Source organism: Notolabrus celidotus, chromosome 18 (genome assembly GCF_009762535.1).
Source record: "Notolabrus celidotus isolate fNotCel1 chromosome 18, fNotCel1.pri, whole genome shotgun sequence".
In the NCBI taxonomy this organism is placed as follows: domain Eukaryota; kingdom Metazoa; phylum Chordata; class Actinopteri; order Labriformes; family Labridae; genus Notolabrus; species Notolabrus celidotus.
The window spans coordinates 9,123,277-9,231,692 of NC_048289.1; the positions used below are offsets into that span (position 1 = coordinate 9,123,277).

At 39.6% G+C, this 108,416-nt stretch overlaps 3 protein-coding genes and 1 long non-coding RNA gene across 15 annotated transcripts; 2 read left to right on the forward strand and 2 right to left on the reverse strand.

Annotated features, from left to right (window-relative positions):
* Window positions 1-10,506: 10,506 nt before the first annotated feature.
* On the reverse strand, window positions 10,507-13,090 carry LOC117830584. Its single transcript, XR_004634801.1, has 2 exons — window positions 12,724-13,090; window positions 10,507-10,956 (listed from the first exon to the last, which is right to left on the reverse strand). It is a non-coding gene; the product is annotated as an uncharacterized LOC117830584 (long non-coding RNA).
* LOC117830583 (rho GTPase-activating protein 22-like) lies at window positions 12,772-22,075 on the forward strand. The gene is made up of 7 exons (XM_034708788.1): window positions 12,772-13,114; window positions 14,740-14,947; window positions 15,029-15,164; window positions 15,244-15,317; window positions 18,163-18,284; window positions 18,432-19,458; window positions 20,675-22,075. Exons 1-7 carry the CDS (start codon window positions 12,967-12,969, stop codon window positions 20,895-20,897), a joined length of 1,938 nt encoding a protein of 645 aa, XP_034564679.1. The 5' UTR covers window positions 12,772-12,966; the 3' UTR covers window positions 20,898-22,075.
* An 8,134-nt stretch (window positions 22,076-30,209) lies between these two features.
* On the reverse strand, window positions 30,210-67,336 carry mapk8b (mitogen-activated protein kinase 8b). Of its 4 annotated transcripts, XM_034708080.1 has the most exons (13): window positions 67,187-67,326; window positions 66,996-67,048; window positions 54,460-54,640; window positions 51,580-51,709; window positions 50,822-50,880; window positions 48,094-48,232; window positions 45,394-45,559; window positions 42,863-42,934; window positions 39,060-39,242; window positions 36,595-36,719; window positions 35,318-35,381; window positions 33,467-33,544; window positions 30,210-31,144 (listed from the first exon to the last, which is right to left on the reverse strand). In XM_034708080.1, the coding sequence occupies exons 3-13, from the start codon at window positions 54,579-54,581 to the stop codon at window positions 31,128-31,130; spliced, it is 1,155 nt and encodes a 384-aa protein (XP_034563971.1). In that variant the 5' UTR covers window positions 54,582-54,640; window positions 66,996-67,048; window positions 67,187-67,326; the 3' UTR covers window positions 30,210-31,127. The 4 variants fall into 4 exon arrangements, with proteins under 4 accessions (XP_034563971.1, XP_034563969.1, XP_034563973.1 ...); XM_034708078.1 differs by having other exon boundaries at window positions 66,965-67,336; XM_034708082.1 differs by having other exon boundaries at window positions 30,210-31,139; window positions 66,996-67,326.
* A 62-nt stretch (window positions 67,337-67,398) lies between these two features.
* frmpd2 (FERM and PDZ domain containing 2) lies at window positions 67,399-92,771 on the forward strand. Of its 9 annotated transcripts, none has more exons than XM_034707214.1 (32): window positions 67,399-67,471; window positions 68,849-68,964; window positions 71,979-72,103; window positions 72,305-72,468; window positions 72,596-72,661; window positions 72,746-72,925; window positions 73,055-73,130; window positions 74,560-74,644; window positions 74,871-75,027; window positions 75,867-75,938; window positions 76,257-76,431; window positions 76,846-76,981; window positions 77,074-77,212; window positions 78,414-78,566; window positions 78,698-78,883; window positions 78,987-79,146; window positions 79,266-79,464; window positions 79,745-79,845; window positions 80,127-80,207; window positions 80,473-80,580; window positions 80,700-80,786; window positions 80,921-81,037; window positions 82,807-82,988; window positions 83,309-83,392; window positions 84,158-84,245; window positions 84,777-84,862; window positions 86,127-86,322; window positions 88,655-88,869; window positions 90,209-90,275; window positions 90,486-90,668; window positions 91,108-91,179; window positions 92,583-92,771. In XM_034707214.1, exons 3-30 carry the CDS (start codon window positions 71,983-71,985, stop codon window positions 90,521-90,523), a joined length of 3,519 nt encoding a protein of 1,172 aa, XP_034563105.1. In that variant the 5' UTR covers window positions 67,399-67,471; window positions 68,849-68,964; window positions 71,979-71,982; the 3' UTR covers window positions 90,524-90,668; window positions 91,108-91,179; window positions 92,583-92,771. The 9 variants fall into 9 exon arrangements, with proteins under 9 accessions (XP_034563105.1, XP_034563104.1, XP_034563106.1 ...); XM_034707213.1 differs by having other exon boundaries at window positions 67,447-67,471; window positions 68,449-68,964; XM_034707215.1 differs by lacking the exon at window positions 67,399-67,471 and adding an exon at window positions 92,411-92,489 and having other exon boundaries at window positions 68,077-68,964.
* Window positions 92,772-108,416: the final 15,645 nt, after the last annotated feature.

Here is a 108,416-nt window from a genome sequence, read left to right on the forward strand (position 1 = left end):
AGATCCAGAGGTGGAGTCAGAGTGCCAACATTGTTTCCCTTCCCCTAACAAAAGCAAAGTTAACTTAGAGACGACAGTCCAGAGCAGAACAGATTATCGTTTTATTTTAAGAAGACACTCATGATTAGTGTGTTAGTGTTGGTGTTTTTAACACCCTCTCTCTCCCTCTGTTTCTTCCCTACTTTGTTGGTCTTAAACAGAGTGCTGCAGGAGTCTCATTTGTCAACAGAGTTTTCCATTGGGTATGAGATCCATATCTTTAGCCTGCAATAACTAGCTAACACTAAAATTATCAGAAAAATGGACTCCATGGATCAGCGTGAGAAACTATAATGGCAGAAATCATGAGAAAAATATATTTTAAGTGTATTTTCATTGTACAGTTTGACCCATGTCCCATCTGTTAACACAGAGGAGGTGAGCTTTATGACCTATAAACCTGCCAGTCAGGGGGGGGGGGCTCCAAATGTTTTAGCTTCACTGTCAGGAGCAGTCACAATCAATCTTTTTATATCGTTGAGGGTCACAATCAAGTACTACAATCAAAACTGCGAGTCAGCAGCTAAGCACAGTTCAGTCCATCCCTCCAGCTCCCTATATCAATCTGTCATCCTGGAAGTGTTTGCCCAGAGGTCCCTCCCTTTTGTTTAGAATGGCTGACCGGCTTGTGAGTCTCTGTGTGTTTTGTTTATGGCTAGTCAACATAGCAGAGCGGTGAGAACCCCAGCCTGCTGGCCCTAAGGAACAAGAGGAGAGATGGAGCAGGGAGAGTAAAACGCAGAGGAGAAAAAGTCAGGTGGGATAATGATGAAGAGAGACACAGAGGAAAACGAAGGTGTAGGTCAGAGGAAGACATATCTCATATATCTTACTGTAAGTGAATCAGTAGAAAAGTATTTTCCTATATCTATGTCTTCTATTTACAACACATTAGATTTGTTGGCTCCTTCGGAGACACTCAGAAGTTGCTTTCTTCCCTCTTAAAATGATTTAGGCCTAAGCTATATCCACTCATGTCAGTTGGTGTGAAATCATTTCACAGTGAATTAAGAGTAGTGCTAAACACAGAGAGGGCTCCCCACAGTTTTTTATAACAGTCAGATTTGCAGATCTGTTACCACAGCAGCTGTTTTCTACTAAACAGTGCTGAGCGATAGCAGCTTACTGGTAAAAAAGAATCACCTGATGTTGTAATTGTTTTAAAGGGAAAACATGGAAAGCCTCTGCCTGCTGGAGCAAAACACTAATTAGGAATAAACTCAATAAGCTCTGGTGCTCTTTCAAACAAATGCTCTCAGTCTTCTATGCTTCTATTCATTGGTAAAGAAAAGCAAAGAGCATAAAGAGTCTTTACCGTTGGACACACACTGATGTCTTAGTCATTGATAAAGGAGAAGAGTTTCTTAAGGGTAATTTGATGACTCCTTTCACATGAGCTCTTAAGCAGAGACTTTATCTTACAGGCTGGCAGATGTCTTGACACACTGCTACTTTGACAATCCTATTAAGTGAAGTTGTCATTTTTTTGCCAGGAGAAAGTTTAAGGGAATAGAATTACTGTAAAGTTCTGAGTTTACTGTTCATCATATACAGGGGCGGGTCCAGACTTTTTTTGATTGGGGTAGCCCGACAAGGAAAGACTTTTGCAGGGGAGGCATGAAGTATGTGCATACACTCAAATGGATTTATTCATCCTTTCTGTCTCCGCCAATCAAATCAACTTTAACTAAGAGTATCACACCGATGCTATAAAAGTTGAAACACATAAATCCTTAGCTCAATTCCCCCGAAGAATCAAAATGATGCAAGTCCAAAGTCCAAAAATGTGATATACACTGATATACAACCAAGTAGCATCTCAGTCAACTTAGCCCAAAGATTCGATTTTAACACACGCCTCTGACTAAGCAATTAGCCAATCATAGTTTAGGATTTCAAGGTGGCACCTGTGGTGGCCAATTAGAATTCAATGGGAGCCCATGCCACTCCAATCCACCCCTCTGGACACTGATCATTTATGTTGGGGTCATAAGTACCATGATATGGCCTCTATACTAAAGTAGGAATCAATTTATCTTAGATGTAAGATCGATAACTGAGTCAGACTCTGACGTTTAAACCCTCAATTTGAGGTCAGATGAGTTCAGAGATGAAGCCATTGGGTTCATTTTGGGTGCAGCTTTGTCCACTGTAACAGTAGACTTGTCCATTGAAGGAGCCAAGGGACTTCGGCTTTTCACCTGGGTCGTGTCATTGACTGATGGGCTTTGTTTTTGTACTGTGTGTGTCTGTCTGTCTATATGTGTGTGTGTGTCCTGAGGGGCGAGGGTGAACCCACAGTTCATGTTTATGGCTGAGTTATGGAGCACTGGGCTCTTTCTCAGAAGGTACATAAAAGATCGATAAGAGCTGCGAGATGCTGAACTCCTAAAACACAAACACTTTAAAGAAGTGTCTCTAGTGCACGTCTATAACTAGGGCTTAACACGTTAGACTCATGTTTACGATATAAGTTTGCAGAAGATGACTATGGAAACGTGAATAAAGTGACTAATGACATCTTCGGAAAGTTTGGCATTCTAACTGCAGAACAACAAGCAGCTGTTTGATGATATTTAGGGTTGAAAATGTGAAATTTCATGAAAGCCTGACAGTCCAATATTAAGAGTTTATTTGAAATCACTGTGCCATTATCCTGCAAACAAATTCAAACAGTTTGACCTTGGTTATTGGGAGCAAAGCATCCAAACTCAGCCAGCTGCTCATTGTAATTTCCTCTTGGGTGTGGGAGCAAAATAACAGCAGTAGCTTAGCACCCATGCAATTAAAGCTTGGACTCCACCATGGTTTTTATCTGTATTTACTGCAGGGCGAGCACTGCACCCAAACAAAGGCGATTCCCCAGTCATGTGCCTGAATCTGAATCAAGCTTGACTTAAAGCCTGTAGGCATGTAGAAAATGGGCAAACAGCTGAGTATTTTTAAATATTCTTTGTATTTAAGGCTGGACTACAGGCTATAAGCCCTCTGTTGTGGTAGTGTGAGAGCAATTAAGCCATCTGGAAAACACCACACAGGCACAAAACACACTTGTGCAACGTGACAGCTTCTGCTAATTCATTATTGTGGACTAGCTGTTTAGGCAGCACACACACTCCACACTGCCTGTGCATGCATGAACAGACACAGAAATCCCACTTAACAAGAAACAATGGCAAAGTCACATCAAGGGCCTTCACAGTTAATGTTACCTTAACACATTAGCCTCTGTTACAAACTGTATTGGCTGTCAGGGTTGATCTATATTTGATCTGATATTTATTCAAGTTTGATACATGGGATCCAAATCCGGGGACGTTTAAAGGAAAATGTTGAACTGAGATACTCATCTCAGGTAGAATTACTATATTTGGGTTTTCAGATTCTCCAAAGGAAAACATAAAAGACTAAGTTCAGTATTAAATATTTGCATTCTTGCCAGGAGTAAGGGTAAAAAAGAACTGAGCCATGGTGCTTTCTGAAGTCTGTTTTGATCTACAAGGTGCAAAAGAGACAATGAGTTAGCTTAGCATAGCATCAAATAAAGGGATAAGATAGCAGCAGCTTACATTTTGGTTTGTGTAAATCTATAAAATGTTACAAGTAGCAACATTAAAGGATGGGATCGAATTTTATTCTGTGGACAAAGACTGCTAGCTCTTCTCCCTGCACAAAACTAATTTAACAGCCCAGTCGCTAGATTCATGTTCAGATAACAGTTTTTGGCGTACAGCCAGAACTCATCACCGGGTTTTTCCTGGCTCAAAATGGGGCTGAGATGGTACCTTCCGTGTGCACACACCAGCATACTGCTTGACCAAACACTTTTTTAAAAGCAACATAATTCAGGAATTTTAATTATTGTATAATCGTAGATTGGACCATCTCACACTAAGCCTGTTATATATTATAATAAGCTGAGAGAAATATGTTCATTTATAGCAACAAAAAAAAAATGTTTTAAATAAAATAAAATGTTGTCTCAGGGGATCTAGGGGGTCCTCTTCCTGGGAATGTGAAGCCTCGAACACTTTCGTTCTTGCATTTTTATGTCTTTTCATTCACCAATTCGTCATGAAATTATCTTCATATTTTCAAAGAAAACTGGGCATCCTGCATGCACTGTATGCCAAATTGTACATGATAGAAGATTTAAAGTGTCTCATTCACATGTTTGACTGAAGATGCTCATGACTGTTAAGACAGAGAGAAGTTGGCTTCTCCACTTTTGAACTATGAGTTATCAGATTTACACCATTTGTTGGTGCACCATAGACATAAGCCTCTTACAACATCATCCCCCTGGTCTGATATACAATTATTGATTTGTCAAGCTGTTACATGACCTGAGTGTAGCCTATATGTCTCCGAGTATTATGACCTCTGACACTCTCTATGTCTCAGTGAATGTCTTAGGCCTTAAAATGTTTTTACCTTGTTTCTATCACTTATCATCAATATGTAATCTTCTACAGTACTTGTGTATTGCAGAGTTTCTTATTGATGTGAATCTGACATGCTGTAACCAAGATGTGAGGGTGCTCTGTATTAATTGAATTAATAATTACATCTAACACATCACAATCAGATGGTGCCAGAGAGGGAGGGAGGGGAGAGAGAGAGGGAGGGAGGGAGGGAGGGAGGGAGGGAGGGAGGGAGGGAGGGAGGGAGAGAATGCCACAGACAAACTGATAGAATCGAACATGAACAGAAATGCAGACGTCCATGTCACGTTTTAATTTTCAAACACAATCAAAGGCAGAGATGCATGTCAAAAAAACTGAATGCTGAAAACTTACTTTTCTTCCTTAGAGGCAGTTTGGGCATTGTTTTTTGTGATGCACTGGACCTATTATGAAACAGCACTCTCTCTACATGGGGCATAATGCTGTAATTATAGTAAAAAAGAAATAATTCATCAAGTGCTGTTCTTGGAGACCTTGTTCCTCATGAAAATGAATGCCAGTGTGCCAGGTGCCTGAAGTGGTACAAAAATGTGTTTTTCCAGAATCGTCTGAAAAACCCTGATAACACAATCTAACTCAATCTAAATTACTTTTTTGGAGGGTTGTAAAGCATGTATGAAAATCATGCTTTAAACACACATACCCTAACCAACCTCTCACTCTAAATATGGGAGAGTGTCTCGTGTACATACTGTACTGTAGCCTAAATACAACAAATTCCGAGAATTTTATGAACACTGTGTAATGTATACACTGAGGGTGCTTGTGAATGTGTTACACCAAACCAAACACATCACATACATGATGCTTATATGGAGAAGAATGCATACAACAAATCAATTCCTAATATAACTATAATGCTATCAGTGTGGCAGAATGTTTTTTGCAAGCGCATCTTCCAACATACCTCATATCACCTGTTAAAACAAAAAGCCAATTCATGCTGTCAGCTCAGAGTAGCATTTTCAGGAAATAGACAGAGACAGAGTTAGACACCTGTGAGCTACAAGATTTCGCCTGATTAAATTGAAAGTATTTTGTCTAACTGATGGCAGGATGATCATCTTCATGTGTTATAACAATCAGATAAAGCAGCAACGCCGATTCGATACAGAATAACATAACATACATAAAGTTTGGGATGGACCTGGAATAAGTCTGACTCGAGGAATCCAAAGTCTGGACTGCCTTTATCTCACAGACATTGATTGGCATTGTCTGTTTTCGCTCTCTGTGTGTACAAGTTTTTTGGCAAAGACTGGAGGACAGCCCATCACCCTGCTACTGCACACACACTGACACACACACAACTCAGCAAGAGAGAGAGACAGACAGAGAAAGAGAAAGAGAGAGGGAGTCTTGTTATACTCCTCCTCAGGGATTTGCTTCTCCCCAGGGGGGCCGAGGGAACGGACCTGCTGCCCACTGCTGAATGAACGAACCAGGAAGAAAGGAGTGAATGAATGGACAGAATAAATGAGTGAAGGGGAAGAAGTGGGACTCGTTTGACGGGTTTTGTTTGCGCTGGCATTGAGCATGCCTCACTGGCAGGTTCTGGCCGACGGTCCTACCTGCGTTCTGATCTGCTTCCAAGTGGACTTAGTGGTAACTGAGAAGCCGGTTCATGCTGCTGCTTAGTCCAGAGCCAGTCCCAGCTCCTGCCTGCTCTGCTCACTCAGACATGGGGCCGGTGTGCTGCAAGCCGGACAGACTGAAGAAACAACATCTCCAAGGTAACAGGAAACAGATGCTTGAGATGTATCAGTGTAGTGGAGGGCTTGTGTAACTTTGAGAGTCATGGAAGCTCAGATATACAGTGGGCAGTGTTTAGAACAATTCTTATTTAATGATCTTTAAAGCATTAGAGAAACTGTTGCTGTCATCATAGCCAGTCATAGCACAGTGTCTTTATGAACAAAGCTTTGCTTTAACATTCATTTTTTCAATACATGCTCTGTCTGGATTCCTGAATGTGTTTATGGATCTACTGTTACCAAAAAGACAGTTTGGTAAAGTTAATATGCATTGATGGTTAGATTAGCGTCTACCTTTCCTGTACTCAAATCTCTATTGCCCATGTTGATGTAGGTCAAACCATTTTTCGGTAGTCACTGAAACTTGATGATTGAAGTTTTAGTTGTACACAGTTATTGATACAGTATGACTGGCTAAGTGTGTCGTATTGTGTGTCACACTTACAGTAGGTATAATGCGGTGGGAGCTTGTTGTGTCCACAGCAGTGCATGCTGGATGGAAACACAAGGTCAGATCTGAAAAATTGCTGTGGGCTATAGGCAAAAATGTATCTTAGTTTATGGTTTAAGTTTTCCTCAACTCATGGGAGGTCTTTCAGGAGAATCTTTGGTCGTGTGTGTGGGTTTATTACAGATGTAATTTATAAATCATTTATTCAAACATATTTCTTCTTGTTCAGCTAAATTTTTTAAACCCAATGCTACAAATTCTTATGAGAATCAATGAAAATTTTTTTTGCACTTGGTCAAATTGACCAATTCTTAAAATGATAATTAGATAAAGGTGTGTCAACACTAAAATGAATTATGTGTATAAACGTGTAGTTATACGTGTCTGCCCCTTAAAATAAATAAAACTATCAGGTATCAGAAGATATTCTTCATGCTATAATGTGATTGGCTATATAAATTGGTCCTCAATGTTTTTAAAAGTACAGATGCACTGCACTCTCCACCTAGTTCAGTCCTCTCTCTCTCTCTCTCTCCCTCCTCTCTCTCTCTCTCTCTCTCCTCCTCTCCTCCTCCTCTCTCTCCTCTCTCTCTCTCTCTCTCTCTCGGTCTCTCTCTCTCGCTCTCCTCTCTCTCTCTCACTCTCTCTCTCGCTCTCTCTCTCTCTCTCCTCTCTCTCTCTCTAACTGATCTACTTGTTTGATAACTCTATCCCCCTCGCTCTCAAATGTAATACTGGTAATAAGCAAACATAGGCCATAAAGTTAATCTCCAACCATATCAATTATTGGCCTGAGGGACAGAGACACAAACCACACACACCCACGCACGCACACACACACACAACCCTGAGCAGTGTATAAAACTGGATAACTGTTTCACGCCGACAGGAAAGGATTCTATTCTACATAATCACCGGCTAACTATACATAACCCCCGCTTATTACTTTGCTACCAACTACATAAACAAACAAACAAACAAACGCATACAAGTAAGTACTGACTTAAGATGATTTTATTAATCAAAAAACGATTCATTTATATAGCTAAAATAAATTGTCCTTACTTTTGACGGTTATAGCACCTCCATGGCAATATGTTTTGTGTTTTTTACACCTCCCAAACTAATTGAGGAGTCAACATTTCCTTAATGTTGTCTACCAATGTCAAGTATTTTTATGGCACTGTCAAGAGGAAGAGGTGAAATCATAAACTGATGAGTAGGAGTATGGCACTAACAGTGCCATAAGTGTCACGAAGACCATTAATCCATAATAATGGGTAAACCATCATTGTTTTTCTGGCATAATGTGAATGAGAAGGTAGATTGCTGAATAAGTAAGTAAGGCTACCTTTAGGCTAGCTATTGCCAGGCAGAGGCTAACTCCAAAATGTCTGCTGAAAGTAATATAACAAGTGATGTCGTTCATTTATGTTGCTGTGGAGTCACTTTATGGAGGAGTAATGTGACGACCAATTCAAATTGATGTAGAAATTATAGCTGTTGACGTCTACCACAATATTTGCTTCATCTAGGCTAGAAGCCGGTGGAAAGCCATGTGTGACAGTCAATCAAGTCTTGTGTTTCAAACTACACTAGTTTGAACAGGATACATTTGGTAGCTAAAATAACCCAACCAGAGATGATTGATGCATAGAAACTGTGGACCACTAAGGATGAACATGTTAACTATAGGCTACGTTATATCCCCTGACTCCCCTCTCATACTGAATACAGGTATCAGTCACCACATTGACAGTTTGACATGTTCACATTATGGCATGAGATGATCTCTACATACTAACACTTACATTTTTTATTTCCTGTACTCATCACCTCCTCTTTCAACAGCATCTGAGAGCAGTCTGACATTTAAAGACTGATATGTATTAGTGTGTGCAGGATTATTACTTTTGTTCTCAAATGTCAGGCATTCAAAAAGCATAAGCTACACACATTGCTGCAAATATTCATCTTTCCTGCAGGCTCAAATGTCACACACTGTGATCGGTTGCCAAGTGGAAATCCAAATTTACTCGCTGAGTATGTGCAGAGGAAACAACTTGGTTTAAAAGAGTTTCTTGTCACCCTGCAGTCAGTGTTATCTTAATTGGCTCCTGGGGGATCTTTGTACTCTACCATCCACCAGGCTGGGATCTTCCAGTAGTTTTAGTGTGTGTTGGCGAAGCTAGGATTGATTTCAAGTGGCTCCACACATGAGTGTCTGGGCGTGTCTGTGTGTTTGGTCTGTTATCAGGGCATGATTCATTGAAGAGGAAGTATTGGATGTGGCATGGCTCCTTGATGTCTCAGACTCCTGTCTAATTATTAATCAGACTATTAATTGGACTCTTTTTCTGAGGGTAAATAGAAGCACTCATGTTTTATCATTATATTACTCCTTATCATTCACGCACACACACTGAGCATTAATGTGGAAGAATCTACAATGCTAAATCCTCGGCTCACTTTCTGAGACACTGTAGCACATCTGTAGACAGACCCCAGTGTGTTGTTCATCATGGTATGTGAGTTTGCAGAGCTGGGTGACAATGGCACTTAGCTTTATGGCACCACTGTTTATATTTGGATTCCCTTCTCACAGCTAAATGACTGTGACAACAATGACTGTGACTGTGGCAACACACCATCCAACACTAATGTTTAGACAAACGGGAAACAGATGACATCTCCACAGATGACTGCACTCAGATGTGGAGCAAACTATATTTAAAGACAATAGACATATCTGCTGTCCATTGTGTTTATGTGGGGTTTGCTTTTTTGTTGTTGCAACTTGTGAAACACTCTTACCTCATCCAACATCCTTCATTATGTGTTACATGTCTAGTGTCACTAAATATTGCATTGCAAATGTAAGAAATTATGAGGTATAAGATTATGAGATCATTCTACTTTTTCATTCAGTTAAAGCTGCTGTGGATCACACATGAGTCATCTAAATCCCTTCAGTTAAATGCAGACTGGTGTTAAGAGTCCAAATATAGATGAACAGGACATTTGTGCCCTCTAGTGGTGACAAACTTTCATGGGATTTTGATGTTCACTGTCATACTTCTTTGCAACCTTTTTTTTACAAGCTGTTGGACAAAATAAACAGAAATAAAAGTGTAAATTAGTTTAGTAATGTGATAGTATTGTCTTCTGCATCTGTTTTGGATGGTTTCAACATTCATCTTAGTGTTATCATCTTTCAGAGGGCTATTTGATTATTTGCATAACTTATGTAAAGCAGAGTAGAAACATACATTAGAAAAACATAGTGTAGGATTAACGTCATCGCTTTAACCCAACTCAACTGTATTTATATAGCACTTTTCATACATACAAGCATGCAGCCCAAAGTGCTTCACAAAATAAGAGACAGAAAACAACAGAATGGGTAAAATAATAGAAGACATGATCATAAAATAATTTAAAATAAAATAGAATTAATACAAAAAATTAATAAAATAATTAAGGTAGAAAGCAAAATTAAAAATCAATTTAAGTTAAAAAAAATCAGATAAATACAAGAAATAAAAAGATAACTAATAAATGTTGTTAAAATGATGAGTATAATAATGCAGTCCAGGCCTAAAAAATAAATTACTCCAAATTTATAAAACGGATTAAAAAGATTAGTCTGAAGTTTACTTTTAAAAACACCCAGAGAGTTCACCATTCTGATATCCAGAGGCAGAGAGTTCCACTGTTTTGGTGCATAAAAACAGAAAGCTCTCTGGCCCGTGCTGTGTGAGACACATGAGGAACACTAATGCGATTAACACACATACTGACCTGTTTTGTCCTTTAATGTGTACACTCAAAACCATCTATATCCACTGAACCCACGATCTTAGAATTTTTCACAAGATACATCTTTGATTTGTCCTCCATATCTTGATTTAGGGATCCATTTCAGTTTGTTAGTACTTGTATGTATCATAATTCCCTTTGCAAGATGATACAAACACATTACTCTTCATGTAAGGTTATAACAAAGGAGACCATTGGTACTTGATGCATATAGCTAAAAACAGCTCTTATCTCAATTCTTAATTTTCTCATTTTATGCCCCTCATTGTCTCCTTTAGGTGGAACAGGAGAGAAGGACCGCGCACCGATCAGCCATGAGTCCTTCCTGCTTATGGCAAACTCCCAGACAGACATGGATGACTGGGTCAAGGCCATACGGCGGGTCATCTGGGCGCCGTTTGGAGGAGGTACAGACAAACCCCACAGCCTTTGAACACAGGAAACATGATCACTTTTAAAAACAGATTGTCATCCTTTTGATGTCCCTTTATGGCCTCATAGGAATGGAGGACAATTAAAACTCAAGGCTGTTCTCGTGCAAAATCAAGGCTGCGTGAGGCATTACTAAACATACAGCACCTAAACGCACACAAGTCCAACATTTACTTGCTCTTAAAAGGAAAGGTTTTATTTCTCAGTGTGGTTCAGAGTCAATGAACAGACAGAGGCCATTACCTTGGGATCTAAACACAGAGGTCATTTTCCTAGAGTTAATGTATTGCTGCAAATAATGAATATTATAGCTCACCTCTGTGCTGTATTTAAATTATGCTGTAGGTACCCAGGCATGAATAGTATCCACCTACCCCTACTGTGTCTCATTTCATTAGCAGGCAAGTTAATTCTCACCTGGGTGTCTGACTACATACCTGTCAGGTGAAATGTGATCAGAGTTTGCTGTCAAACTATTCCAGTGAGTTTAAATTCAGAAGAAACATTTCAGTTTACTGCTTATAGGTTTCCATCTCTAATAAATGTTAATAGGACATTTAGTTAAGACTAAGTTTGAAAGTCATCCTTGTCAAGCTGGTCTTTTATACCTAAAACTTGATGTCTCCTCTCCTATTAGATGTAAGCATGTTGTTAATTCTCACCCTGTCTGCTGTGGTCTGGATGTCTAACTAGTGTACTTGACAGGAGGCCAGAAATATAAGCAGGCCTGTCTGGGTGTGAACTGGGATGTAGGGCAGCTGAACAGCATGGTGTTGGGTTACAGAGGGTAGTGTATTAATAGGGAGATACATGTAGGATTTCATACCAATGGTATAGTCTGAGACAGCCATGTTCTTATTCAAACGTCATGTTTAATAAGCCAGGTTTAAAGATGTAGAACAGGGGAACCATCTACTACAGTGACCAACGAAGAGTAGTATTTCAAGGTTAGGGTTTGATGAATATTTTCACATTTTTATGCAGATTTACGTCCACGTTTTACTTTACCAAAGTGAACTTTACAGTAAGAAATGTATCTTCAGTTTTTTTGTATCTATATTTTTTCAGGCAGCAGTTTCACAGCTGATCCCAAGAAATATGAACCACCTTTGTATCCACTGCACTTTTAAAACTCTTTGTTTCATCACATATTTATTGTATGGTTGGCTCTCGTTTGTGCCTCTTATGTTACATTATAATTGACAGTCTCTCCAAAGCCTGATAGATCATCAAAGAACATGATGCAAATATGTCTAATTAAGTAAAGATGGACACCAGGAATTATAGGCCGCAACTTGTTAGTTGGATGATAGTATAAAATGTATTTTATTTTATTTTATCAATTCATATATATTTTTTGTTCAAATATTTCATTCATATATTTTCATTATTGTTATCCAGAAGAATAGACAGAAATATGTAGCTTTTTCAGTTTTCTCACATTGTAGTCAGATAAAGGGTCTATCTAAGTATAGCCAAAACATATAGTGGCCCAAAAATATTGTATGTTATGTGCAATCATTTTTTTGCATTAATACAGAGTAGTGATAGTTGAAATCATTATGCTCTCAAGGGAGGATTTCTTTCAATTCTAATGAAAAAAGGATATTTCATTTATGTTCATCTTTGGTGGGTACATGATTGCGTTCGGCTCAAAGTCTCCGCTACCTACACCCCTGTTCACAGATGCTTCCCTAAACGAGACGTGGAGCTTGTCAGTGGTGTTGATATTACTGTGGTAATTTGTTAACTGCTATGTTACCTCATGCTGGGTGTCTCATGTGCAGCCTTCCTCTCAGATTCACGGGGCAGAGGCTCTGTCTCTCGCTTCTCGGTCCAGAATAGATCTGTCGCCAGTTTATAGGCCCGTCATTAACAGCAGCAGGGCGGTCACAACACACTGACCTCCGTCAGCTGCTGTCAGCCTCCACTCCTTCACCAGTTCCTTCAACTGAAGCTTGTTGAGCAGGAGTTAGTAAATGCGGAATTAATATTGGTGAGACAAATGCCTGAACCGGAATGGATAAACTTGGTGAAATGTGGGTTTGGGATGTACGAGAAGCGCGCCCTGCTGCTGTGTAGCTCCTGTTCGGTGAATTACTATGATTACAGCGAGCTGTCAACCAGCTGCGACTGCTGCAGCCAATCAACAGGTAATCACTTCCGGTCATTAGCCAATTAAACACGTATGGCTGTCGAGTGGTGGTTCTAATGCTAGGCTAATTTCCATTAATTTGAAAGGACATTGTTACAATGAGGAGGAATGTCTTTGAGTTGAATGTGCTTATTTTCTATCCGTGCTGTATAAAGGTGACAAAATTGAGGTATTTTCCAACCAATAAGCAGAGTGAAGGTAAATGGGCAACAAAGGAACATTAGTGTAAGCTTACTAATTTAGGCCAAGTTTTCATATTACAATAATCTCCTAAACCAACCATGGTAAAATGTTTCAACGTTTTATACAAGCGGCAACCTCCGGTCTAAAAATGAGTCCAATGTGGAAGTGCTAAAAACTGCAATTCATCAAGGATCCGCTTGAGGCTTTCTCCAGAAGTACCGGAAACCACATACACACCAATTCAAAAATGCTGATATTTACAGCAGAAATAAACATGTTTACAGCCTGGTACAAAAGACGAGTGTAGTCTGGACAGCTCATTTCTCGATCGGCACACACTGTACGAGGGGTGAATTTTTTTGTAAAGCTGCAATTTTGGAGATATTTAGATTACGAGTCTTCCACTGAGAGGCACAGCTGACTTGATTGGCAGGCGGGAACACTGTAGCTGTTGGCTTGGAGGCTCAAAGCCCGCCTCTTTACGTCACAATCACTCAACAGCAGCAATATGGCTGCCACCGACGATTGGCCTCAAAACAACGCTTCCGAAGTAGATGGGTGACGTCGCGGATACTACATCCGTATTTTATACAGTCTGTTTCATACCAATACACACCTTCAGAATAAGCAGGTTAATATTTGGTCTGATTTGAGTAGCTATTAATTATGTTGAAATGCTGAGTCATCTAGCTTTAATCTTCATAAAGCCATTAAAGTCCTGTAAATGTCTTTATTCTATCATTAAAAGACCATGCCTGCTGGTTTTGTTTTTCAATTATCTACGAATAACTGTAACTTAAAAGTAACTTTAAGATTTGTTGAAATAAATTTCAAACCAATTATGCCCAAAATTAGCCTTGTAAGACAAAAGCATTACAGTGTTTTAATAATTTGTGTACAATCCGGCCTTGTAGTTGTACATTAGTCATCCAGAGGACATATACATGAGTAGTTCCAGTATGCTAACATGTATACATTGAAACAACTACTTAATATGTATACCTAAGTGCAGTGTTAGAGAATTTAAAATCATATGGTCCCTTACTCTTCTAAAAGGTTATGGCTGTTGTGTTGTTGTTGTTGTTGTTGTTGTTGTTGTTGTTGTTGTTGTTGTTGTGGTTTGACTGGTGTTGCCAATGTTAACAAAGGGGGCATTAATAGGCTACAGTGTACAGTACAGTACAGTACAGGCTTTTTTTTTAGCTGCCCTATACATTGTCACGTTCAAGATTCAAGTTGTAACAGGTTAATTAAATGTAATATGAAGATTGCACTCCTTATCATGATTGATTTTTAATTAAATGTAACTGTTAAAATGGATTAGTTGGTGAACTCTCTGCCTTCAGTGGATATGTGACTGCTTATGACAAATGAAGAAAATCAAATGGAAATTCACAAACAAGTAGCAGAGTCAGTATTATGTCTTCTGTCTGTCCCCAGGGATATTTGGTCAGCGTTTGGAAGACACGGTGCAGTACGAGAGGAAGTTTGGCCCCCGGCTGGCACCCCTGCTGGTGGAGCAGTGTGTGGACTTCATCAGGGAGAGAGGTTTGGATGAGGAGGGTCTCTTCCGGATGCCAGGGCAGGCCAACCTGGTGAAAGAGCTGCAGGAGGCCTTTGACTGCGGCGATAAACCTCTGTTTGACAGGTAGGTATTGGGGGAGGGTTACAAGACAACATTAGCCTTTAAAGAATTCAATCAAATTTTTATTTCTGTACATTCTTGTAGTAATACTGAAGTCCACACGGTGGCATCCTTGCTGAAGCTGTATCTGCGAGAGTTGCCTGAACCAGTCATTCCCTTCTCCAAATATGAAGACTTTCTAACCTGTGCACAGCTTTTGGCCAAGATGAGGAGGAGGTATGTGTCGTGTACCCTGCATGTGTGTTTGGTGCGTGTGAGTGTGTGTGTATCTAACAGCATTTCAATGTGCCTTTCATTAGGGGATCCAGGAGCTCGGAAGACAAGTCAGCACTCTACCTCTACCTAACTACAATCTCCTCAAGTACATATGCAAGTAAGTGACTGCTATTTGACTCCTTGTGATATTTTTTCATTCAGTCTATCAAAATTTCTTTATGAAGTACCACATCAGAACAAAAGTTAACATGACACTTTACTATAGCAGATCCAGGTCATATTACATGTAAATTAAGAGAGACCAACTTAGTCCACCAAGATCAAGCACTTTGGAAAAGCAGCATGCATAATCTTTCTTTAAGCAGGTAGAAACCATGTGCAGAACCAGACTCAGTGGTGGACAGACATTTTGTATGGTTCAGTCAAAAGATACATTTATAGAGACAGAAGAGAGAGATAAATAAGAGTCAGACGTAAAGGAGACATAAAGTCATACAATCTGATACAAAATGAAAGCCATGTCAATAATAATAACAATAATACTAGAATGATTCAATTGTAGCTGATAGTAATTGTTGCAGTGTGAGTTAAGAAGGTCTGTGGCAGCAGCTCAGCATAAACAATCCACAAGCGCTGGGAGACAAAAGAGCTCAAATCCTTGCGGTAGATGCAAAGTTGTAACCTGCAGTTGTGTGATATGAATGAACACAGATGTAAGAGAGCGAAGGTAGGAGATCGGGACAGCAGTCCAAACCTATAGCAGCATAATTATGGGCTGTTCAAAGTTAAACTCAAGCCATATCTGGCTGCTGATATTACCCAAAAGGAACGTTTAAAGCCCTCTCTTATGAGTAAAAGAGGAGTTTCCCTCTTCATCATAAATGAAAAGATGATTCAAAAAGAAAGAGTTTAATAACTGAAGGCCTTGCCTCCCATACTACTTTTAGGACTTTATCTAAAAATGGCAACCTGCCTCCTGCAAGCACATACTGTATCTGTGCGGGGTAATAAGGAGCTGTGAGCTCTTGCAGAAATGATGGTGCCTGGCCAATAAGAGCTTCTTACGTGAGAACGAGGATTGGAAACTGTATTCTAGGTTTCCAAAGAAAGCCTATAAAGACAAGCTTATATTGGAGAAATGCGATTTATTTTTCTAGTCATGTCATACACATGCTGCAGCATTTCAGACCAGCTGCAGAATCTTTGGAGACTTGTTAGAGCAGCCTGATGATGATGAAGGATCCAACCTAGAAGTAATAATTACATGGACTAGTATTCCTGTAAAGGTCAAAAGGGCTGTCCTTAAAAGTGTTATCATGAGAATGAGAGCTGAAAGTTAAATGCCATCAAGACTCCTTGCTTTGGTGCTGGAGGCCAGCGTATGGCCCTCTAGGGTAGCAATACATTAGACAATGTGTTTCCTGTGTGTTTAAGGTCAAGATCAACTTTAGTGTTGTCTGAATTAAGTGGCAAAAAAATAACAAGTCCTGGGTTTTTGATAAACTTGAATCATGCCTTAAGGACACAAATTATTTCTTCTGTTTTCATTGATCAGTGTAACACTGAAAAATTATGGATTGTTTCCTGAAAATATTACTGAAAAGAAAGCATAAGGTGACAAAGTCGCACGAGTACCACACTGTTCTCAACTTCGTGACTAACTCTTGCATCATAGTGGATCCATTGTGACATAAGATCAACCTGAATAAGGTTTCAGCCAGCCTAATGTGATCCCTTTAATACCAATTGAGTGTTCCATTCTCTGTAACAGGATATGATGGTTCATTGTTTTAAATGCCACAGTGAGACCTAACAGGACAAGTAGTGAAGAAATCCTCTGTTTGAAACAGTTCTGAGATACCTGAATTTTCACCAGTGCTGTCCCTGACTCCTTAAGATCCCAACTCCTGACTGCAGATCCTCAACTTAACTACCGCAATATAAATTCACACGGCTGATTGGCCACTGCTTTCTCAAGGATCTGAAACAGAAAGAGAAGGTTAAAGATAAGTCTTAATTGGCTAAGGTGCCTGAATCAGATGGCTTTGTCAGAAGAGGTTTAATTACAACTGCTTTAAATGACTGTGGTCACACAGCCTGTTTATGTAAACAGATTGGTCAGAGAGTGTTGGGCCAGTTCACTCTAAAAATTAGTTAACTCAAAGTTTAGTCAACACAAACTAAAAGGAACGTCCATAGTTAGTTTTTTTTAAATGGTTTAAAAATAAACTAGTTCACTTTCTTTGTTTTTAACTTAACCTTTATTATTTTCAGTAGAGCCTCTATGCTTCAGTCCCCAGCCCTCAACCATTGACGTTTTCTAAACTACATGACTCACTGTATTCTGCTAAAGAATCATAGACAGATATTCAGTTTCAAAGCTATGATGATCTCAATTTAACACAGGAAATAATCTGCAGATTTGAAAACTTAGCGCATGTAACTCTACAATCTGTCAGCTGAATATTTGGTCAAAGGATCTGACTTATCGCCCAATACACAGGGAAGATACCCTAAAATAAAAGGGCTAAGGGTAAAAACTGAACAAACACTAAAAGCAAACTGTTTGTCAATCTCAAAAAGGTACACCTCTCTAAAACCATACCAGCCCGTTTGAATCTGTCTTGATTGGTTCATAAAACTCCTTCAAATGTTCACAACAGCTGGCTTCAGAGGTATCGCTAACTACATCTGTCAAATGGCGTAAACCTTCCTTCGGTTGCAGTGAACACAGTGCTCTGTAACTCTCTATAACTTTCTCATACTTCTGGAGTATCTTCTAGAGTGAACTACACTCAGTTTACCGTTCATGAGTTGTAAATGAGCTGTTATGTTCACTGTTCACCAAAATATGAGCATGTTACCGCACAGCACTGGGTTAGGCTTTAGATGAAGAAATACTTGAAAGCAAGTTCAGGTGGATAGAAAAATTGTCTCGTCATTTTGTCATAATGTTAACAGTTTTCATGAATAATGAATGCTTGTTTGTCATCCCTCCTTAGATTCCTTGATGAGGTGCAGTCTCACTGTCATGAGAACAAGATGGGTGTTCAGAACCTCGCCACAGTATTTGGACCAAATATCCTTCGACCCAAGATGGAGGACCCGGTCACCATCATGGAAGGTAGAGACAATGTGATCATACCACAGTGGTATTCAGCATTACCTCTCATAGTATGAGTAAATACATAGTGTGTGTCAAACTTAATATGTGCTGTGAAAGCTGAAATATTCTTACAATAATCATATCTTTTCTGGTTGTGATCAACAGGTACCTCTTTAGTCCAGCACCTGATGACAATCCTCATCAGGGAACACATACGATTATACTCAGGGAGGGACCAGGAGGGACCCACAGCACCCCAAACAGAGCTCCCTGTACAGGGGCATCAGCTCCAGCATCGTAGTCTGGGAGCATGGATCTCAGAGGAAGACCTCCAGAGCTGCCCAGTCTCCAACCCAGACCAAGAAATGCACAGCAGTGCCTCATCTCTAGATGCAAAACTGTGTGCAGCTGTAACTCCCACCCAGACCCCTAACCTGAACCCTGGACCAAAACTGGGTCTCCGTCAGGGAAGTAGAGACAGTGGTCAGCCCAGCAAACAAGGCAAGGCCATTCCTTCCTGGAAATACTCCTTCAAAAGCTCGTCTGCGCCTCGCTCACAGCAACAAGCCACAGGGCAGCAGTGGGGTCTGTGGCTGATGTTACTAGTGTGTCCTCGGGTGGGGAGGAAGTGGAGGTGGTGGAGGTGTAACTGGCTCATGAATGGTTTGTCCTCCTTAAGGGGGCACCGGCGCACCTCATCAGGCGAGCGGTCTGCTCGTGATCGAGACTCCACAGGATCCTCGCAGAGACTGTCCACATATGATAACGTCACCTCTTCCTCCAGCATGGGGAGTGTTCCCAGTGTAGCTAGCACACCCTGGTCCACCTCCTCCTGTGAAATCTCTGTCCCTGACTCGGCAAGCGACCCCTCTGCCAATCAGAACTGTGGAGTCGTTAGTGACAGCGGGGAAAAGGGGGAGTGGATTGAGAGCCAGCAGGAAATAGACAATGGAAGGGATGGAGGGATGACGACAGAGCCGAGTTCTGAGCAGGACAGCTGTGAAGCCATGGAACTTTGCAGTAGCAGTGCAGCTTGTAGTGAAAATGGAAACACAGCCGTGGCAGCCGGGGTGCCGTCAATTATCATGTCTGAGGATGGAGATGGAACAAATCTAACACTGAGCAGCCTGGTGGAGGGACTGAAGGATGAGTTGAGGAAACAGAAGACGACATACGAAACCAGGATCCAAAAGTAAGTCTGAGTCCTGGGGTTAATATTGCACTTTTGCTCATTTGGGACTGAAGATTCTGCCTTACAGCAGCAGCTAGCAAGCTTTTAAGTCCCATGGTTAAACTTCCTTTATCTGTGTAGTAGAGGTGGGAATCACCAGTGGCCCAACACATTTTGCAATTTGCTTATTATTGCAATACCATATATTATAATGGTAATTAATGGTAATAGTATTTAAAATCTTATTTGAACTGAACATTATGTCCACAGAGGAAAACTTTATCAAAATCTATTTTGTTTGATAAGAATAGTTTCTTAGTCTGTTTGTGTCACTTCAGTTATTTTAGCTTTTATACAATGGAAGTCCTGCATACAGACTGACCACATACCTGACAAACTGATCTTTTTATATTACATTCTAGTCCAACTTGGTGTGACTTTTGTGCACTGCTTGACAGCTGCCAGTCATCTGTCACATAACAAGCTGTTATAGTCTCATATGAATCCACTCTCTGTGACATCCAGCTGTTGCAAGTTCATCGAACCCTTTCTGCTGAACTCAGTCTTTACTCAGCTGTAAGCATCTCCTCTCTGTCGAGCTTCAGTACAGCTGTATCAGTGAACAGAGTCAACAGAGTCAGGTAGCAGTGTCTTCATCGTGCAACAAAAGTCCCTATTCCACAACGATGAATGTGCAGGAGAAGTGAGGGATGGACTGTGGCTTTTTTTGTAACGCTTGCTCTGAATTGGGAGTCAGCTTTGACAAGCTCAGTGTGTCTGTTTGCTGTTTTTTCATCATTAGCAGCTAGTGCTATCTCTGAACAGTGGTGAGCAAGGTAAGCCCTCATATTCCCTGGGTATTTCCTTTCATGAGGCACTCCTTTTTAATAAATCCAAATTATGATCACTCATTTGTTTTAAACGCTGATGGAGCTTTCCTAGTTTCTTTCTCCAGCCCCTCTGTGTTTATTACATCGACTCCATCTTTTTATGACACCTTCCAACAGAAAAAGACTCAAAAACATCATCAAGGGATTGTGAAAGCAATTGATTTTATTTCTTCACTTCCACTTTCAGGTCCACATAAAGAAATTTGAAGGAGTGAGTGTAATAAGTGTCTTTTTCTGCTTCATACAGGTCCTGTATGTGTGAAACTGTGTCACCAAATGAAGCTTTGTAAGAACAGTCAGGGGTCAAAGATTTGAGTGACTTTTCTTTCTATCTGTTCTCCCCTCAGATTGGAGGAGTCCAGCGCTGCTCTGTGTGCACAGATGGAGCGTCTGGAACAAGAGATGGAGCAGGAAAAGAAAAAGCAACGCATGCTAGAGATCAAACTCCGAAACTCGGAGCGGGCACGGGAGGATGCAGAGAACCGCAACCGGCTTCTGGAGAAAGAGATGGAGGATTTCTTTTCTACACTAGGAGATCTAGCATTGGGAGCAAGGACTAGTGACATTTGACACAGCGGGGCCACTTCACTATGCGTGGCAGGATTTTAATTTGAGGGATTTGGTCTCTCTCAAGGGCTCATGTCCTCCTCGGGCGAATGAATGAAGAAGACAGAGCAACCGGCCAAACAAACTGGAGATGATAAAAGAAATCCAGAAGAACCAAACGTCTTAGTGGGAGTGACTGTACTGTAGTCCGTGTCAGAATCTTAACTGAGAACAAAGCAGCTCTGGCTGCACGCATGCTTGAAATGGAGCGTTCTTGTTGTTTCACTCCATGAAGAGTCCAGGGTTTGTCTTGTGGAGGCAGTATTTTAACATTTCAGGTGCCTGTATGTAATGATGTAATGTGTAACTTCTTTGACATTCTCTAGACTGGAGAGCACTGACTTCCTCAAACACTACTTGATCACAACATTACATGAATGGATTTCTTACTTGAGATCTATTGGAGTCATTACTGTTGAATGCAGACAGCTGGCTGATATGTATCTCTGATATTTATCTTTAAGTACTATGTTTAGCAAAATCGAATATCTTACAGAGAGAGATTTTAAATTTGATACCTCTTTCATTAGCTCCACTCAGCAGCTTGTTAGCTTAGCTTAACATAGAGTTAAAAAAAACAATGGGAAACCAGTCTAGCACAAGTTAACACCCAGAGATTACTTATGCTACTGGTTGTTGTAGTTGTATGAAGCAGTGATTAGAACTACAAGCCTTTTTCTATCATGTTAAGCTAAGCTACAACAAACAGTTGTGTGTCCTGCAGAGATTGGTATCATTTTTTCTCTAAGCAAGAAATTAAATGAATGCATTCCGTAACATGTCACACAACACTTTTAACTGTCAGTTCAACCACATTTAAAAAAACTATTTTTCGTCTACCTGTTGCAAGCAATGCAAATTACCAAAACCATCAACTTTAACATTTCAAAGAAGAGATTTAGCTGTGTTGGATTTTTCAGCTTTGCTCCAATTCGTAAAAAGAAAATATCATGATTTTATTAGCTCGCTAACTGACGTCTATATGGAAAAAGATTAGTGACACTGAAAAAATATTTGTTTTGGAGGGTGGGCGAGCAAAAAATAAATAAATTCAAGTGTAATTGTTTTTTAAATTCTGGGATTAGAATTAGAATTCTGACTTTAATCTCAAAATTCTGAGAAAAATGTTAGAAATTTGGAGGGTGGGTGAGCAAATAAAAAATTGTAAGTTTAACTTTTTTTATCTGGGAATCTCAGAATATATTTTTAAAAAAACATTTTTTTTGCCTACTTACTTTCCAAATTGAATTTGTTTTTTTCAGCGGCACTATTCCTCTTCCATAAACCTAACATTCAAATGATCTGAAAAATCAACACAATTATAATCAATGTAATTTGCATGGTTTGCTAATCAGAGTTAGGTACTGGAAAAATAAATTTGTTAAAATCTGAGTGAACTGACTAACCTGTACAGCAGTAACTTTAGCAGAAGTTCTTCATCCTCCTGTCTTGTATTTTATACTGTAAAATATTTTTGCTGGATGTTTAACCATAGGGTCAATCTTGTAAACATAACTCAAAGCCAGGTTTAGGAAGTCGATTTTTGGAATATACCTTTTGTAGCTCAACTGAAGCAGCGTTAGGTAGAACCTCTGCAACAGCTGCCTCTATCCTGTCTCCGTCCTCAGGCCCATCCAGTGCCTCTACAGACACCATCAACTTGGTCTCCACATCCATTTGATGGCAACGCCTCAGTCTTCGGTTCACTCCGATCCTCACTGATGTCAATAAACCTTTAATGTACAGATAATAAAACAAGAACACTGAGAACAACTATTCAAGCATTTCTAACATAGCTCATGCTGCCAAGGACAAAGGATATGTGGCTGAGTGGGTGAAGGCCTTTTACAGTTCACAGTAAATACCAAAGCTGAACCGCCTCAGCTGTTCGCTCTCTGAAGATCAGAATGACCTGCCTGGAAGCCATGTTGATTTTGGCACATGAAGCTAAACACTGCCCTCAAACAAACAATGGAATTTCCTGGTTGTGCCTTCAGGGAAATGTTTTTGAATTGGAAAAAATGTAGTGTTGCTTGCTTGTCGAGAAATGTAGTGCTATATTCTCTCATCTCATCGTAGTGGCTTCATTGTTTATTTTGTGTTTATTTTTTCTAACATGGCAAAGAACTGCTGAAGAGAAATAACGTGATCTCCCTAGAAGGTGCCAATTATTGTGAAAGTGAATCGTTAACTGAATGGAAGTTTTGAATTCAGAATGTATCAGTGTAGTGAATGTAATGTGTTGTTGATGATGAAACCAGCCTGATGAAAAAAAAAGATTAAAACAACTACCAGAGGGGGAAAGTCATAACCACTAATCATGTTCCAGTTTTGGAAACAGTTACCCTTACTTTGTTTTCAACACAACATGGGTTATATTGTGAGATGCTCCCACCAACTCACATCACATTAGATAGTAGTGATGAGCTCTGAAAAGAAAAGTATAATGCATTTAATTGGGAGGATTTGCATGTGGTTAAATTAAATAGTCAAAAAGGCTTTTTGTAAGCATCAAGCAGGAGAAAATGTGCTCCCAGACAATGTGACTGTTTTCCTTATATTTCATAAAGAATAAAGTCAATGTTATTGCATTCCCCATTTTAAACGGCAAAGGTTTACAGGCTACCACTTTTTGTCCTCTTTGCTTTGGACCCCCACTTCCACAGTACTCACTCTAACTACTGCAGGTTCTTTAGATCTCAACAGACCTTTTTTTTCTTTCATGTGTCCCGTGACAAAGCGAAATGTTTGTTAGTGCTCTGCTGACCATTTATGGTGCTTATTTATTATGGATTTCCACTATTGTAATGAATGGACTTGTACGGAAATAAAGGTGGCTGAGATCATTTGTTGAAATCTGATTTCTTGGTGTATCTGAGCAGAGTGAGTTGGAAAGGGAAGAATTCAAATGTCCTTAAATGCAGCATTTCATCACCCAAAAGCTACTATGAAATGCTCCATTTTCTGACCTGAAAAACTGATGTGTAAATAATTGCATTTAGCACGCTGTAACTCTTTTCATGTTGCTAGAAGACAAGGATATGCTCTCCTCTACATCCTCCTAGACCGGCTTCAGAGAACTCTTTAGTGAATTCCTTTCGTTCTCATTGGTAGTCTGCCTCCACACTTTGGATTTGGTCGTGATCAGATCCCTTTTATGGTGGCTAAAAAAAATTAATTGATTTCAATGGCCAAAACGATTTCACACAGGAGGACTGGAATGCGTTTTTCAATGTGCACCCTTTATTTCTTGCAAGCCCAAAGTCAGAAGTGCATATAACAAATGAAATGTGCTGCAAATGACAAAAATGCTGCAAAAAGCATCAAGCCCAGAGACAATGCAACAGATAAAATGCTGCATGTCCAGTTAGTACAAGGAAATGGAACATCACCTTTCCACTGTGTTCCCTTGCATCAAACTTACCTTTGTTTATCTCTGTGCCATGTTTGGCTAAACCTTCTCCCCTGCGGGCCAGAAAACCCTTGTCCACTAAAGAACTGAATTTTCTCCTTAAAATTTTCAGCAAAATCTAGTTTCATCCAGCGCCTCCTACAGGTGTGGACCACTTGAGTTGTGATGGATGGAAAGGAAGCATTATTTTTGCTTATATTTTAAGTCTGGATTTGTGTTTTTAACTTTTCTAATTCAGTATATTTGCTTTATATCTGCAGTATGTTTTTTCAGCCTTTTGCTGGAGTTCTGTCATTTGCAGCACATTTCTTTTGTTTGAAATATTTTGTTTTGTATTTGTCTCACTGCTGATTTCACAGCTCATGTTCCTTATGGATATTTTTTGGGTTGCAGTGCGTTTGCCCTCTTCTGTCCCAGGACCTTCCTTTAGTAGAAAACCATTTCTCTAAGCTGAATAAATATACCAATTAAATAGCACTGCCATAGGTGCAAGCATTCCTGGCTTTAATAGTGAAAAGGACACAAGACACTGATTGGTTTAACTCTGATATTATCTACTTGCTCCATGAAATTCAAACCATGAACAACCAGGGGCGTGATCAGACTTTTTAACTGGGCTGGCCCATCTGGTGCACTGACAGGGGTAGGGGTGGCCAGGGTATGTGTGCAAGTAAAGAAGATAATGAACATTTACCCTGTCTTCACTTTCTACTTTAAAAAGTAAAAACCTACAGTGGCAACACATAAATCTTCTTAGTGTAAGCTCAAAAAGATGTTTGTCTGAAGTGAAGGCACCAACACAAAAACATGTGCAACATTTGAATACTAAGAACGCTACTGCCAGTCTGTTACAACACAGCCCGTACAGCTAATGTTAACATAAGCCCCGCCTCTGATTAGGCAATTAGCCAATCATAGTTTTGGATTTTGAGACAGCACTTTGGGTTGTCAACCTGATTTCAATTGGGGGGGGGGGACATTGCCGCCACTGGCCTCCCCTCTGGACATGCCCTTGTGTACAACGGTTCTTTGAAATTTAACTCTCAATCAGGGGAAATATAATGTGAAAATAACCATTAATTAGCTACTAAAGGACATTTCAACCACTGCAACAGTACATCTCTTAGATATGCCTGGACAACAACAGATATGGTACAGGGCCCTCGTTTTACTTATCTGTGTGTGTTTCAAATGAATATATAATACTGCTATCTCCTAGTACCAACAAAATACAGCAAGGTCACAGATGTGAAAGAAAGAGAAGACATACAACCAAACTCAAAGTGTATTTCTTTTATTTGCAAGGTACATGTTTTTTCTTTTTTTTTTTTCTTTTTTTCTAAAGAGGTGGCATCATCAGATCCCAGTGCATGTATTTAGTAGTGCACTTTCTTCGTTGCGTTGCGGTTTTTAGGACACGCAGATCCAGGAATTCTTAAAACTACTTGCATGGCTGGATTCACTAGCAACATAACAAACCAGCACCATACATATAATGATTTCTTGTAGGTATTTACTCATATTTTTTGTGTCTATTAACATCTATTGTCCTTACCACAATTCCAAATCAAAAATCTGTTGGCTGGGTTGAAACTCAAGGACTTCCCGTCTCTGCATCAATCCTCAGCCGACAGGATTTGTTTGGTGGGTAAAACGGATTACGTAACATCATGACTATAAACAAGTCACAGAAATAAAAATCATTCTTATTCATAAAAAAGGAAACATGGATTGACAGTACCAAACATCTTCTTTACTCAGGAGACAGCTAACAAAGGCTAGGCCCATCACATACTACTAGCCACAGTTTGCTGAAGGTATTGCACATTTAGTTAAAAAAAAAAAAGAACAAAAAATACATATAACAATTCTCTTACTTCTAGGTGAATATACATAAGTACAAACTAGAAGTCTGTTGAAACCAACAAATAGTACACTTTCAAATAAATAATAATGGAATCTGTTATCACACGTCTCGATAGCTAATTCTGCAGGTGACTAAATATATGCGAGAACTGGCAGAAATTCAGCATGAGGTAGTTCATCAAAGCCAACTCAAATCAGAATGACATTGTTTGGAGATGCAGGTAATTATAAAAAGAAGCAACAACAACCTAAGCAGAAAAAACATACTCTGATTAAAGCCTCTGATGCTGGGCTGAGAAAATTAAGAGCACTTTAGACGAAAACGTTTCTTTTTTCTGATTGATTAATTTGGCTAATATGATTAATGGTTAACAAGATAAAAGGGCTAATATGACAAATGGATACAAATCACTAATTTTCTCCCTTATACAAGTGACACATAATGAGAAATCCTTTTACTCCGTATTAATGGTTTATCATAATAAAAACTTCATATTCACTACGCGCTTAAATCCTCAATAGCTACCCCAGATAAATTTAACTTCACGCCGCTCTCATCTGACTGCAGTTGCTTCTACAGCGCTCAACCTGAAACTTGGCTCAATATCAGCTCAAACGTTCCCTTTAAACCTTTTTGACTGAAGAGAGTTGAAGCTAGTTGCACCAGCTGTTTGTGACTCCAACTTAGTGAAGTTACAATCTAGTTAAAATCGAAGTGATTACAAAACAGAGATGTACATGTCACCTGTGTCTGACAAAGATGTTTGTTTAATAAGTATTACACCTGGTACCTAACAAGTTCTACCGCTGCATAGCTAAATGACTAAACTAGCATAACCTTGCTAATAGCCTTTACTGACTATACTGTTGTATAACTTAGCGAAGCCAGCACTGTCTCATTGATGAACTGAGTATTAACATCAAAGCCAGAATAACAAAGCTAACATTAGCTTGTAAATATTCTAGCGTTATCGTGATGTATTTTAGTGACATTGCTAATGTTTGCTTACTCTATATTACCTTATAATGATTGAAGCTTACGTTACAGATTTAAATGGTAGTAATTGGCCACTTAGTCATACCAATAAGTGTTTTGTGAATAATAATTAGGGTTGCAAATTTCTGGGAATTTTCAAAGTTCAAAACTTTCCATGGGAATTAACGGGAATAAACCAGGAATTTACTAAATTGAAGGTTGGCTCGTAATAGGGAACTTAAATATAGTTGGGGAAAATATATTTTAGTATAATTCTGACTACAAGAACCAGATTTCATGAAAGTACAGTTGAATTATTCCTCAATCACACGCACATGTCACACTGCTTACTGCAGGCTATTGAGACCACGCCCCCTTCATGCACAGTGCATTCCTCCATCACATGCACAGATGATCTCTCGATCCCTGCAGAGGCTAGGCTTGAGAAGCTTGAGGGAAGATGCTTTTTTCATTTAACATTTTGAATGGGACTTTGTTGGGATTGCATTTTTGTTAATTTTTTGAATGGGGGGGTCGGGGGGATAAGTAGTATTTAACTCAACATCCATGTTTTTGTTCTTCAATGAAAATAATTGATTGTTCAATAATATATTCAACAATTGATAAAGTTCTGATTACAAATAAATCTGTTTTAATTGTATTATTTTGGATGGATGTCTGCTTCTAACAAAACAAATATTTATGTTTGAATATGATACCTTTCCATTAAATTACCCTCAATTCCCAGTTAACTCCCATAAATTCACATGGAAAGTTTCCAATTTGAAATATTTCCAAAATTCCCCAGCTTAACTTCCTATTGAAATTTACCAGAAATGTTCCATCCCTTTGGCAACCCTACATACAATAATGTGTTTGTTGAATAATAATCCATCCCTATAGAGCTGGGTGATGAGAGTAGCTTCCTATCCTAGCAGCATGATGCTAGTGACATTCATAGCACCCAGAGGCCTCATATTGTGCCATTAGTACGCCTCTCAAACATTAAAAACTACTGAGAGGTCTCAGGGGATTTTATAATTTGCATTTTGCATCAATAGCTCTTGAGCGATGAAAGCTACATTCATTTAGTTATCTAAAGGTGCAGTCCAATTTCATTGATTAAAAGTTAGAGACTAGTTAGTTCTGACTAGATCCTAGAAAAGACACAGAATACAGACTCTGTGATAGATTCACTAACAGCTGGTGCGAGTGTATTAGTTAAAGGGAAGAATAAGCCACAGTATGTCCGTATGTGAGAAATCCTGCTGTTATATAAATGGCTAAATCCATGTTAACCCTTTCATGTTTGTCAGACAATAAGAGCACAGCACAGAGCCACAGTCTGCTCTGAGCTTCATTACATGTTGCAGATTTAGGCATGTTACAGGCTAGAAGATTAGAGCCTAAAAGTGTATGCCTATGTTACCAGCATCCACACTGCTCTGCTCATCCTAAAAACACCCTAACCTTGCCTTTATGCACACAAGGTTTATTAATGCAAAATCTCTCAAGCAGGCAGAGACAGCATGAAACCTCAGGAGGCTGAGCACAAATTAGAAACATGGACTCCTGTGTTTGTAACCATGAAAGTCATGATATTCACAAGCGAACAAACCACTGCATAACTCATTAAGATGGCTTTAAGATAGAACAGTTAAAGTTGAGTTACTGTGGTTAGAGTATTTTTTTTTTTTTTAACATATTTTTGACTCTGCCTCGTCACTAAAGCATCGCTCTGCCTTCAAGCAGTAAAAACGTATCCAAACCAAATACTGACAATGATACATCTCAGAGTTCACTCGCTTAGTTGATCCAGTAGTTAGATTTAAAAACACATCTTTCCTGATCACTCTTCTGTCTTTAGTCCTCTTATTAATTAGTACTCAAAGAAATTCCAAAAACTGTTATAAACCTATGTTCGGTTGCTGTCACTGCAAAGAAACACTTCTTTTTACTTTGATGAACGACCTTATTGAACTGACTGTTTTTCTGAAATGACTCCAACACGCGCTTAAGCATCCCATCGTACCGCCATCACCTTCTTACCCTGCAAGACAACACAGTTTCCCTCTCTGGGGCAAAATCAAAACAAGTAGAAAAATATACGACACATTTGTGAGAACTACAACCTCCATCGTTCATAATTAGCTCGATATGGAAGCTACTGTTGTTATCCAGATGCCGTGAGAACCTAATGAAACACTTCCAACCAAATACTCGGGAATGAATGACAAACAACAGGCACTTTTCCTTTCTTAGCAAAATCAAAAACACTCAAAAGGGCACTCTTATTGCATACTGTAAGTGTGTTTTGTTTCTTTGACTGTGTTTGTGCTGCTGTAGTTTCACATGCAAAGTTTTAGGTTCTTTGAGTTTATTCTCAATTGGAGGCAATTCTGGTAAACCAACTGATTCTCTAACATTTAGAAAAATCACTTTCAAATAGCCAAATTCATAAAATACATAACTAATAACAGGATCTGGTAGTTGGAAGAAGACATCGTTTCACACCATACATCAGGCTGCAGAATCACTTTCCCCCCAAGATACCAAATATCATCACGTTCACATGCTTTCTGATTAACACAATCCCCGACTTCACCAAAGAACATTCTACTTACACCACCACCAAATTTACAACCTCTCACAGCTCAGCTACGTCTTAAAACACCTCCCAAAGCACGACTAAATAAAACATTCTCAAGTCCTTTACCATTAGCAATACCTCACTGTCAAAGAAGAGCTCCTCAAGTCCAGTCCTCCTAAGCAAAACCAGCACTCCAGTTCCATAAAGTCACAGCCTGTTGCACACGAGAGGAAGAGGTACTTTAAAGCACTTAAAAATATAGAAGACAGTAATCGAAAAGCTCCAGGTTATCTTGCGGGACTTGACGATGCCATTTTCATTCCCTAAGCTAAAATGTAGAAGGTCAAATGAATCAGACAGAGAATGGGAGTTCGGTTGAAACACCATCATGTCTGACCAGGAAGTGGAGAATAAGCAACTTATAGAGCTTACTTCAGATTCAAATTTTAAAATACAGGATGTGGTAGTGACTCGAAAGAAAACAATATAACAAGCGACAACCTACCACATGATCTTAGTTCAAATAAAATGGATATGTCATATGCATTTGAAATAATAAGCATATTATGTGGGACAAAAAAAGGGAATTCCTAAGACTGTACGTTGTCAATTCAATTATGTTTCAATGGCTCACTGCAAACTTGTATCGAAGAACTACATCTACCATAAAATCTGTACAAACTGAATCTACATTTATATGGCCAGTTGTAAAAGCAATAGCTTACAAGTGAAATAAATGACTTTCAAAAGAACGTAGATCACATTAAAACATTTTACAGATATCTCTTTAAATTCTCACTGTCGGTTAATACAAACCGCATCAACGTGAAATCATAAAAATTCTCTTATAATCATCATCATCATCATCATCTTAGGTTTCTGAAGAATTAAAAAATGCACAATAAATTACAGCTAGGACTCAAAGGAAGAGAAAGAGCCTTATTTTAAAAAAAGACTAGAACCGTAATAAAAAAAATCTGTCCTTCCAGAAGTATTTCTCAAACAGCTAGCTGGCTAATCGCTACACTAATGGAGACAAGCACAGAGAGGAGATGGGAGGAGGCGAATGCAAGGGAGCGGGGCCAGGAGCCAGTGTCGAGCTTGTGGTCTTGGATTTGACCAAGGGACTCCGCCCGGGACCAGGAGGAGGTGTAGATGATAGTCATCTGCAGCAGCCCAGGGGGGCGACCGGAGCAGCAGCAACAGCAGCAGCAATAGCGTCGGCAGCGGTGGTGCCGGCCGTCTTCAGGCTGCTGTCTGTGTCAGTCAGGGTCAGGTCGGTGGTCATGGAGGAAGAAGAGGAGGAGGACGTGGAGGTGTGGTGCTGGTGGTGCTGCTCAGGGCTGCTGCTCACTGTTGCACCTGTGCTATAAGAAACAGGGAAAAGCCTGTGGTCAGCCGGTGAACGTAAGCATGTAGCATGTCGTGAAAGATGAGAGAATATGAGGATTAGCTTGTTTGTTTATATTTGTTTATATTTTTTAAAATATGGATAGGCTTCTGGCATGATTTCATTCTTTTTTTCATGGCGGTATCATGTATCTAAACATTTGAGACAAACACAGGCTGCTTCTGCTTTGACAAGAGGGACGAGCGCTCAGTGAAGAAACCCTTCCCTTAATGCCCTCTACTGTTCCGTAACCTGCCAGATGGCTCCTCATGTCTCTCACAGCCCGAGACAGATCAGACAGATGGGCAGCTGGAGCCAGTACATCACTGGGGTTATCAAGTGTGAACCTCCCTTCACTGACGTTTTGTGAAGTTAGGCCCAGAACACATCGGAGAAGCTTAAAACTTATATCTGGTGTCCCAGAATAAACCCTCCTTAATGCCAGCTCCCACCGTCCATCATATCTGCTAACAGAACACCCCAATTTACTAACCGGACCCATACAGTATTGCCATGTTCAACAGACCCAGACTCCAAGGTAGTGACATAACTAAATCTACCTGCCCTACCACATTGCCCTTACTGAACCCAACCAGCCAAAACCCAGCAAAAATAATCTGTATTAAGATGTTGGAAGGAGGACAGGGCGAGGACAATAAGCCTGTTTGGGTGAGAACTCATCCTTGCAGGGTTAGACTGTATGCTCTTCCTACCCTTTACTCCCTCATTTTCTTCAGGAATGAGAGGAGAGAGCAATACATTAAACAAGAGTATAGACATTTTCTCTTATTTTTGTTTTGACCCCAACTAACCGTTTTTCTCTTCATCCAGATCCACAGACTGGTTTTAACTGCTTCGTCTGACATTTCCTTTACTGTCTTTCAAAATCTTTGACATGCACTCCCAGTAGTGAGAGTAAACCCTCTACATCCTACTTCTACTGGACAAACCCTAACCTTCCAACCTCGCTGCTCTGTTTCTGCTGCCAAGTACAAGCTCTTTCCTTTTATATGCCTCCTCCACTGGGTCCTCCAGGGCACTGTCAGTTCTATTTTATAAACTTTCCAATGACTGAGCGACCAGAGCACGATGTCAGGCCTCATGTTAGTGCAAACTATCTCCTGTAGCACTACAACTTTTCCTCCCACGTCTACCTGCACCTCTCAATCGTTAGCACTGGCCTGACTAAATTCTTTGCATTTTTCTCCTTTACAGCCAAACTAAAGGGCTGCATATTTTCCCAGAGTACACCCTGAATTCACCTGTTGAGAAGAGGTCTAAAAGTGCATGTCTCTGCACAAAATAGGCATGATGGTTAATGGCTGTCCCTCCAGCTAAGCTTCCATACATCCATACATCCATACATCCATACATACATACATTAGCATTTACATGTACTAAAAAAATGCCCCTGCTTTGAACATGACATAATGGTTTAGAGCTTTTCTACACTGTTTTTGCATGTCAGAAGGAATTTGTCACTGTTGTCAAAGGGATATTTCAGTCTTTTGAAGTTTGGTTCTATAAGTTACATTTCGCTAAATGTAATTGTACTAGCCACAATGCATGCCGGTCAGCTTGGCCCCTTTAATGAGATACAGCACGCAAGCTAGGCTACAGTTTTCTGCAGACGGGGCCTGCTCTCCCACGCACATTAGCTTATTTTGAGAGACTCCAATCCAGGTGTATGCTCTACTGAGAAATGTTTCAGCCCTTTACTTTGCCACCAGGAAACCGATTCGTTTTTTGCACTATTTGCAGGCGCAACACAGACGTGCTCTTTGCATGCAGTGCACTGATCAGCTGTTCAGAGAGTACAGTCTAGACTTGCTGCCATGGTAAGTGTCATTAGACAAGTTTTTGTTGTGATTTTGTCCCATATAAATAAACCTTGATCATTGAGAACAGTCAGACTCAGACACAGTTAGAACATTGAATAGATGAGAGAAAGTTAACTGCACAATATACTGGTATAAATCTTGTGTATAAAGGTAAAAAAAAGGGCCAGCACTTGAGCCATATAAAATGCTAAGTAAGTGCATTATAGCACGTCTTCAACAGCCACTACAATGTCCTGGCAAAAAAAAAAATCTCCATTCTGCTTAATTATCCTGTGTCACTTGCAGATTTGTGTTAAACCTCAGAAGGGTCTGACTCAACATGTCATAAGAACCTTACTTGATGCTTTAGTTTGCTGATTCAGTCAACTACTGTGTGGTTACATGAAGGGACTTGATGAGCTCAAGAATGGTTAACACCGGGCAGAAATGTATTCACACACACATGAAACTCCACTAACCTATGGACGCTGGTTGTCCCCTGATGACGCCGTTCTTTGTCCTCTCTTCCCAGTCCAACACTTCTTTGTATATCAACTCTGCAAAAACAGATGACAAAGGTTTCAGTCAGTCAGAAAGTGAAAAAGAAGAAAAAAACAATTCATTGGTGACACTTTCAAGAGAACTGCCAATTACTATTTTATTATTTGATCTTTTATTTGAGTGGTTTCCTTCACCTCCATCTAAAAAAGAATGGCAGATTTAAGATGTCAAACTATTCCCAAGAAAAGACAGATGTGATGAGTCCTCCCACGGTTCTCTGTGTGGAAATACCAACACGTCACACTACAGTTGTGAGTTTTCTGCTGTCATTATCACTCTGTCAGTACTGAAGAGGAGGGTGTTAAAATGAAGACGAGACATCTTTTTTTTCTCTGGTATTTCTAAGAGTTCAGTGACAGGTCCACTGTCATCTTAACTTCCTGACATGTTACTTTTAGGTACCACTTTACAAACACAAACATCAGTTTGATGTTTTTTTGGTTTGATGATGATAACCCTTAATTAAATGTGTTTTATAGACCTCTATGTGTGTTATGTGTTTTAATGTTTTACATTATGCTTTCATGTATTCACATTGTTTTTTAAGAACAACCCAATTCCACAGAAGTTGGGATGCTGTGTTAAAACAGATGAAAACAGATTTTGATGGTTTGAAAATCGTTAAAATCATATGTTTAATTGAAAATAGAGAAAGAGACAACATGTTAAATGTTCAAACTGAAAATGTGTATTGTTTTGTGAAAAATATATGCTCATTTTAAATTTGATGGAAGCAACACATGTCAAACACATGAGAACAGGAAGAAAGAAACATTGAAAAAGATTTGGGATGCCAAAACAAAAAAACACCTGGAGAAACATTCTTCAACTAATGAGGTTAATGTGCAACAGGTTAGTCACATGACTGGGTAAAAAAAGATTACGAAAGAAATGCTGAGTCCATCAGAAGTAAAGATGGGAAGAGGTTCATCTCTCTGTGAGCGACTACATGAGTTAACATTTGAACAATTTCAGAATAATGTTCCTCTATATAAAATTACCCCCAAAAAAGTAGAGATTTCACCATCAAAGTTCATGGTGTTATTTACAGATTCAGAGAACCTGGAGAATCTTCTATACAAAAAGGGACAAGGCCGAAAGCCAAAACTGGATGATGATCTTTGGGCCCTCAGGCAGCACTGCGTTAAAAACAGACATGACTGTAGTGGGCCTCACTGCATGGGCCCAAAATTACCTCAAAAGCCACTGTCTGGGGGCACAGTTTGTGACTTCCGTCTAGTGTTAATGAATTACTTTGGAAAAATCTACACATTTAACTTTCTCTTTGGCGAGCTACTGCTCTATCTTCTATTTCCCCCCTCTTTTTAATCTTACTGGGAAACACAATTTGATATTTTTAGCTTCTTTGGAACAAAAAGGGTAATGATATTAACTTTTACAGCTTAAACAATCCCTCATTTTTTTTTAGAATCCCCCCACATAATCATACTGCGGTGAAAATCTGATTTTGTAAGCAGATCACCTGTAAACAAGGTTACGACTTCAAAAAACAACAGGAAACCAGGAGGACAAGACAGCAACATGTGTTCTAGTTGTTTCCTGTTGAAAAGTAGGACTGTGCAGCAGACAGCAGTGCAGTTCTGATTTTGAACTATGCACAGGGAAATGTGGATCAGTTTGAGAAAGATTAAACGTCCCACAGGCTGCAAAGCACCGACACAGACCAACTCTTATGCAACACACTGCAAAAAGCTAAGTACTTATGACAGCTTATCAAAGAGAAGAGGGGAACAGAGGCTCTTCCCTACCTTTCCACTCCTCCACTGTGTGCTCTCTCTCATCCAGCTGCTTGTCTGTGATCGCAGGTGGTGGCTGAAAGAAAATGGAAGGAACCTGTCATTTTATATATTTCACTCTGCTAACTCTAAACACGCATCTTCCACTCAACTTGTCATTGCCAGAGTTCTTTGTTCTGTAATAGTTTCCATATCAAGTGTCAAAATGTTGTAAATCTGGTAAAAGTTCCCCCGCCTTTTGTTTGCTTTTACTTGCATCCCTAACGCTGACCTAAAGGTTTATGGTCTAAAGACTGCTGATGGACCCACGTTGGGTTTCCCTGTTAAGTAACATGGCGGTCTAACCACTAGAGCGTAAAACCGTCACATAAATGCTTCAGAGTCTTTCATTTATTATGACAGGTCATTTTCTAGGTTTTCCATTACTGTAGGTTAAATGCATGTTTGCATTCCAACTAACAGTACAGAGAATGAAAAATGTGCAGCACTTGAACTGTTGGGGGGAATCCAGACTGACAACCTACAGACTCAGCTTACTGCTGGTTAAATAGAGTGCTGCATTTAATGTCTTTCAATAAAATCATTTCATTCTGGTTTACCTTTTCAGGAAAATATCAAAAACGTCTAAAGGTAAATTTGTAGCTGGAATAAACAACCAAAAACACAGCTCAAGATGAAGTTATCAATCTTCCTCAGAGTCAAATGGGGATGAGACACATTGATGTCGTGTCAGAGCAACCTCTGTATGCAAATCTGCTCTTTCAAGGGTGAATTGCGAGTTCCGCAGAGCCGTTTAAAGCCAGAGAGAAGAAGGGAGGAATGAAAGTAACAATTCACCTCATCTCTGCCTGATCACTGGCCAAATCAATTTGCACTGGCTGAGTCATTGTGTTCCCAAGGAGAGTGCGATGGAACGTCACCAAACACTGTCAGACAACTCATCCTGCATGCAGAGCATCACCGTTCTCAGAGAGGAGAGGCAAAGGAAGATATTTTCTAATTCAATTTTATCTGAAGTGAAATAAGATTCCTGCCAAACTCACAACAGTTTGGGTTGATTCTCTTCAGAGATTCGTTGTTGTCTTTTTTCTGTGCACCAATTCCTGTGCACCAATTAGCAATCATCCGTTTGATTTAAAATCTTCTGACAGTTTTTTGGTTGTTTGCCCATTTTGTTAGGCCACTGTCTATCAAATGTGATCACATGACAACCACAACCTAGTGCTGCTCAGGCAGATTAGCTCACTTTGAGTGTTAAAGTCTTAACTAGTATTAATTAGAGCACTTACTGCCTCCACTTCAGTCGGGTCATACCACACGTTGATGTAAGGATGCTGGAGAGCCTCGTCCACAGAGATCCGCTTTGAAGCGTCTATTACCAGCATCTTTGATAGAAGGTCTCGAGCTTGGCTCGCTGGAAAGAAAAAGTGACAGGCATCGGTTAAAGATGAAGTTACAATACTTAAATTAGCAATTCTGAAATAAGCTCCATTTTAAAGTGTCTCGCTTATGCAATGAAACCCTGCTCATACCTGGATGTTAAGGCAAGACAGAATGCAATGACATGATGTCAAAAAATCCTTTCAAGTGAAAATGTGTGTTTTAATCTCTGTTTCTTTACTGTGATTGTGTTTTAAGTCTCAGTGTAGAGAAGTATTTTATGTGTTAAACGTTTAACAGCTGTTTAAACATCCATTTAATAAGGCGTTAGACTAGTTTCCGTTTGATGGGAAGAACTATCCTGGAAGTCAATTATTATCTATTTTGTTTTAATTCACCGTTTGTCACCAAAATTAATTGTGTGTTTCATTGATGTCATAATGTATTCTGCATTTTGCTGTAGTCTTATTCACAATAGAAAAGTAAATTGTTACCTAATACTATACAGCACTACTAGTGGTCCAAACTGCCTTTAAACAGAAATGGTAAACAAAAGTTGGGGTCAATTCATTCCAGTTCATGCCTCAAGGCACAGAGATGAAACTTTCATTTTGTGCCAAATACAAAGATCCCATGTGAATAAAGTGGTACACTTAATCTCATTGTTAATCCACCACATACAACAGTCTTATTTTAAAGACAAAATAATGTCCTGCTTTTTTTTACGAACGTTGGCAGCAGTCAAGGAATCAGAAATAACTACACCTTCGTTGCTCAAACAGAGGCATCAGCCACCCTTTCAGCCTGTTTCATGACCAGTTAAAAACTCCTAACATTTAGTTCATGCAAAGTATTTAAAAATTAAACTCTTTTTATTGTGTTTGACTGATAACAGTAGGAAACCTATTATTTTTGACAGCACAAGACTTCTCTTAAAACAGAGGAAAACTGTTAGAACACCAGCATGCGCTATTAAATCAGAAGCTGGTTACAAAAATTATTCCCTTTTATTATCTAGACATGGTTTCAATTTAGCAGAATCAACTATCTGCCTTAACTTGAACCATAAGTTAGTGTCGACTCAAAGAACCAGTCACATAAACTCATTCTAAAATCTCAAAAAGACCATAAAGAGTGACTGCACAAAACAGCAGCCCAAAAATCTGCAACAGAGGGGTAAAAATATGAGAATCATTTTCACATCTAATCCTAAAAGACCTCAGAAGAAAGATTTTACAGATTATGAAGTGCATCATTTTTATGTTTCAACATTTTGGTTGCCCCATGCACAGAAAGGTATTAATTGTGTTCCTGCCACACCACCGTGGAGAACTCTGATTAGCCTTTTATTGCATTCAAAAGATCATAACAAGTAACTTGTCTTTTGTGTGCTCTTAAGGGAAAAATAATTTGCAGTGTATTTAAGGTGCGGTGTGAACATTTGAGATTTTATTTCTAAGCCATGTCGTCATTTTTTAATCTATTTTTTTGTTGTTGAGGGCATTCACTTTGATGTTCATATGATCTGTCTGAAAGCATCACCAATGTGTCCTATCAAAGCTTACAGAGCCAAACGTGAACATCCAATACATGCAGCTCAACAGGAGTACTTCAGGGAAACACACTGCTGTCACACACTCCTGCCTCTGCAAACTAATGAGGACAGGAAAAGATGGGCTCCTTTTATTACTTGCCACATCTTACAACAGCACCGCAGCACTAGCTGTGAGCGCTCCTGTCATCTCCTCTCCATTTACACATGAACACGCTTGAGGTAAATTCCTCCTCACAGTAAACAACTTGGTCCTGAACTGTCAGCTCCCTTAATAAGTCCTTAATCTCAGGCAGCCACTGAAAAGTGATTTGTCACTCGGGCTTTGCTTTAGGCAGAGGTTTGGAAGGCTGCAAACACGCAGAGAAACACATGGACTGATGCTATTCTGGGACAAAGTTCTTCTTTCTGGTTTGCAAGTGCCGGGAGGAATACTCACTGCGCCAACTTGGATCCATCATTATAATCCTTCAATTACAGGAGGAGATATTTGAAAAGTCACACATGATAAATTCTACATAAGAAAAAGAAAAATGGCTTTCATTTAAATTCCAAGCAGTGAGGCCGCAGCGTATTGTGGCAGAAGAGTCATGGCTCGGGAAACAGAAATTGCTCCATTATTCCTCCAACTTCTATCATGTGATAAAACAGCAATTTAAATTTTACAATTGGTCTCCCTTCCCTTTCATAACGTTTCACTCTTAACAGATGGTTTCAGCACAAAAAAGTTTACACTCTTAGTAGGCAACCTCTCACTTCAAAAGCCCTCAGGAGAACATTTTCAACACATCAAAAGGTATTTCAGGAAGCAAGAACATTTACCTTTGAGTTTGTTGTGTTCAGAGTCAGCAGGAAACAGGACATCGGGGAAGAGCTTCTCAAAGCTGTACCCAGCATACCGTGGCCTGTTCTCCACATAGGTCCTCACCGACTGGTTGAGCTTCATCAGGAACTCCTGAGACGGTGTCCCCAGCTGCTCGATCACCTTATTCCACTGGTCAATATCTTAAGGTTGCAGAGTTAAGAAAGCACTGGACTGGGTTCAGGTCAAAAGGAGCGGCCTTTTCAGGGTTGGAGCGGGTCATTTTAACTGACATTTTGAACTTATGACTCATAAAAAGGGAGCTACCTGGGTTTGCTTTACCTTGGTCTCTATTGTTCTGGTTTAGCTCCTTAACACTGATGTGACTACAATTTTACTAAAAGAGAAAGTATAAATGCTGTCTTCAAACATCTGTAAGTCTGTGAACGTGTCCTTTAAGGTATGGTTCACCTCCAGAGGTCCAGATTCAGGTAGAGTGTGCGACTTCTTTTTGAGGACAAATGCACATACAAAACATAACAGATGCAACATGAATGAAACTACTAAGAGAAACACACACAGGGGATGCCATTTCTACTCTTTCATCCTTTACACTGATGTAAGCACAAGTAGGAGAGGCCCAGTCTAGTCCCAAATCTCTGTTTCACTGTCCAAAAGCTGTTTTTAAAATCAGGTCTGTTTTTTCTCATTAATAAAATATGAGGCTAAATGCTTGAGTCATGCTAGAAGGTGTAACAACACGTTCATCTGTCATATCAAAATGTGGACAGGACATTTTCCAATATGGCGACCATGCAGCTAAGAGTTGTAAAGGTCTACCTAACATGTCATCAATTCAGGCTCTAGTAGAACGGTTTGATTTGAACAATTTGACTCTTGGTGTTAAATTTGAAAATTTTCATCTGAAGTTATGGAACAGTTTGGTTTGAAATAAACATTAATCCATAAATACGAGCTTTGTATGAGAGCCATTAAGCTAATTCCACTATAATAGTGATGAGTGACAGGTTTTCCACGAGGTTCGTTTTTGTTTGCAAAAATCTCTATCAGCTGATGAGGCATTACGGGGTCCCTGTTTGGCTTAGGAGGCAATGTGCACGCAGCAAGTACCAAGGCTACAGTCCTGGCCACAGTCGTCACAAGGCCTTTTAATGCTTGTTTTCCCCAGCTCTCAACTCCACACAAATCCTATCTCTCTTTAGCTGTCCTATCTAATAAATGCAAAAATGCTCGAAAAATGACTTTAAAAAAATTCATAACGCATTATGAAACGGTTATGAAATAGTCTGAATGCAATCTCAACTAGCGCTTGTGTAATCTTATGGCAGACATACATTTTTAAACCTGATATTAAAAAAAATTACATCAGTTTTAATTCTAAAAATGAACCTTTAAGATCTTTGTGAAATACACTGTTTAGCTTAGTAGATCTTACATACAGTAAATCCTCAAATAAAGACCAGTATTAAATTTGTGGCCAGGCCCCTTATTACAGCCAGGATCACGCTCTCAACGAGTGAATAATGGTTGGCTTCCACTTGTTGGCCAGCGCTGTGCCCCCTCATTCTGACAGCATACTATCTACACTACCAGTCAAAAGTTTTGACACACCTTCTCATTCAATGGTTTTTAGTTATTTTCAACATTTTGGATTAATACTGAATACAACAAACTATGAAAGAACATATATGGAATTATTTTATTAAAAAAAAAGTGTTAAACAAACCAGAATATGTTTTATATTTTAGATTCTGTAAAGTAGCCCCCTTTTTCCCCTCATGACAGCTTTGCCCACGCTTGGTATTCTCTCAGTCTGCTTCATGAAGTGGTCTCCTGGAATGGTTTCTAATTAACATGAGCCTTGACAAGGGTTAATATGTAGAATGACTTGCCTTCTTAATGTGTTTGAGACCATCAGTTGTGTTGTTCAGAGGTAGGGTTAGTACACAATGGATAGCTCTATTTGACTACTGTTGTAATCCATATTATGGCAAAACCAGATTATTTCATAGTTTTGATGTCTTCAGTATTAATCTACAGTGTTGAAAATAATTAAAATAAATAAAACCCATTGAATGAGAAGGTGTGTCCAAACTTTTGACTGGTAGTGTATATGTATGATGAGCTAGAGAGGTCCTCACTACTTTATTGTAAAGTTGATTGATGACAGATGTGATGCAAATTTCACAGTTCTTAACCGGCTTACTTTCTGAAACGAGCTTGCAGAGAGCAGCTTGTTCAAACAAAAAACACTTTGTTGTATACGATGGAGCAGCCTGTATGTGTGGGGGGTTGAGCAACGGACAGTAGTGTGAAACTGATATTAAGGGACTTTATGTACAGATGGTAAAAATTGTCTTCTAACTGCATGGGGCTGTTAGTGTCAGTGTTTGTGAATTAGGTGTTTTTCTGCAATATGGCTAATTTTTCTATAAAAGCAGATATTTTGTGCCAATTTAATGTATAATGGCTCAATTAATTGTATTTGAACAACACTGTCGTGACAAGATGCTATTTGCTTGGCAGTGCAGTTTGTGAAGCACTTAGTCCTTTGTGCATGCCTTGCGAATATCTTTTTGGCTTGTTTGCACAAGTTTAGTGAGTGTAAAAACTACAGTCTTTTGTGAGTCATTTTTTAACAAAAGTGTGAAACATTATGGTTCTCAGATGGAGAGCATCTGATATAAAGGCCTGCCTTAAATACAAGCCTGCTTCACTTAAAGGCCTGGTACCTTCTGCAGTGAATGCTTATAAAGGCCTGGTTTATGTTTGAGGATTAATGGTAAGTACTCCCCACAGTAATTGATTTCCCAGTGAATTCTTCCAATTCAAATTAATGACCATTCAAAATGCAGTATTGAAAAAATGTAAATGCCTGCCACTATTAACAACATGGTAACTCCCAATAGAAATATTGAATATTATCTTTAGAATTAAGTTACTTTATTAGACCATTCATTAATTTGACCATTTAGCATGTTTGGTAGCCATATTTAGGGTTAAAGTCCTGCCTCTGTTTCAAGCCTCTTTTTCATTACCTTCAGATAAAGTACTTTTCCAGAGAGTTATTTTTAATATGCTAATTAAAACTTTATCATGACAAAAAAATATATACTGTAATAATTAGTATTTAAGTTTAAAGATATGTCTAAGCCTTCCTTCTTCACAAGACACTCAAAACTGCAGGCCCCACATCAGCCATGGTGAAGTTTTTCTGATCAAGCTAATGCTGTCATTACCGTAACTAACTAAAGAATGGATAATGTGTATCCATTAGTATCTGTGCAGTGTACTCTATGACACTGTTACTGGGGACAGGGGGAAAGGGAGTTTCAGAAAACATGCAAACCAACTACATCTGCAGAATAAACCTCATACACAATGATAAAGATGTACTCACATTGTGTTCATTCATTGATGACAAGGGTTATAATTCAGAATGGACCATTTTCATGACAAACATCTGAATGTGTCATAGCAGCAAACAAGGGTATAGTTATAAACCCTGGTAGTTCACTAGAACAGGTTACAGGGCAACCATAAGTAAGGTGCTAATATTAACTTTTTAAGTTGCACCTTTTCCTTACCTGCCATGATAATGATGTTTGTCATGAAAATATTTATTCCTCTCTGACTGAAATGAATGTCAATGCTAAAACACAGACTTCATCACTCATTGAACAGGAACAGCAGACTGGCAGCTTTTCCCACTGTGTTCAAAGATATGAACAAGATGTCAGACAAAGGATGAGACAAGACAACATTTTTGGGGAGTCTGGATGGAGGTTCAACTTAAGGATACGATCAGTGCCTGGAAACAACACACTACCCCGGACCATTTCAGCCATGATGCAGCCAACAGACCAGACATCAACTGAAAAATGAAATGACAACCACCAAATTAGCATGCAGGACTGAAAAACAAACAGACAAAAAAAAACTTTAAAATAAAAAGGGAAAATTAAAAAACAGAAATGTGATGTGGTGCCAGGTGATATGTGACACAAGACAAAAATGGATTGCATGCATTTGAGTGTGCACTCTGAACCCCAGGTCAGTGTCCCACAGAGCTATGGATCATTCTTTTTGGTTATAATAAAAACTGTACCCTCTGCAAGTTTCAACAAAAGCTGCAGCATGACTAATCAAAGGATGTGCGTTTGAGATCGGCTCTGCTTCAGGTACACTGAGAAGTGAATCATAAGCTTTTAGAAGCGAGACACTGACTTTCAAGGTCCTCTGAATATGTTTTTGCAGAAATATATCTACGCACCCTCAGTATCCTCACTGCCTTTCATAATGTACTGGAATGTTCTAATCCATCAGCTCAGGAATTACCAGCTTTTAGATGTTTTTTTTTCACATTCACATGTAACAATGTTTATTCAAAACCCCAAATGGAGAACTTTTGTACTCAGTATGAAGCAAAACAAACAACTCTGCTTTTTGTGTGGCTGCTGCGCTTGCTTATACAAAGACATAAGGGGAACAGTTGAGGATAGATGAGGGTATGTTTTTACAGTTTTGTTCCTGGCTATGGAGGAGCAAACTATAAAATTCTATTTCAGGTTTTTCAAGTGACTGTCACGATGCTTGAAAGATCAGTGCTGCTGCTTAGGAGAGCAAGCAGCGAGTCATGTGGGTCTGTGTTTCTGTAGGAAGAGCAGGTGGGTGGCTGCAAGTCAAGGTGTCAGGCAAATCTGAGAAATAGAATTTCTATAGTTGCCCGTGGGAAATGATATCCATGCGATCCATTACATGAGGAATATAACCTGAAGAGTCGAAATATGTTGGTGCGCTTTGTTTTTGTTTAGCATGAAGTGCCAGACACTGCTGCAAGCAGCTTAAGGATACAATCCCTTCCTGGAAAAAGGATTTTGTGGCGAACCATTTCTGCCATTATGCAGCCCACAGCCCAAATATCCACTACATGTGCGCAGCATTAAAGGAGGGAGAAGAGAATAAGCAAACAAAATGCAACAAGTCAGCAGGAAAAATTAGTGTCAATGTTTTGGGTCAAGAAGACTCCGGATGAAGAGGATTAGTATTACGATTCTGCTGAGTTCTGCCTTAATGTGAGCATTATTGCCATGTATCCATCTCATTAAGCCTGTTCAAACAGGAACATTTCTTTAAGAGTAAAAAAAGAAGAAAAAGATACAAGTAAAACTAAAAAGATTATCTGACTATGATGAATCTATCCCTACAAACATCTGAGAAATATGTTGTTCACTTGTCTTAATAATTCAGAGGGGAACACGATACTGCTCTGTATGCAAAACATCAAACTGAACCAGGAGACAGAAAACTTAGCTTAGCTTAAAAAACTGAAACATGGCTCGGTTACAAGCAGGATTATCTTGGTGTTGAAAAATGTCACCAATGTTAAAATGCAAAAAAAGATGCAGTTTCTTCAGGCTTTCTCTAACAGCTTAGAAATCCCTATTACAGCCCTTACAAAAATGATCATTTATACAGAGAAAATTAAACATCTTTACAGCCTGGTAAAAAAAGTGGCCTAAATAGTGACGTATTTTATGCCTCTTTGAAGGTTTCACGCTAAATCAGAAACCGCAAAAAAACGACAACAAAAAAGAGATCACCATCTTTGGGCGTCTTTATAAACTAATGGATGATGTCACTGAGACAACATGCATGTTTTATAGTCTATGCTCAGTCTAAAGCTAGGCAGGTTTGTTAACCAGCACTGTTTAGTTTCACACATTTTATTTCCTGGATTCCTCCAGTTTCCTCCTCCTACTACCACTGAATATGTTAAGCTAAGCTGTCTCCTGCATGTAACTTTATATCTAGAACACAGGTTTGAGACTGGAGTCAATCTTCCCATCTTAAACAAAGCAAATAAGTATATTTCCCCCCAAAATGTTAACCTTTCCTTCAAGAACTCTCGTCTAAACTGAGATGCGTTTGGAGCAGGAGCACCGAGAGAAACTGCTGAAGCATGCAGGAGTGCCTGTATTCATTCTGGCCTTTTTTTAGCCAGGCTGTTAGGAGCTCAGGACAGGCAACCTCTTAATAAAACATCAAAGGCATGCTAAAGCACTACTGGGATCTAGAGACCCAAGACAGGAAGTTTCCCACAAAGCACCAATGCCCAACATGCCAACTTCCCCCCTGAGTGTGACCTTTACAGGAACAAGGAGTGAGTGTGTGTGTGTGGTAGTGTGTGAGGTAGTGCGAGTGTGTGCGTCTGTGACTGGGAGGTGCTGAAGAAACATCCCAGGGGAGTAGGGCCATGCAGCAGGCCAGGCAGCAGCTTAGGAGCTCCTCATTGGTCAGTCACTGCTCAAGAAGCTGCTCTCTTCCACTCACCGTTGGCCTGGTAGCCCATGCCCAGGATGACCTCTGGGGCCCGGTAGTAGCGGGTGACCACGTATGGCGTCATGAGGAGGCCAGTGGCAGCTGTTCTGGCCAGGCCAAAGTCCAGGATCTTCAGTGTGCAGTCAGACTTCACCACGATGTTGCTGGGCTTCAGATCCTGTAGAGAGACGGTGACAGTTAAAAGCAATGATCGCCCCCTCAATGATCATAATGTATAACTAGACAGGCAGATTACAAACAGCAGGCATACAAATATAGTTTGGAAGTATTGTATTAAAAAAAACTGAAGTAGAAGATGATACAAGCTCTGAAAAAACCTGCATCATGATAAAAATTACCAACGTGATGCATGATTAATCATAGTTTAGACACAAGAAAAGCAGCTAGCCCACAGTGAAAACTCTGCTTAGAGGTATGCTCCTTTAAGTAAGTGGAAAGTCAACTTCATAGCAGCTTCTGTGGAGTGAGTAGTCTCCAAAATCAGCCCTTGTTTCCATGATTCCATCAATACAACGATGTTAGCAAACCAGTGCCCTCTTTGCAACGCTCGAGTACTCTGTAATAATTCCATGCAGGTACTCAAATGTGGAAAAATACCACACGTGCCCATTTAACAATCTAACACTCTCATGATGATAATCATAATCATCACTTCATGACAATGAAATCATCAAACGGTAGGGCAGAGGATCAGCTGACTGTGCTTGACTGCCAGGAGAGGTAGGAGAGAATATATTGTCCAGGGAGTGGTTGGCAACCCTGAGCACCTTGAGAACCAGAGAGCTCTCATTATAGAGACGAAACCCACAAGAACAAGAGAGCTGAATCTTTGGTGATGATCCATGACTCATGTTGCATCTGTTCACCTTCTGAGAGCTTTGCGTGCCGCGCAGTGCTGATGCGAGCCGGGCTGGTTCGCTCCGCCTGTGGCTCAATTAGTTCTGGCTGGCAGAGCAAGAGGAGCTCTGCTAATCTACTGCTGCGTCTTCCTCTGAGGGTGATTGACAGTGTGTGTGTGTGTGTGTGTGTGTGTGTGTGTGTGTGTGTGTGTGTGTGTGTGTGTGTGTGTGTGTGTGTGTTTGAAGTGTGTTATTGACTCTCTGTGTGTGCACACAAGAGGGATCATTTGTCTACTCCTGCAGGTGCTTCAGGGTGTGTGGGTGTGTCATCTTACGTCTGTTGGTTAAACCTAACCGAGCACCTGAGTGTTTCTGTGTTGTGTGAGTGCTTCACCTCCGCGTATACATCCTCCCAGCAGCAACCTAGCAACCTGTGCACATCTGACCATATAATCTGGTGATATACATTAGTTCATTATAAATATATAAATATATAACTGAACTACACTCCTCCAGCTCTAAGACGTGGGCAATGACTTGGGAAGTAACGTTCAAAAGTTCTGCTTCAATGTTTTAAAAATCGTACGCAGTGCACTAAGTATCAGGACATGGACTGAGTGGATACAAGGAGGCTGCATCAAAGATTTTTGTTGGTCACATTAGGAATTCTTACCTATAATTTTTTTCTGCTGGAAAAGTTAGATTGCCAGAACCATGAATTATTTCATAACAGCCGACTTTCATGATTGGGTCTTGAAAAACATTACTAAACAAAGGTGTTACACCTTTAAAGATATAGCATTCCCATTAAAAACGTAAGGTACAGTAGATCGATGAATGAATAGGTGAATTGACATCGAGTCTGTGCACCTGATACTCAGTGTTTTGCACCTGCGCTGTGTTTGCATGATGAAAATGGGGCCCTTGATCTCATTTGCTGAATCCAGAACAAAAACTGAGGAGTAAAAGAGGACAAGTAGTGTTTTTAGGAGGTGTTGGGCCCTGACTATTTCTTGGCGAACACACAAGAAAACACAGTGATTTTCTTCACTTACTCTCAACAAAAAGGGCTCTAAACTTAGACTGTTAAACTCTTCACTGGAGACAATAAATGTAATCAGTGTGTTTCTGCTTAGTTGGCTAATTCTGGCCTTTCAATGTCATTTGGGATTTGTTCTTCTTCTTTCTTCGGCTAAAGGCAGCCAAGAGATTTTATTGAATCTTATCAGCATATGAATGTTGGCAGCTTGGACTATTTTTGATTCATCTTCTGTTCCGGTGCTGAGTGATCTGTTTTGGGGGTCATTAAGTGTCAGTCAAGTACAGCTGTACATTACTTTATGCTTATATTCGTGTTGTTAAAGCCAACATATTAAGGTTATTGGAGCAGGGGTTGTATATAGCTCGAACAGGAAAAAACGTACTGATATTCAAATCAGTATTCGAGCTGTGTTTACTCTACCATTCATTAGGAGTTCCTACTGAGTGTGTTCCTACTGAGGGCGGGGCTTATTCACACATGAAGCAAATACTTAATTTCATTTTGGTATGTGACTGCTGGTGTGAATCTATAAAATGTAAGGCTTGCCCATCTGCACGCTCATCTCTTGCCCAAACTAGGCAGATTGTTGAACTTGAAGAAACAATATGTCTCACACTGTGGTCAAGTGCAGCCACACAAACCACTTGGTATGTACATGCACAATAAATATGAGTAGTAAAAGTTTGAATATAATTCAAAATCACACATAAAAAGGAAGGAAATTGGAATGAGGTTATGGTGTTTGACAGCCTGTTTGACTATGTATGCAGAGGAACTGATTTCTGTGTATGTACGGAAAGTCTATCTCACCCTGTGTATTATTCCGGCAGCGTGCAGGTGTTTAATTCCACACAACATCTGGTAGAGCAGGTAGGACAGCCTCTCGTGGTCCAGCTCCATCTGAATCACCTGGCAGAGGTTAGCATCCATCAACTCCATCACTAGATACCTGCAGGGAAACCATAGAGAGGCAAATAATCACACGGAGACATCACATGTATCACGTTTAAACTGTGCATATGACAGAGTAATCTCAACACTTAGTGAGTATGTTTTTTTTAACATCTCACAGATTTATTGTCTCTGAAAAGCTTTCCGATTAAATCCCACTTAACTGTGGATTGGTTTAAGTATCTTGCATCAATCTTGTGAACAACTAAAAAATAATTAAACTGCAATTCCGTCTCTCGTGTCCCGACGCCACAGTACTTTGTTTTGCGTGGCATTTAGAAAGTGACAGTAAGTGTTCCTCTTTTTGAAACAGTGATGATGTTATGCTTTCTGGCAGCTGTTATATCATCAGTCTTGACAATCCTCCCACACAGAGGAGGACCTTTTGACATGCTTTCATACAAAAAGCAACATCTTGGTAAAAGTGAGTGCAGTTCCACACTGCAAATAAAAAGTAGAACTTGTGCTTGGATTACTGTAGCTTTATAACAATATGCATGGCAGTAAAAATGGACAAAGGGCCTGTTAAATGCAGTTTTTGTGCTAAAAATCCTCTCTTTGGTAAGGGGTACAATGCTCTGTCATATACTCTGCACTACAAGTATACATTTAGATACTCAAACACCCAGGAGAATGGAGTGTTCTTCCTTCATCCTCTTACTGTGTGTTTGCTCGGCAGCCCTCTGGCTACGATTTGTCCAGTTTCCTTTTTAACTCCAATCAAGCAGACACAGCACACACACACACATATATATACACACACATACACACACAGAAAGCTTCTAGAGGATGGCATTAATCATGTTTGTTCCCGTCATACTTGGAGAAACCATCACTCCCCCCACGTCTCAGTTTAATTCTCCCCTCTCCACAATTCCACAGCCAGTTTTCACTCACTTGGACGTCTTGTCTACTTGGAAACCCATCAAGCACGCTGCCGAATAAACCCCAATACTGATCCCTTTAAAGGCACTGTCCACACAAGTGTGCATTTTGCAAAGAGAGAAGACTTTAGACAGACTACAGAGGCTGCCCTCCAGAGCCACCAATATTTATTTGACTGTTTAGCGGTTGAGAGATTGCGGATGTTGTCAGCAGACTTTATTTTATTTGACCCTCAATATCTAATACGGTCAAATTCAATCCACTGTGGCTTTAGGCTGCGTTCATGGTTATTTTAAGGTGAAAGGTTTCCACTGATTGAACGTAGTTGTAGTGGAAAGTGTCTTAAGGATGAAACATGTCGACCTGCAGTGATTATGTAAGAGGTTATATGGTTAGCAGATGGTTAGTGGAAGTAGAATCCCGACAGGGTGAGACAAGTTTTGAATGGCTCTATTTCCCATTACTACCTGCTAACCATACATCATCCCGCTTATTACACAGCTACTAACTTCAAATACAAACACGTTGGCAAAAAAAATTTGATTGAAAGATTATTTTATTGATTTTAAAGGATTTAAGCAAACAATGATTTAAGTTTATTTACCAGTAACCTAAAGTTTCATTAACCTGCTCTGCTGCCATTGCTAATTTTTCTGGACTGGAGCCAATATAAAAATGTCCGTGGCCTGCTAGCCAAAAATAGCATTTTAGCAACATTGTTTACCAATATGATGCTGGCAGAAACTAACAGTTTTACCTCACCTTACGGCCTATGGTGTCAACAAGCAGAGGCAAAATCAGTTTGCCTCTAGCGTTGATCATGTTAGTGAAAGTTAATAACCGTTGTCAAGGGGTTGTCGATCAGAATCAAGTATCTTACACATCCGTAAGATCAGTAAGAAAGCACTGGAGTAAAGGTACTTAACTTTTAGGGATGGGCAACGATTTTCAAATATTTGAATATTCGTTCACTTTGTAAAAATCGAAGAGTTACTTTGAATATTTTCTCATTTTAAAAGTTCCATTTTTCATTGTTTCTACCGATGCCTGGTTGTAATACGGTATTCCCGCCAGACGGTGGCTATAGAGAGTCTTGAAGCTGTTTACTAACCGCATTAAACAACAGAAGAAGAAGAAGAAGAATGCAAACTGCATTAAATAGCAAAAGAAGAAGAGAACATTAGCGACTGTCGCTGTGATTTTCTCCATTTCTGAATCTCACACTACTACACACGTATTTCCAGAGACTGAGCATGGCTGTAAAATGTAAACACACGCCACGCTGTGTCCTAGAAACACTGACGTAAAGATCGAGACAGACGCTGTCAATGCCCGCTACGAGCAGAACCTCGTCCTGCTGCTGGTTAACGCGACTGCCACACAAACAGGCTGTTAATGGGACAGGTGTGTGTATGTGTGTGTGTGTGTGTGGGGGGGATTATTCGAATAATCACTGAATAGATGCCAATGATTATAGAATAGTATTTTGGCTTGAAATGCCCATCCCTACTAACTTTTATTCTTTACTAAATGTATTATTGTTCTTGTTGTAGGGCAGAATAATACACTGAGCAGAGATCCAGCTACAGGGCACCAAGCCTCTAAAGACAGAAACACTCGTCTAAGCCCCCCACATGTGACATCCTGTATTGATTTTACAAACAGGTAGCGAGCAGATGTGACACGCTTCATTGATACTTACACATCTTGGAACTCTTCCAGTGTCTTCTGTGGTGTGAATACATTTAAAAGGCCGATTATCTGCCAAAAGAAAAAGCACAGTTATTACCCCGTGTGTCCGGAGGGAAGATGAGGATTTGTGATGGATGACATCATCACCAGCAGCCCCTCTGCATCCTTGAACCAGCAGGGACCGCAGCAGCAGCAGCCGGGGCATCAATAATTAATCACATCGGGAAATTCTCACGTCTAAACACTACATAAAAACATGTAGCAGCAGCAGAGGGGGGATGATGAAGTAATGCACATGGTTCCTATTACAGATCACCTGTCACTTCATCTGTGCAGGCTCCTTACTGGACCACTAAAACTCTGCAGAAGAGAGACGCAAGCTGGAATTGAGTTCTTTAAAAATGTCACAGGTTGTTCTTTGCTCTTCTTGTTTTGATTAACAAATCAAATCACCAAGCATTATCATTTAATCACGCAATGCAGACTGAAGAAGCGAGAGTACGATGGCCTGGTTGATTACTGATTGAAAATTTCCATTTTCCACCCGAGTATCTTCTTTTCATTCTATTAAGTATTCATTTCTGCCACATGCTTTTGTTAATCACATTTTTCTTCCCTGATTTCAAAGAAAGACACTTGTACATTTAAACCAAGATGTAAGCCTGTAACTAAAGGACACACACCTCTACATCAGGGGACAATGACGTGTCTCAGCTCTAAAATCATGCAAAAATGAACAGAGAAGGTCAGTTAAGGCAAACTGCTTACGTTCTTGTGGTTGACACATTTCATGAGCACCAGTTCTCTGTAGGCCCTCTTCGCATGAGTTTGATTCTGAAACGGCCGGCTCAGCTTCTTGATGGCAACATTCCTCTCCAGGTTGTGGTCATATGCTGAACTGTGGTGAAAAATGGAAGAAATACTTAAATCAGTGAAATCAAATGATATGTCAAGAGAAAAAAAATAAAATGGCCTCTCTTAGGGGTGAACTGTTAAAAATCCTAACTTACTACTTGCTTTTAGAACATCAAACGTGTTTCACCTTGATTTTTCTATTAGCTGTTTTTATTTACTCCCACAAACTAACAATCAAGTGGAAGGGCCTGTGTGTCCTTTCAAAATAAAAGCATGATTTTATCAAAACTGAAGTTCAGTAACCTTGGCATAAAGCGGTGGAGGATGATCAACCCAGTATCATGAATAATAACACTTTGTGAGTTGAGTGTGTTGTTACATTAAACGTTTCTCTTAAATGTTTTTTCTATAAACCATTTTGTTTTACTATTTTGTTTCTTTTCAAAGTTTCCTAGCATCTGTCTTTTATTTTGTTACATGTCTGTGCACGTTTGATTGTTCCTGTCTTGCTCTATTGATATGACTGAAAAAATACATTTTTTTCTTTTTCTAAAGAGGTTAGGAAAAAAATGCTTTTTTTTTTGTAATTCCATTTGGAGTAGCCAAAGTTAAAACTGTCAAATCTGAAACACAGGAGCTTTAAAAATGTGAGGACAGTACAGGAAATCCAACCAATATCTCTTAAAATCAGTCTTTTAAATCAACTCAACTCTTAAAATATAAATATGTAAACATGAAAAAATGTATTTTCATAACACGTTAGAAGATTTGAACGCACCTTTTCTTGAAATAAATCAGGGTGATTCAGGGTTTAAGTTTCGATTTATCATGATTTCAGTCCATATTTCTTAACACCCTTTATTTCCCCTGAGCCGCTCGTGTCTATCATAACCTGCAGTTAACTTTAACACATTTAACATTGACAAACAGGCTGTGTGCAAGATATGGTAACTAGTAAATGGACCATACTTATAAACACTTTTGTAGTATTCTGACCGCTCAAAGCACTTAACACTTCATGTCATATTCACCCATGAACACCTTATTCATACACTGATAGCAGAGGATGATATGTAAATATCAGTACTAACTAGGGCTGTCCGACAAAAAAGGCGGGGCAAGTTACATTCTGTTGTTTCTACCTGATAAATACAAGAGCAGACTTTTTCAGCCATGTGAACCATGAAAGAGATATCTACTGACAAGATATACAGTGGGGCAAAAAAGTATTTAGTCAGCCACTGATTTTGCAAGTTCTCCTACTTAGAAAGATGAGAGAGGTCTGTAATTTTCATCAGAGGTACACTTCAACTATGAGAGACAAAATGAGAAAAAAAATCCAGGAAATTACATTGTAGGATTTTTAAAGAATTTATTTGTAAATTATGGTGGAAAATAAGTATTCGGTCACCCACAAGCAAGATTTCTGGCTCTCACAGACATGTAACTTCTTCTTTAAGAAGTTCTTCTGTCCTCCACTCGTTACCTGTATTAATGGCACCTGTTTGAACTGGTTATCTGTATAAAAGACACCTGTCCACAGCCTCAAACAGTCAGACTCCAAATTCAACCATGGCCAAGACCAAAGAGCTGTCGAAGGACACCAGGAAGAAAATTGTGGACCTGCACCAAGATGGGAAGAGTGAATCTACAATAGGCAAGCAGGTTGGTGTGAATAAATCAACTGTGGGAGCAATTGTAAGAAAATGGAAGACATACAAGACAATTGATAATCTCCCTCAATCTGAGGCCCCATGCAAGATCTGATTCCGTGGGGTCAAAATTTTCATGAGAACGGTGAGCAAAAATCCCAGAACTACACGGAGGGACCTGATGAATGACCTGCAGAGAGCTGGGACCAAAGTAACAAAGGCTACCATCAGTAACACACTACGCCGAGAGGGACTCAAATCCTGCAGCGCCAGGCGTGTCCCCCTGCTTAAGTCAGTACAGGTCCTGGCCCATCTGAAGTTTGCCAGAGAGCATATGGATGATCCAGAAGAGGATTGGGAGAATATCATGTGGTCAGATGAAACCAAAATAGAACTTTTTGGTAAAAACTCAACTCGTCATGTTTGAAGAAGAAGAATTCTGAGTTGCATCCCAAGAACACCATACCTACTGTGAAGCATGGGGGTGGAAACCTCATGCTTTGGGGCTGTTTTTCTGCAAAGGGGACAGGACGACTGATCTGTGTTAAGGGAAGAAGCATTTCAAGGTCCTGGAGTGGCCTAGCCAGTCTCCAGACCTCAACCCCATAGAAAATTTGTGGAGGGAGTTGAAAGTCCGTGTTGCCTAGGGACAGCCCCTAAACATCACTGCTCTAGAGGAGATCTGCATGGAGGAATGGGCCAAAATACCAGCTACAGTGTGTGCAAACCTGGTGAAGACTTACAGGAAACGTTTGACCTCTGTCATTGCCAACAAAGGTTATGTTACAAAGTATTGAGTTGAACTTTTGTTATTGAACAAATACTTATTTTCCACCATAATTTACAAATAAATTCTTTAAAAATCCTACAATGTGATTTCCTGGATTTTTTTTTCTCATTTTGTCCCTCATAGTTGAAGTGTACCTCTGATGAAAATTACAGACCTCTCTCATCTTTCTAAGTAGGAGAACTTGCAAAATCAGTGGCTGACTAAATACTTTTTTGCCCCACTGTAACTGCACACTGATGAGTATGTATTCATGATTAGGCTTTTATTATGAAACGATAAAGAAAAGTCAGCTTAGGGATAAGATGGGAAAAAGGCAATTAAATGACTCCAGATAGTTTTCCTCTTACGTACCAAACGATTCCCTGTGCTCCGGATCCGATGGGTCTGAGGTTCTGGTAGCGCTTTAAAACCATAAAAGTAGAATCTCCCACATCTATACTGTAGTACTCCTTTTCACGCTTGTTCCGGTTCATGGTGAAGCCTTGGACCTGCGCTGTGACTGGGCATCAAAGTGGAGCTCTCCTCTCAGGACCTGCAGGTTGGAAAGAAAAACAGAGAGGTTATTGTTGTTCACCGTTTTCAACTTTTAGTTTCTTTTTTTTTCTTACAGCACCAAAAAACACTCACACGGGACTAAAATATCAGGATTTCTAAAAACGCTGATCAGCATTGCTTACGCTTTGCCAAGTAACAAAGTACCTCATTACTGTATGTCAAACCAGACAACTACACAAGATTAATCACCCACCCTGGTGTGGGGGTTACACCTACAGTACATCAGCACAGTAGCATCCTGGGAGAAAGAATATTGCTCACAGTAAACACAAGCAACGGCTGATGATCATTCAGGTGTGATCGTTCTGTTGTGGAAACACCAGTATCGTTTCTCCCTCCTTGAGATAAAGGACAAGAATATAGTGGTGAGCTAGAGACTATGTCAATATTGAAAAACGGTATAAAACTTGTAATTCTACTCTCACAAAGCACCGAACCAAACAACACACTTCTACTGAGCTAGTTGCCAGACAGCCGGCGCTGCACACACCAGGTGACCCAGGTGCAGCTCGTGTTAGCTCAACAGACCATGGGGGAGTCACTCCGTCTGAACAGCCAATGCTTGATTTAAAATCACAGACAGCTCCACAATCTGTGAGCCGGGAAGGACAACACAGACTGATTGTGAGGTATGTTGCTGAAAACAAGCTCTTCATAACACATGTTGTGTTTGCTGCTTTCAGAGAACTAATCAGCAAAATGTCGCTGAGGCAAGAGACAAGGCCTCGATGCAGAGACAGTTTACAAGAACCAAATTACTTTTAGGACGCAGTCATTTTTGATAAGAGGGCTGGGCGATAATTCAATAACGATTATCATCGTGATGTAGTTTTTCTCAATATAAATATGACAAATGTTTGGTAAAAATTTGATATAAATAAACCTGTAATTACACCGCCCAACCACTGGAAGGGGGGGGGGGCTGATGTTGAGAAGAAGAAGAAGAAGAAGAAGAAGAAGAAGAAGAAGAAGAAGAAGACAATCATGTCACAGGTTGAGAGGTAGGCGGGGCTTAAAGATGTTGAATGTAAACACAGCTGAAAAGCAACACAGAAGAAAACTCAAAACCTACCAGCTCAAAGCCAAGTTGTTAGTCTAACACTGTGCTGACTCAGCGGCAAATATGAACTTATTATACTTAATATAAGATACTTTCAGGATGTGGGTAAAGGAAGAGCACAGTGACAACTTCTGCTGTGCATTTCTAACATGTTAAATGTCAACCGCAACTGTAATACAATGTAACACTGAATAATAGGGGTGCAACGGATCAAAAAACTCACGGTTCGGATCGGATCACGGTTTTGAGTCACGGATCGGATCATTTTTCGGATCAGCAAAAAAAAAAAAAAGAAGACAAGACAAATATAACTTTGTCCTCCATTTATTTTGTAAAACACTTTGCCCATTAAATAAAAACAAGATTCAACTCAAAATGTACAGCTTGTGCAAAGCACCCTATCTGTGGGCCCAGTCCTGCCTCATTCACTGCATTTCATGGCATGGCAAGTGAAGGAGAAGAGGAACTTTCACTCCATTCTTCTTTCATTTGCTCATTTTCACCGTCCACTTTTCTTTGAGCTGCAAACTACGAACACACAGTTTTCGTGCATTCTAGGGTCCTACAGCTGGCAAAGTGCCAATATGCGAACTGCTCCAGAAACGAAAGTGAAAGTTAAAAATTGCACTCGCAGCAGTGGACTCTAAGTGACCCAGGAACAGCCTGTCTGCGTATCTGACATGGAGACAAGTCCCGGTAAACACACGGTGACCCCACCAAAACACAGAGTGAAGGAATAACAGTTCGGGGGCCATAAATAGGCGGCCGGATGCGGCCCGCAGGCCGCATATTGACGGCCTCTGGTCTAGTGGGTGCGCAACAGAGTTTCATAACGTGGCATAATCACATTCAGCATTCACTGTATTTCACAGGGAAACCAAAATGCTCCCATACATGTGACTTAAAAAATGCAGGAGGTTTTTCAAGTTCCTCTGCTCCTTCACTTGCCATGACAACAGCTGCGCTTGACGAGTGAGTGTGGATTGAACATGCGGTCATCACGTGAACACGCGCAACTTTTTTCATCAACCGATCCGCGGACCACGTCCGTGCCGAACCGTGGAGAGGCATCCGTACGGATCACGGATCAACGATGATCCGTTGCACCACTACTGAATAACCGTGATGCCTTCACTGCACTGTGGGAAACAACATCACTCTGCCCATAACCCTTAGTAATCTTAAAGGGGAGAGCACAAATTAAAACAATACTCGATAAACTGATACACAAAACACAGTTTGATATAGCTTTGTTGTAAATTTAAATCAAATCAATCAAATAAAAATCTACAAACTAAAACTTCACAAAAACCTCATCTTCCACTAAAGACCTGCTTCTTGTTAGCACTGTCAAATGATGGATTCAAGAAGCTTCTCAGAAAACTAGATCCAGGTACAAGCTAATAAACTGTCTGGTTTCTTCAACTTTCACTCAGGACCAAAAATCTGATTTTGAATTTAAATGAAATAATGATTTTATATTTATCGTGATAACATTATTTTCAATATCACCCAGCTCTAGTAGTAACTGGTAATTGTAACTTATTTCGATTTTCGGTAACTTGCAGGTACGGTCAGGCATTTTTTATATATTTTCAAACCAGTGAAGTGCTGATTTACTCCCTCTCCAACACCAGAGAAATAACGATTCAACATTACAACAGTGATGTGGTATGTGCGAGTCAAACCAGTCATGCTTTAATCCTCGAGAGAGGTTTATCAAGTATAATGAGTACGACATAAAACCCAAAGGTCTGGGTGATAAAGCGATGATGCAAGAGACGAAGAGGAGGCTGGGTTTCATGCAGGCTTTGAAGACGACAAATCATTAGTGGAATTTGGAACATTGTACTGAGAAGGTCAGCTTTTGTCATGATAGCTGTACGTTCTCTGGACAATGATGTGACCTACGAGATTCTACAACAACGGCCGACCCGAACCCCCCTCCTCCTTTCAGTATCCATCAGCCTTCCTTTCTCCTTGCTTGCCTCTCCGCTGCACTTGTCGTCCTATGCTTGAGTATGCAGTTCTTCAAACCTTCACTCCTCTCTTACATTATGCTTTCTCTTCTACTGCAAGGTTGCAGCAAAACCTTAAGCCAAGTTTTGACGCATTCAGACCAAAATAGAGTAGAAGCCAAGTCAAGACTAAGGCCAAAGCAATCAACATCTTATTCAAAGATCAATGAGCACATCAACTACTCGCTCTGTGATGAGATACACTCACCGGTGGGAAGCCATTGTTTTATATACGCAGTCAAAGTCAAACTGTCTGAAATCAAAACATGACAACAGAGAATAAATCTTTCCATTGAACTCTGCTTGTTTCACCTCCTGCCTCCTCCTCCTCCTCTCCTACAGCTGTGTTTAATCCTTTCTGCTTCTGCTCGGCTTTGTCTCTCCCGTGCATCAGCGTCAGACGGGCGGCTGAGCCGTGCAGTGCAGACGCACAGGGATGAAAAGAGGCTTTACAAAAAGAGACCTGAACTCAGTTCTTTTATCTCAAAGCAAGAGTCAGACTGCTAAATGTCTGGCAGAAAGTTTAATACTTGGGTATACACTTACGCAGATATGGAAACAAATAAATACACATAAGAAGAAGGGCTAATTTTTCTTGTGACAGGAGTCTGTCGGTCTGTTTCCCCTAACCTTCACCTTAACCCGACCTTACACCCTACCTCCGCCCAAAATCGGACTCCAGCTTCACATTAACCCCAACCAGTTCCCCCTGTTGACCAAAACCTCTCCTAAAACAAACTTAATAAGGTTTAATGCATCTCATCATCCTGCTGTGTATGTACAGGTGGAGTTGATGGAGTTGTTCTGCCACTGAGCTGGCATCAATACAGGAGTAACAGAGGTTAATGAGTAATGGGTGAGCCAGCAGGACAGAGCAGCACCATGTGTGTGTACTGCATGTGGAGCTCTCCTGCTCTCCCTGTTTGTTTACAAGTCTTGCTTTTTTTGTTTCCGACACGCAGTAACAGTGACTTGGTCCAGAGTATACGTGTAATGTGTCTGGTAGGGGGTATGAAGCTGAGCTTTGTTATGACATTGTGACAGAATCTCTGTGTGAACTGAGCCACAGGATGTCTCTCTATATTCCTGCTAGAAGAGACCAAGTTAAGACCAAATGTAGAGTGGAATAACGTGTTTGCATTATGGTTGCTAGAATAACCTTGAGTTCTTGTAAGAAATAAGTAGGTTGCACTGATGCACTCCTGTATCCATATGGAATATTTGTCTGATATTAAGTTGGCTCATTAGCTTTAGGTATCATAACACTAGTAGGGATGGGCATTTCAAGGAAAAATATGTTTCGATAATCATTGGCATCTATTTGACGATTATTCGAATAATCAGACCCAGACCAGTTTTGCTTTTCTCACACCATGTTTCCATCAATTCTGGAAATAAAAGCAGAAACCTGTCATATCATGTGGAGCGGACATGCATATGAAGAAGAGTGATCACATGGCTAACAATCTGAATATCAAACAGTAAAACAAAATTCATTTCCACATAGACCGAACAGGACCAATCTGTTCTGATTGGGGTGTTTACAAACAGCATTTTATTCTGATCAGATTGTAATCACTATTGGAGGTAATCCTGTAAACATAGTCAGAGATCGATCCTGGGTTAATGTATTCAATTTCATTCTATGCTTGTGAAATATGAGGGAGTCACCAAATTCATGTGGATGGAGCTGAACTGTTCGCTATCAAAGGATATTTCACGCTCCAAAAAATCTCTGAAAAAAGCTCAACTTAAAGAATGCTTCATTTAAGTCAAGTCGGGTGTTAGGGCTGCAAAATAAATCTCCTGTTCATCTTCCGCTTGATTAAACCAAGCACAATAAACGACGTGAAAGAAAACAACATTTTATGTATGTGTGCCTTGCATTCACTCCCAGCATGAGACATCAGATGGAGACATGGACACAAGGGTCATGTCTTTATACCATGATGCTCAAAGCTGGCCATCAGCTGCCCTCAGATTAATTGGAGGATCCTCCTTTTAATGCAGGGATCAAGATGCAACATCTCATCTTAAATATGGACCTTTATATTAGGCCTGCACAATATAAGACAACAATGCTATGTGGGGTAAAATGTTCCATACTGTGATAACAACATGAAGCCACCCTAAGTTTGACGTCCATCGGCTCTTCTTCATGTTTCACACAATTCCTCTTTATTCCTCCTGAATCCCAAATACATCCCAAAGCACTTTTTTCAACACTTAATTGGAACCAATTAATCTGAGGACAGCTGACAGCTAGCTAGATAAGCTAACATAAAAAGGTTGAAACAGAGTACCCTCCCTCTTCACTGCTGCACAGGTCAAGGTTTTTCCTGCATATAAAAGTGGCCCCAGTGAGATTTTATGGGTGTTTTCATGAGCCGTTCCCAAGGGCAGCACTCTGTGAATTTGTTACATTTTAGTGCGGCTACGGCCTTAAACCAACGTAGCTGCAGCACTGTTTAATCAGCCCAGTGCATCAGTAAAGATGCTGCCAAAAAGGTCCTACTACTGGGTCAAACATTGTAAGCACTGGTCCAGGATCATTACTCTGGATTTGGATACTATCATTGTGAACTTTCTGCTTGCCTATCATTGTCAGGTTTAAGTAATGGTTGGGTAACATGTTAGCCCTGCGTTTGGATCATGCTAACAGATATCATACACAACATTCATTCTCAGTCAGTTATGCTGTGGGCTAAGTTAGCAGATCTCCTGATTTAAGTATACATCACAAGAGAACAACAAGTCACTTCAAAAGTACCTGAGAAAAAAACTACCTTATCTCTTCTATAATAAACTTACTTGTCCACAAATGCCAGCAAAAGACAACATTTTCAGTCTCATCATATTCAAGTCAACTCCAGTGTGGCTTGAACTTTCTTCAACCTTCTGCTCTTGTGCTTCCTGCCAGTCTTTCTTGACTATTGTGGTGATTTTTTTTCTCTAGATGTTGACCTTTGCCTGGCTTTCTGGGGGGGTTGATGGTTTCACAAACATACTTGCTTAGGAGAAAAACTAAGTGTACACCTCAAGTGTAGAAAGAACACTCGCGCAGTCTCAGCAGTAAAGCTGTTAGCAGATAGGGATGGGACTAGATTATCAAATATTCGAATGTTAGAATATTTGTTCACTTTGTAAAAAATCGAAGGGTTATGGCGAATATTTTCTCATTTTAAAAGTACAGTTTCTCATCGTTTTTACTGGTGCTTGGTTGTGATTAGGGATGGGAATTTACCATAATCCTTGTAATTGATTACTCGAATTTCCTAATGAACGATTACTTGAGTACTCGCAATTATTAATTTTTTATTAACTTAAATTGTATTCAGTTCTGCTGCCTTTTCTTCAGACATCTTTTCCACTCTCGTAGTTGTTGTTCTCTGTGATGGTAGCTTGTACTCCGGCTGGACTAACACGATCAGCTCTTTGAAGCCTTCTCCTTCAAAAAAACTTAATGGGAGCATATCTCCAGTTATCATTGTGGTTATTATCAGGCTAATCTTCTCCGCTCTGGTTTCATCACAACGACGTGTGCTAACAGGGCGAGCAAAATACGTGATGCAAGACTGCCTGTTATCCGTCTCCGCTGTTTTCTCCTTGTGCTTTAAGCGCATGTGGTTAAGCATCAAACTAGTATTTCTATGGTAAGTAAGTTTAACGCCACATATCTTGCACTGCACATTAACTTCAGCGTTTTTTCAAAGTACTTCCAGACATCACTTTTTTTAGCTGACATGTTGCAGGTGTCACAGACGGTTCTGTGTTTGTTGTGCTTTCGCTTTCGGTTGAATAACATGTTCCTAAAGAGTTGCCGTAGCTGCCGTAAAACAGTTGTTTTTGCTGAAATCAGGCTCAGTGTGTACTAAAGCTGAAGCCGTGATCCCGTTATTTATTTTCCTACCTAGTATATTCAGTTAGGCACATGACACATGGTCACATATGTAACGCTGTGTGAGTTCCAGTTATCTTGCAAATGCTCGAGTAAAAAAATGCTATTCAAATAATGGGGTCAACGGCGAGTACCCGAGTACTCAAGTAATCGTACCCATCCCTAGTTGTGATACGGTATTCCAGCCAGATGGTGGCTATAGAGGCTTAGCATTCTTCTTCTCCGGTTTGCTTATGCGATTAGCAAACTGCTTCAAGATGCTCTATAGCCAGCTTCTGGCGGGAATACCGTATTACAATCAGGAACCTGTAAAAATGACGACAAAATTTACTTTTAAAATGAGAAAATATTTGATGTAACTATTCAATTTTTAATAAGTGAACGAATATTTGAAAATCATTGCCCATCCCTACTATAGAGCGTCTTAAAGCTGCTTGCCAGCCGCATCAAGAAGAAGAAGAAGAAGAAGAAGAAGAAGAAGAAGAAGAAGAAGAAGAAGAAGAAGAAGAAGAAGAAGAAGAAGAAGAAGAAGAAGAAGAAGAAGAAGAAGAAGAAGAAGAAGAAGAAGAAGAGAAGAAGAAGAAGAAGAAGAAGAAGAAGAAGAAGAAGAAGAAGAAGAAGAAGAAGAAGAAACTCACAGGTAACACGACTCTCAACATAGTATATGAACCAGCCCGAGCGGGCTAGTGAAATGTGCAATCAGCTTGCCCTGGAGTCCGTCAGTCATGCAACCAGGCCAATATGCCATGCATATTGAACAATTACACAGCACATTAGAGGCTTTTCTCGTGCAGTCCTATAGAAGGCAGCCACATGTCAAACTTCATACTGATCCCCTCTGCAGGGGAAATGTCAACTTCATTTGCAAGCACTACCTCGCTTCAAAGGGAGCAGAAATAACATGTAAGCTATATCCAGCATGCTTTTCAGAAAAATTACTCAAATATAGACCTCACCAGAGAGAGGGAGTGTACTCTTCAAGTTCTACCAGATACAGGTAGGCTGTTTTTTAACACTGCAGAATATGTGTAAGCTGATGTTCGACCTCAGCATGAGGTGTGACATGATGTTCTCTCCGATTTGAAGACAGCACGAGTGTTACTGTGAGACATGAGGAGCTGTGGCTGTATATGGAAACAGGGCTGAACTAGGGCTGGGTGACATATCAAGTTTTTAAGATATATTTCTAAACGATATATAGAGTAAGACTATGCTATATTCATATAGTTATGTTGCTTTAAAATAACATTATTTCTCCCGTACACATGCCAGTTCACCTATTTCTCTTGTCACCATCTGTGTCTCTGCCCCGCATCTTTCTCTCTGAGCAAAGCCCAAACTGAAAAACCCCACCCCTCCCCTCATCCCTCACAACAAGGAGTCCTGTATGCAGCGACCACATGGAGACAGATGGGGATGAAAGCTACGCTACAAGAGCTTGTCGGTGAAATGAAAAATACTGGCTCAATTATTTGGAGGTGGTTCGAATTGAAAATTTCAAACAAGCAGCAAAAGAGTTCAAGCATGACGAACCTCTTCCACCATTTATAGAGACACAAAGTATGACACAAGGAGTGTGTAAAACTGCGTGCTGCAATCTGGAATGTGAAGCCTTTGCAGCCTTCTGCACCAAAACAATCCACATTGCAAGCTTTACTCACTCGTGTTGTGCCTTTTTGAAAAAAAAAAAAACTCAGAAAAAGTAGGGCAATATTACCAAGGCTGTGGTCTACCATATTGCTTCTGACATGTTGTACCTGTGGAACAGGACTGCTTTACGCAGCTAGCAACCATAGACCCCAGGCACCAGTTGTCAAGTTGCATTACTGTTTTATATATCATATATTTTATACCGGCATTGGCCTAAAAATATTGTGATAGAATTTTTGGTATATCGCCCACCTCTAGCCTGCACCCCTTGAGTAGTGACCCCTTTATAACTGTTGGAGGCAGAGGCTGTAACAAGTGTCTCATCCATGGACTGTATAAAAATTGGACGTAGTATCTGTGACGTCAACCATCTGTTTCAGCCTCAAGTGGATCCTCGATGAACTGCAGTTTTTAACACTTCTGCATTGGACTCATATTTTTGGACAGGAGGTTGCCGCTTGGTCTCATCTCAAAATAAATGAATGAGTGAATGATTTACAATCAAGTAGGTTCTGTAAGATATAACAAAACTACAGTTATAACTTTCAGGGGTCAAAGGTCAGTCAGTACAAGTGATAAGCCCACAGTAATTCTCTTGCTGTAACGCATGCCTTTATTTGAGGCGTCAAACGTTACAGTTTCAGTGCAGATTTCTGACGACCAGACAGAAGAGAACATGCTACAGTGTCATGGAGTGTCAGGTGTGGTTTGTATACAGGTGAGCACATATTCCTCCAGACAGTCCTGTCCATATTTACACCCTCTCTCCCCCACAAACGTCCATCACACTGAGTCTGTAGGAGTCGGTCTGTCTCTCAACAGATCTCACAGGTCTGCTCCTGTTCATACCCAGCACACACACTTCACTGTCCGGAATATGAAAGAGGTTTGAGTTATCTGTGCTGCCCAGATTGAGTCCGCCAGCAATCTGGCAGAGTTGGATTTTATCTTTGAACTGCTCCCATTTAGCAGTAATGGCTGCTGACAACAGCCATGAGGGCAGATTGTGTGCCAAGTCTGGCCACAAATGAAGGCGCTGAACCACATTTCTGCTCTTATTGTCTAAAGAGAGAGTTTCTCTTATTGACTCAAACTTCCTTTAATCTGAGCCAAAAGTGCTCATGATAAAAGAAGACATCCAGTCAGAAATATTTTGAGCTGCTAATTAAGTGCAAAACCATCCTCTGTGTTCTGCTATTAGCAGAGGCACTCACACAAATATGTGGTGAAATTGACTCATTAAGTCAGTGCCGGTCATTTTAAGGAACTATTACTCATATTTAATAATAATATCCACCACAAAAATTTAAAATGTAACAGTACTTTGATGAGGTGAGAGCATAGACTGTATAAATAATGGACGTAGTATCTGTAACGTCACCCATCTGTTTTTGAAGCGTTGTTTTGAAGCCAATCGTCGATTGGAGCCATATTGGAAATGCTGAACTCAACCGAACTGCTGTAGAGTTAGTGTGAGGTAAAGAGGCGGGCTTTGAGCCTCCTAGCCAACAGCTACAGTGTTCCCATCTGTCAGTCAAGTCAGCTGTGCCTCTTATTATGGAAAACTCATAATCTTAATATCTTGTAAATTGCCTTGTTATGAAAAATGGTTGACCAACCAACAAACAAAGAGGTGGAGTTGAGGCGGGCCTTTAGCTTCTTTGCTAACAGCTATGAACTGTTTATAATATATATACAATATGCGCGGTTGGGAAGTTAGCTATTTAGACCAAAATCCTTTTTTGTACCAGGTTTTAAACATATTTATTTTTGCAGTAAAGATCAGCTTTTTGGAAGGTGTGTATGTATGAGACAAAAAAGACAGCAGACTCCAACATTATAATGTCAACTACTTCATCAACAAATCCATGTCTACAGCCTAAACATTCTTCAGGCCCTTTTTATCACCTTAATCATGAAGCCTAAGTTACAAACCACAGCACATAGATCCTGTGGAGCTCACAGCAGGTTGTCAAGGGAAACACGCCCATTTCAAACAGTAAATTATTATCATAACCCCTTCATCTACCCTCTCAATAAAACACCTCACACATGCTGTGATTTGCTGTGAACTTGTTGACAATTTTCCTTATGAAGTCTAGTAGTTGTGAGTTTAAAACTTAAGCAGACTTAGTGGCAGCATTTGTACCATGACACATATATCAATGTGGCCTCTCTTGAAAAAAAAATACAAGCAAAATATTTGCTTCCCTATTGAGTTTGGTACACAGCTTTTTGTAAAGTGAGCTCTGTGAGGTGTAAGAACAAATATATTTACACAAGGAGAAAAGAAAAACTGCAAATGAATCATTATACTAGGAGGAGGAGAATTTGAACAGAATACAGAGGTGTGCAAAGACACAAGAAAGACTGGTGAAATGTCTTTACCCTTATTTTTTATATTTTAGATTTAATATACGATCATCCAATTTGTATTAGAGGTCGCCTTGGCTGCCTGAGAAGAGCAGGACCACCTGCGTATGCTACTCTTTGCTCATGGATGTATTAGGCCTGCATGATAAGAGGAAACAATTTAAAATGTGCCACAGGATTGTTCAATAGTTTGAAGGTGTCATGATGTGTGATAAAATGAATTAATTGGATTTCTCTCTTTGCTGATCTATGAAGTGTGATCTTAAAACTTAATTACTGGAATATAAACACAGAATCAAAGGAAAATAATCCATCTCACTCAAGTGGTACTAAATCCGTCACTCTACCCCAGATCTGAATCTGTTTTTATCACATGAAAGCCACAAGTCATATTCCCACCTCTGCAGACTACCTTTTCCTGCAGGAGTCAGATTTCTTGGGTCTTGTAGGTGACCACTGCTGCTCTCTTGGCACGAGAGACTTGCTAGCAATGCTCTTTACAGTGTGTCAGCAACATCGCCCAAATATGGCTTAAGTAATACACTGGATGTCCTCAAAAAATGAGAAGTATCACGGGTTATTTCATGGACTTCAAACATGCTGATTAAACCTCAAACATCCCTGTTTCATTATACACAAAGCAGCTAATATCTGTGTTTTATTAATTCATAGGTCAGTGAGGCAGCAGCTATGCATCAGTAACGTGAAAACGACCAAATCAAAAACACTTTGCATACAGCTAAACACTGATTTCCATCATCCTTGATCATGTTTCTTAATTTTAAGAGATGCTGCAACTCCTTTAAAATCAGTGTAAAGGCACCTGTGCTGGATTAACAGGGCAGGAATGGAGTCTGCACACGCTTTAAGCAGCTACAAATAATCATGCATGATTATATCACAGCAGTAAACATTAGCAGACTGCTGTTAGCATAAAACGGGGTGTATTCAATGGCGTCAATACGTGCTTTCTGTTTACATTGCAGATGTCTTTAGGTAGCCACAAACTGGAGGTCAAAGCATGTCGATTGAACCTTTAACTAGTTATCTGACTGGCGACACCCTCCGCTTCACAGGTTTACATAGTAAGCGGTGCTAATGTGTGTGTAGCATTACATGGGAAGGTTACAGTAGTGTGCTTCCCAGTGTAGCCACGAAGTCTGGCTGCCTGTACCAGTTAGGCCAGACCTGTCCTGGCTGCTGGGGAGGACCATTATACTATAGTAACACCTATTTACAGTACACGAACATGACAAACCCCATCCCCCAACGATTGACAGAAACACGTCAAACATGTCTTACAGGAAGAAAAACATCCATATGTCGAGCTCACCCCTCTTCGGTTAATTCCAGCAGTGTCGACCCGCAGTCGCTGATCGCTGCCTCCTGGAGACACAACCCGGACGGGTTTGGAAAGAAAACAGCTCTTTAATCCTTTTTCTTCCTCCGGGTACACTCTCGTTTCCCTCACACTAACAGGCCAGAATCATCACTAAATGCACGTGGAGCCTGTACGTAACCTACTATTTGTGCTTCCGTGACACCAGCAGTTTCTGCCATTTCATACCAACGTCGTCGAAACCTTGCGATGTTTCCTCGGCTGCACAATGAGGACCAGGGGGACGTTCAAGACCGCCTGCGCGTCCCCGGCAGACACTCCAGGGAACCGGAAATGACGGTTTCGCAACGTTTTGAAATAAAACAGGAACTGAATATAGTAGAGATTTTAAAGTCATATTTAGAGGTATACTTTCACAAACAAATGACATATATTGCGATCGCCATGAACACAGAAATACAAGTTTCATAGTAAGTTATGAATTAATAATGAAATATTTCCTTTATCAGTGTTATAGTGTGCAGGTTCTGCTGACTTCTTACAGAGCTTTTGGTGGATCTACAGCTTTTATTTATATATTATTGGTGTTAGTTGTAATGTGGAAGTTTTGTTGCTGTTTGGCTGTAACTGTGCCATAACTAAGCTAGTATTAGCATTAAAACACACACACACACATGAAACACAGGTTTTCTGTAGTGTTATTGGGAATTAAAGCTGCGGTTGGTAGTCAGATTTAGATACATTTTTTGTTATACTGGTTTAAATCATCTTTATGTCCCAATGGCAATCAGAACATAATGCGTTCTTAAAAAAGAGCTAAAAAAAGCCGCTATCTACAACCAGAGTAAACCTGGGAAAAAAACAACCAATCCCTGCCATCAGGAGCCAAATTATGAAACCAATCAAATCCTGTCCTGCCGTTCTGCCCGCCTCCTGCGCGTACATTTCATGTTTGTTTGTGTTTTTAACTTTCACTATGATAATGCTTTGGTGTTTGCTTACCGCTGAGTGAGACATTAGTTGACGTAGTGCAAAACACTAACAATGTGCTGAGGACCGGTTTTTAATCAGTCACGATTATATGGTCGTGAATCAGCAGCGCTCGAGCCAGGGCGTCGTTTTGGAGGTGCTCCGAGGGGGGGTAGACGGATTCCTGAGGTAATGCTACATTCAAATTCATGCTAGTTTTCCATGGCTACCAACCCTAGCTTTAAGGGGTTCATCAGCATTTATCAATTTCAAACAATTTTCACTTGTTTCATAGGTGTCAAATTGATAAAGTATATTAGTGACTTGAGATCTATTATTGATTTATTATTTAAATTATAAAAACAGGGACAGAATCAATCATAATGTCTCTCCTGATGATGTGGCTAAGGGGGAAGGGATGTGTGTTCATGAACAACATACAAGAAAATACATTCAGATTGCAAAAACTGCCCCACAGGGACAAGCAAAAGACTAAATGAGTCTGAAGCATGTTCTGTGAAACCTGCTGAGTCATCAAGCCTTGGGGACTGGACAACCAATTGTGTGTTAATCTACATACTGTACTAATAGAAAGTGGGACAATTAATGTGTCACTTGTCGCCGAAACATCAGATTAACAGTACCGCCTACAATGGATTGGTCCTTTGCTGCCCCATCTGCCATTAGCTTGCCCTGCAAATCCAATTATGTTCTTATGCTCCCAGTCTAAAAATAGTAGAAAATAAAGGAAAACACAGAAAGAACACGTCAGTAGTGCTGAGAGGAGGACAAATTATGTTATGGAGCTGATGTGTCCTTTCTGAGACCAATGAAGTGTCATTAGGAGATGAGGTATCACTGACAGGCTGCCATGACAGACAGCGCATGGACCAGGGAAGGATGGATGGAACGGCAGCAGAGGATGCATAAGAGGAAGAAGGATTAGGTGTGAAGGAATTTAAGAAGAATCTCTTCAGATACCGGATGAAATAAGGTAGGTCACTTTACGTGTCACATCCGAGTGATTTGTTTTTAGGCTGAACTCATCCAACTACCTGTAGGTCCTCAGATATATGGGTGGCTTATGCAATGTTTGCTTGGCTGAGGTACAAGGCTCCCTTACATTCTGCTAATGCTACAAAAGGACATTTCAACATTAAAGAATCAACCATGTAGGAAAATAATCAAGACCTTGAGTGCCATTTTGCATTGCGTCTAACCATTTAACTCCACACAAACTAAGTAGGTAGTAAGATGTTACTGTGTCAGAGCCAGTGTGCTGTAATTATCTAGATAAATGACGCTAGCCAACAGCAAAGAGTAAGTAGTAAGAAGCCTAGTATATAGTACTAACATGTAGATTTACAATATTTTTTTATTTAATGCTGTAAATAATAAAATTGACCAAATACAATGTCTAAAACTGTTTTAGTATTCAGTTCTTATAAAGAGTTCAAATGCAGTTTAAATCATAGTCTGGCTGAGTTTTTAATCCAAACTAATGGTCAGACATGGGTATAGTTATCTACATTTCTATTCATTTTGGGGCAAATTTTATTGAACATTATTAAGTATATCATTTAAAGAATCTACTATTTAGCATAAGGCATTTTGCCAAGCTTCATACTAGAGTGAAAGATGGCTGAGTTCTATTTCGTTGCTCCACTTTCGGGTCCTCGTACTTTTCTGACTGACTCATTATCACATTGCAACTACTTATTGGGACACTTAATCAGGACAGAGCTATTGTTAATGTTATTAGTAACACATGTACTTTTCCTACATGGCTAATTGTTGACTGCATAGACACTTCACCCAAGGTTATCTCAGCTGAATTAAATCAAAGTACTCCTGATACTTGGAATTCTATCATGCCACCTGACATGGCCCAGTAAGCTCGTCTGCTGTCTGTCAGTGTTTTAATTCTGTCCCTGTGTCCTGAAGGTCACCAAGCTGAAATCCCAGTGACAGCAGCAGCAGCAAGTCAAATAGTACTCTGAGTGTTATTGAAATAGCTTATTGTGTGTCAAACACGTAAAGAGAGTAACAATAAGCAACAACAGCTGTTTTCTGTTTTTCTCTGCTAATGCTCAAATTTAAGATGGAACAAGATGATTATCATAAGATGACTCCTGGAGGCTACCGTACTAGTGTCTGAAAGTTAATCTGTTTTTTAAACAAATGATAAAAAAAATAGGGATTGAGGTTAATTACTCAAAGTATTAAATTGATCTTGCTATTCATAATAACCATTATGTTCTGCAAGGAAACATTTGAGATCATTGCCATCAGCCTGCAGTTTGTCACTTGTCTTCCCTCCTTTATGAAAGAGCAATCTCTGATTCAAGCTCTTTCTACAACTAACATCACATCTAGTAAACCATATAGATTAGTACACATATGGACTCCACACTTTCTAATTTCTCATAGTAACATTTGTGTCATTACACTGCTTATATTACAGTATATATTAGCTCTCAGATACAGCCTTCTGTTAGACTTGTTTGTGATTTTCAAGAAATTAAGTTGCATCACAAAAATCCACTATTTCACCACCATTAGCAGAGCGCTACAGAGATGAGCACAAAATGCAAGCTGATGCTCAGCACACACGTTTCTGTTTACTCCCACTTTCCCAACTTCCTGGATCCACTTTGATGGTAATGGGATGAAGTGCATCCATAACAAGAACAGTAGAGTCAACTAACATAATGCTTCACCTTAACTCTCTGACCTGAGAATGACACAAACCCATGTATTGTTTCTTTGGTTCACTCATCATAGCTAAGGAATTGAGGATCCCGTTTGATACAGACATCAGGTACTGTTTGATAGTGACTGAAATAGTAGCATGTGGTATCAGTAACAATGGGTTGAATCCTGGGCAGATTAATTTAATTCAATTCACTGCTTAAGTCTAGATGGGAGTTTACTACGTCATGTACCAGCAGGGTGCCAAGTATTCAATTTACCCAAATAAAGATGGAGGAGGAGCACTGCTTCGTCTCCATATAGAGAGCAGGGGTGTTAAATGTTTGGAGCTTTTTCACACTTGCTCTGCCAAAAGGTTCAACAGGAACTTGTAAAACGTACCAATCTATCAACTAAATAAGGAATTAAACACTAGTGTAAGAGTGATATTCAGTGTTGGCCAGTACCAAACAGCCGGATTTTGCTATTGCTGTTGGATTAACAAAGCAGGACCTTTGCAGAACTAATAGCGGTTCCTCGAGTATATATTTATATATATATATATATATATATATATATATATATATATATATTCCCCTTTTGGGGGGATTGTCTATCTTCAATAAATTCAATGTTATATCTTTGAATACTTTTAAAAATTTTAATTTATAAAGACTTTGAGTGAATGGGCGTGATGTTGGAAAATAAGAAATGTATAAATGTTGTAGCACTTGGTTTATTGTACCGTTATTTGTTTTTATTTACCATTTACCATAATTTACCATTTCAATAATCCTTCAGCATGAACACGAGTGTTTTGAAATTGCTAAACAGGAAAAACTGGTGAAAGTACTTTTTAGTAATTTTCATGTGTTTTTTTTTAAGCTTTTGATACAGTAGCTTCCTAAGACCTTAAAAATATTTATAAATCAATTAATCATACTTTTATGCAACTAAGTATATGAGTTAAAAAGAGATGACTTCTTGATAGGACAAGCACAAAACAACTGAAAAAGGGTGACTGTGTTAGATCTCATTCCACTAAACCCAAAGTTTGTCAGTCTAAAACTCTGACCTCTGACCTCAAGACTTTGTCATATGTACTCATCACTGGGATTCCAGTCCATGGGACATCCTGCTTGTTGATAAAGAAAAGGAAGAGAAAGGAATCTTGCAAATACTCTCGTGATGTTCTGCATTATAGTACAGTGTACCTTCCATTATTTAAAAAAAATCCAAGCAAAATAAACAGTCCATGAGAGCATTTTGTCCATGCATTATACAGACTGCATCTATTTGTATCTTTTATGTTTGCAGCGTGATGGGTACATTTGTAACCCTGACTGAAGTGTTGGAGGCTCGGGGTTCCCCATTGGATGAGGATGAGGTCTGGTGTCTGCTGCTCGCCAGCACAGAGGCCTTACTGGACATTTCCAAAGAAGGTAACCGCTGTTTAGTTACTGTATATCCATCTAGTTCCAACTGTGGAGTTAGCCTTACCTTGTGCAGAATTCAAGAGCATCTCAGGCTCACCCCAGCATCATAAAGTCAAAATGACGTGTCCTCACTAATAGTGTCTGAAGAAGCAAATAAACCCTGTGAGTTGGTAAATGTCACTGGTGTCTGCTCTGATTTCTGTCTAGGTTCAGGTAACATGTGCAGTGTGCTGAGTCCAGGCTCAGTGCTACTCTCAGCCAATGGGAGTGTGGCCTTCAAAAGTTGTGCCCGATATGAAGACGTGGCCTCATTCACAGCTCCTGAAGCACAGCAGGGACACACTTCATCCTCCAGGACTGCAACTGAAAAGGTTTCAAAACTCAGACTTGTTTTTAAGACATCAACAACAAAATATCATGATGCAGAATAGAGAGAAGGGTCTGTGAGACAAAGTAGTGATTTTTAACTGATGTTTAAATCATCTCTTTGTTCCCCAGATGGTTGTTTACTCACTGGGGATGACTCTATATTGGAGTGTTGATTATCATCTGCCTCAAAACCAGGTACTAACCTGTTCTATCTCTTACTTCTCACATATTTTTAGTTCTTTCTTGTCACTCATTTTGCTGTTCCCTGTTTCCTCCCAGCCAGTCCAGCTCAGTGCAGAGCTGGAGGGATTGCTGCTGAGCATGTGCGAGGATGTAGCGTCTCGGAGGACTGACCTGCTGACTGTGCTGGAGACCTGTGAGCTTCACCATAAGGTTGCGATGCTACCTTCTTCCGAACAGCTCGTCAGGCAGCTCGTAGAAGATGTCTACAGAAACTCAGTGAGTGTTTCATGGTTTGGGTTGGTTTGAGCTTGCAAGGTTTGCCTGGTTCTTGTTAATTTACAGTTTTCACTTTATTTATGGGACCAAATATCTGTTTCATTGAGCTTGACAGTGATATCTTTGCAGGTGGATCATGTGTCCGTGAGTGAAAATGGATCCCCACTTACAGACCGCAGTCAAATCGTCAGGGACAGATTGCACAGTAAGACACCTTTCCCAGCCAGATATCTATTACTTCAATGAAATAACATAAGGTATCTATCTAGATAGATGAAAACCTCATTCTGATACAAAAAAAAAATCTTGCATGAAGGAGTACCGTCAGCGTTCTATTGAAGGCAGAGCAGATGAAACACTCAGCCAGACAGCAGTCTTCTATAACAGAAATGCAGCTGTGCCTGGCTTCTTGAAAGAGCAACACATCAGACATTACCTGGAGAAAAGTGCGTTAATGATGTCTCTTTTCAGGCAAGACAGCCTGCTACAGTACAGCATATTTAATAGCGTGTACAAGTACAAGCAAACGTCACTTCGGCACAGTTAGATACTGGTCCTTTTTCTCTGATACAACATGCTCTGTGCTAATGATGTGCTGTTTGTTACAAAACCAGCTTGTGTACTTTGTCTCTGGTACCCCTGCCAGCACTCAGCCTGCAATTCACTGTTAAACAGACAAAGACAGGACTTTTAAGCTAGCAGTGAAAAACAGGAACATTACCCTGTACCTGAACAGCATACAATTAATTATGTTGTTTAGAAAAATAAATGTTAACATATTGACTTCAAAAGGTGACTTGATTTCAGTTGGACTGTTATGGCAACACTTTTTGTCTAACAGTAGGCTAAGAAGACTGATTGATTTCACCAAATATAAAGCTAGCCACCATTAGCTGCTAGTTAGCTTAGCCAACAAAGAGGAAGCAGCCAGCCTCACTTTGTCTAAAGGTAACTAAAACTACCAACCAGCTCTTCTATATTTCACAAATAAAAACATCATAGCTTGTTTAGTTGATCTGAAAGCAGTTCTGTAAGACTAGCGCAAGAAAAGGACTACTCGCAACCAGGCTAAGTGCAGTTATGAAATCACTTTAAAAACACAGGTGTCATTTTTAGGTTTCTGATTTGTTTATGGATTCAGAGATTTTCATTAAATGCCTCAGTAAGTATAAGCTGTTCTGATAAGCAAAGTGTTTTACCATTAATTTGCAGCAAGCTAATTTGAAGCTTAGCTTTCATCAAGGCTTGAAGTAGGGGGAACAGCTAACCTAGCTTTGTCAAAAGCGATCAAAATCTACTGACTAGCACTTCACATGTTTATCTGTTGGTACTCATTTAAATAAAAAGTGCTTATAATCTAGTCATGTTCATTTATTTTTCTTTGAGGAGAGTCGTGCATATTTATTTCCCCATTTTTAGTGCCATGCTAAGTTGACAAACTTCTAGTTGTAGCTCTTCATTCACTCAAGAGAGATGAGAATTGGTACCACCCCTCTCATTTAACCCTCAGCAAAAAAAAGAAGAAGCATAGCTTGATTTCAAAATGCCAAACTACTGCTTTTACATATTTTTCACAGACAAATGTGAACACTGTTACATTGGTATGTTTTAATACATTCTAATATCTTTTTCAGGAGGCTCATTTAGTAACTCCACATGGGCTTCGAAGAGGATCTCTAGAACATTCTCAGGAGCATCTTATACATGCGAGCCCATGCGGTATGAAGTCTGTCTCCAAAGCATATTTTTCACCTCATAACAGAGCACTCAGCGTAGTGTCCTTGGCCAGTTTTTTCATCAAGTAAATGGAAAGTTAACAGGCAAAGCCAAACCCCTTAGGAGATATTTCTTCCATCAACATTGTGCTGTTTGTCTGAGTCGAGGTGTCATGAATGTCAGATCTCACCTTCCTTCAGACTGATAATGGAAAACTTTTATCTCCCAGGATTCCCTCAGTGAGTCGAAACAGAGAAAGTTACAGCAGCTGGCAGCAGCTGAACCGCGGTCCCTGCAGTCCTTTCCTGGATGGCAATCGAAACTCCAACTCAAGGTCCCTTACACAGTTTGGTTCTTCAGTGACCCTGAATGACAAGAAACCAAAAGTAAGCCAGATTATTATATAAAAGATATGATGACATGATATACTGTACAAAAAGAGATGAGTAGCCACTGTGTCGAGTCTGGAATATGGAATTTTGGCCAACACCATCTCAGTTTATTCGAGCCAGGCATGGTTCAGCTGGAGGAAAAAAATGGTCCCTAATGGGGGTTGGGTTCAATTTGTTTTTCATTATTTGCATTCAACTCTGCTCTTCCTATTTTGTTTGATTTGATTATTATCCACTTGACTTTACATTGAAAGATTAGCTTGTTTTTTTAACCAATATTCCTGGTGTTATATGTCCCATGAGTTGGGACCAGCCAATCCCACATCAAACCAGACCAAATACCAGATTACCAGTCCGAGCCTCTGTCCAGGAATTCCATTTTAGGAATGGGAGGCTGGATGGTTGCCTGGTCTCCAGGGTAATGACTCCTAAGCCCCTAGTCAGCCTAAAGTCAAAGCATAGTGTGTAGTGTACTGTACTCTCCTTTTTGCTCTTAAATGGAAATTAATTTTTTTTAAAAACTCATTCTCATTTTTAATATGGCTCAAAACAGGCAAATAAAACCTTAAAGATATTTCTAAAATATAAGCTGAGGTCAAGGGTAATTTTTGTATAGATTTCTCTACAATCTGACTTTTTTTTTCAACCTATGGAGTCTCTCACTGCTGGCTATTAAAAGGGATGTAGGTTAAGGCACTTCTGCACTTGCAACAAACTTCAAACACAGAGGCTATGTTCATCTCTTCTTCTCAGAGTCCATTATCTTTGATAATATAATGTACCTCACATTTGGGAGCAGGTTGCATATTTTTTTTCCACTATATTTTTTGCAGGACATGGGTCCAGAGTTTATCCGGATGTTAGATGAACCACTGGTTGTCTTGGAGCTGCCTGGATCCATTGTGGTGAGTATATTGTAATAGGTGTTTTCTCATTAGAGTACTGATTAATTAACAATGTTTAAGAATAAACATACGTCGAGCAGTCAAATCTCAGGGCCGGGATTTTTCCTGTATGATCAGAGAAATTACGGCAGTTGTAAGATGATGAAAGCTTTCCCTGCCTCTATTTAACTTTGTTCAAAGAAAATATACACTCTAATCTTGAAAGTAGAACAAATCATTAATCTGCTGTTACTTTCTTTTATCCTAATTTATAAAGAAAATATCAGATTTTCACTTTTCATTTAGCTGTTTCCTAAAGTTCTTTTCTCCTGCTCATAGTCAAAGAAAGGAAAATCTCCAACCACTCAGAGGGAGCTGAGTGTGGTGATGCCAAACGGGCAGAGTATCCTGGTCAAGTGTGAGGTGAAATCCAGAGGAGGGGACGTCTTTGACATGATCGTGGCCCACTCCAACCTAATGGAACATTTCTACTTTGGCCTTGCTTATATTGATGGTAAGGAGCTTAAAAAGACTGAGTTAGTCAGGGCATAGTAACCCAAAAAAGGATGAGTTTGAAACTTTCGTAGGCTGGAAATGTGAATAACTGCATAAATAGAAGATTGACTGACAGCCAAACTTCATGAATTACTGTTGCTTTTTTCGAGGGGCTCGTTTTTGTATGATTGTCAAACACATTCCATGCTTTGTTTTCCATAAAAAGGTTTGCAGTTCTCAATAACTAACTAACATCCTGACAGGGAAACATACGCAAACCCAAAGCCTGAAAATCTGCACTGTGATTTTATATTTATACATAACATACTCTAAAGAAAAAACAGTAGAATAAACTTAAAAGTTGTACTTAATAATTTATCATTCCTGTCAACTCACTGATTGTTTTTATTTCTTTTCTATGTTCTCCTATCAGATAATGAGTTTTTCTTTGTGGAGAATGATACCAAGATTTCTAAAGTTGCTCCAGACAGCTGGAAGAAAGTGCCTTCAACCACCTTTGTCCTTTTCTTCAGGATCAAGTTTTTTGTTAATGACATTTCTCTACTTTTGTAAGTCCTACTTGTATTATAATAACTAATATTCTTCTTATCAAAAATGTCATATAATGAGAGCTTTAAATCGGTGTGTCTTTTCCTATCAGGCACAAACAGACCCGCCACCAGTTTTACCTTCAACTCAGGAGAGACCTTTTGGAGGACAGACTGTCCTGCCATGAGGAGACCGCGCTGTACCTGGGAGCTCTGGCCATGCAGGCAGAGTACGGAGACACAATGCCTGAGGTTGTACACTTTGAATTTGAATAAAAAATACATACCATTATAACTGTGTAAACTTTAGAATCTGAAGTCAACTAAACCTAATTAAAAACTGATTTAACTGATTTAATAGCTTGTAGGCCAGCAGCAACTTGTCACACCATTGATAACTTCCTTCTCACAGGCAGGTAATGGATCATTTATGCAAAAGATATAAGGAAAACAATGGAGGGTATTTAGACAGCATTCATGTGAGTGTTTCTCTTAAGGCTGAAGCTATGCCTTTGTCCTTTTTTCATTGGTTATATTAATTAACACAAAATATGACACTTTAATAAAACCCAGCATTTCACACCTTAACCCTGTGACCATGTTAGACCAATCTCTTACCTTGTTCAGATCATTTTCAAATCCACAACGACTTTAAGCTCTGTCACTGCACTTTACATGTGCTTACCAGTCTTTAGCTGAAAGGATATTCACTTTTGACATTGGATCTTGGTGTGAGCACACGAGAGCCAAAAGTACGTTTTCCAAAGTGGTTCAACTTGGCAGTACAAGCACAGGCTTCAAACAAACTCAGCTGTCTCATCATCATAGAAAGGAAGGGCAATACCAGACCGGGGACATTTTAAGAGGACCGCAGCAATCCAATTAACCACCACTTTCAGTTTCTATCTACAGGAAAAAAGTACACAGCCCCCGGTAAGAGAAAAAAATGTATCAAATAATTTGAAGCTTGATGCGATAAGGCAACTGGACTTGGTAGAAGTAGTTGAACACGCTTCACTTCTCCTCCAAAAGCATTCTTCAGCACTAACCAGACTGGTGGACGGAGCTAAAGAATATAAGCCTCTAAGAGTCGTCAGTATGCTAATGGTAGTCACATGGGGTCGTTAGTGGAGTTGTTGACCTAGTTCCTTGGTTGTTCAGGTCTTTGGTCGCCTGTGGGTTGTTGGGGTGACATGATCCCTGGTTTGAGTGTGGCCTTGTTTTGATAGAGAATGTTGGAGATGAGTGGTGTCTTAGGCTACCGATTATTATTATTATTTCTATTGTATCTTTTTTGAATTTAGAATATGTTACAATTTTGAAGCACATTTAATGTTTTCATGTAATAATATAGTACAGGATAAGAGTAATTTTTGTTCTTTTATTCCATAAAAAAAATGAGATTGTAGTTTTATGTTTATTAAACATTAACATCCTGATCTGTTGTGTTTAGGTGTATGGGAAGAACTACTACCGCCCTGACCAGTATGTCTCAAAGAGTGTGATGGAGAAACGTGCCTTGCCGTACATTCAGGGGGAGCTGCTACGACTTCACTCAGACAACGCTCAGATGCTTATGGAGGAATCAGAGCTTGAGTTCCTCAAGGTTGAAAAAAAGTTAAACTTGATAATCAATGTTAATATCTTGTCGGCATGTATTGACTACCCAAATAAACCTTCTGTTCATTGTACTGCCATTGTTACTGTATCATTAAGTTCTCTTCCTGTGCCCTTTAGGTGTGTCAACAGTTGCCTGAATACGGTGTGTTCTTCCACCGTGTAATTCGTGAGAAAAAGCCTTCAGAAGGGGAGATTATCCTCGGGGTTTGTGCCAAAGGAGTCACCATCTATGAGGTTAAAGATGGCAGCAGATCAACCAGCCAGAATTTCTTCTGGAAGGAGACTGCAACAATCTCATCCAGTGTGAGTGCAATGGTTTTACAAATTGTCACTTTCATATCAATAATGGGTTTTATTTGTGTGTGTCTGATTTCACCTGTAAAAGTGTTTCTTTGTGTTCCTCCAGCGTCGTAAATTTATATTAGAGAGCCGAGGCAGTAACAAGAAGCACACCTTCCTTGCAGAGAGATCGAAGATGGCCAAATATCTTTGTAACCTTTGTTCGGCCCAACACAAGTTCAACAATGAGATGAACTCTCGCCAGCTCAGCCACAGTCTGGTCTCAGGTCAGTTCATGACTAATGCGCCTAATTTCAGACTGTAGAACATCCAATATTGGACTTGTTCCAAACTGATGAGCTTTCTGTTTGACTGCTTCCTCTGTGTTTTTGTTATGTACCTCCAGAAGAGAACATTGTGCAGTATTCAGCGGTGTGTCGAGCTCAGAGTGGCCAACTAAAGTCCTTCTCATGTTCAGAGACGCCTCAGGACGACAGTGGTCTGACCACACCTCAGGATGAGTCCTTGACCAAGTTGTGTGATGATGTCGCAGCCAGGATTGAGGCTCGCATTAAACAGCAGCGCCAGAGCCTCAGTGAGCAGAGGTACTCACCTAGCAGCTCTCATTTATACACATCTATTCTCAAGACATTCAGCAAGGAATTTGTATAGCTTCCAACACTTTTATACTCCAGAGTTGTTTTCTAGTAACTTAGAAATAATGCAGCAAACACTTCAACATGTCCATCCTCAAAGACTACCTCACACTACTTCTTATTCTGCTATAACTGCATACCAAAGCTCTGTTCTCTGAGAGTTGTTGTATTACTTGCTGTCACTCTCTCACAATGATAACATTGCTGCTATATTTTTCCAAATCTGCAGCCCCTGTTCCAGCAGCCAGCGCAGCAGCATTGGTATTCGTTCCCCATCCTGCTCTCAGAAGAGCGGCTCTGAAGCTCCCTCTGGCTCCCCAGCTGCCAGAGGTACAACAATGATCACTGTTGGGGTTTCCTCTGCCCTGTGACCTACAGAGGGATTACTCAAATCCACTTCTCAGCAGTGTTGGAAAAGTTGTCTTTTGCTTAACTTTTTGATGGTATCTAACTTCCTTCAGTTCTTACAGCTGAGATGTGTTTTGGAATCATTTCATGTTGGTTATAGTTTCGGGATGGTGCATTTTGAAATATCAGTGCTTTCATATCAGAAATAGATGAATGATGCACTTTGAAGAAATTACCCTGAATTAATTCATTCTGTGTTGCAGACACTCCAACAAAACTTGGTTCATCGTCAGAGAGAGAAGTCATTTGTGTTTCCCTGAGGAAAGACCCAAAGCTTGGTCTTGGTATGCTAAACACAACCAGTCATATTACACAGTATCAGTCAGAGGGATTGTTTGGGAATTTTAAAGATTGCAATTTCATGCATTGATCTACATGCTCAGGATGTTTTGTAGTGCACTTCCATGATACTGCATGTGTTTGTAACTTGTTCCTGGATTAAAGACAGACTCTAAAACCTTGCACGTAAATTACACTGACAAACCCAAGGTTACATGTTTTAAAAATCACAAGAACTCTTTTCTCAACACATCTGTTTGTGTCATACAGGTATAGTGATAGTGGGAGAGGACACCATTGGGCATTATGACTTGGGCATCTTCGTTGCTTCCATTGTGCCTGGTGGACCTGCTGATAAGGACGGACGCATTAGACCAGGTAGAAAATCATGTTGAAATGTTTGTCTCATCTGCACATGTTATTTAGATGACTAAATCCTTCTTAGTAGGTTTATTGCCCTGCACGTCTATACTGAGGTGCATGTAATCTGTTTGTAGGTGTTCTGGTTGGAGCACCGTGTTCTATTTTTAGGGGAATGGTTTCAGAGTATGTGCTGCCAGAAAGTGCAAAGACAGAGAGAGCAGGTGTGTAGGTGTTTCTGCCAGGGTTCAATCTCAGGTCTTTGAGGTCAAAGGTGGTGGTTAAAGGTGGTGGTGAGATCTCTTAACTCTACCGTCACTGGACACCTGCACCATTTCATCGTGACCTTTGTCCGCAGGTGGTCGTCTGATCTCTCTGAACCACATCAGCCTGGAGGGCGTCACTTTCAGCGAGGCTGCAGAGGTCATGCAGAACAGCCCGGAGGAAGTGCAGCTCATTATCTCACAGCCAAAAGGTGTGTGTGTGTGTGTGTGTGTGTGTGTGTGTGTGTGTGTGTGTGTGTGTGTGTGTGCGTGTGCGTGTGCGTGTGTGTGTGTGTTGTGAGGTTGTACTAATACTGAGCTGTGATCCCTTGTCCTCCTTTGTTTGCATGTAATGTCAGTGGTTTAGTAGTAGCCTGTTGAACTGATGCACCTGCTCTAATTACAATGTATTTTATGACTTCCCTTCTTTGTGCTGTGTAGCTCCTTCTCTGTGGTTTCAGCATGTCCCTCTGGTTGTATTGCTACACTCTCTATTTTGTTAGACATGGTTTGTCAAAAGCATTGTGTTGTTTATATCATCATCCTACTTGTTCATCCGAGGGCAAAATGCCAGTTTTTGTTGACTTGTCTTGCTCACAAGGGCATCAACAAGTTCCTCCTCCACAAATCATAACACAGTTTAAAGCTCCAAACTTAGACTACTCTGGTGTTAAACACTTTATGGTCTAACTGACAGTAATGGCAAAGTGTTGTCCTCACCAGTTATACTGTATAACTGCTAAAACATACATTAATCATATTATTTTTCACTAAGTTCAGCCATTTTTGCCCCAAATAGACATTTTTATTTATTTTCTACATTCAGATAAACAAGATATTCCTATTCCCATCATGACAGGAAATATATGAGATTTATACCCCTATGTTTTCTAAACAGTAGCTACATTAAGCAGTTTAAGCTTAGCTTTGCAAAAAAACTGTTAGCACTGAGAAACAGCCAGACAGACTTTGCTCAAAGGTTAGAAAAACCACTAATGAGGAGAATCTCATTTCAACAATTTGTGCCAACTGATGGCTGGATTTTATAGCCACATTTTTTCTGTCTTTAAGCTAGGCTAAGCTAAGTCCTGGCTCTGGCTTATTCAGTTGCCAATTCTGTCAGAGCTGTCCCCAAAACCGTAAGTCAGATTGGAAGGTAGCTATATCCTGTTGTCTCTATAGCCAAATGTAAGACCTAGCTCAGATTAAATATTTAAACCTGGTAGAATCTTCTATACTTACTAATTCTGACATCACTATTAACACAAAAGCACACATACTTTTACTTTAACAAAGTATGTAAACCAAACACTTTGGCTTAATATAAATTGCTTAAACAAAACTGACAAATCAGACATGTTAATCTACAAATGAATAATTTAACTGACACCCAAGACAGATTTGACATGTTAACAAAACACAGGTAGTTTTAAAAAATTAATGTTCATCCCTCAAAGCAACATAAAAGACGTTAAAGTCGTCATCCAGCCACTGAGCTGTCAAACTCATCAAACACACTGGACTTTCTGCAGTTCTCAAATACCTGTTGAATCAGCACTACACCACTTGTTGCCAATGCTAGCTGTGGCCACTGCTGTTTCATGTTTCATTTCAGCTGCGATAACGACACATCAGGTGACTTACAGGAATCGTTGTTTAAAATCTTGAAGAGAATATTCTTCCGGCACATGTTTTGACAATTGCAGTCATCTTATCTTCCTCTTAAACAGTGAAATTCACAGCGGCGATGCATTTAGACTCTTGTTGTGATTGCACATTGTTCTACTTCCTATGCGTGATTAATGGCGGACTTCTTACTGCTAACTACATATCAGAATGTAAAGGCTTGTTACAATGAAAGCATTTACTGTTAGTTTTTTTTTTTCATTAAATTGTATTATTGGAATAATAATGAATGACTAAATACTCCCATTATCAGCCATATGTATCATTAACTGATTCCCTTTTTATAAATCTACAGTCCGCCTCAGCCCCATTGGTGTGCGTTCTTCGGTGTTGAGGAACTACGAGCCCAACAGCCCACTGCTGACAGATGGCAGGTTGGGAGATGATAGCCTGGATGAGATCGTTTCAGTCATGATGACACCAAAGATTGGCAACAGGCTCTCTGTCCCACGAGAAGTACGAGTCATTGGAGTACAGGTAGAATCACAGAGTGGTTCATTTGAGTCAGGACCTTCATTTATACTCAATCTGTCATAAGTTTGTTTCATTCTAACTTGGTGTTACTTTGCTTGTTGTTTTTATTTATTTTATCGTGTTGTTTTTATTGTGTTTTATCCTCTCTGTAAAGTGTCCTTGAGCGCTTGGAAAGGCGCTTGAGATAAAATGTATTATTATTATTATTATTATTATTATTATTCTCTTTAACATAAGTAGAAAATTGTTTAGATTTGTGTTATTAGGGATGACTATAGAAAGATATTACAGAGAGCGTGGACTGACTTGAGTGTTGCTTTCAGGACAGCCCTCTTATTTGTGGGAGGCCGGAGGAGATCACTGTAGAGCTCCGAAAGATCTCAGGAAGTCTGGGCATCAGCATCTCTGTGAGTTTATGAAACATTTTAATCTCACCAAAAATGTTACAACTTCTTTATTGTATTTTTCTTATTTGTTAATGACAGCATTTAAAAATATTGCTAATAAGAAGGCTGTTAGTTTAACATTATGTGGGAATGTTTTTATAAGCAGAGTGATTTATTTGCTGCTGTAGAATAAACATGTTTTAATACATTTTTGCGTACCTCTGATATGAAGAAGTGGTCCTGGATGCAGTCTGGTACTATCAGTGTTACTTCTCTCTCCATGTGTTAACAAGCTGCTTTTGACACTAAATCAGTTTATACAGTAAGCCTGACCATCCGGTGAAAGCTTAAGTGGATTGAATGAAAGTTAACTGTTAGTGCCATGATCCTCTAAATGCTTTTAGACCCTTTTCCATGATAACAGTACAGAGCTTTGACAGAAGAGGAAAATGTTTAGTTCAAAGTAAAGAAATCATGTTTGAATCATTAGTCAGACTGCAGAACTCTGTAACAGTTTAAATATGTTTTTTTTTAGAACGAAGAGTAAATTAGAAACATCGAAGGGGCTTTAGCAGAGATACGAGACTTCAGCAGTGGGTCACAAAGTCTGCCCTTCCCAATCTGATTAACTTCTGATGGGATTAGAGAGAGAGAATGGTCTGCGTCACCTCCCCATCATTGATCACCGGTGTTCTATCAGCTGAGATGCGACAAACATGAGCATTAGCATAAAGCATTATACAGCAGATATGTTCTGAATTTCACTTTTTCTCATTAATCAATCAGGGTGGAGTCAACACCAACTTACAAGGAATCTATATCAGAAGCCTTGTTCCAGGAGGGGCTGCTGAAAGAGACGGAAGATTACGTACAGGTAACTAAATCAAATACTCAATTAAGAAGGCTTTATGTTATTTTTAATCAAAATGGTCTAAGCTCCGTCTGATGGGGACATATGAGTTTACTTAAAGCTACAGTAGTTCTATTTATAAGGCTGTACAGTACTAATAATGACTACCATTACACATTATATATATATGGTAGAATTAAAGTTAATTTTATCTTTAAAACTTAATAACAAAAGTAGATCACACAGTATATAATTACATTTTACACTTGAGATTTATTTTCTTAAATCTTGCCCAAAGCCATAACAGCTCCCTGATTGGACAAACAACACTCTATTTAACGCTGTGTCGATGAAATGTAACACTCATTTTGATGGTAAACTTGTTGTGTGTATTTTGGCCCTGAGCTGACACTTCCAGGAAAGAGAGAATGATATCACAGGCCAGAAATAGAAGCCACTACAGAGAACTGATGATGCAATGTAATTTAACAAAGGGGGGTAATATAGGTGAGGAAAATATGTTTGTTTATTTGTGATCAACTTTCTTTGTTACAGGTGACAGACTGCTAGAGGTGGATGGAAGTAGCTTTCAAGGCTTCACCCACCAACAGGCTGTGAGCTGCCTGAGCAAAACAGGGGAGGTAATGTGTGAAATGTGTGAAATGTTATGTTATGTCAGTGTGAAAAATATTCATATCATAGAGTGCAAAATGTTTTCAATTCAAACTGGTTGGCTTTCACATGTGGTCCCAAATCTGGTCCAATGCAGTTCCACTCCAGTCTGAACAGTCATTATCAAATTCACACAACTTTTATATTACTGCAGCTCGACATTATTCATAATTTTGCTGACTCAACCTAGCTTTCGTTCAACTGAGAGGTAAAGAGTTGGAGCTGAGGGCAGCTTTAGCCTCCTGGCAAAGAGCTACGCAACACACACAAGTCAGTCAACTCATCTGACAGATGAGTTGTATGTAAACTCATAGCCTTTATTTTACCTTAATGAACTTGTTATGCCCCCTGTAAGGTGTGTAAGAATAAATAATTTAGCTACAAAGACCAAAACTGTTCTTTTTACCAGGTTGTTATTTCTGCTGTAAAGTAGCGCATTGTTTCAATTTCAAGACCAAAGGTTGATGTTTGTGTTTAACTAAAAGGGTTAATGTGGTGAATATTATACCTGGAAAAAAATATTCTAATCGTCATAACAGGGATGGTAGCATGCGAAAAAAATGCACTGAAATTAACTTTAAACTCAAAACTCTAAACTAGTGTTTTAGTCTTATTTCTAGTAATTCTTATTTACTTAACAGAAGACAAATCCACCTGATAAATCCAGATAAAAAATGTGTATCAAGAAAATACGAGCCAAAAATAAGACTTCAATTTCTTGTAATGAGCAAAAAACTCAGCTAATGTGGTAAGCAAAGTTTAATTTCTAGACTTAAGACATTATTCTTATTTCAAGAAACCTAACTCTTATTCCAACAAACTTGACAGGTACATTTTTCTTATGCCATTGGCAGGTCTTATTTATGGCTTGCATTATCTTGAAATAAGATGTTTATCTGGACTTGTCAGGTGCAAGGGGCTTATATCAAGTCTAATAATATATATATTTTTAACTAGAAATACAATTTAAACAACACTTGCTAAGTTTTGAGTTTCAAAGCCAGATCAAATTTAAAAATGTTAGTCTTGTTTCGTTGACCTTCAATGCTACATCTTTTCTCCTCTATCATTCTATCATAAACAATTCACTTCTTTACAACCACACCCTTCTCTTGTGACCACATGTGTTCCCTCCTCATGTTCTTGCCTCTTCCTCTCCTTACAAAGACCTTAATATCTTTCTTGCATTCTTCCGAATCACAGTCTTGTCATTTCCTCTCCTCCTTCCTCTAGGGGGTAACCTTGACGGTGGAGCGTCAGCCAGCGAGCGTGCCCAGGGTTTCTCTCAGTCTAGACAGTAGCAGCATCGGATCTAATCAGAGCATCCGTACAGCTACTAGTCGGGTCAGGATCAATAGCTGCTCCACCATCAGTACTCCTCCGAGCACGAACTCTGATCAGCCCCGGATCTACAGCTTTGTCAATGACGGTAGGAGACTGCAGTTTAGGATTACACCCACGGTCTACTAACACAAAATGCAAACGTTAGGGCTAGCCAACAAATGTAGCCCAGGATCTCTTTCTGGGAACTGCTCAGAAATATTTGCAGAGCAAAATAGCAAAGCTCTTGCAAACTTTAAATAATGCCTAAATTTTGCCAATAGATCGATCTGCAGTTCCCTCAGAGAGACAGAACGTTATGTCACAACACCTTACACTACTGAGGAAGGACCTGCGTGAGAGAACCTATCCAGTCAACTCTAAGCTGTTTTGTGCTTTAATGTCCGACCAGGCTAGCCTGGCTGCTTCAAGGTGAACTTTCACACACTTCCTTTTCCTCATCCTGATCTTCCTTACTGACCCTGACCTTCTTCCTCTTATCCTCTCTGGTCTTCCTTATCCATTCGCCCGTCCCTCTCTATCTGAAATCTGTTCGCTTCCTTCTAACAAAGGCAGGCAACACAGCAGAGACTGATCTCATCTCTTTTGGAAGTTATCATCTTGGCAACCATAAACACAATCACTATTAGGTCAATAAAGCCAATGCACCTAAAAATGGCCTCGTCAAAAACGTCCCTTTTATACAATAAAGGATCTGGAGGAAATGTTTAAACCATAGTTTCTGCTTGTATTTTTTATTCTTGTTAAACAAAGCTAACTATCTCATTAAAGGTATCTTGCATGTGTTGGTAGAAAATATTACAGGTTAAAAAAATTAGCTCAGACCAACCACCGCAAAATCATTGGTTTCTAATATCAAATTATTGAAGAGAGCTTCATAAGACGACTTAAATCCTTATTCCTTTTTACCCGGTTATCTTACTTATCACCGAGCTGTGTTAATTACTTGATTCTGATTTGTCAAAACCCTGTAACAATGGTAATTCCAAGATGAACAGATTTACCTCTCCCTCTTGGCACTGAGGCAAAAACTTTAGCATCCAGTTGGTAAACATTGAGGTGAAATGTTACTCTCTTTGTCGTTAGCATTTTAAATCAGCAGACTAAACAACATAGATGATAATTTAATATTACCTTTACATTATTTAATCAAAAGTTTTTATTTGTGCTAAATGGCTGACCAGTCACCACAAAAGCAAAGAAGAAGAGAGGACGACAGCGCAGAAACCAGCCAGGGATGTTAAAACACACAAAGAGCTGAGGGAAAGAGACGTCAATCAATTTGAAGAAAACAGACCTTAGGCAACCACAAACAGGATTTTTAAACCTTCATTAAATCAAAAATCATCTTGACATTGACATTTGCATCTTTAGTTGGTAGCCAGGAAAAAGCAGGATAACATATATTGAGGGTCTTCAGCGGACAGGACTCCTCCACTTTGTCTCACCCTGTCAATGTTCTATTTCCCATCCTTTAGGCTTCTTTGTATAGGACAACATTTTGCTACAACAAGCAACCTATAAACTTATCTAGTCCAAAGACTGAAAACAGCTAAGCGCTGGCATTGCCAAGTGTAAAAAAAGGCATACTAATGAAATAAAGCTCAGTTTATTGTTTCATGTAATTTGATCAAAGACCAAATTTTCAAAACAAGAATCTGCAATGTCACAGGTTTTAAATAATAAAGCTAGCTGTTCTCCCCCAGTTTCAAATCTGTTTGTCATCCACTTGCAAGCTGTATAGCTTCATATCTACTAGAGATATGTGAGAGGTTATGATCTTCTTACTCACAATAAGAGAACAAATATGTATATTTCCTTAAAGTGCCCAAGACTGTAGGTCACCAGATGCTAAAAAATAAATTTAAAAAAGGCAAACAAAAAAGTCCCTCAAACTAATCCACATCCCACACACCCTGAACCTGATGTGTAGCATTTCTGTTCAATCCACCAGTGTTCCATTCACTTTTAGCTGTGCTGTGTCTGTTGCTTGGTAGCTCTGCTGTAAAGATACTTTTACCATTACTGCTATTTGTGACCTCTGCTGCTGCTATTCTTAAGCATTAGGTAGGACCCACCTACTGTCATAGCATCCACCTGTACTAGACTCATGTGGTCGAAGTTTTATTGTGTGAATGTTTTTGTCTTCTCTGCCCAATCCCTACTGGCATTCTGAGGAGGTTCAAGAAAGAAAACCTTTTCATTTCTATTTGTATTGTCATTTTAATCAAAATGTGAATATGACAGAAACAATTGAACTAAACCAGATAATAAGCTTTACCTTTTCTCTCCTCTTCCTATCCTCTCCACCTCCTTCTATTCTCCCATCCCCCTCCTTTCACTTTTTCCATGTATTCAAATCTACATCATGTTCTTCCTCAACATCATCCCATTACGTCCAACAAACTCCTGACCCTCAGACAACACTCAGGAAGTGACTCTGACTAAGAGTGCCAACGGCCTGGGCTTCAGCTTTATAATGTTCGAGCTTGATCCGCCTACACGGGACTTTGGCAGTCTGGTCCGGATAAAGGAACTTTTCCCCAACCAACCAGCCCAGCAGAGCGGCAGGATCCAGGAGGGAGATGTCCTGTTGGCCATCAACGGCGAGTCACTCAAGGAGATGTCCTATCCTGTATGTGTGGATTTAAAATGAAGTCTATTAGTGTCAACAGAAATCGTTACTGATCCTTTATTTGCTTTAACACAGTGGACATACCTTTCTTTACAATTCTTGTAAGTTTTATTTATCTAGAGAAATATTTTTAATTACAAGATGATTTATTAGTTTGACACATTACCCTAAAAGAGTTAAACATCCTTATTCCCCTTATATTAAAACAAATAAATTACTTATCTCTAGATTGACAATATATAGAAACCTGATGAGGACAGTAAGAAAAACCATCTGATTTTCTTTATTGTTTCCTCTCCTTTGTTTATAACTTGAGATTCATCAGGGAGGGATGGTTGAAAAGAGTTTTTCTGAGATTATTTATCTGAGGGTTTTTTTCTCTCTGTTTAAAATGTGGAAAGCTTTGGTACTCTTAAAAAGTATTTACATTTCCAGCTTGATGCATTTTGCTCTTCTTTCGCGTCGGGTTGTGTAGATGAGCTGTCAGCATCTCCCCTATCTGCTGTAAGGAGCGCTCTCAAATATGTCCACTTGTACGAAGATGTTGAGCTGAATCTTGCGAGGACGCTTCCTACCTGGCACTGTGAAGCTAATGCATGATGCTTATTTGAATATGTGCAAACAGCACCAGAGCAGAAAGACGCAAATTGCTTTGCAGTGCAGTTTGTTTTAGAAATGAGAGTCTTTTTGTCTTTTTGTCTAGTCCGCTCAGGTTCAGGCACATTAGTCGGCCATTTCTTTTCTGAACCTTACATTCTCTATGGAACTGAAAGCACAAGTGTTAAACTCTTAGGCGAGTTTTAATAAAAAAAAATGTAACTGATACATATCTGCAGCCAAGATGAAAATAAAGCATGAACTTAAGCTAACTTTCTAAAACACAATACACAGCATGTAGCTACAAACTGACAATGGAGTGCACAGAGAAACCAAAACTCATCTAGAAGAAAATCTACATGCTGTTTACTTTTTACTCATAAAAAAGGAAACTTAAAAATGTAAACCCAAAAAAAGGTTTTGCTACTTTTCCAACAAAAGAAAAATTGGAGGGATATGTTTTTAAGACAAAAACAAGGGCTGGAATATAATTAAGATCAGACTTTATAAAAGATTATCCGACTTTATCATTATCATTGTACAAATATGTTATGTATGAATATTTTTATACTTTGTTTGGAGGATTTCTCACCCTAAAAGCTTATTCAGGAAATTCAGAACTATGCTTTTATCTTTTTTTTTTTAATTATTCAGCTTGAATATAGTGTGTCTTCAAAATATTTAAAAAATATATATATTTTATTTGTCTATAACACAATTCATTTCTCTCTTCTGTCTGTAGAAGGTGCTAAAGCTGTTCAAGAATACACCACCTGAGGTTCGTCTGACTCTGTGTCGGCCTGCACCAGGTAAACATGCACATCACATTATAGTCTGTTTACACACTGCATGTGCTAATGACATCATAATCATAACAGGTGTTGATTAATGTACTTAAAGCTGTGTACCTGGGATAGGATCACCAAAGAGACATGTTAATTCCAGATGCAAACAGGACTCGCACATGAATCAATTTGCTCCCACTTCATTCCCTCACCTGTTTCCTTTTTGTTCTATAGGGATCCTTCCTTCCGTTGATCAGTTTAACGGCACATGAATGATGTCATTGTGTTGTACAGCACCAGCATTGATGGATGTTTAGAAGCAACACTGTGCTTCTTGATCAATCGGGATATGGTGACGGAGACCAGAGGCAGAATGAGCGATATGATATTATTGATGGACTCCAACCCTGCAGAAAGGTCACTGAAGTTCCACAGTGTGACATGATGAGATGTGATTTGACACAACATGTTGTGACCTTCGTAATGGCCAGCCAGAGGCGTTTAATTTATTAAGTGTTGTCACGGTCCAGAGGGATTGACTGATGTTTTCAGTCACCTCAAACACTGCAGTTAGGCACGAAAGTTACATCATGACATCATGACAACAATGAGGCAGAACTTGGCTTGATGCAAATTAGTTTCTTACACACCATACTCTGACTTCAAATGACAGGGCATGATAAAAATGAATTCAACATATATTTAGAGAATGAAAACACACAGCCTCCATCACATAAACTATAGATTTGAATGTGAATCAGTGTGTGCTGTTTGCATTGTCATGTCTACTTCCTTAACATTTCAATTCAATCAGCTGCTTCTTCAGAAATAAAGTTTCATCTTGTCTGTTTTTCAGGCCTGCTCGAGACACAGTGGAGGTCCAGAACATCAGTAAGGTTGGCAGCTGAATGTGGATTCATTTTTTAAGGTAACAGTTGAATAAAAATGAATGTAAATTACAAATGTAGCGCTCTAAAATTATACACGAGGGAGCAACCAAAAGTGAACAGAAGCAGTTGAAATTTTGGCCTCAGTCTCTCTGTAGTGCAACTGTCAGATTCAATATTCAAAGCATGCCAGGATACCTATACCTACATAAAGAAAATGGTGATGTACTGTTTGGGGCGCTGGTGTGTTTAAAAAGATTCCTCAGTTCAAGACAAGAAGCGGAGGAGGTTGACACAACTTTATGCAAATCAGTCCCATGCAGTGGGTCTGTTCAGTGAGAGGTCACCAAGAGTCCAAAGGAAAAGGGTTTCAGGCGGCCAGGTCCTGAGATACAAAGTTATTATGCATCACCAAAGTGACTTTTGAACTTTAAATAGAACTGAATGAAATTGGGCCATTAGCATTTCAACAGCAAGAATGTTTTTCACAGATGGTGGAGAACAAAACAGAGCCACAAGGAAAGTGACTATTAAACCTAAGTTAGTTATATATTTAATACTACTTGGCTCTGTTTAGTAGTATTTTGAAGAAACATCTTTAACTTTTAAAGGTAAAAATAATTCAGATATGCAAAACCAGAGGGACTGTAGGTAGCTGTGCCTCAAGCTTGCCTTGAAAATGGCTGAGCCTCCCTTAAGCCAACATGCCACTAATTATATAGCAGTTCAAAGTTTAGATGATCAAGGGAAGATCCAATTACTTCTATGACCAAGGTGCAAGTAGGAAGCTGCCTGTGGCTAATACTGGCAATATCCAAATCTAGCATCTGTTCACAGCTGAAGTATTTGGTAAAGCCAGGGTTACTTATTGCAGTTTTTTAAATATGATTTTAATTAAGATTGAACATTTTTGTCTTTGTGTAACTTTTATTTTATATAACCCTAAAACACACACACAAACGTTAATTTTACTGTGATGCATATCAATATGATTGGCTCATATTGTAGCTTTAGAAGCCTTGCTATTGAATGGCAAAGGAAGCCGCCATCAATCAAGGGTTGGTTAACATAAATGCTGCAGCCAAACTTTCTTTAATGACAAACAAAATTATTTAGCTGTCAATCATTTTTGAACTATTTTCTAAATAAAATATAACTAAATCAAGACTTAGTCTATAGATGAGTATTTTCACATGATTAATATTGTATACACTTGATTCTACAGCTACAGTATTTGTATGATCTCATGTAAACCACTGGTCCTCTCACCAGCTTGTATTACCTTTCATCCCTCCACCACAAGGTGGCAGCATAGTTTTGTCAGTGAAAACACTTGTTTGTGAAGCAAAATGTAAGTATCAGTGTTGTTGAGCTTTTTTATTATTATTATGTACATTTGATACAAGCAAGAGAGAGGATAACAATATTTTCTTTTCCTTCACAGGAAACCCTGTGAAAGTTAATTTCGTTTGTACCAAGAAAAGAAGAAGACTGAAACAAACTGGAGCAGAATGATTGGTGTAACGTTTGTTGAGGAAACAAAGCCCTCCACATGCCTGCAGAATGTTTTCCATGTTTAAATGAAAAACAGTTATTTGGGAATGCTTGATCATTAAAAGAAGGTGACCCCTCATTAAGCTTTTCTTTGTGTTTTTAACTTCTTATGTTTGAGTTCAACAAAGTGAATTTAAGGTCACATGATGTTTTCAGAAATACAATGAATACCAACCTTTATTTTTCTTACTACTACAAAAGCCAGAAAACTGAATTCACCCTGAACATTGATGTTCCATCCTCAAACTGTCATTTAGTATCTCAAAGAACAGTCCTGCAGAAACACACACACACACCTCCCTGGGTGAGGAGCCAGTAATGGCCCCTCGTAAATAAGGGTTCCTGTATTTCAGTGAAACCCAGTAGTGCATCTGGATCCCATCAGAGCTCGTGTTCCCTTTGCAAATGATCCCAAATGTTTCTAATTATGCCAGTAGAGTCGGCACGAGGCTGTGTGAGCGTTTGTGTGTGTGCTTTTGTGTGCGTGTAGCTGTTGTGATGGACACGCACACCCACACACTGGCCTCTGTTTATTCATGAACAGAGTAACAGAGATGGACAGCATGGTCTTGACCTCAGCAGCCTCTGTTTAGGTCACTGCATGTGGGGATGACTGATGAGTGAAAGATGGGGTGGAGATGGATTTGTCCACTAGTGTTGTCTGCTGACATCGCTCTCTTTATGCTCTCAAGGGATTTCTTACCTCAGAGAGTTGGGAGGGGGGATTTTGAGGGTAGCTGAGGCTAAAAGATAATGCTGAAAATACCCTAAGATGTTTGAAAAATCTAAATTTGTGCAATTCAATTCAAGCAATTTAAAACTATAAACCAAGTTTTCTCTGTACTAGCTCTGCATCATGTTAAATACAGTCAAACAGTTTGAATACAATCATATTTAAAATACAAGCCAAAAAATTTGATGATTTGTACTTTATTTGTGTCTTTTAACTTCATAGTTCCGTGACTACACACACCAGGAAACAGTCATTAGGTGCAATGATTATAGTAGATTTTTTTTTACAGCACTTTACCGTGGATGAATATCCTGGAACTGAGCCACTGTTGTTCACAATGCCAAGTGTTGTGTGAGACTGAAACAAAGTGCAGCTCTAACACAGGAGGGAACCACTATTCATTTACTGGTTGACTCTTTTTTGTTATTTTAGTGGCTGTACCGTAGTGGCTGTTTCTGGAGGTAGGTGTTCTCCCCCAATCATCTGGCTCCTTCAAGATTTTTAGAGCCATTTTATCACAGTTTATGGGACAACATTTTGGAATTCCTGTAAATGTTATTAAAAAAAAAAGTTCTGGCAAAGCTGGATTATTTCCCTCATCTAGACACGATGACATCATGTAGGTTTTAAATTTATGGAGCATTTGAGTAAATTTATGAGCCGTCAAATTGAGCAGACACCACTGAGCCAACTTTCTCATCAAGCTTTACTGATTAAAATAACCCAATCAGAAACATCACCAGACAATTGTTTGTTTTAACTTCATCTCACCACACAGGTCAGGTGTCTATCCCCTTTGGACAGCACAACTAGGATTTCCACAGCAAAGAAATGCAGGAAGTAAACAAGTGACAATCCTGTTACTTTATATTGTAGCACTGATGTGTTCATAAAGGTAACAACAGTCAACACTGAGTACACATTATGCATATAAGGACTGATAATTACGAGGATAGAATGATCGCGCCACTTTGTGCAGTGGTAAAATTGGACTATTAGCATTTCAACAGCAGGAATGGTTTTCACAGGTGGTGGAGAACAAAACAGAGCTACAAGGAAAGTGATTATTAAACGTAAGTTAGTTATATAATAAAGACTACTTTGCTCTGTGCTGGGATTATAAAGAATGGGAAACCACTAGCTGACATGCTAGCTATCTTAATTTTCAAAGGTGAAAATTATTGCAATATGCAATAGCGCTGGGACAGCAGGTAGTGGGGCTTCAAGCTTGCTTTGAAAAGGCTGAAGTCCCCTTAAGTCAAATTTTCCCCATTAGTTTAGTGAGAAAAAAACGTCTTCAAATTCAAAGCATAAAATAAATAAGAAACTTTCAAATGGTTGTTGTTGTAAAAAGACTACACGATAAACGGAAGATCCAATAACTTATGCAATGTAGTTGCAGGCAGGCGGCTGACTGCTAACACTTGCAATATCCAAATTTAGCATTTTGATGAAACCACGGTTACTTACTATAGTTTTCTTTATATGATTTTAATTAAGATTGTACATGGTTGTCTTTGTATAACGGTTTTCAACATCACATTCATGCATTTTGATAGAGTACATGAACTGTTTATGTTTACTATCAATTGTATACCCAGGATAAGATATATCGATTTCTTTTGTTATAATGTCTAAATATGAAATCACTTAGACCTGTTCAAATAAAAATGAATAAATACATGAATCTGCTCTTTGGTTAAATCCAACCTTTTTACTCAGCTCTGTAAAAAAGCTGTCGAAAAGTTTTGACTTTAGACCACATGTAAACTTCACAAAGTATTACAGACAAACTTTAAGTACACACAGGGTGTAACAATTTCCCACCCACACACTGTTTTACATGCCAGTGTGTATTGTGCAGATCCACAAAGAACAGCATTATACAGTAACTGGAACTGCAACAAGTGGTCTGGCCTGACCTCACCCTTACCTTGATGTAAGCGAGGAGTGTGACATATGAGAAACCATCTCCTCAAAGCATAAAAGTAGATGATTGTTTCATACTGTATCCAACACATGGATATGGATAAATGTCTCTGCCCCTGATGTGGAGTCACATGTTGGAGCGCTAAGGCCCCCAAAGAAAAATGAAAAACACCACCCAGACAAATGGGCACCGTGATGCAATGTGGCAGGCGTCAAAGGCCTGTCTCTGTATTACAGGGCATTGTGAACGATTCACGTTTTCCATTGCAGCCAGTGTGACTCACAGCCCTGTCCAGTGGCAGCAAAGGATGCTGGGTGATTGAATGCGTCGGGCTGTTTTCCTTTGTCTTTGATGTCACCTCTCGCTCAACTATTTCCCCAATTAAACTGAATGTGTGGAGTGGACTGCTAAGATTAAAGGTATGGCATGTTGTTTTTTAGGACGGGCTTCAAATCCATCACCATGGCTGAAACTTTGAGCATTCAGTGACACAAACTCTGTTTGGAAAAAGGCCTGTAGTCCTGTGTGAAATGTGGAGGGGAAATCATCAAACGTGACTTATTACTGGCAAGTGGAAAAGGATATCCTAATAATTATATCCTGACCAAGATGATGGATATTTAATAAAGAAAACAGTGGTAATTGCACTTTTTAATGGAGCATCCAGCCAAAGAATTTCACTCTTCTAGAGGAGTCAAAAAGCAAAGGAAATTGAAAAGTTAATTCAAGGCACATCAGTGAAAAGGAAGTGGCCAAGAGTGAATAAAAGTTCAGTGCATTGAATAGATTAACAGGAGGTGAAGGGGTAAGTGGGTGTGTGTTTCTGTGTGCACACACACTTATAGAGAAGGTGAGAGAATCAAAGGAAATAGGAGTTACACAGCTAGTTCATGAAGTGTCAACATTGTTCAGAGTTGGAGGTCGCCCCTGGGGAAAGCTGCCTTACACACATGGGAAAATTTCAACAGCTCTTTCAGCGGAAATCCTCATCATACATCTCTACCGCTTCAGGAAAACAAAACAACCTGATGAGAGGACTGTGGAGCCCAGAGTCTGAGCCTGGGCTGCGGCTGTCTCAGTCAATGAGGTGAAAAGGATTGCGAAAGATTTACTAATTTTGACGATAGAAACCTGATACTTCTATGTCAAAACTCCCCCAAAGCAAAACATCACTGTAATACCTCTTGCTGGGGCTGACACAGTTTCTGATTGATGCCTTATGATCAGTGATTACTTCATTAGATGAGATTTACAGCTTTCCTTCTCTCTTTGAAATAAACACACAGCTCCACACAAGACCTTTAAAGACATATTGACATGGTCCAGCTCTACTGGGAAAGGTGAGGGAAACATGTATCATGCATATGCCCTCTCTCAGAAACACTGTTTCTCACACTTGGTTACACCCTTTTACATGTAGGCGCCACACACTACATCAACAGTCTACTACTACTACTGGTTGCTGAGTGACTCCAATTTTAGCTAACATTGCTAATTTAGGGCATGACTTGCTTGCGAGACATTCAGACAGCAAAACCTGTCATCAAGTCTTGCAAACTTTGGAACAAGTGTATCACATCCAAAAAATGACTTCAAATATGTAAAAACATGGTTGTATGCCAATCGCATGTGTTTCTAACCTGTCAGTTTTTATTCAGGCCCCTCACTTTGTTGCTAATCTTCTACTTGTTTGCGAGCATTATAGCTAATGTTAGCTAGGTTCCACTTAGTTTTCTAGTTCAAACCAGTATTACTTCTAACTTATTTGTGTTACTTAGTGTTACCACAGCATTACTTACTAAAAAATTACAAATACAAAAGTTTATTGGCCCTTATTTCCTTATTTAGAGATGAATAATTTCAGATCCAGTGTTGCCAACTTGGTGACTTTGTCTCTATATTTAGCAAGTTTTCAGAACCCTTCAGCGACTCTTTTTCAAAAAAGCGACTAGCAACAAAGCTAGCGACTTTTTCTGGTGTTAAATGAAGACTTTTTTTAGACTGACATGAAAGCATGTATCGTTCTTACTCTACTCAACAAGCAGTGGATGCTGCTGTGAGTCCCTCCAAGCTGCATTCAGAGCAGGAGGCGTTCATCCCTCCGTATCCAGACTGCAAATGTATCACGCATGTACGAAGACACAGCTGGCTGATCCCGTCTACTGTCTCTTTTTGGTCCATTTAAATTGTTAATGAAGATTGTACACAATAACTATCTTGAAAATGATATTGTTGAAAAATGTAATGTTTTACTTTGATTTGTTGTAGGCTCCTAAGTGTAATTCTAAACATATTTAGTTTTTGTCTCTCCCTCAATGTTACACGTCTTTCTGACAGCGTCCATTACAATTTCAATTATGCAAATTAGGCGATGACGTCATTTAGCGACTTCTAGCGACTTTTAGGACAGCCAATAGCTACTTTCCTCACTGAGGAGTTGGCAACACTGCGTGGATCTATAATAAGCTAACTGAGCATAACTAGGATTAGCTTACTACACAGTTTGAGGCATTGAGGTTACGAAGGGTTTTGGAACACTTGGACCATATCCCAAATCATCCACTATTTAATACATATTGTACAATTTACATTTGGGAGTTTAATTTATAATGCATATGTACAAATACATTTCTTAAACATAGAATGTATGAACAGAAGCTCTAAATGAAGAAGGCACAAGACAGACATATTCTATATATGAGTAACCAGCAGCCTGGAGGAAAACAACTGTCTCTACATATATCCATCCTGAAAGCATTAATGAAAAGTACATCCTTTTAATTGATTGAGTATGAGGATTTCTACTTCACTGCATGAAGGCGTATTACTGAGCTGTCATTCATCTCATCATTGGTCGGCATGCTGTCCAGATGTGACTTCTGGTGGAAGAGAATAGCAGAGTGTCATCAGGATGTATGTTTTATGGCATCTTTCCAGAGCTCACAGTATACAGAAATGAAAGCTGAGGTTTGGAATGAAGCCATTTCCACTCTGAACTGAGGGGGATAGTAAATCTCTGTTACTAAGGACATCAAGACTGTGTCAACTTTTTAAGTTCAAACACAAAGTAAGCCTGTCTCTTTGTTAGTTGGTTACCTAGCAGCCAGGGTTGTGGGTTTTACATTCATATATTTAAGTTGTAGTGTGTAGCATTGCAACATTAAGCAGAACAGACATGGTAAAAATGTAAAAATACTCAGAAGTTTGTTTAAATTATTGTGTATTCCCCTGAATATAAAAGCCATGTATATCTACATAAGAGTAGGGTCCCCTAGATGGACATCTTGCAACATTAACCTATGCATTTCTGTATTTAGTGAATGTTCAGTTGGGAGATAAAAAACAAGATTTTTTTTTTGCGCAAAATAATTTGTATCTGTTTTTATTTTGGTAAATTCTTGCCTAAAAGAGATCATACTTATCATGCATCACAGAGACTTCTTGTCCTCTTTGATGCATGATAAGTATGAAGGCCCCCATTGCCTTACTGACGAGAGGGATGAGCAAGGGAGTGTTTCAATCCACAACCTGATCACTATCGCTAAATATTCCCATCTCTACACACTGTACCTTTAAGATTTAGTTCATTATTGAGGAATATGATAAGGTCAAGCAATATCATTTTGCTCTCAATAGAATTAAAAGATGACAAGAAAAGCAGATGAATCAATCCATATTTGACAATATTTCTGGAGCTACATTAAGTTACTTTTTTTCTTTGTATAACATATAGTATATTAAATCAGGTCTGTGGGGCTTTAAATTACTTTTAAAAGGCTTTTACTAAATTCAGCAAATAAACTGGCCAATGGCCCCTACTGTCAACACCCCATCAAGTAGCATCAGCCATGGAACCATAGACTGTATAAAATATGGACGTAATAACCGTGATGTCACCCATCTGTTTCTGAAGTGCTGTTTTGAGGCCAATCGGCGGCGGCAGCCATATTGCTGCTGTCGAGCCAGTGTGTATTGAAGAGGCAGGCTTTGAGCCTCCTCGCCAACAGCTACAGTGTTCCCGCCTGTCAATCAAGTCAGCTGTTCCTCTCAGTGGAAGACTCGTAATCTCAATATCTTCAAAATTGCCACATTAGAAAAAAAATTCACCCCCATACAGCGTGTGCCACTGAGCTATCCAGACTACACTTGTCTTCTGTGCCAGGCTGTAAACATGTTTATTTCTGCTATAAAGATCGGCTTTTTTAAATGGGTGTGTATGTGGTTTCCGTCACTTCCGGAGCCAGACTCAAGGGGAACTGCAGTTTTTTGCCCTTCCGCATTGGACTCATATTTTTAGACCGGAGGTTGCCGCTTGCATGGAACAGACAAGGCCGGTAAGGCTTTGACCCATTTTTGTATATAGAAAATGTAAAATAGAAAATGTATACATCATTAGCAAAGCATATCATACACTGCTTCATCAGAAAGCAATGCATTATGGTTCCTAAGAATGTATTGGCTAATATGTCGTGATATAAACATAATTTTCTACTACCAGTGTCACTCCCTGTTTACAGTCACACTGTTGCTTCAGTCTTTAGTCATCTTGCTATCACTTACGGAATAATGAAATCCTGGAAAAATAACAGACTTCTGGGCAAAGCCAAAAGATGTAAAGGTGATTCCTCACATGCTGACTGTTGGCTTTTCGAGGAAACAACATTTTGAGCAGGGAGACCAACAGGTGGCAGGGTCAGTTTCCCTTCTTCCACACTGGCACTCTATGAGAAGGATCATGACTTTGGAAGTCTATGCCAACAGTACGAGATGTTACCTGGTGTATCGGTGAATTAATCCCAACAGTTTCATCAGTTTCAGTGACAATGACTGTCAGAACCTCGATGGCCATTGGTGCACAAGCCATCAAAGCTGTTCTACACCATCCCGAAATAAACTGCTGGAGCTGCCAGGTCCCTATGTCATTTAAAAAACTTGTCTGAGGTCAACTATGACACAAGACTAAATAGTCTGGCAGCAGTGGATGTTTTGGAGATTGTTAGAGACCTTACACAGCCTAACGACTCACTGAGACAGTTTTTGGCTGTATCCAAAGAGCAGTGGTGAGTTTGACATTTCATTTTGATTTTTGTATGATGAAACTCAACCAATTCACTAGTTTTTTTATATTGTGTTAACATAGTAATGATAGCAGTGGCTCTGTGTGTATTTTTGTTTCTTTTTTTGTTGTGGGGTTCGGAGTGCTCTAATAATTTGAGGTCCATGGCAAAATATTCTTAAAATGTGAAGCTTGTGAATTCATAAAATTTATTTTATATGCAATAATGGCTCAGGTCTATCAATAAAACAGCTATTAGCCCTACCTTCACTTAGATCCTTATGGTTTGCTCGTTATGGTGGTAGCCTGAACCATTCTTGGCAACACAGCAAGAATGGCCAGTATTCTTGGGTCCTTTTTGATACCATAAACCTGGTTTTTCAGCTTTCACTCATCACCTTTCCCTGAAGAAAACCAGCTGCTTAAAGGCTCAAACAGCCAGAAGGAAAGAGGTTCAATCTCCCTGCAGCAAAGGTTAGGCCAGGGCTCGATGCTCTGCGTAGATCAAGCCCAGGAATTCTGGTTATGGACTTACAGTGAGGGAGCATAGGTACTTTAACAGACAGACAGAGGAGTGATGGGACTTTAATTTCCCTGAATCCCTTTACAGTGATGATAAGACCAGAAGATGAGGTATTGTGTGACGAATTAACTCATCTTTCCAGCCTTAATGAGGCTCACATAAGGGGAAGGAGCTTAATACTGCCAAATAATGGAATCGCTGAGGAATTTGCTGCTGCTTTTTAAGATACAAAAGTATGTTAAAAAGTAAAAGTTTAACTAATTGTTTAAGGCAGAAAAATATGCTGTTTTCTTATTCCTGCAAGCTGTAGCTTTTACGTTTGAAATGCATCATTCCAAAACACTCTATGTCTTAAAATCAAATGAAGCCCCAACATATTTAACATCTGTTGGATAAATGCTATTAACTGTTCACCAAATTGTAAACATGGATTTATTTAGTCTAGCAATGAACTGCACGCTTGTCAAGTTTTGGAGTACTTTGCATGGTGAGCCAGTGTAAAATGGGCTAACTTAAAGTGATACCCTTTTAAAGAGTGTGATTCTATGATCCTTTTTTTTTTCAAAGAACAAACTTTTTAGGACTTTTTAATTTATTATTTGTTAACATGTAGTATTCTACAGCAGGCAGCTTTCTACTAACATGACAAAATGTCACTTTACAGGCTATATGTTACATTTTAAGAAAAACCCATTCATTGCAGTTTTACCATCTAGTAGATTCTCTCGTTGGAGCCAGCTCTGGAAGCAGACTCGTCAGCCAGGATAATGTTACATTTTTACAGTTATTAATCCTCACCATTGAAACCTTTAAGAAGTTCAACATACAATCCTAATATATGGACAATAAAGCATGTGTCTTACCTTTGTCTTGCTTGTCCAAGTATTTGTTGGAAGGAACTACACATGATCATATTATGAAGCGATACTCTTCAGTATTCTGTTATTACAATCAAAGCACAAGGAGCTACTGTCTCTATAAGTAATAAACACATAATGTGCTTTTTCTGTCTGCTACTGTGGATATTCAGTAATGACGTGGATGTACAGCTGTGACCCCATTCTTACAGCATTATATAATTTTCATAGGGAGTCCGTGCAGACTTCAGACTGATTTAACTCAGAACTACTAACTGGATAGATTCAAAAGTTAGTCTTACACCTGTATGGTCAAACCAATCATGAGGCACACAGTTTCAGAGCCCTTCTCACAAGTGTCTACTAGCGAGAAGCCCCCCTTTAAATTTGATAATCTGATCGACCATCCAAGGTGCTATCCCAGTAGATCAGTAGACACAGGCCTTCATGGCAATTATAATAAAGTAGTTTGCCGGCTCAACAAAAATCTGCTACCTATATTTGTGTTTCACTGGAAAAATATCAACTCTAGTTGTTTATAAATAAGAATCCTGCTTTTGTCTACATTTGTATAAAACCAGCTCAACTGGCTTTATTCAAACAGCATAACTTTTAGAGTGAAATCAGCCCATGCCATGAACATAAACTGTATTGTGCGTAGATTGGGAGCTTGACATGGTTTGCCAAATAGGGCGGCAGGGCTTAATGAACAGTCACTTGTTTGATGAGTTACTGTCTAAAGTTGATCCTTTGCCTACTTCACTCTGCCAGTAGCTTAACTCTCTGGCCACACACCTGACAACCAACCACCATACTTCAGTAATGATAATGATCCCTTGAGCAAGGAACCATAGTCAGATACTTTAAGAAAGGTGAACAACCAAATAGAACAGAGTTAAACTTTTTTTCATTACACAAGTCTGGTGAACTCAAGTAGGACAGAGCCAGGTCAGTCAACTTTCCCCTAGTAGCTAACACGTAGGTGTGTTTTTCAGTCAGGTGTAGATTTAGAGAGTTGATTCTCCACAGGAAATCAGAAATCCCCACACAGGCCGGCCCTGCATGGGGACACAGAGCTGGGTGTGTTAATGGCCCAAGTGTTCTGTGTTTTTGAATGAGACATGCGTCATTAAAACTTTATGGCTTGAAACTTGATGTAGTGCACCACCTAGATCTGAATGAGAAAATGAGTGAGGGAAATAAATCAAGTGAGGGTTTCTGTTTCATAGAATGAGGATGACAACTGTGTTTACTTTTGCTGCACATTGTAGCATTTAGACACCGTGAGCCGAGCTGAGCTTCAAGGCCCGGTTATTAGACATTTTAGTCTAGATCAGAATGATCCATGATTTAAAAATCCCCATTCTGGTTGTCAGGCATGTACTGTCTTCATCTTGCTTTTCAGGGCAAGAGTTTGACATGCAAGTTTGGGATCACTATTAGGGTTTTATTCAGTAAGAATAATAACAGTTTTTATTTATATAGCACTTTTCAAAACAGAGTTACAAAGTGCTTTACAAATATGAAAGAAACTGAAAGACAATAAAAGAGAAAATGTAAAAGGTGAAACTTATCAAATGAAAAAATACAAAGAAGCCTTCCATGTTGATTTTCTTTTTAAAATCTAAATCTAAACAAAGATATTAAAAATATCAAATGTATAAACACGTGTAAAATTTGATTTATAAAAGACTGAGGGCATGCAGCCAGTAAGAGAATGAGACACCAACCTGAGTGAACATATTGTAATACTGGAACTGGACCTGTGTTTGGTCTTCTCATCAAGGCCTCTATCATGCATTGAGGGATATATTTATCTAGTCATGACCAGCTCAAAAGGCCATGGCAAATAGAGGAGAGAGACGTGGGATAAAGGCTTATATTAACTCATATTATTTACAAAAACATAGATAATAATACTACCTGCAGCACAAAAGGAAAGGCTGTCACAATCTCCTGGATGAAATCTAAAACTGGACAATCAAACCTTTTTATAAACAACATGTATTTCAGTTTTATGCAGCCAAATCCAATCAGATTAGACTGTGCCCTTGACTGCATCCAGCTGAGATAGAGGAAGAAATAAAATAATATGTCATGTCAGTTGGGTGGTATGAGCATCCAACACATGAATGTATGTGGTAAACCTAGCAGTGCAACTCTCGCAAGTACTCTAAAGCCCACCCATCTGCACTCAGAGCCTGGATCATCGGGATTCATCCCTCTCTGTGCACCCAGCTACCTTCCTGTCCAGGATAAACAAGCTGGGATCAGACCCTCCACCTCGCTGCAGCAGTTAACTTCAGCCTCCGTGAAACGCAGCAAGACCGCATCAGCTCCAGAGAGATTTTACAAGCCCAACGCTCTCCATCTTGGCCTGGTTCAGCCCGCCCCTCTTACCCCAAAGGCCCCATTCCCCTTCCCAGACCACTCCCCCAGGCCCCATTAGCACTCTCAGGTTGAGGTTTGACTGTTAGAAAATGTTCTCTCAGGCACAGCTGCTCCAAAGACAGAAATCATTTCAGTAGGCAGGAACCAAAGGGTAGTATTTCGGAGAAAGCTAAATCAAAATCTTAACCAACAAAGAAGAACCACAGCATACGTTTCAGACTTTAAAAAAATTCTTCCTGAGTTAAACCCCTGAAATATTCAAGCTCTTTAAAGCCTTTGTAGCTGTGGCTCTGCAGTTTGTAGCACACTTTTTGTTTCTTATCCTGGTATAATATAAATATCAGAAATAGGGAGGGAGGGAGGGGTCTGATTCTGCAGTCCAGTAGCAGAAATTTGACCGGACCTCCATGCAGCTTTCCAAAACTTAGGCAGAGTGAGAGACCTTGTGCACAAGAACAGTCAAATAGATGGTGAAGTGCTAACTACAGACAACAATGACAACGTGCAAAATACTAACTCAAATTACCTGCACCATTTTTGGATGGATGAAAGCATTTTCTTTTCTGTTTTGCTTTTTTTGTGTGTGCACACATCCACCATCTCTGCAAGTCCCTCAGCTAAATTAAACTTTTAACCCTCCTTCAACTCATATGTTTAGGGCCCTAGGCTGTCATCAGCTCTTGGAATAGCCTTATTACAACTCACAAAGGTGATAACATTCAAGACAAGTTTTGGAAGTTAAAATAAATTTGAATACTAAATTAATTTAAGATAATGCTATACAGAACTTTGAGGGGTACCAATGACTACGTGTGAGTGCTTTTGTTAGCAGAAGAGGTTAGCTGCACTTCACCATAACTTACGTCACTAGCACAATATGTCGGACGAAGCTGTGTGTTGGCTTCACTCCTCGCAACGGAAAGGTAAGGAGGTGTACTGTTCATATTATGACACAGTCAATGCTCAGAAAGTATAAAAAGTCGATCAACACCTCCTCAATTCTGAAATGTAGCACCCCTTTAGCAAGAAGCATATCCTTCAGTGTCAGTGTGTGAATGTGATGGTGATGAGCCCTGCATGGCATCACAGATGTATGAATGTGTGTGCGAATAGATGAATGTTGACATGTGGAGCACAGTCTGGTTGAAAACTCATAAGTGTCTTTTACTTTAGTGTAGTAAAAATTGAAAGAGAGGGAAGGAAAGGAAATGCAGTGAAGAGCCATGGGTCAGAAATTAAACACACTTCAGAACTGATCATCAAAATATAACATTTACCTTGCCTGGAATTCTTTCACTAAGCCTGTGAATGTGTGGCCGTATTTGTTAACTTAGTACTTTTATTGTGACATCCAGTGAGAGTTCAACTTCTGAGGTCGAACGAGGGAGATCATCTCTGACCTCAGAGCAGCCCTGGTTGAATAAAACTGGAAGAAAAACTTGTGTGTTTGTCTCAAAATGGACAAACATTCACATTCTCCATGATCATCTGCAGAGATGTGTAAAAGAGAGAAAGAACAGGGGTGCAATAATCTTTCCAGAATGTGGGAAATGTTTCAAGGTTGTGCTTCAAAACTCTGAGGGCTCCTTCAGGGTCAAGTGTTCTAGCCAGGGCAAACTGAGATGCTTATTCACCTCAGGTTTGAAACTCCCAACTCCATCTGCAGAGGAATGCACTCCAACCACTCCTCACCACTTCACTTTGCAGCTTTTATTTTATTTCTCTTTGATTTCTCCTTTTTTTTTCACTCTTCACCTCTTGCTATTCCTTCTCTATCTCCCCTTCCCATCTTTTCCTTAATGTATCCCTGCAGACAAGCAGACCACGCCAGAGCCATAAATCTCAGCTCTGTGTCTGTCCATCACATCCTATAAAAGTCCTGTTGGTCCCAGTGAAAACTCAAGCTTCTCTCTATGTAAAGTATTTTGGGTGGCAGGGATCCCTGTAAATAATTTGTTGCCATGTATTTTACAAATCATCCTCCAAGCGCAGTATCCATCTTGTTTCAATCACAGCTTGGAACGGATGATTTGATGCACAGCATGCACAGATTGTTACAAGGTGGAATCAAGGATGGATGCACGCATGTAAGAAAAGAAGACTGTGTATGCATAATGCATCCCAACCTACAGGTCAAATTGTCTCCACCTGTTATTTTGTCTCCTGTTGCCTTGAAAAGGTACAAAGAATCCTCTCAGCACGTTGTAAATCATTCATGATATAATGTCTAGCTGAGACGTAGCGTGCAAAAGAACCTGGGTGAAAGACGAAGAACTATGCTGAATAAAAACCTGCAGAAAGATCAATAAAGTGCTGCGTCTTTAAGCTTCACTGGTGGAGTCACAGGGATAGCCAAAAACAGCCATGGCCGTAAGATGAGGATAAAACGTGTTGGTTTAAATCCCCCAAACATAATTAGAATGAGGACATGCCTTTCACTTCATTGACAATTACTATCAAGGTGCCTATAAGATGCACAAAGTCACAGAAATAAGATAAGATAAGACCAGACGAAACAAGACGAGACAAGATCAGTTAAGATAAGATATGCTTTATTGATCTCTCATTGGAGCAAATTTAGTTGTTACAACAGCTCAAAGTGAGGACAAGGGTAATCAGGTGATGGATAAAAAAGGCAACAATTCACTAGAAAAAAAATATCTTAATAATGGTAATAATAAGTGTTGATGCATTAATTGTGATGCGTTAAAGGTCCAAAATGAATGTGTTCTTTTTTTGATCACAAGCTGTTTTATTTCCCCTTCCATACTCTGTACTTTAGCCACATCTGCATCTCTCTGCTCTTGCCAGCTGCCATGATGGAAAATGACAACACCATTCACACTGTTTTGAAAGGCACCTTTCACTTTCAGAAACTTCCAGACGAAGACAAAGGTGCATTTCGACATCGAGCTCCAGGGTCTTTTAGCCCCCAGAACTACTTTATCCGGAACTAAAAGGTTCCTGTGCCCCCTTGTTGTCTGCGATTTGACCGCGGGCTGATGTCCCGGTTAGATTGTGCAAATCAGGTCAGTGACGTATGGAGAAAAAATATTATATTAAATAATATTTTGAAATCTTAATAAAAAACTAAACTAGTATGCATTCCCAGGAACTCCCTCTGTGTTTCAACAACTGTGTAAACTCCACAAACACTGTTACATTCAGCCTCAAGTCCCAGGAATTTTGAAAAGTACTACCCCCAAAGCAGGGGCTTTTTCAGGGGGATATTAACTACCCCTAAACTAAATTGAGACCCTGGTTCCTCCGGTCGAAACGCCATAACACACAAAGTAAGGTAGTGAACATGGTGGAGCATTGAGCTGCTAAATATCTCAATATTCCTCCCAGGAAATGGTTCAGACCAAAAGCAGAGCTACAACAGAGTGAATTCAAGATATTTACCAGTTTTTCAAAAAACACAAGTCAATATAATATAATATATATAATAATACGATCTGTAACTGCCAAATAACAAGAATCCTGCTATAGCTTTTATTGTACCACAAGAAGGTTTCAATGAACAAAACGTAATTGTGCTCTAACGTAAAGGATAGGTTCTCAGTGAAGGAACCAATACCATTACGCCCTCATTCCATCATTTAAGTTACGTAACCAACATGACCCCTAATGGCCCCCAACACCAGAGCATGCAGACAGATGGGGACATGGGCTGCAAGAACCAGTACATCATCATGGTTGTCAAGTGTGCACCTCCCTTCATCGGTGTTTTGTCAAGTTGGGCCCACAATACATCTGGGAGGCTCAACCATTAGCTCCGGTGTCCTGAAACCACCCTCCTCCATGCTAGTTCTCACCTCCCACCGCATCCACCACAACCACACACCAACATACTTAAGAAAAAGAGAAAAAAACAAAGAAAAGAGTCTGTAGAGAGATGTCAGAAAGAAAGCAGGGAAGGCAGAGCCAAAGTAAGAAGCCTGTTTGGGTTAGAGCTTACCCACCTGGGATAGGCTGTACTCTCCACACACCCCCACTTTAATGAAGGAAGAGAAGAAAACAAAGACAGAGAGAGAGAGAGACAGAATATGATTGTGATTTTCACATGTCTTATTCTGTCAGTGTGGAGCCTAGCCCCCTTGACTATGATTGAGCCTGTTGCATGCATCTTTGTATAACCAAGCCTTAAAGATTATGGATAAAAAACAGGAGATGGCGTCACTCTCACATACTGGAGTTCAATAATTTGCTCAGTTTCGATAATGCTGTAAAA

Excerpts from the sequence above, each read along its gene's own strand:
- mapk8b (XM_034708082.1), bottom strand. The coding sequence starts at position 54,581 with ATGAACCGGAACAAGCGTGAAAAGGAGTACTACAGTATAGATGTGGGA. Across the intron at positions 51,710-54,459 it reads GGAGCACAGGGAATCGTTTG|TTCAGCATATGACCACAACC; the intron begins GTACGTAAGAGG and ends TTTTCACCACAG. Across the intron at positions 50,881-51,579 it reads AATGTGTCAACCACAAGAAC|ATAATCGGCCTTTTAAATGT; the intron begins GTAAGCAGTTTG and ends TTCTTTTGGCAG.
- LOC117830583 (XM_034708788.1), top strand. The coding sequence starts at position 12,967 with ATGCCTGAACCGGAATGGATAAACTTGGTGAAATGTGGGTTTGGGATG. Across the intron at positions 15,165-15,243 it reads CCAAGATGAGGAGGAGGTAT|GGGATCCAGGAGCTCGGAAG; the intron begins GTGTCGTGTACC and ends GCCTTTCATTAG. Across the intron at positions 18,285-18,431 it reads CCCGGTCACCATCATGGAAG|GTACCTCTTTAGTCCAGCAC; the intron begins GTAGAGACAATG and ends TGTGATCAACAG.
- frmpd2 (XM_034707214.1), top strand. The coding sequence starts at position 71,983 with ATGGGTACATTTGTAACCCTGACTGAAGTGTTGGAGGCTCGGGGTTCC. Across the intron at positions 78,567-78,697 it reads CAGAGCTTGAGTTCCTCAAG|GTGTGTCAACAGTTGCCTGA; the intron begins GTTGAAAAAAAG and ends TGTGCCCTTTAG. Across the intron at positions 83,393-84,157 it reads GTCTGGGCATCAGCATCTCT|GGTGGAGTCAACACCAACTT; the intron begins GTGAGTTTATGA and ends TTAATCAATCAG.